General features: G+C 44.5%; 1 protein-coding gene across 2 annotated transcripts; it reads left to right on the top strand.

Annotated features, from left to right (window-relative positions):
* Positions 1-43,428: 43,428 nt before the first annotated feature.
* Positions 43,429-126,633, top strand: LOC139582974 (sarcoplasmic/endoplasmic reticulum calcium ATPase 1-like). Of its 2 annotated transcripts, XM_071413520.1 has the most exons (24): positions 43,429-43,841; positions 57,111-57,128; positions 57,508-57,590; positions 66,296-66,400; positions 69,171-69,309; positions 82,844-82,924; positions 83,315-83,400; positions 83,746-83,901; positions 84,059-84,200; positions 89,030-89,196; positions 98,640-98,728; positions 104,602-104,704; positions 109,497-109,628; positions 112,862-112,981; positions 113,185-113,403; positions 113,781-114,116; positions 114,423-114,643; positions 114,759-114,961; positions 115,201-115,286; positions 116,253-116,386; positions 120,793-120,910; positions 121,017-121,134; positions 122,875-122,908; positions 123,137-126,633. In XM_071413520.1, the coding sequence occupies exons 1-23, from the start codon at positions 43,724-43,726 to the stop codon at positions 122,877-122,879; spliced, it is 2,979 nt and encodes a 992-aa protein (XP_071269621.1). In that variant the 5' UTR covers positions 43,429-43,723; the 3' UTR covers positions 122,880-122,908; positions 123,137-126,633. The 2 variants fall into 2 exon arrangements, with proteins under 2 accessions (XP_071269621.1, XP_071269610.1); XM_071413509.1 differs by lacking the exon at positions 122,875-122,908.
* The last annotated feature ends 17,546 nt before the right edge of the window (positions 126,634-144,179 follow it).

The raw sequence follows: 144,179 nt of genomic DNA, 5'->3' as shown, positions 1-144,179 counted from the left end.
ACCCGAAGTCACAGCCACTGACAAAGCACATGCCTGCAAACCTTACATCATTGCGCAGCAGGAGAGAGCTACTTTAGCACATTCAGAGACCAATTTATAGCCCTTAATCTAAAATAATTAATACATTTTAAACAAAAAACACTTTCTGTTTGTCATAGACGGACAATATTAATATGAGATGAAAGGTGAGTTCCTAAAGAGTTCAGGAAGCAAGAGCTCTGTGTTTGCAGTGATGGGGGCAGATGTTTTGATCAAGAGATGCCTTTGGAAAATATCCACATTTTCTCTAACACTACACATACAAATATGTATTTTACAGTTATAAGGAAGTTGAAACCTTGAAACCGTCATTTTATAAGTAGATTTTACTATATTTAGAAAGCATATAAGTAATTTCAAGACTTATTCGTACAGTTTTGTTGAATAGGAAATACATCATATAAAATATTGAATCATATTTGTACTGTATACTTGAACTTGTGTCCTCAAAAGTGACTACACCTCAGCAATGTTTAACTATTTTTACCAGAAAGGTGAGATTTGAACCTTTCTTAGAGTATGCAGCATTACTAGTTAATGTTTATGGCCCTCTCATGATAAATAATTACTTTTGGGGATCATGTAGATTAGATTTTCGATTACATTTAGTTACATTTAACTGGTACATTTTTTATTTACTTTTTATTTCACCTTTATTTAATCAGGTAGGCCAGTTGAGAACAAGTTCTCATTTACAACTGTGACCTGGCCAACATAAAGCAAAGCAGTGCGACAAAAAACAACACAGAGTTACACATGGGATAAACAAAAGTACAGTCAATAACACAATAGAAAAATCTATATACAGTGTGTGCAAATGGAGTTAGGAGGTAAGGCAATAAATAGGCCAATAGTAGCAAAGTAATTACAATTTAGCAAATTAACACTGGAGTGATAGATGTGCAGATGATGATGTGCAAGAAGAAATACTGGTGTGCAAAAGAGCAAAAAAAGTAAATAAAAACAATATAGGGACGTTTGCTGACTAGAATGTTGGAGGCTATTTTGTAAATGACATCGCCAAAGTCGAGGATCGGTAGGATAGTCAGTTTTATGAGGGTATGTTTGGCAGCGTGAGTGAAGGAGGCTTTGTTGTGAAATAGGAAGCTGATTCTAGATTTAATTTTGGATTGGACATGCTTAATATGAGTCTGGAAGGAGTGTTTACAGTCTAACCAGACACCTAGGTATTTGTAATTGTCCACAAGTCTGAACCGTCCAAAGTAGTGATGCTATTCGGGCGGGTGGGTGAGGGCAGCGATCGGTTGAAGAGCATGCATTTAGTTTTACTAGCATTTAAGGGCAGTTGGAAGCCACGGAAGGAGTGTTGTATGGCATTGAAGCTCGTTTGGAGGTTTATTAACACAGTGTCCAAAGAAGGGCCAGATGTATACAGAATGGTGTTGTCTGCGTAGAGGTGGATCAAGGAATCACCCGCAGCAAGAGCGACATCATTGATATATATAGAGAAAAGAGTCGGCCCAAGAATTGAACCCTGTGGTACCCCCATAGAGACTGCCCGAGGTCTGGACAACAGGCCCTCCGATTTGACACACTGAACTCTATCTGAGATGTAGTTGGTGATCCAGGCGAGGCAGTCATTCGAGAAACTAAGGCTGTTGAGTCTGCCGATAAGAATACGGTCATTGACAGAGTCGAAAGCCTTGGCCAGGTCGATGAAGATGGCTGCACAGTACTGTCTTTTATCGATGGCAGTTATGATATCGTTAAGTACCTTGAGCGTGGCTGAGGTGCACCCGTGACCAGCTCGGAAACCGGGTTGCACAGCAAAGATACGGTGGGATTCGAAATGGTCAGTGATCTGTTTGTTAACTTGGTTTTCGAAGACTTTAGAAAGGCAGGGCAGGATGGATATAGGTCTGTAACAGTTTGGGTCTAGAGTGTCACACACTTTGAAGAGGGGGATGACCGAGGCAGCTTTCCAATCTTTAGGGATCTCGGACGATACGAAAGAGAGGTTGAACAGACTAGCAATAGGGGTTGCCAACAATGGCAGCGGATAATTTTAGAAAGAGAGGGTCCAGATTGTCTAGCCCAGCTGATTTGTACAAGTCCAGGTTTTGCAGCCCTTTCAGAACATCTGCTATCTGGATTTTGGTGAAGGAGAAGCTGGGTAGGATTGGGCAAGTCGCTGCGGGCGGTGCGGAGCTGTTGGCCGGGGTTGGGGTAGCCAGGAGGAAAGCATGGCCAGCCGTAGAGAAATGCTTATTGAAATTCTCGATTATCGTGGATTTATCGGTGGTGACTGTTTCCTAGCCTCAGTGCAGTGGGCAGCTGGGAGGAGGTGCTCTTATTCTCCATTGACTTTAGAGTGTCCCAGAACTTTTTGGAGTTAGAGCTACAGGATGCAAATTTCTGTTTGAAAAGGCAAGCCTTTGCTTTCCTAACTGACTGTGTGTATTGGTTCCTGACTTCCCTGAAAAGTTGCATATCGCGGGGACTATTCGATGCTAGTGCAGTACGCCACAGGATGTTTTTGTGCAGGTTGAGGGCAGTCAGGTCTGGAGTGAACCAAGGGCTATATCTGTTCTTAGTTCTACAATTTTTGAAAGGGGCGTGCTTATTTAAGATGGTGAGGAAATTACTTTTAAGGAACAACCAGGCATCTTCTACTGATGGGATGAGGTCAATATCCTTCCAGGATACCCTGGCCAGGTCGATTAGAAAGGCCTGCTCGCAGAAGTGTTTTAGTGAGCGTTTGACAGTGATGAGGGGTGGTTGTTTTACCGCGGACCCATAACGGATGCAGGCAATGAGGCAGTGATCGCTGAGATCCTGATTGAAAACAGCAGAGGTGTATTTGGAGGGAAAGTTGGTCAGGGTAATATCTATGAGGGTGCCCATGTTTACAGATTTAGGGTTGTACCTGATGGGTTCCCTGATAATTTGTGTGAGATTGAGGGCATCTAGCTTAGATTGTAGGACGGCCGGGGTGTTATGCATGTCCCAGTTTAGGTCACCTAACAGAACGAACTCTGAAGACAGATGGGTGGAAATCAATCCACATATGGTGTCCAGGGCACAGCTGGGAGCTGAGGGGGGTCTATAACAGGCGGCAACATTGAGAGACTTATTTCTGGAGAGATTAATTTTTCAAATTAGAAGCTCGAACTGTTTGGGCATAGACCTGGAAAGTATGACAGAACTTTGCAGGCTAATACTCTGTCACAGACAGCTAGTCTATCCCTCTGCTCAAGGGTCTGCTGTCCCACGCACCTGCGCACACACACACACACACACACACACAAACTAGTGGTCTTTTGCCAAGAATAATTATCGCTCAAACAGACAATAGCAAGTGGCCAAATGTCAATACCGCTGCCTCACGATTGGGTGCTAATCACATAATCAAAGCAATTAGTTACTGTACAGCATTAACCTGGCATGCTCTTGAATACAAGACAGGTAGCCTTTTGTATGTTATTTAACCACGATTGTCCACTCAGTAACAATTGGTACTACTTTTCCTCAATGTAGGATCTGAGGGTGTGCTTGTTCTGCTTGTCTGTATTGAGACAACAAAGATGTACAGTTAGCTGTTAAATGAGTGAACCTACTTGACCTTTCTCTCTCTCAATTCAAGGGCTTTATTGGCATGGGAAACATCTCTCTCTGTCTCTCTGTCTCTGTCTCTGTCTCTGTCTCTGTCTCTGTCTCTCTCTCTCTCTCTCTCTCTCTCTCTCTCTCTCTCTCTCTCTCTCTCTCTCTCTCTCTCTCTCTCTCTCTCTCTCTCTCTCTCTCTCATATCTCTCATATCTCTCATATCTCTCATATCTCTCATATCTCTCGCAGGGAGAGGTTGGTCCTAGCACACATTAGTGAAATGAAGCAATATTCACTTTGGATTCCAGGCAACCTTTCACCAACCACTCTCATCTCTCCCTCTCCTCTTTTGCATGGCCCTCCCAGTCTGCCATCGTTTGCCAGGCAAATATTATGCATCGATCTGACCAGTCAACCTTCCCCTCACCCCCTGTTACCCAGGCAGTCAGTCTGCTCTAGAATGATGATTCACCCTAGCCTGGTCTCATAGACTAGACGTAACATAGTAAATGTAAATCCGGGACACTCAAATGAATTATAATTCGTTACATATCATAAGAAATTGGTGACGGACATCCACATGGTATGAATACATACCATACGAAACGTAGCATATCATACCTAATGGAGTGTCCAGAATTTACGTACAGAATAATACAAAATGTTCTGAGACCAGGTTGTTTGCTCTTATTCTCACAGGTTGGCTGTCAATGATGTTGTTGTTTTTTAACCACCAACCAAGCAAGGTCACATAAAGGTCAACTGTTGATGTAGAGCTACAAGAGTCTGTTCAACGAACAAAGGTGAGGCTTTGGTCCTTCTTACCCTGATTATACAGTACCAGTCAAACATTTGGACACACCTACTCATTCAAGGGTTTTTCTTAAAAAAAAATGTTTTTAAACAATTCTAAATATATTTTAGATTTGAGAGTCTTTAAAGTAGCCATCCTTTGCCTTAATGACAGCTTGCACACTCTTGGCATTCTCCCAACCAGCTTCATGAGGTAATCACCTAGAATGCATTTCAATTAACAGGTGTGCCTTGTTAAAAGTTATTTTCTGGAATTTCTTTCCTTCTTAATGCATTTGAGCCAATCAGATGTGTTGTGACAAGGTAGGGGTGGTATACAGAAGATAGCCCTACTTGGTAAAAGACCAAGTCCATATTATGGCAAGAACAGCTCAAATAAGCAAAGAGAAATGACAGTCCATCATTACTTTAAGGCCCCGGTAGTCAATGCACGGACAGAGGGTCTTGTCCTTCTTCTCCACAAAAGAGGAAGCTGGTGCCGGCGGGGGAGGCAGATGGAAGCATAATCTCTGCAGAGAGAGAGTGCTCAATGTACCCATCCATCGCTTTGGTCTCCGGACCCGACAGGGAATGAAGTCGCCGAGGCGGTGCGGTGCCCAGGAGAAGGTCGATTTCACAGTCGTAAGGCCGATGTGGAGGACGAGATGTGGCGCGGGCAGAGTTGAAAAACTCCTGTAAGTCCTGGTACTCCATGGAAACAGCGGAGAGAGCCAAGCCCTCTGGGAGACCACCTGGGGAAAGCAGCGCCGACTTCAGACAAGGTGCATGACAAAATGGACTCCAACCTATGATGGAACCCATAGCCCAGTCAATAAGGGGGTTGTGCCTATGGAGCCATGAAAACCCCAAAACCATGGGTACATGAGGAGACTCCAGGAGCAGAAACTGCATAACCTCACTGTGGTTGCCTGACACTCGCAGGTTAATAAGAAACGTATTGTGGGTGACTCTGCCAATAGAGCACCCATCCAGCGTTCTGACATCCATCGGGATGGAAAGGTGTTGAATGGAGATACCCAACTCCGACACCAGGGTAGTGTCCATAAAGCTCTCATTGGCCCCAGAGTCAACAAGCACCCGGATGGATTTGGACTGGTCTCCACACAACAGAGTAGCATAGAGGGGGTTACGAGTAGTGAGAGATTGGAAACTCCCCGTACGGCTCACCTGTGTACTCGTACCTACTGATGAGCCTGGTCTTTTATTTATTTAACCTTTATTTAACTAAATCAAATCAAATTTTATTAGTCACATACACATGGTTAGCAGATGTTAATGCGAGTGTAGCGAAATGCTTGTGCTTCTAGTTCCGACAATGCAGTAATAACCAACAAGTAATCTAACCTAACAATTCCACAACTACTACCTTATACACACACACAAGTGTAAAGGGATAAAGAATATGTACATAAAGATATATGAATGAGTGGTGGTACAGAACGGCATGGCAAGATGCAGTAGATGGTATAGAGTACGGTATATACATATGAGATGAGTACTGTAGGGTATGTAAACATAAAGTGGCATAGTTTAAAGTGGCTAGTGGTACATGTATTACATAAAGATGGCAAGATGCAGTAGATGATATAGAGTACAGTATATACATATGAGATGGGTAATGTAGGGTATGTAAACATTATATTAAGTGGCATTGTTTAAAGTGGCTAGTGGTACATTTTTACATAATTTCCATCAATTCCCATTTTTAAAGTGGCTGGAGTTGAGTCAGTATGTTGGCAGCGGCCGCTAAATGTTAGTGGTGGCTGTTTAACAGTCTGATGGCCTTGAGATAGAAGCTGTTTTTCAGTCTCTCGGTCCCTGCTTTGATGCACCTGTACTGACCTCGCCTTCTGGATGATAGCGGGGTGAACAGGCAGTGGCTTGGGTGGTTGTTGTCCTTGATGATCTTTATGGCCTTCCTGTGACATCGGGTGGTGTAGGTGTCCTGGAGGGCAGGTAGTTTGCCCCCGGTGGTGCGTTCTGCAGACCTCACTACCCTCTGGAGAGCCTTACGGTTGTGGGCGGAGCAGTTGCCGTACCAGGCGGTGATACAGCCCGACAGGATGCTCTCGATTGTGCATCTGTAGAAGTTTGTGAGTGCTTTTGGTGACAAGCCGAATTTCTTCAGCCTCCTGAGGTTGAAGAGGCGCTGCTGCGCCTTCTTCACAACGCTGTCTGTGTGGGTGGACCAATTCAGTTTGTCCGTGATGTGTACACCGAGGAACTTAAAACTTTCCACCTTCTCCACTACTGACCCGTCGATGTGGATAGGGGGGTGCTCCCTCTGCTGTTTCCTGAAGTCCACAATCATCTCCTTTGTTTTGTTGACGTTGAGTGTGAGGTTATTTTCCTGACACCACACTCCGAGGGCCCTCACCTCCTCCCTGTAGGCCGTCTCGTCGTTGTTGGTAATCAAGCCTACCACTGTAGTGTCATCCGCAAACTTGATGATTGAGTTGGAGGCGTGCATGGCCACGCAGTCGTGGGTGAACAGGGAGTACAGGAGAGGGCTCAGAACGCACCCTTGTGGGGCCCCAGTGTTGAGGATCAGCGGGGTGGAGATGTTGTTACCTACCCTCACCACCTGGGGGCGGCCTGTCAGGAAGTCCAGGACCCAGTTGCACAGGGCGGGGTCGAGACCCAGGGTCTCGAGCTTGATGACGAGTTTGGAGGGTACTATGGTGTTAAATGCTGAGCTGTAATCGATGAACAGCATTCTCACATGGGTATTCCTCTTGTCCAGATGGGTTAGGGCAGTGTGCAGTGTGGTTGCGATTGCGTCGTCTGTGGACCTATTGGGTCGGTAAGCAAATTGGAGTGGGTCTAGGGTGTCCGGTAGGGTGGAGGTGATATGGTCCTTGACTAGTCTCTCAAAGCACTTCATGATGACGGAAGTGAGTGCTACGGGGCGGTAGTCGTTTAGCTCAGTTACCTTAGCTTTCTTGGGAACAGGAACAATGGTGGCCCTCTTGAAGCATGTGGGAACAGCAGACTGGGATAAGGATTGATTGAATATGTCCGTAAACACACCAGCCAGCTGGTCTGCGCATGCTCTGAGGACGCGGCTGGGAATGCCGTCTGGGCCTGCAGCCTTGCGAGGGTTAACACGTTTAAATGTTTTACTCACCTCGGCTGCAGTGAAGGAGAGCCCGCAGGTTTTGGTAGGGGGCCGTGTCAGTGGCACTGTATTGTCCTCAAAGCGGGCAAAAAAGTTGTTTAGCCTGTCTGGGAGCAAGACATCCTGGTCCGCGACGGGGCTGGTTTTCTTTTTGTAATCCGTGATTGACTGTAGACCCTGCCACATACCTCTTGTGTCTGAGCTGTTGAATTGCGACTCGATTTTGTCTCTGTACATTTACATTACATTTAAGTCATTTAGCAGACGCTCTTATCCAGAGCGACTTACAAATTGGTGCATTCACCTTATGATATCCAGTGGAACAACCACTTTACAATAGTGCATCTAACTCTTTTAAGGGGGGGGGTTAGAAGGATTACTTTATCCTATCCTAGGTATTCCTTAAAGAGGTGGGGTTTCAGGTGTCTCCGGAAGGTGGTGATTGACTCCGCTGACCTGGCGTCGTGAGGGAGTTTGTTCCACCATTGGGGTGCCAGAGCAGCGAACAGTTTTGACTGGGCTGAGCGGGAACTGTACTTCCTCAGAGGTAGGGAGGCGAGCAGGCCAGAGGTGGATGAACGCAGTGCCCTTGTTTGGGTGTAGGGCCTGATCAGAGCCTGAAGGTACGGAGGTGCCGTTCCCCTCACAGCTCCGTAGGCAAGCACCATGGTCTTGTAGCGGATGCGAGCTTCAACTGGAAGCCAGTGGAGAGAGCGGAGGAGCGGGGTGACGTGAGAGAACTTGGGAAAGTTGAACACCAGACGGGCTGCGGCGTTCTGGATGAGTTGTAGGGGTTTAATGGCACAGGCAGGGAGCCCAGCCAACAGCGAGTTGCAGTAATCCAGACGGGAGATGACAAGTGCCTGGATTAGGACCTGCGCCGCTTCATGCGTGAGGCAGGGTCGTACTCTGCGAATGTTGTAGAGCATGAACCTACAGGAACGGGTCACCGCCTTGATGTTAGTTGAGAACGACAGGGTGTTGTCCAGGATCACGCCAAGGTTCTTAGCACTCTGGGAGGAGGACACAATGGAGTTGTCAACCGTGATGGCGAGATCATGGAACGGGCAGTCCTTCCCCGGGAGGAAGAGCAGCTCCGTCTTGCCGAGGTTCAGCTTGAGGTGGTGATCCGTCATCCACACTGATATGTCTGCCAGACATGCAGAGATGCGATTCACCACCTGGTTATCAGAGGGGGGTACTGGGACTTAGCCTGTTTGATTGCCTTGCGGAGAGAATAGCTACACTGTTTGTATTCGGTCATGCTTCCGGTCACCTTGCCCTGGTTAAAAGCAGTGGTTCGCGCTTTCAGTTTCACGCGAATGCTGCCGTCAATCCACGGTTTCTGGTTTGGGAATGTTTTAATCGTTGCTGTGGGTACGACATCGTCAATGCACTTCCTAATGAACTCGCTCACCGAATCGGCAAGTCAATTAAGAACAAATTATTATTTACAATGACGGCCTACCCTGGCCAAACCCAGACGACGCTGGGCCAATTGTCTGCCGCCCTATGGGACTCCCAATCATGGCTGGATGGGATACAGCCTGGATTTGAACCAGAGACTGTGGTGATGAGATGCTGTGCCTTAGACTGTTGCACCACTCGGGACCAATGGGTAGGTAGATAAGAAATGTCCTGTAGCTCCACAAAACAGACAGCTCTTGGCATTCAGTCTACGTAAGCGCTCAGGAGGTGTCATTCTAGCCCTGCCCAGTTGCATGGGCTCCAGAGGAGGAGAGTCGACAGCCCTCGTAATTTCCGAGGGAACTCGGGTGACACCGGATTCTCTCGTAAATGTTAACTTCAGGGATTTCCCGGGATTCCTCAGAGGTGAGTTGGAATTCGAGGACGAGCGAGGGCGTTCCCGTAGCCGCCCATCGATCCGGATGGTCAAGGCTATGAGGGAGTCGAAGTCAATGGGCAGCTCCTGGGCTGCAAACTCGTCTTTAATCACCTCCAATAATCCGTGAAGGAACGTGTTGAACAGGCCTTCCAGGCACTCTCAGCCGCAATCATGCAAAAATCCACAGCGTAATCTGCCACACTACGGGAGTCTTGACATAGTTGGAACAGCTTATGAGCAGCCTTTTTCCCGAACAATGTAGAATCAGCACCGCCACAAACTCCTCTAGACTGAGGCAAATGGTTGACTGTTGCTCCCACACATCCATAGCCCAGGCGAGGGCCCTCCTGGACATCAGCGTTATCAAGTACGCTATCTTCGAGCGGTCCGAAGGGAACAAAGAAGGCTGCAACTCAAAGATGAGGGAGCACTGGGAGAGAAACGCCCAGCAGGTTCCAGAATCTCCAGCGAAGCGTTCCGGAGGATGTAAGCGAGGTTCTCGGGACATCGGGGTTGGCTGGGAGGATGTGCTGCTGGTGGCGGGGTTGATGAGAGTCTGGGGGATTACTGTTGTAGCTTGCTGCCTAGTCAGGAATCCGCAGAATTACTCCAGCAATGTATTGAACACATGGTCATTGCGTTCTGACAGGTTATGGAGTTCCTCCATAAGGCTTTGCAGTAACTCCTCATGTCTTGCAATGGTGGCTCCTTAGGAGGAGACAGCATTGCGGAGCTTGTCCGAGTCTGCTGGGTTAGTCATGGCCAGTTCGCACTATCACGGCTCAGGCTAAGACCCAGATGAAGACACAGGAGGTGGATAGTACGAGTCTCAGAGTTTATTAAAATAAGACATGAATGTCAGTCAATCCGGAAAATTTCAAGAACATTTCAAGTTTCTTCAAGTGCAGTCGCAAAAACATCAAGCGCTATGATGAAACTGCCTCTCATGAGGACCGCCACAGGAAAGGAAGACCCAGAGTTAACTCTGCTGCAAAGGATAAGTTCATTAGAGGTAACTGCACCTCAGAATGCAGCCCAAATAAATGCTTCACAGAGTTCAAGTAACAGACACATCTCAACATCAACTGTTCAAAGGAGACTATGAATCAGGCCTTCGTGGTCGAATTGCTGCAAAGAAACCACTACTAGGACACCAATAATAATAAGAGACTTGCTTGGGCCAAGAAACACGAGCAATGGACATTAGACCGGTGGAAATCTGTCCTTTGGTCTTATGAGTCCAAATGTGAGATTTTTGGTTCCAACCGCCGTGTCTTTGTGAGACGCAGAGTAGGTGAACGGATGATTTCCGCATGTGTGGTTCCCACCGTGAAGCATGGAGGAGGAGGTGTGATAGTGTGGGGGTGCTTTGCTGGTGACACTGTCGGTTATTTATTTAGAATTTAAGGTACACTTAACTAGCATGGCTACCACAGCATTCTGCTGCGATACGCCATCTCATCTGGTTTGCGCTTAGTGTTTTTCAAGAGGACAATGACCCAACACATCTCCAGGCTGTGTAATGGCTATTTCACCAAAAAGGGGAGTGATGGAGTGCTGCATAAGATGACCTGGCCTCAACAATCACTCGACCTCAACCCAATTGAGATAGTTTGGGATGAGTTGGACCACAGAGTGAAGGAAAAGCAGCCAACAAGTGCTGTGGGAACTCCTTCAAGACTGTTGGATAAGCATTCCTCATGAAGCTGGTTGAGAGAATGCCAAGAGTGTGCAAAGCTGTCATCAAGGCAAAGGGTGGCTACTTTGAAGCATCTCAAATATAAAATATTTTTTGATTTGTTTAACACTTTTTTGGTTACTACATGATTCCATATGTGTTATTTCATAGTTTTGATGTCTTCACTATTATTCTACAATGTAGAAAATAGTAAAAATAAAGAGTAACCCTGGAGTAGGTGTGTCCAAACTTTTGACTGGTACTGTACATAACATGATTATAACAATACCAGCCACCCTCTTCCCACCACAAAGCCCAGCCCACATGAACAACCATTACCACCCCCATTACCCACCCCCAGCTCACATGAACAACAATTACCACCCCCATAACCTCACTATTACCCTCTCTCTGTCTCCCTCTCCGCGTTGTGCTAGCTAGAGCACCTGTGGTTAGCTGGGCTGTGATGAATTTAGGCCAGCCTGCCTGTAGTGCCTATGTGTGTTTGTGTGTGCGTGTTTCTGTAAGACTGTAATCAGGACAGTGCTTTATTTAAAGTCTGTTATCGTGGGCGGCAGTCCTTTGGGGCTTCACAGTTTCACTGCACAGCCCATATAGAGGTGACGACAGAGACCTTATAAAATTCACTGAGCACTTTCACCACCTCAGCCCGTTTCTCTCTGCTAACTTTGGGCCTGATGTAATCAGAGCTGTTGTGTTCAGGGCTTGGATTTGCGTTTCTTTGCTCTACAGTGTTTCTGCATCTTTATTTCTCTACCACAGAATGATAAGTTTGCGATCTCTTTTCCTGTTTCATAAAAACATTCAACGCCATTCACTCCAACCCCTTTAGTATAGTTACGTGGCCAGATCAGTTATGATCCAGATCTCATACATATATTGGATATTGGTTTCATAACCACTACATACAGTGGGGAGAACAAGTATTTAAAACACTGCCGATTTTGCAGGTTTTCCTACTTACAAAGCATGTAAGTAGGAACACTTCAACTGTGAGAGATGGAATCTAAAACAAAAATCCAGAAAATCACATTGTATGATTTTTAAGTAATTCATTTGCATTTTATTGCATGACATAAGTATTTGATACATCAGAAAAGCAGAACTTAATATTTGGTACAGAAACCTTTGTTTGCAATTACAGAGATCATACGTTTCCTGTAGTTCTTGACCAGGTTTGCACACACTGCAGCAGAGATTTTTGCCCACTTATTCATACAGACCTTCTCCAGATCCTTCAGGTTTCGGGGCTGTCGCTGGGCAAAATGGACTTTCAGCTCCCTCCAAAGATTTTCTATTGGGTTCAGGTCTGGAGACTGGCTAGGCCACTCCAGGACCTTGAGATGCTTCTTACGGAGGCACTCCTTAGTTGCCCTGGCTGTCTGTTTCGAGTCGTTGTCATGCTGGAAGACCCAGCCACGACCCATCTTCAATGCTCTTACTGAGGGAAGGAGGTTGGCCACTCCAGGACCTTGAGATGCTTCTTACGGAGGCACTCCTTAGTTACCCTGGCTGTGTGTTTCGGGGCATTGTCATGCTGGAAGACCCAGCCACGACCCATATTCAATGCGCTTACTGAGGGAAGGAGGTTGTTGGCCAAGATCTCGCGATACATGGCCCCACCCATCCTCCCCTCAATACGGTGCAGTCGTCCTGTCCCCTTTGCAGAAAAGCATCCCCAAATAATTATATTTCCACCTACATGCTTCACGGTTGGGATGGTGTTCTTGGGGTTGTACTCATCCTTCTTCTTCCTCCAAACACGGCGAGTGGAGTTTAGACCAAAAAGCTCTATTTTTGTCTCATCAGACCACATGACCTTCTCCCATTCCTCCTCTGGATCATCCAGATGGTCATTGGCAAACTTCAGATGGGCCTGGACATGCACTGGCTTGAGCAGGGGGACCTTGAGTGAGCTGCAGGATTTTAATCCATGACGGCGTAGTGTGTTACTAATGGTTTTCTTTGAGACTGTGGTCCCAGCTCTCTTCAGGTCATTGACCAGGTCCTGCCGTGTAGTTCTGGGCTGATCCCTCACCTTCCTCATGATCATTGATGCCCCACGAGGTGAGATCTTGCATGGAGCTCCAGACCGAGGGTGATTGACCGTCATCTTGAACTTCTTCCATTTTCTAATAATTGCGCCAACAGTTGTTGCCTTCTCACCAAGCTGCTTGCCTATTGTCCTGTAGCCCATCCCAGACTTGTGCAGGTCTACAATTTTATCCCTGATGTCCTTACACAGCTCTCTGGTCTTGGCTATTGTGGAGAGGTTGGAGTCTGTTTGATTGAGTGTGTGGACAGGTGTCTTTTATACAGGTAACGAGTTCAAACAGGTGCAGTTAATACAGGTAATGAGTGGAGAACAGGAGGGCTTCTTAAAGAAAAACTAACAGGTCTGTGAGAGCTGGAATTCTTACTGGTTGGTAGGTGATCAAATACTTATGTCATGCAATAAAATGAAAATGAATTACTTAAAAATCATACAATGTGATTTTCTGGATTTTTGTTTTAGATTCCGTCTCTCACAGTTGAAGTGTACCTATGATAAAAATTACAGACCTCTACATGCTTTGTAAGTAGGAAAACCTGCAAAATCGGCAGTGTATCAAATACTTGTTCTCCCCACTGTATATAAATATCTCAGCAGCACGTAGGTAAACAGTCTGTCCTCCTCTCCCAAGCTGTCATTTGGCCGACTCTTGGATAAAAACCTACTCAGGCATGCTGTACGATTACTAACTGTTACTGCAAAACCCTCACTCTGGCTACTGCCAGATGACTGTGTGTGTGTGAGTGTGTGTGTGTCTGAGTGAAAAAGAGAGAAGGAAAGAGAAAGGAAGAGAGGGAAAGAGCAGTGAGCTGCTATCCTGGCCTGAGCAGTAGCCTGGCTGTCCTGGGGCTTGAATAAAGAGAAAGACATCTACTGTACTTTGTCTATGTTTGCATATAAATGCAGTTATGAAAACGTGTTGGAGTAAATATATGTGGGTGTGTACAGAGTCAGTGACTTTATTTGTTCATGTGCTCATAGCTTGTGGGTATGTGTGAGTGTGTGTGAGTGTGAATGTGTGTGAGTATGGATGTGTGCTCATGCATGTTTGTGTGTGTGTGTGTGTGTGTGTGTGTGTGTGTGTGTGTGTGTGTGTGTGTGTGTGTGTGTGTGTGTGTGTGTGTGTGTGTGTGTGTGTGTGTGTGTGTGTGTGTGTGTGTGTGTGTGTGTGTGTGTGTGTGTGTGTGCTATCTGTGTGATGCTGGCAGCTCTGTGAATCACTGGCCCCTAATCGATAATGGACCCTCCAGAAGAGAGGGAAGGCCCACCCACCTAGCCACTGTAAAACAACAACAATACAAAACACCCCAGAAATGACCGCCAGACACAATGCGCGGGGGGAGGGATGTGGTAGAGAGTTTTTTGAGGGAGGGATGGAGCAAGGAGGGATGTGTAAGGGAGGACTGGATGAAAAACCAATGAGCCTATGTCTGTAGTGACCCATGCTTAGAAAAGGGGCTCTGGCAGGATGATTTGATAATGGAGATAGATTGGCATTTTAGGCGGGTTTTGCAACTGTGTGTGTTTGTGTGTGTTGTAAGTTACAGGCCCTGCCTTCACACAACAGAAGGAGCCTGAAGGAGGTAGTGTCTTGATAACTGTGAGACACATCATGAAGAGATGGAGAACATTCATTTGTCTCATAATCCACTTCTCTGAGATGGGATTGCCTCCAGCCAGCACTCAAATCCATCACACGTATAATGTCTGTGTCTCAGTGTGTCCACGTTGTGGTGGAAAAGGACGAGATCCTTGGGTTTCTGCTTTTTAGTCTTTCCATTGATCCAATCAATAGTTCAACTAATGGTCCTACCTAATCATCAGCGATCACAACCACCCCAGCCACCCAGTGGGTGTTGAACTTTGGACTTGAAAAATGATCTGATGTGAAAGCTTCATGATCAGAAACGATTAGTTGGATGTAAATGCAGTGGTCAAATTGCAGTATAATAACTGGCATTGGCCTGTACTATGTTCAGTGGTCTCCATAATATCTGTTCTGTACCATGTTCAGTTCAGTGGGGGACCAGCGGACTGTCAGGAATCCTGATGAGCTCTGATGAGTAGATCTACCCTGAGTATCACTGAGCTCCAGTTAATCAGACACATGACTACTTCCTGCTGTACTTCCCCTCGAGAGTGTCAACAGCCAACTAACTCTCTATAACTCTCCAGAGCCAGCCTGGTATCAGTTTATGTCTAACTTTTTTATGCTTTTGCAAAAAGACATGTATCACAGTTAGAACCACAGAACCAGCCTCTGCTCTCCAACACATCAACAGAGAACCAGCCAACATGTCAACAGTCTGTCAGCAGCCTCCCTCCCTCCGACTGGCTTTTTACAAACCAATCAACCAACCGCCTTTGGAGAAATTCCAGGAACATATTCCTCTTCTTGGTCATTCGTGAACTGTTGCATAACTGTTGACATTGGATAAGACCTTGCTTGAACATTGCTGCAAATTCCTCCCTCTGCATGGCAGCATATGTTGTGCATATGTGCTTCAGGTTATTGAAAACAACCCTAGAAATAAATATTAAAATAATTTTACAACCTGTTTGCAACCTGACCATGACCTCATGACCAAAATAAAGTCATTGCAGACAATTTTGCCAACTGGGAGTGAGTGAGTGAGTGAGTGAGTGAGTGAGTGAGTGAGTGAGTGAGTGAGTGAGTGAGTGAGTGAGTGAGTGTTGGGCGTGTATCTGTGTGCAACAAATATGAGCCTAGTGCACAGGTAATGTAGGCCATCTGCGGCTAGGCTACTTTGCATGCTGTGTTTTGTTTGCCTTTCCATAAAGAATCCTGTTTGTGTAGGGAGACATCCTCATAGGCAGCGAGGGAGGGTTTGTGCGCGTGAGACTGTGTTGTATAATTGACTGAGCTCTTGTATTGAACATGATATCCACTTGGACTGTGTTAGGTGTGCCTAAACGACTTGCTCGCCTCTGGCGAACGTACTTGTATTCTCCAAGACTAATGTTCAAATTAAATTTTTCTCTCTGCTGTTTTGAAAAGTTGTGATGTACTGTGTCAGAAATGTGCCACTGTTCGTAGCTTTTTATCTATAATCTAGTCCCTTCCATTCCCATACATAACATGTATAATTTTCTTTACAAAATATATACTTATGTGCTTTGCATTACAACATAAACAGTAAGGTCCCTATCCACCCATACCATGTAGAATACACGAGAAGAGACTGTTACCATATATACACATACAGTGCATTCGGAAAGTATTTAGTTCCCTTGACTTTTTCCACATTTTGTTACGTTACAGCCTTATTCTGAAATGGATTCAATTGTTTTTCCCCCTCATCAATCTACACACAATATCCCATAATAACAAAGCAAAAATAGTTTTTTTGACATTTTTTCAAATGTATAAAAAAAAAAAAAATGAAATATCACATTTACATAAGTATTCATCCCCTTGGCGTTTTTCCTATTTTGTTGCATTAGAACCTGTAATTTAAATAGATTTTTATTTGGATTTCATGTAATGACATACACAAACTAGTCCAAATTGGTGAAGTGAAGTGAAAAAAATTACCTGTTTAAAAAAATTATAAAAAAATAAAAAACGGAAAAGTGGTATGTGCATATGTATTCACTCCCTCTGCTATGAAGCCCCTAAATAAGATCTGGTGCAACCAATTACCTTCAGAAGTCACATAATTAGTTAAATAAAGTCCACCTGTGTGGTAAAGTCCTAATAAAGTCCTAAGTGTCACATGATCTTTCACATGATCTCAGTATATATACACTTGTTCTGAAAGGCCCCAGAGTCTGCAACACCACTAAGCAAGTGGCACCACCAAGCAAGCAGCACCATGAAGACCAAGGAGCTCTCCAAACAGGTCAGGGACAAAGTTGTGGAGAAGTACAGATCAGGGTTGGATTGTAAAAAAATATCAGAAACTTTGAACATCCCACGGAGCACCATTAAATTCATTATAAAAAAATTGAAAGAATATGGCACCACAACAAACCTGCCAAGAGAGGTCTGCGCAGCAAAACTCACAGACCAGGCAAGGGGGGCATTAATCAGAGAGGCAACAAAGAGACCAAAGATAACCCTGAAGGAGCTGCAAAGCTCCACAGCGGAGATTGGAGTATCTGTCCATAGGACCACTTTAAGCCGTACACAGAGCTGGGCTTCACGGTAGAGTGGCCAGAATATATCCATTGCTTAAAGAATAAAGTATGCCTTGTGGTGTTCGCCAAAAGGCATGTGGGAGACTCCCCAAACATATGGAAGAAGGTACTTTGGTCAGATGAGACTAAAATTGAGCTTTTTGGCCATCAAGGAAAATGCTATGTCTGACGCAAACCAAACACCTCTCATCACCCTGAGAACCCCATCCCCACAGGGATTGGGAAACTGTTCAGAATTGAAGGAATGATGGATGGAAATTGTGTTTTAGTCTTCCAGAGATTTGAGACTGGGACGGAGGTTCACCTTCCAGCAGGACAATGACCCTAAGCATACTGCTAAAGCAACACTCAAGTGGTTTAAGGGGAAACATTTACATGTCTTGGAATGGCCTAGTCAAAGCCCAGACCTCAATCCAATTGAGAATCTGTGGTATGACTTAAAGATTTTGCTGTACACCAGCAGAACCCAACCAACTTGAAGAAGCTGGAGCAGTTTTGCTTTGAAGAATGGGCTCTAATGGGCTCTAAAAATCTCAGTGGCTAGATGTGCCAAGCTTATAGAGACATACTGTTAGTGTTAACTAATAGTATGTCTAATTAAATAATTCCTCTAATGTACTCATTAATTAAAATCAATCTGTCTATTTATAAGAATTTGTAAGATACTTATTAACATAAAATAGACAGGATACAGTCTTATTAAAATTAGATAATAGTATTTATTCTCGGAGCACGCTCCCATTTAAACATAAACAACAGTTTATATACAATATATGACGTCATTGGTTTACAGAATAAATCTCCTCCTCTTGACCAATATAAAACAGGTTCAAAAGTTCATTGGAACTCCCCAGCGCACACACATGACACACAATATAATTTATTCTCCTGAAGGCTCACTATAATTTATTACCACTTTAGCAGACAACTCAAGATAATGGAAGACCTAAGAAGTTACTCACTGCCTTATCTAAACATCTCAGGGCTAAGTTGGGTCAGTTCAACCATAGTTTAATGACCCTTTTTGCTTACTTTATAACTGTCACGTTCCTGACCTGTTTTCCTTTGTTTTGTATTTATTTTAGTTGGTCAGGGCGTGAGTTGGGTGGGTTGTCTATGGTTGATTTTCTATGTTGGGATTTTGTGTTCGGCCTGGTATGATTCTCAATCAGAGACAGCTGTCAATCGTTGTCCCTGATTGAGAATCATACTTAGGTAGCCAGGGTTTCACTTGTGTTTTGTGGGTGTTTGTTCCTGTGGAGGTTTTGTTGCCACACAGGACGGTTTCGGTTTTGTCACGTTGGTTGTTTTTGTATTTTGAAGTGTTTTGTTGACTTTCATTAAAAGTATGAACACTAACCACTCTGCATTTTGGTCCACACCTTCTGTCAGCGAGGACAGCCGTAACAGAAACACCCACCACAGACGGACCAAGCGGAGTGGAGAAGGGCAGCGACAGCAGCAGAGACAGACAGAGGAATGGACATGGGAAGACGTCTTGAACGGCAAGGGTTGCTACACATGGGAGGAGATCCTGGCTGGAAAGGATCGCCTCCCATGGGAACAGCTGGAGGCAGCGAGGAGAGCAGAGGCTACCGGAGAGAGGAACCGGAGGTATGAGGGTACGCGGCTAGCACGGAAGCCCGAGAGGCTCACCCAAAAATTTCTTGGGGGGGAGCTAAAGGGGAGTGTGGTGAAGCCGGGTTGGATACCTGAGCCAACTCCCCGGGCTTACCGTGGAGTGAGAGGGCGTCGTACTGGTCAGACACCGTGTTATGCGGTGGAGTGCACGGTGTTCCCAGTACGCGTGCTTAGCCCAGTGCGGGCTATTCCACCTTGCCGCACTGGTAGGGCTAGGTTGGGCATCGAGCCGGGTGCCATGAAGCCGGCCCAACATATCTGGCCTCCAGTACGTCTCCTCGGGCCGGCGTACATGGCACCAGCCTTACAGGTGGTGTCCCCGGTTCGCATGCATAGCCCAGTGCGGGCTATTCCACCTCGCCGCACGGGCAGGGCTACGGGGACCATTCAACCTGGTAAGGTTGGGGAGGCTCGGTGCTCAAGAGCGCGTGTCCTCCTTCACGGTCCGGTATATCCGGCGCCACCTTCCCGCCCCAGCCCAGTACCATCAGTGCCTACGTTACGCACCAGGCTTCCAGTGCGTCTCCAGAGCCCTGTTCCTCCTCCACGCACTCTCCCTGTGGTGCGTGTCTCCAGCCCAGTGCCTCCAGTTCCGGCACCACGCACCAAGCCACCTGTGCGTCTCCAGAGCCCTGTACGCACTGTTCCTTCTCCCCGCACTCGCCCTGAGGTGCGTGCCCTCAGCCCGGTACCACCAGTGCCGGTACCACGCACTAGGCCTACAGTGCGCCTCATCCGGCCAGAGCTGCCCGTCTGCCAAGCGCCATCTGAGCCATCCGTCTGCCCAGTGCCATCTGAGCCATCCGTCTACCCAGCGCCATCTGAGCCATCCGTCTGCACAGCGCCATCTGAGCCATCCGTCTGTCCCGAGCCATTAGAGCCGCCCGTCAGTCCCGAGCCGTCAGAGCCGTTCGTCAGTCAGGATCTGCCAGAGCCGCCAACCAGACAGGATCTGCCAGAGCCGCCAACCAGACAGGATCTGCCAGAGCCGCCAACCAGACAGGATCTGCCAGAGCCGCCAACCAGACAGGATCTGCCAGAGCCGCCAACCAGACAGGATCTGCCAGAGCCGCCAACCAGACAGGATCTATCAGAGCCGCCAACCAGACAGGATCTGCCAGAGCCGCCAGTCAGCCAGGATCTGCCAGAGCCGCCAGTCAGCCAGGATCTGCCAGAGCCGCCAGTCAGCCAGGGTCTGCCAGAGCCGCCAGTCAGCCAGGGTCTGCCAGAGCCGCCAGTCAGCCAGGATCCGAGCCAGGAGTTTTAGTTATTATTTACAAAATTCCTAACACATACCCCAAGAGACTTGCAGCTGTAATTGATGCAAAAGGTGGCTCTACAAAGTATTGACTTTGGGGGGGTGAATAGTTATGCACACTCAAGTTTTCTGTTTTTTTGGTCATATTTCTTGTTTGTTTCACAAGAAAAAATATTTTGCGTCTTCAGAGTGTTGTGTAAATCAAATGATACAAACTCCCCAAAAATCTATTTTAATTCCAGGTTGTAATGCAACCAAATAGGAAAAATACCAAAGGGGTAAATACTTTCACAAGCCACTGTACTCAGTACTTTGTTGAAGCACCTTTGGCAGCGATTACTCCCATTCTTCCCTGCAGAACCTCTCAAGATCTGTCAGATTGGATGGGGAGGGTCGCTGCACAGCTATTTTCAGGTCTCTCCAGAGATGTTCAATTGGATTCAAGTCCGGGTTCTGGCTGGGCAACTCGAGGACATTCAGAGACTTGTCCCAAAGCCACTCCTGCGTTGTCTTGGCTGTGTGCTTAGGGTCGTTGTCCTGTTGGAAGGACAACTGGAGCAGGTTTTCATCAAGGATCTCTCTGTACCTTGCTCCGTTCATCTTTCCCTCAATCCTGACTAGTCTCCCAGTCCCTGCCACTGAAAAACATCCCCAAAGCATGATGCTGCCACCACCATGCTTCACCGTAGGGATGGTGCCAGGTTTCCTCCGGACGTGCCGTTTGGCATTCAAGCCAAAGTGTTCAATCTTGGTGTTATCAGACCAGAGAATCATGTTTCTTATGGTCTGAGAGTCCTTTGTGTGCCTTTTGCCTTTACTGAGGAGTGGTTTCAGTCTGGCCACTCTACCATAAAGGCCTTATTGGTGGAGTGCTGTAGAGATGGTTGTCCTTCTGGAAGGTTCTCTCATCTCCACAGAGGAACTCCGGAGCTCTGTCAGAGTGACCATCGGGTTCTTCTCCCAAGGCCCTTCTCCCCTGAAACTTCTTCCATTTAAGAATGGAGGCCACTCTGTTCTTGGGGAACTTCAATGGTACCCTTACCCAGATCTGTGCCTCGACACAATCCTGTCTCAGAGCTCTACGGACAATTCCTTCGGCCTCATGGCTTGGGTTTTGCTCTGACATGCACTGTCAAATGTGGGAGCTTATATAGACAGGTGTGTGCCTTTCCAAATCATGTCCAATCAATTGAATTTACCACAGGTGGACTCCAATCAACTTGTAGAAACATCCCAAGGATGATTAATGAAAACAGGATCCACCTGTTATAGCAAAGGGGCTGAACAATTATGTAAATAAGGTATTTCTGTTTTTTCATTTTTAAAATATTTGCAAAGTTTTCTGAAAACTTGTTTTCAATTCGTCATTATGGGGTATTGTTTGTAGGTTGAGAATAAGGCTGTAATGTAACAAAATGTGGAAAAAGGGAAGGGGTCTGAATACTTTCCGAAGGCACTGTCGATTCCATAAATACATAGTTCAATGCAATGCTCTGCCACAAACTGTACCGTAAATAAAGCACAATTAATGTCATTAAGAGACACAAGATAGCCGTAGTATTATAAAGCCTTTATCTTTGAGGGCTGCTGTGTGTTGGTACTGTATGCAGGCCCTCAACTGTGTCTATGAATGTCATTCAGACTCTCTCATGACAGTTACTGTCTGATGATCTCTGTCTAGCTGAGATAAAGGAAACAACACAGGGTTATAGAGCTCACCAGTTTGTAGTCCTAAAAAACGGAAATGAGTTACCTCTGGCTCGTTCAGCCATTCCTATGGGGAAAATGAATAGGGAAAGATTAGGTTTTTGGGATAAAAGACTAAAATAAGGTCTGAGGTTAACACAGGCTTAGGAGATCTTATACATTTTGTTCTATGAGATATCAGTCAGTTAATGCTATTCATTTCCCCATAGGGTTTGTCCAATGAACCATTGCGGAGTTAGTGCCTACAAAAAGTTAGTGCCTGCATTACTATTTCTCTCTATTCTATTCCCTCTCTCTCTCACAGAGCTCATTCTGCATAACTCTGTGTGTAAGTGTGAGCTGTATTAGAGCTGGGAGAGGAGAATAGAAAAGAAAGAGATGAGAAACAAAGAGAAGTGAGGAAAGGAGACACCTGTCTAGCTGTTCTATCGAACAGTCCTACCAGAGAGCCGTGAGCCAAACCTAAACCCATCTCAGCTCTACTCACTCATCTGGACCCACCCACAAACATGATGCGGGCTGTTCCTGTACAGACATAGGATCTTAATTTGAACACCACAAGTTGTCCTGCAACAGGGTGAATTTGAGATTTAAAAAGGCTTCCGAAGTTTGTAATTCCACTTTGAAATTTCCATTCATTATTGTCCGCATAATAATTCACATTTCCTCTTGTGGCAGGATGGTTTTCCTGCTGTAGCAAACTGGCTCAAATAAAGATCCTACATCTGTTGTGTGCGTGTGTGTGTGTGTGTTAGATGTGTGACTTTTTGTGTGTGTCCTATTTGTATTCATGAGTGTAGACTAGATGACTGTTTCAATGCCCTCATTTGGTCTTGTTTTTTTAGATGTACAATATTTTGTAAAAAGACATTCATTTTCATTTTTTGAAAAGACAATCCTTACATAACCAACGACCATACCACTGTTCTTCTTGTATACAATCTCTCAAGGGTTTCAACAATTGCCCTCTCAAGTGCAGTGCAAGGGTTTCTTACACCAGTAAGCTGTTGTCTGGCAGGGGAACAGAGTGCACTAATGGTACTGTATGACAGAGGGTTGGTGCATTGCTCGGGTACAGAGGTGTTTATTTTACTTGTCCTCTCCCTAACATACACACTATGTCAATGATGGTGAGACTGGAGCCCATTCAGAACCATGCCTGCTTTCTGACACAAACATGAATTAACGTCAGACTGTACTACACTCCTTAACACTGATCTCTTTAGTCTAGATGGAGATCCCTAGGTGTTTATGACACAAGGATGAAGGGGGCACCGGTCCGGACATAACCTGCTCTCAGATCTGTTTGTACTGTTTTGCCAACTCCTATAGTATAATCTTTTAATATTTATGAGTTGGCAAGACAGCACAAACAGATCTGGGACCAGGTACAAACAGGCTACTGCATTCATGGTGAACACTGCATATGTCGGCTCAATAGGAAATTACTTTTACATTTTTACGCGGATCTTCTGCGATACGGATTGAATCCAGCCCCAAAGCAGCCATGGAACTAAAAACAGACCAGAAAGGACTAGAAAACAAATCAAATCAAATCAAATCAAATTTTATTAGTCACATACACATGGTTAGCAGATGTTAATGCGAGTGTAGCGAAATGCTTGTGCTTCTAGTTCCGACAATGCAGTAATAACCAACAAGTAATCTAACCTAACAATTCCACAACTACTACCTTACACACACACACAAGTGTAAAGGGATAAAGAATATGTACATAAAGATATATGAATGAGTGGTGGTACAGAACGGCATGGCAGATGCAGTAGATAGTATAGAGTACGGTATATACATATGAGATGAGTACTGTAGGGTATGTAAACATAAAGTGGCATAGTTTAAAGTGGCTAGTGGTACATGTATTACATGAAGATGGCAAGATGCAGTAGATGATATAGAGTACAGTATATACATATGAGATGGGTAATGTAGGGTATGTAAACATTATATTAAGTGGCATTGTTTAAAGTGGCTAGTGGTAAATTTTTACATAATTTCCATCAATTCCCATTTTTAAAGTGGCTGGAGTTGAGTCAGTATGTTGGCAGCGGCCGCTAAATGTTAGTGGTGGCTGTTTAACAGTCTGATGGCCTTGAGATAGAAGCTGTTTTTCAGTCTCTCGGTCCCTGCTTTGATGCACCTGTACTGACCTCGCCTTCTGGATGATAGCGGGGTGAACAGGCAGTGGCTTGGGTGGTTGTTGTCCTTGATGATCTTTATGGCCTTCCTGTGACATCGGGTGGTGTAGGTGTCCTGGAGGGCAGGTAGTTTGCCCCCGGTGATGCGTTCTGCAGACCTCACTACCCTCTGGAGAGCCTTACGGTTGTGGGCGGAGCAGTTGCCGTACCAGGCGGTGATACAGCCCGACAGGATGCTCTCGATTGTGCATCTGTAGAAGTTTGTGAGTGCTTTTGGTGACAAGCCGAATTTCTTCAGCCTCCTGAGGTTGAAGAGGCGCTGCTGCGCCTTCTTCACAACGCTGTCTGTGTGGGTGGACCAATTCAGTTTGTCCGTGATGTGTACACCGAGGAACTTAAAACTTTCCACCTTCTCCACTACTGACCCGTCGATGTGGATAGGGGGGTGCTCCCTCTGCTGTTTCCTGAAGTCCACAATCATCTCCTTTGTTTTGTTGACGTTGAGTGTGAGGTTATTTTCCTGACACCACACTCCGAGGGCCCTCACCTCCTCCCTGTAGGCCGTCTCGTCGTTGTTGGTAATCAAGCCTACCACTGTAGTGTCATCCGCAAACTTGATGATTGAGTTGGAGGCGTGCATGGCCACGCAGTCGTGGGTGAACAGGGAGTACAGGAGAGGGCTCAGAACGCACCCTTGTGGGGCCCCAGTGTTGAGGATCAGCGGGGTGGAGATGTTGTTACCTACCCTCACCACCTGGGGGCGGCCCGTCAGGAAGTCCAGGACCCAGTTGCACAGGGCGGGGTCGAGACCCAGGGTCTCGAGCTTGATGACGAGTTTGGAGGGTACTATGGTGTTAAATGCTGAGCTGTAATCGATGAACAGCATTCTCACATGGGTATTCCTCTTGTCCAGATGGGTTAGGGCAGTGTGCAGTGTGGTTGCGATTGCGTCGTCTGTGGACCTATTGGGTCGGTAAGCAAATTGGAGTGGGTCTAGGGTGTCCGGTAGGGTGGAGGTGATATGGTCCTTGACTAGTCTCTCAAAGCACTTCATGATGACGGAAGTGAGTGCTACGGGGCGGTAGTCGTTTAGCTCAGTTACCTTAGCTTTCTTGGGAACAGGAACAATGGTGGCCCTCTTGAAGCATGTGGGAACAGCAGACTGGGATAAGGATTGATTGAATATGTCCGTAAACACACCAGCCAGCTGGTCTGCGCATGCTCTGAGGACGCGGCTGGGAATGCCGTCTGGGCCTGCAGCCTTGCGAGGGTTAACACGTTTAAATGTTTTACTCACCTCGGCTGCAGTGAAGGAGAGCCCGCAGGTTTTGGTAGGGGGCCGTGTCAGTGGCACTGTATTGTCCTCAAAGCGGGAAAAAAAGTTGTTTAGCCTGTCTGGGAGCAAGACATCCTGGTCCGCGACGGGGCTGGTTTTCTTTTTGTAATCCGTGATTGACTGTAGACCCTGCCACATACCTCTTGTGTCTGAGCTGTTGAATTGCGACTCGATTTTGTCTCTGTACTGGGACTTAGCCTGTTTGATTGCCTTGCGGAGAGAATAGCTACACTGTTTGTATTCGGTCATGCTTCCGGTCACCTTGCCCTGGTTAAAAGCAGTGGTTCGCGCTTTCAGTTTCACGCGAATGCTGCCGTCAATCCACGGTTTCTGGCGTAACTTCCGGCGCCGAAAAGAGATGGCCGCCTCGCTTCGCGTTCCTTGGAAAATATGCAGTATTCTGTTTTTTTATGTGTTATTTCTTACATCGGTACCCCAGGTAATCTTAGGTTTCATTACATACAGTCGGGAGGAACTACTGAATATACGATTAACGTCAACTCATCATCGTTCCTACCAGGAATATGACTTTCCCGAAACGGATCCAGTGTTTTGCCTTCCACCCAATACAATGGATCTGATCCCAGCCGGCGACCCTGTGCGACGCCGAAAAAGGGGCAAACGAGGCGGTCTCGTGGTCAGGCTTCGGAGACGGGCACATCGCGCTCCACTCCCTAGCATACTACTCGCCAACAGTGTGTCACAACGTGACACATCCCAGAAGACAACTGAATGCTCTCTTAAGAATCCACATCTGCTGATCTCATCTCTGACTTCCGTCATCAATATTTATTTTCCCTCTCTCATGACACAATCCCCGGTTCCTTCATCCAGTATATTCACAGGTTACATTATATGAACTTTAGCAGGAAAGAGGTGAAGCATCAGATGTATAAAAGCTTGAGAGATTGTTCTAAAGGCTCTGTATCCCCACAAATAAGGACTAATTCTACTTTACTTTGTTTACAGTACAACTTGCCTAATTACCCTTGCCGGCAGGCAACAAAGAATATACAGTACCAGTCAAAAGTTTGGACACACCTACTCATTCAAGGGTTTTTCTTTATTTTTACTATTTTCTACATTGTAGAATAATAGTGAATACATCAAAACTATGAAATAACACATATGGAATCATGTAGTAACCAAAAAGGTTTTAAACAAATCAAAATATATTTATATTTCAGATTCTTCAAAGTAGCCACCCTTTGTCTTGATGACAGCTCTGCACACTCTTGGCATTCTCTCAACCAGCTTCACAAGGTAGTCACCTGGAATGCTTAATTTGTGGAATTTCTTTCCTTCTTAATGCATTTTAGCCAATCAGTTATGTTGTGACAAGGTAGGGTTGGTATTCAGAAGGAGACTGCGTGATTCAGGGATTCATGGTCGAATTGTGTAGAAAATAGTAAAAATAAAGAAAAACTCTTGAATGAGTAGGTGTGTCCAAACTTATGACTGGTACTGTATATGATCATTATAACTTATTATTAGTCCTGTGTCACATAGTGCTCTCTCTCTCTCTCTCTCAAAGTAAATAGTGCTCTCTCTGTCTCTCTTTCTCCCTCTCCTGTTCACTCTCTGGCTCTGTGTGGTGTATGGCATCTGTCCAAAGTGTATGTAAATTGTAAAGTATTTTGTCTGTAATGTATTTTTTGCTACATGTCAGCTAATGGAGATCCTAATAAATAATATCAAAGTACAGAGAAACCATCACAAGCAGGACATAAGAAATCAGACAGTCAAACACTACAGCATGATAAGGCAGTAGCAGAACCATCAATCTCAGAGACAGAATAGGCTGGATTTCAGAATAGAAATGACCTCTTGAATTTCCTTTCAAAAAACTTTCTCTCAGCTACAAGATGTAGAGAAAGGCAGAGACAGAAAGGGCAGTTGCCTGGTTTTCAGACATAACTCTTGCATTCAGGTCTTTCTTTGGGGTGTTTTGACCCAGACATAACCATGCAGAGATGATGTTGACTTCAGGTCTGAGTGGGTGTGCTCTGCTGCTCTGCTGTGTTCAGACAGACTCAGGCACCAGAAAGGGTCCCCCTATCACTCCCACATCACAGGGTGTTCTTTTGCAGCCTGTGTTCATTTCTGTTTCTTCAAAACATCCCTCCCTCCCTGAGAGGTCTGGCCAGAGGCTGTTGTTTTCCTCTTGATCCCCCAGACATCATGGCTGCGTCCCAAATGATACCCTATTCCCTAAGACGAACCTCACGCTGTTAGAATATAATAGAAAAGAAAGAATCACTGATGTGGTTTTTATTGTTGGGTTTGTTAACTTTCTATTGTACCAAGTGCTATGGTTCGCCACCATGGCCTATTTATTGCCTTAACTCCCTTATCTTACCTCATTTTTACTCACTGTATATAGACTTTTTGTTTACTTTTGTTCTACTGTATTATTGACTGTATGTTTTGTTTATTCCATGTGTAACTCTGTGTTGTTGTATGTGTCGAATTGCTATGCTTCATCTTGGCCAGGTCGCAGTTGCAAATGAGAACTTGTTCTCAACTAGCCTACCTGGTTAAATAAAGGTGAAATATATATATATATTTTTTAATTCCCCAATCTGAAGACAGAAATGACCGCTGGATGAAAAAAAACAGGCTATGCTTATTGTGCATCTCTCAAGCGGAACCCCTCCACCCCTACCCTGCTATCTACTGTTGCTATTGACACTTGCTGCAAGGTAACACTGCTGTTTGAAGACCGTCAAGTGAACATGAAGGTGTTTCCAAGCTTAACTGCTTTCTTTGAAGAACATTGTTCAGGTACGAGTTGAAAACTTAAGAGCCCCCTTATTCATCTTCCCTATTTCTCCCCCCGTTCACCTTTAAGAACACCTTCCTGATATTGAGTTGCACCTCCTTTTGCCCTCAGATCAGCCTCAATTCGTCAGGGCATGGGGATTCTACAAGGTGTCTAAAGCGTTTCACAGGGATGTTCTTTGGATGGTGGACCATTATTGATACACACAGGAAACTGTTGAGTGTGAAAATCCCAGCCGCGTTGCAGTTCCTGACACAGGCGCTAGGCACCTACTACCATACTCCGTTCAAAGGCAATTCAATGTTTTGTCTTGCCCATTCACCCTCAATGGCACACATTCACAATCCATGTCTCAAGGCTCAAAAATCCTGCTTTAACCTGTCTCCTCCCCTTCAACTACATTATTGAAGTGAATTTAACAAGTGACATCAATAAGGGATCACAGCTTTCACCTGGTCAGTCTGTCATTGAAAGAGCACATCAGTTGTATACTCTGTGTATGTCTCTGACCTTACCTACAGTATATTCACCTGTTTCACTTTCTGGTTGAAACTCACACATCTCAAGATGAGTATGACAGCTGCTTTAGAGAGTCTCCTCCTCTTTCCGTTGTTGCCTCTACGGTCGACTGCCTGTACAACTTAAGAGTGACAGTACCCAACCCTCCCATAGCTGTGTCATAACAAACACCTCTGGGGTGCTTGAACAGATCCAATCACACAAGAAATAGGCCTACTATATGTCCTCTGGGAGAGCAGTTTGGCACTGTACTGCAATTGGCTAGGTGAACGTGAATAAATACTCCTTAAAGTGTACAACACAGGAGTACAGTATGATTCCCTGTAGTGCTGTTGATAAGCAACAGCTCCTTTAGACAGAGGGGAAGTCTGTCTCTATGGGTTCAAAAAGAGGAAGTGCTCCATACACAAAAACAAACGTATTCAAAAATATTAGTTTACCCATCCGCCTCCTCATGTGCTGCTGTGTGAGGCATTAATGCCCTCACAGACAGTGGCGATTTTAGCATGTAAATCTTGGTGGGGCAGACTTTCTTTACATTTTTATGCATGCCAGCAAAGCCACAACACTAAACAATACATTCATTGCACTATAACGCTGACAAACAGTGCCCACAAACGTTTAGGGCCTACTCAGTGGCGGTTCTGGGGAAAGGGGGTGGGGGGGGCAGTGCCCCTGTGACAACAATTTTGGACCCCCTTGTGGCCCCCCTAAATGTGGAGTATGAAATAATTTTTACATAACAAATTTTTGCTATCATTCCTTTTTTACATCTGTTATTAGACAGTGGCAACGATCATGATTATGAACATGGTATTTTGCCTGCTAATGCCTGCAATGCAGTGAAGAAAACGATATGACTACAATAACGTCTAATGTAACTGGCCCCTCTAACAGTACAACTGGCCCCAGCTTGGCCCCCCCAGTTGAAATGGTCTAGAACCGCCACTGGGCCTACTGTACAGAAAGCTGTCCCAACAGCAGAGTTATGTTTTCAGCACCATGGAGTGAATCCTTACCACCACTACACCTGGCTATCAGCGGAGCCGTGTCTGGCAGCGAAACAGTTAATTCAGCCCCATTTGCTGCCTTTTTAAAAAACATAGCTGACATGGCTGACTTTATTAAACAAATGTGGTTTCTTCAGACAATTGAGATGTACAAACTATGGCATAAGTGTCATGTCCTGACCTTAGAGATCCTTTTTATGTCTCTGTTTTGGTTGGTCAGGGCGTGAGTTTGGGTGGGCATTCTATGTCTGGTGTTCTATGTTGTCCTTGTGTTGTATTTCTGTGTATTTGGCCTGATATGGTTCTCAATCAGAGGCAGCTGTCTATCATTGTCTCTGATTGAGAATCATATTTAGGTAGCCTGTTCCCACCTGTGTTTGTGGGTGGTTGTTTCCGGTTTAGTGTTTGTTTCACCTTTCTGGACTGTTAGTTTGTCGTGTTTGTTGTTTTGGTTTAGTGTTACGTATTTTAATTAAAGAATATGAACACTTACAACGCTGCACCTTGGTCCTCTTCTTCTCCTCCAGACGACAAGCGTTACAATAAGGGAATGATGAGCGGATGAGAGGCAATCTGTAATTTCGATTAAGACATTAATGAGCAAGCTAAGACATGTTGTAGTCAATATAACCATTTGTCCAGCACTTTTGAAATGTACAGTGACAGTATTCAGAACATGGACCATTCTTACAGTATTCTCCCTGTACACCATAGGATAAATAAAAGGTGCATATAAGCAGACAATGAAAGCTCTTACAATATTCGATGATGACATTTCTCTAAAACAGGCTATAGGCAACATGTGTACCACCAGGTCAGAACAGTAGGCTAAGTTATGAGGGGGAAAGGCAACAAAGTATTAGGGTGAGGCACATGGACTACTAACAGCTTACTACACAACATACACTGTAGCTATGAAGGTAATCCTATCTCCCTGGCATATTACATAATTTATGCAGCAGCATACGAGACATATTTGGACTCACCATTGTGCTGTGCCCACTTGAACAGGGAGGTGGCACGGTTTATGCAGCAGCATACAAGACAATTTTGGACTCACCGTTGTGCTGTGCTCACTTGAACAGGGAGGTGGCACGGCACTTCTTCTTGTGGGCAAATTTTGTCATGAGACTTTGTCATCAAAGTCTGGCATTCTCTGGATTGATGGTGTTTTGAAGACTGGGAACTCTGAAAAAAATTAAGAATCATGACGTCAGTGATCTTCAGGTCAGAGCTCTTAGAAAGAGGCCTAAGTTCCCTACTTGGAATTCCGAGTTGGATAACCATTCAAAACATATTTTCACAGTCGGAGTTCCCATTTGTCTTGAACTCACTGAAGTCATGCTGGATTGACAGCATGGCCAATGTATTCACCCTTTTCTTGCCCATCGTGTTGCGTGTAAAACGGCTGCCGTTTTACGATCCCCTAACCAATTGTGATATTGTGTGTTATTTGTAACTTATTTTGTGCATAATGTTTCTGCCACCGTGTCTTATGACCGAAAAGAGCTTCTAGATATCAGGAGAGCGATTACTCACCCCGTACTGGTGGAATACTTTTTATTTAACGAGTCGGACGGGAAGGATTTACTTCAGATGCACGACAAGGCCCACATCCCCGTCATTCGCAGGAGAAAGCGACAGAGATATCAGGGACAAAGGACTGGGTGCCTTGTAATGATCCGACGGCGAGTGGGTAATCTCCTTGTATCATTGGTCCTATTAGCCTACATACAATCAATGGATAATAAAATAGACAAACTACGATCACGTACGTATATCCTACCAACTGGAGACAGCCCGGAGACCCCGGGCTGGGGACCTTCGCCGGAGGCTCCGGACTGCGGATCGTTGCCGGAGGCTCCGGACTGGGGATCGTCGCCGGAGGCTCCAGACTGGGGATCGTCGCCGGAGGCTCCGGACTGGGGATCGTCGCCGGGGGCTCCGGACTGGGGGTCGTCGCTGGAGGCTCTGGACTGGAGATCGTCTCTGGAAGCTCCGGACTGTGGCCCGCCGTTGGAGGTTCTGGACTGTGGCCCGCCGTTGGAGGTTCCGGACTGTGGCCCGTCGTTGGAGGTTCCGGACTGTGGCCCGTCGTTGGAGGTTCCGGACTGTGGCCCGTCGTTGGAGGTTCCGGACTGTGGCCCGTCGTTGGAGGTTCCGGACTGTGGCCCGTCGTTGGAGGTTCCGGACTGTGGCCCGTCGTTGGTGGTTCCGGACTGTGGCCCGTCGTTGGAGGTTCCGGACTGTGGCCCGTCGTTGGAGGTTCCGGACTGGGTACTGTCGCCGGACGCTCTGGACTGGGTACTGTCGCCGGACGCTCTGGACTGGGTACTGTCGCCGGATGCTCTGGACTGGGTACTGTAGCTGGACGCTCTGGACTGGGTACTGTAGCCGGACGCTCTGGACTGGGTACTGTCGCCGGACGCTCTGGACTGGGTACTGTCACCGGACGCTCTGAACTGGGTACTATCGCCGGACGCTCTGGACTGCCGAGGCGCACTGTAGGCCTGGTGCGTGGTGCCGGAACTGGTGGTACCGGACTGAGGACATGCACCTCAGGGCGAGTGCGGGGAGGAGGAACAGGACGTACTGGACTCTGGAGGCGCACTGGAAGCCTAGAGTGTAGAGCTGATACACCCCGTCCTGGCTGGATGTTTATTTTCGCCCTGCAAATGCAGGCACAGGACACACTGGGCTGTGCAGACTCAACGGAGACACAGTACGCAAAGCCGGCGCAGGATATCCTGGTCCAAGGAGGTACACTGGAGACCAGTAACGCTGAGCCGGCACCCTCCTTCCTGGCTGGATGCCCAATAGCGCACTGGAGACACTGTGCGCTCCACCGCATAACACGATGCCTGACCAGTAACACGCTCCCCACAGTAAGCACGAGGAGTTGGGCCAGGTCTCCGACCTGACTCATGCAATCTCCTCGTGTGCCCCCCCCAAAAAAATATTGGGACTGCCTCTCGGGCTTTCGTGCCAGCCCTGTACCTTCATATCGTCGCCGTTCCTCCTGTGCTATCTCCACCTGCTTCCATGGCAGGGTCTTCTCCCCTGCCATTACCTCCTCCCAGGTCCAGGATGTCCTCCACTCCTCTTTCTCCCGGGTCCAAGATGTCCACTCCTCTTTAGCACGCTGCTTGGTCCTTTTTTGGTGGGTTGTTCTGTCACGGTCGTCATAATGAGGAGACCAAGGCGCAGCGTGGTAAGCGAACATAACTCTTTAATAAAAGAGAGAACACTGAACATAACTAAACAAAACAACAAAACGAACCGTGAAGCAATATGGCTAGTGCAGAACAGGCAACTAAACATAGAATAACAACCCACAAAATACCCAAGGAATATGGCTACCTAAATATGGTCCCCAATCAGAGACAACGATAAACAGCTGCCTCTGATTGAGAACCAATCTAGGCAACCATAGACATATAAACACCTAGATTAGAAAAACCCCTAGACATACAAACCCCCCTAGACAATACAAAAACTAAACAAACCACCCTTGTCACACCCTAACCTAACCAAATAATAAAGAAAACAAAGATAACTAAGGTCAGGGCGTGACACCAACGGGACATTAAAAACTGTAATATCTTATGTTTCACCGAGTGGCTGAATGACGACATGAATAACATACAGCTGGCGAGTTTTACGCTTTTTCGGCAGGATAGAACAGCGGCCTCTGGTAAGACAAGGAGTGGCGGTCTATGTATAATTGTAAACAACAGCTGGTGCACGAAATCTAAGGAAGTCTCAAGATTTTGCTCGCCTGAGGTAGAGTATCTCATGATAAGCTGTAGACCACACGATTTACCAAGAGAAAACAGAGAAAACAGAAAACCGAGCCGGCCTATGTTGGTGGCCGTTGCCAACTTATCAGCCAACGCTCATTATAGATTATTATAAGAGAAATAGTGCAAAAATATCATTTATTTATATATATATATTTTTTTTTAATAGGCCACCGGCCATGTCACCTTTCATTTTTCTATATGAAAAAGCCCACCCAACTTAACAATGGTCCATTCCATCTGGCATTTGTCAGAATTGCCATATGGCTAATCTGTCCGAGGCTCCGTAGGCCTTGCAGTGACTACTCTGGTTTGGGTGTCCTCAGTAGAATGGTGTCGCTGTAACCAAGTGGTTATATATCGTTCTGGGTTCCACTATGCAGTGCAAGAGGGGGTCCGTGGAGTTTTATAAACATCAAGGCAGACACGGTGAATCTGGATCCTTGATCTCATTGGTGTGTTAAGGTTAATGTGGCTAAACCCGCTCTCACATTCTGCCTATAAGGGCACAAGGCGAGACCCAGATGCAAACACAGGAGGCAGATGGTTAGAGTCCAAGATGTTTATTAACAATCCAAAAGGGGTAGGCAAGAGAATGGTCGTGGACAGGCAAAAGGTCAAAACCAGTTCAGAGTTCCAGAGGTAAAGAATGGCAAGCAGGCTTGAGGTCAGGGCAGGCAGAATGGAGTCCAGAAAAACAGGCAAAGGTCAAAACTAGGAGGACTAGTAAAAGAGAATAGAAAAGCAGGCGCACAGGGAAAACCACACTGGTTGACTTGAACATTCAAGACAAACTGGCACAGAGAAACAGGAAACACAGGGATAAATACATCAGGGGAAATAAGCGACACCTGGAGGGGGTGGAGACAATCACAAGGACAGGTGAAACAGATCCGGGCGTGACACTGCCAAGCGGCAGATTTTTAATTGGGCAAAGTGGTCAAGCCTCCGATGGGCCTCCGCAGTGCACACAAGTAGCCTACACCGCCAGAGAGAAGACAGGGAAGAAACCACCATTTACCTACCTCTAGGCTGCTATACACACAGTATTTATTAGTTTTTTCATGGAATTTTAGTGGTAATTAAATATTTATTTAGAATTTATTAGAATACATCTTCCAGAATTAGTTTGACCAGCTCGGTGTATTCTCAAATTGAAAAAAGTGAGGCAGTGCCGCTGCCCTGCGTTCCGGCAGCACTACAATCCCGTTAACCACCTCTGTCCATTCCATCTGGTGCAACCTTCTCTATTCACCAGGGAGCCAAGCTCTGTCAAGTCCTTCTGCACCCTCAGCGGGGTTGTTAAGACCGGATGCATCTGGTTTTCAGGGGAAATTGAAAGAGATCTGTGACTGGACTAACATTTTTGGATGATAACAAGGCGACACTCCATCTTAACTCCTCCACATTGAACAGTGCAGAAGAGAACCTCCCCCAACAGGACCAGAAAGAAAGAAACGCCACTACGTTAGGTTAGTCCTTCTGAGACCGCAGCTTTAGTCTGACAGGTCACCTGCTAGGACAAAAAGCAGAGAACTCAGCCTGCTTTTCTCTGAGCATTAGAGAAAAGGGACACTTAATTCAGTGAGAGGGGAAAATGGCACACACTATTCGACTGGTCAAAGGTAAATGATGATGTGTGCTAGGAGGTCGATGGAATGGATTTCTTCATGAGTAAGCTAACTGTTAAATAGACAGAGTACCATGTAATATGATGGGTCATTGCCATTCAATCCTCATGGAAAAGCAAACATTTTAGGAAGTATTTTAGTTATCTAAATCGTGTCAATAATTAATCGGTATCAGTGAGGTGGCAATAACAAACATCACCTTGCCGAATAAGGGCTTGTCACGATAACATTTCAACATTGGATAAAAATACCTCTCACAATTTATGCTCCTGGACACATAATCAGAGATGTAATCAAAAGGTTATTGATCCAGTTTAGTTTTTCGAATAAAGCAATTTGCTAAAAAGGTTTGATGCGCATTGTCATTAACGACCCATCTCCTCAGGTCACTGATTGAATGACAGCTCCAATTACCAATCAGTGACAGCAATGCAGGTTCTTGTTTACCTCTTTTTTTTCTTAACTAGGCAAGTCAGTTAAGAACAAATTCTTATTTACAATGACGGCCTAGGAACAGTGGGTTAACTGCCTTGTTCAGTGGCAGAATTACATTTTTACCCTGTCAGCTCAGGGATTTGATCTAGCAACCTTTCGGTAACTGGCCCAATGCTCTAACCACTAGGCTACCTGCCACCCCATGTTTGTGTCCAGGTAACTGCCAAAATAAAGGAAACACCAACAAAGTGTCTTAAGAGGGCCTTGGGCTGCCACAAGCCACCTGAACAGCTTCAGTGCGCCTTGGCATATACACTGCTCAAAAAAATAAAGGGAACACTTAAACAACACAATGTAACTCCAAGTCAATCACACTTCTGTGAAATCAAACTGTCCACTTAGGAAGCAACACTGATTGACAATAAATTTCACATGCTGTTGTGCAAATGGAATAGACAACAGGTGGAAATTATAGGCAATTAGCAAGACACCCCCAATAAAGGAGTGGTTCTGCAGGTGGTGACCACAGACCACTTCTCAGTTCCTATGCTTCCTGGCTGATGTTTTGGTCACTTTTGAATGCTGGCGGGGCTTTCACTCTAGTGGTAGCATGAGACGGAGTCTACAACTGACACAAGTGGCTCAGGTAGTGCAGCTCATCCAGGATGGCACATCAATGCGAGCTGTGGCAAGAAGGTTTGCTGTGTCTGTCAGCGTAGTGTCCAGAGCATGGAGGCGCTACCAGGAGACAGGCCAGTACATCTGGAGACGTGGAGGAGGCCGTAGGAGGGCAACAACCCAGTAGCAGGACCGCTACCTCCGCCTTTGTGCAAGGAGGAGCAGGAGGAGCACTGCCACAGCCCTGCAAAATGACCTCCAGCAGGCCACAAATGTGCATGTGTCTGCTCAAACGGTCAGAAACAGACTCCATGAGGGTGGTATGAGGGCCCGGCGTCCACAGGTGGGGGTTGTGCTTACAGCCCAACACCGTGCAGGACGTTTGGCATTTGCCATAGAACACCAAGATTGGCAAATTCGCCACTGGCGCCCTGTGCTCTTCACAGATGAAAGCAGGTTCACACTGAGCACATGTGAGAGACGTGACAGAGTCTGGAGACGCCGTGGAGAACGTTCTGCTGCCTGCAACATCCTCCAGCATGACCGGTTTGGCGGTGGGTCAGTCATGGTGTGGGGTGGCATTTCTTTGTGGGGCCGCACAGCCCTCCATGGGCTCGCCAGAGGTAGCCTGACTGCCATTAGGTACCGAGATGAGATCCTCAGACCCCTTGTGAGACCATATGCTGGTGCGGTTGGCCCTGGGTTCCTCCTAATGCAAGACAATGCTAGACCTCATGTGACTGGAGTGTGCCAGCAGTTCCTGCAAGAGGAAGACATTGATGCTATGGACTGGCCCGCCCGTTCCCCAGACCTGAATCCAATTGAGCACATCTGGGACATCATGTCTCGCTCCATCCACCAACGCCATGTTGCACCACAGACTGTCCAGGAGTTGGCGGATGCTTTAGTCCAGGTCTGGGAGGAGATCCCTCAGGAGACCATCCGCCACCTCATCAGGAGCATGCCCAGGCGTTGTAGGGAGGTCATACAGGCACGTGGAGGCCACACACACTACTGAGCCTCATTTTGACTTGTTTTAAGGACATTACATCAAAGTTGGATCAGCCTGTAGTGTGGTTTTCCACTTTAATTTTGAGTGTGACTCCAAATCCAGACCTCCATGGGTTGATAAATTTGATTTACATTGATAATTTTTGTGTGATTTTGTTGTCAGCACATTCAACTATGTAAAGAAAAAAGTATTTAATAAGAATATTTCATTCATTCAGATCTAGGATGTGTTATTTTAGTGTTCCCTTTATTTTTTTGAGCAGTGTAGATTCTACAAGTGTCTGGAACTCTGTTGCAGGGATATGACACCATTCTTCCACAAGAAATTCCATCATTTGGTATTTTGTTGATGGGTGGTGGAAAACGCTGTCTCAGGCGCCGCTCCAGAATCTCCCATAAGTGTTCAATTGGATTGAGATCTGGTGACACACACACACACACACAATATGCTCCTGAGAGACCCCTCCTAAGTCACTGAGATCTCTTCTAGCCATTGTAGCCAAAATAATGGGTAACTGGGCATTTTTATACATGACCCTAAGCATGATTGGATGTTAATTGCTTAATTGCTTCCACCTGTGTGGAAGCACTTGCTTTCAATGTACTTTGTTTCCCTCATTTACTCAAGTGTTTCCTTTATTTTGTCAGTTACCTGTATGTGTAAAACCAAAACAAGACGAGTCGAGTCAACAGGGTGACAGCACATGTGGAAGGCAGATTTCTGCCTAATGCTCTGTCACAGACAGCTAGTCTGTCCCTCTGCTCAAGGGTCTGCTGTCTAACGCACCTGCACACACACACAGCTCTGAATCCTTTCCTTTGACTGTTTTCCTCGCTCTTTGTGTGTGTTGATGTTATTGTGTGTGTGTGTGTGTGTGTGTGTGTTGTTGTTGATGCCAACCAGCGTTTTCATTGGATAATTAGCTCAAAGCCTCCTGGGAAATGAGCGACTCAACATTTGATCATCTTTAATGGCTCTGTCGTTCACCTCCTCTGTGTGTGTGTCTGTATTATGTGTGTGTGTGTGTGTCTATCCCCTCCTCAGTGTATGTATGTGTGTGCATGCATGTGTGTGTTACTCCTCAGGCTTGGAACATGAGTGGATTAGTTATGAGGGTCCACTGCTAAGCTCCTACAGCCTTACAGGATCAACTCCTTATTTGTTTTAATATGACAGGAAATTACTACTTTGTTCCATGCCTTTCACCCCTATGCAATCATCTGTACATTTCCCTTACCCATCCACAGCCAAAATGGTGGATTGCCTTACATGGAAATCAACGTTTTTCAATCTGAATTAAGCTCATATATGCATAGGAGAAATCTCTAGGCCTATTAGAATACAAATTAAATAACGTTTTTTTTTCTCGGAAAAGGCTACTGATATAGACTGATATTCTGACTGATATGTCTATAGAAATTATCTTCCACAGAGACAGAGAATGTTGAATACTTGGATCTGCAAACCAACCCAGCAGTCATCAAGTTATGTGTTATGTTATATCCCAGAAAAGCCCCCTCTATTTTGGCAGGGGGTAGGTACTGCAGCAGTGCAAGCAAAGTAAATCCTGTGAGAAGGCAGCAGTGTAGATCTGTCAATTCTGGGGTCTGGGCTGCCCGTCATGTTGGCAGCTTGTCATGCTCACAGTAATTGGTCTGGAAGAGAAGACCTGCAGCCTGCCGTGCTCTAAGACTATGCCACTGGGTAAAAGAGAGGTGAGGGGGCGAGAGGACCAGAGGTTCACAGGAACCTGTATCTCACGATTCTCTTCATCAATCATAATTTAGTTTTGACCCAAGTTTGTAATGAAAGCTATGTCTTGATTTCTTTGTACGATTGGGCCGATCTGCATTCTGGAGGAACTCTCTGGTAAAAGAAGAGGAACATCAAAGAGCAGTCTGTGAAGAAGGATTGAGGGCAATGTTTGAAGTGAAGCCATAGACAAACACACATGGGCTCAGTAATAACCCAGTCTGGTATTATCCTCCTCAGAGAGGGCTGTGCTGTGAATAAAACCACGTGATGCTGCCTGAGCCTACTGACTGTCTATTGTAAATCAAGAATGGATGTTTCTGTGAATCAATCTTTACTCCAGCCCTGTTTTAACACAGCACCCATGTGTCTGTCAGTCTGGGTCTGCCTGTCACTGGCATCACCTTAAAGTCTCTTCTCTCTCTCTAGTCCTCTCTGTTTTCATCCAAGTCTTCTTTAGTCCTCCTTCTCTGTCCCTCTGTTCTTTCAAGTCATCTTTCTTCTCACTGTCTTCCTTGCTGTATGCTTTTCTTTCTCGATTAGCTCTCTGTGGAGCATACATACATTATAAAAAAAGAACTAGCTGACAAAAAAAAGAGAAACTTCACCCTGATCTGACCAATGGGCAGGTCTAGCAGCACAGACCCTGCATTTGGAAATCATTGATCCCAGTTCGAAAATAAGCGCTCTCCTTCATCATGGTCTTGGTCCTTGACATTGAAAGTGTGTGAGGTTCTGGCTCATTGTGTGTGTGCGTGCATGTGTGTGTGTTATTTATATGTGACCTCTATTGAATAGGGAACATGAGTGTATGTGAGGTGCATTAGAATGGTGCAGGATGCTGTGATAGTAGCCCACTGATTTGCCTGTGGGGAGATAATAGTACAGAGTTCTCATCAGGCACTGAGGGACACAGGGGTTTGGTGCAGTTTGTGTTTGTGTGGAATGATAGGGTTTCTGTTCACCTTGATTAATGTGTGTGGTGGCAACTTCTTAATTGGGGCAATAAACAATGAACTTTTCTTTATAACGTCTCAAACTTTGACAAGAAAAGTTAACGATGAAATATATTCAGAACTATAGACAGATGCAGATGGCAACAGTAGGCACATAATGTAGGAGCGGGATTCCTCACCGGATTTTTTCCAAGATTGCTTGCAAAAGAGATGACAACATGACATACCTTTTGGAAGAAAAAGAAAGATTAAAGATAATGTGATCTAGAAATGTGGGGACATTTATTAAATGATAGCCTGTGTGAATGATGAGTGATGTGAGCCTGGCTGTTCATCCCATGGAGATAAAACTGTCTGTCTATCTCTATGGTTCATCATCCAGAGATGATTCAGCTAGTTTTTCTCCATCTGTCTTCTGTATTTACAAGGTCCTCCTATCAATTTGTCTGGGACATCAAGTCACACAGCCCTCACAGACACACACACACAGACACACAGACACACACACACACACACGCACAAGTGCCATTTAACAGACATCATCATCTGGATGGTGTAATTGCCTCCTTTACAATGTTTGATTCCATTAATGACTGAGTGACAGTCTGAGATTGGCCAGGCGTCGCAGTGATGACTCATCCTCACCAAAAAATGATTAGGTGACAAATGGAGTCGTGCTTGGACTGGGCAGACAGGAGGACGGTGTGTGTGCGTGCGGGGGTCAGTTTTGATTTGAAGTGTTGACGTAGAGGGAACTGAAAGTGAAATTTAGTATAGGAAGGCAGTGCAGAAAAACTGCCCGGTCAAAAGGCCCGATATTTGATCCCATCACACAGAGATACAGTATATCAAGATAAATCAAAACCAATGGAGTAGAGAAAATGAAAGTTTTTGTGCAATCGGTTATTTATAGATTTATAGCTCATCTCTCTCTCCCTCCCTCTTTTCTCTCTCCATCTTTCCATCTCTCTGTGTCCCCTTCAGTTTCTTATCTTTGTTTATGAATAAAGATGATGTCATCTTTGTCCAATCGGAGCACACACTGCTATCAATGAGATGCTATTGGACCAAACCATTATTGGCAGGTTGAAGAGGGTATATGGGGTTTAGTTGTAAATTATACATAACCTGGTATTAAGATGCAGTAGAAATGAGCCCCCCTGCTTCTAGATGAAACATTCCTATTCATAGGGCTGTGAGGCAGAGTGGAATTCCTCCGTGGTACCCTGTGAATTGAAGACTGCGTCACAAACAGTCCCTGAGAGCTCCGTGCAGGAAGGGAGTGAGGGGGGAAAGCTTTGAGAGAGGAGGGGGAGACCTATTAAGGGGAGGGAGGCGGGTGGGGACGGGGGTGCTAACTTGCTGCTCAGTGTGCTTGTCAGGTGCAGCTGCTGCAGAGTGCAGACTGTGGTTGAGTCTCACTTCAAGTCTCCTTGATTGAAAGTCAATGGCAGCAGCAGCCGTCAGTCCTTACACAGAGCACTGTGGATCTGTCAGGGAACAACACACTGTCACGATTAAAACAACTGAGGGACTGAGGTTCTAAGAAACTGTAAGGGACATCTACTGTATTTGACGTTATCACGAAGTGACTATTCAAGCACACAAACATCTATTCCAAATGCACATGCACCAGAGACGAAACTGAACTGTGGATATAAATATGGAAGGCATCCAAATAAGTTGTAAGAAAAGATGCCCATATAAGTACAAAGACAGGCTGCACAAGACCTTTTACAGACATCCATTCCGGAGAGACTCACTCTGAACAAGGTAGTTGTGTGGCATACCACACAGGGATGCAAGAGGGAGGTAAATATCTCTTCACGCATGGATGGGCACTGCTTATTTCCATAATGCAAATGCAGGCTGTGACTAAAAAAGAAGGCAAATGCTGCTGGAGGGCTTACAGACAGACAGAGCTGTATGGAAAATGTTGTGTGACTGGAGTGGTGGCTAGGATAGGCAGCCATTGTATGGAGAGAGAGAGAGAGAGAGAGAGAGAGAGAGAGAGAGAGAGAGGACGGAGAAGGGGAGGATTTCCCTTGCGTAAGAACTTTGGAATCCAAGGGGTTCCTTAGAAATGTGTGGAGCCAGAAGTGCTCTCTTTTGTTTCACACATGGCTTACATAATGCACATTAAGACAACCACAGACACAATCACAAATACAATTCAAACAATGTCGGTTGTTTATGTGCTGGTATGTCTAGAGCATGTGCATCTATTACTGACTTCAGAATCAGATGAAAACGTTTGCAGGAGAGTTTGAGTCTGTCTGTGAGTGGGAGGGTGAGTGAGAGGTGCCTTGAACTGTGGTCACTGTATCTATCAGTCGCATCCACTGCATGGGTGTCTGACTGTGGGTAGGACATGGCATGGCTGCAGTGAGGTGAAGTCTAATTGGCACATCATCACCCAGAGAGGGAGTCAGACCTGGGGCCCAAACCTGGCTTTGACCTGATTCAGTGTGAGGGATGTATGACTTGCTTTTCATTTAGTCATCTTGGCCCCATTGGAAGTATAGGGTGTCCACCATAGCTCCCCACTTCTAGTGGGAGGCCTGTTTCTCAGAGTTTATCTATACCGTATAGTTCTGAAAGTTATGTAAGCGCTTTAAGTTATAAATAAGTTGAGCTGTGAGAGATAGAGGAGCCCAGCTGTGAGACAGGACATAACTAGAGCACCTTGTTCCCTTTATACCTCTCACTCCAAAAGTAGTCCTCCCAGCCCACTGCCTACTGCCTGAAACCTATACTACAGTACAGTACTGGGCCTTCTCATCTTCTGCATAGCCAGGGATAAGGAGATCGAACTGCAGTAACGTCACATTGATGAGTCTTACATAAGTGGATACAACTTGGACCTACACCTTCCCCTTCCTTGTGTCGGTAACTCCTACCACAACGTCTGAAATGAACAGTTTCACTACATCAGTAAGTGGTGGTCAGAACTGAGAAAGGGTCAGAATGATTGAAGGATGACTCAGGTGCAGGCCTTTCAAGAACACTAAACTCACCTACTTAGCTACCTCATAGTGTGACGTTAAGTGCTGTGTAGGAGTTGCGTGGTACTGGTAGTATTAGATCAGGCAACATTTGATTACACTCAATTGGCAAACTATTTAGAGCGATGTAGGCCACCGCTATTCCGAGATGTACAAGAAAAGTAAAGATTCATTTCATGTTAGTGTGTTTGCGATTATTTAAGTACCAGCATGAAGATGACGCACGTAGGCCTGCCTACTCTTGTGCCAAAGGGGAAGAGATCCATAACCTCGGTTTAAAGCATTAACTAATGACATATATGAAACATATGTAACTTGAGAATGATATAGTATTACCTCCTGTGACTTTTCATATGCAGTGCATATGATATATAAACCAAGATGACAAGGGCTTCCATATTTGGCTTACCAAAAGGATGTATTGTAGAGGATGTGGGAGTTGAGCAACGTTCTCCACTCAGGTAATGACAACCAATAGGAACGCAAGGGAGTGCTCAAACACGCTCACTCATGGAAGAGGCAGTACCAACACAGCACACCTTCTGATTTTGATGAAGCGCGGACTGCAATTGTATTTATTGGGAAATAGCAGCGTCGCGAACAGGAATCCGGAATCAAATCGTCGGCTCGCAGAAGAGGAGGCAGGTGACCGTCTACGCAGGCAGATCCACCTCCGCTTGGCAGTCTGAACGCAAGGCACATCGTTTGAAAACTACTGTTGTTTATTAGTCCTTTATTGTCGTAATATATGTTATATATTTAACTACATGACTTTTAATTTAATTGTTTAGCTAGTCAGTTCTCCCTCCGAGATGGATAACGCGCACACTAAATCCGCATCTGAAGTTTTAGAAAACTTTAGTGTGAATGAAAACACTGGACTCACCCTTGAACAAGTGAAATCCAATTTAGAAAAATATGGATCTAACGGTGAGTAGCAAACATTGTTTATGATGTTGTATTTTCACTGTTATTCAGTTTACCTGCGTGAGTGTTGAATGCAATTCGATCACGGGCATGGGTATCATTGCCCAGTTTAGGGAAATTGGTGAAACTATTTCCCCGCGCCTTACTGTAAAACGCACAGGTTGAAAACACGAATATCAGTCTTCTACAGCCTGCAATTGTTCCTTCCAGCCTACATATTTAGACTGGTCTTATGTGTGAGGCTACTCGCCGCTATTTTGAAGTCCTTTGTCGTACTTTACCGAGCTATATTGCGTTTCTCGCTCTGCACAAAGTTGTGTGTGTGCGTGGGAAGGACGCACGATCGAGTAACTGAACCCGAACGCTTTTCATCACGGTTACGGACTATGTGTAAAAACGAACCAGATTATTAATAGGATATGCTATTAATCTAACGCCTGTATTGAGGCAGGAAGTATATCACATCTGTTTTGCAATGCATTTATGGGGAGGCTTTAGGTTATAATAATCATGTCACGTTCATTAACGACAACATATTAAGAATATTATTGTGTAATACTGTAACAGTTTCAATTTGGGTTTTATGCTATGTTAGGCTACTGTATCAAGGGGAAGAGAGTGGCAATAAGTGATATTTTGGGTGATAATTCTGTATTCCACTATGACACCCCCATTTGGAGGGACATGGGAGGCCAAAACGACATGCTTAACACAGCACACCCACATAGTTAGTGCCATAATGACAATGAGAACATTTGATCAAATTAGGAAACTCTCTTACTCTACTTCTGAGAGACAGCTATACGTGTGTGAGATCTGCATGCAAAATTCCAGGGCCATCGCTCAATGTGCACAAGGGGTTTTTGTAGGCTACAAGGTGTTGATGCTGCAGCAGCATAATGTTTAACTTCTTTTGTTCCATGAGTTTATTGGATTTAATCCCCCCAGCTAAAGCCCTAATCTAGAATGTAGACCTGGTGCTCTTTAATTTGTGTTGTATTGAACTTGGCACCTGTCAACACCGTTACTACTTTCCTTCTGAGTCTATGGCCTGCCGTTCATTTGCATGGTGGCTTGTGTCGTTAAGCCATAGAGGAGAGCCACTGTGTTGTCAGAGTGAAACAGCAGTCCTTTGTTGCACAGACTGTGGCTTTGATGACTTCATGGAAAAATAAGTCTTGTTGCAGATAGCATCTTAAACTTTTAGCTGTGTGAACTGACTTCCTCTCTGTGTGTGCTCTTGCGTGTGCAGAGAAATGCTTAAGGGAATACCCTTTCCTTTCTTGGCTGTAAACCAGGGTCACGTTCACCATTGCACAACATTGTGGAACATTCAGATATAAATATATTGAGTAGAACAAACATGCCTATCTGACATGTAGAATAAGCAATCTTGTCAGTTCTATTCATGACGTTTCTATCTGCAACATTCCACACTGTTTGCCTATTGAACGTGTCCTATGTCTTTCTCAACACAGCCAACAACACATTAAACAGCTGTGTTGTTGTTATTAGCTGTTTTAGTAGCTACATGTCTCAGCTGAGTATGTGTGGAGAATACTGAATGGCTCATTCCCTCTACTGACAAACCGACCACAACCTACCTTTGTTGTTGGCTGCAATGACTTGATGTGAGTTTGGTGTTTGTTGCAGGGAGGGAGCCACTGTTCTGTGTGTGTGTGGGCGGCATGCATTTGTTACAAATCCTCCATGATTACTTCTCTCTATCTCTCTGACACGAGGACAGGTTGTTTCCATAAAGGAGCTGTGCAGTAGACTTATTATATAGCCATAATCATTACACAAAGACAACATGGCCACAAACAAACAAGTCCTGTAATCTAACCTCTGGGGGGTACCTGGACAGGCTGGCCTGTCCTTAGAGGAAGGCTGATAAGGGCATATTTGTGGCAGAGAAACGTCTATTGAATAATAGATTGGGGGGTACAGTAACCAAAAAAGGTTATGAACTAGGGAAACCCCCTCTGATCACTTTGTTTCCTGCTCTGCTGTAGTAGGCACTAGCAGCGTTCCAGTGGGAGATATATGGCGTGCCAGTTTTGTAGACACAGGCATAACATTCCTACGGGAGGCCTATTTCACGCTATGTCTGGCCCTGGAACTCCCCTGGATGGAGTGTCTTACCACCGGGGTCGTGTTCATTAGGAACCTAATGGAAACTAAAAAGGACTGGTCTATATGGTCTTGCTCTTTTTGTGTTGTAAAATGTTTTGCCACGTGTATTCCCTAATTATCACGACCATGGGCAATGGAGGGGAGACCCCATTTTTTAAAATCCAGATCGTCACCTTTGGTATTACTGTCCGAGGTTAAAGATGAAACCAATGCCCTGGCAGTGGTGGTTGGTGGCTTTTGTTATCGGAGCTTAGTACACAGACTTTAGGTTTTAGGCCTGTTGTTTCTGCCCTCACCCCTAGTCAAACCTGTGCTATCATTATGGAGGCCATATCCTCTTTTATTTTGAAACTGTTAGGGGTGGGAAATCATTTTTGTTATGGCTTTCTGGTCTGAGGTCAGACTAGACCAAAAGTTTCAACAATGTGTTTTATCTCCTACTCAAAACTGGGACGTTTGGTAGGTTGATGACTTGAATATGGTCAACTTGGTTGTCAGTTAATGAGTTGGCTTTCATTATTCGTTATATACACAGAGTGACAAACACTAACAAGCAGAGTATTTCTCTTTCCTTCCTGTTAAGAGGAACAGCCAAACTAGTGAAATGGTTTTGCACTAACATTACAACTTTCTACTGTGAAACAGGATGTTCTACACTAGCTGATGTGGTCTCTTCACTACTATCTTGAAAAGGGCATTTCAAGCAACCTTGATCTCGATCTCTCAAATGTCAATGCATGTGATTTCTCCCCCCAAAAAATTGCAGCAATTAATTTTCAGAAATAAAGTGATTTGATTGATCAAACTGTACTTGTTTTTGTGTGTTGACTTGGTACATTGACAGCAGCTCCCAACTGTACTTGTTGTTTTTTTGTGTGCTACTGGTGTGCTGAGATCAACTCCTAGCTCCAGATGCATCATGTTTTAGGTACAGTACTGTAGTTGGCTGTAGCTGTGTTGGTCCCACTCCCAGATGTTGGAAAGTTGGCCGGGTCTCAGCGCCTCGGTGACCTTCTCTACAAAGCCATGAGGGGAGGCGGTGGTGGGAGGTTGCAACACATACAGCCGTACACACTTGCGCGCACAGCCTCTCTCATAAGCAATTCATGTGCACAGCCAGACATACACACTCACTTTTTGTCTGCTGGTGTGACTTGTGAAGACTGCAACTCAGTGTGTGCATCGTAAAAGAAGACACTCTGAACGTGCAGTGGTGGACTTACCATTAGGCAGAAGAGGCAATTGCCTCAGGCCGCACATCAAGGGGCCTTGTGAGCTGGGCATAGTCTTTTATTTTTTTTTCATACTAGTAATCTATTTTACAAAATAATTTCTCCGCTTGAGCCCCCCCATGCTCCCCTCGCGTTCCCGTACATTGTTTCACACGATGTGATTGCAAACGTGACTTTCATTGAAATGAAGCTGCTTTCAGGATGGGGCAGGAAAAATAAACATGTAATTTTAACCCCAAAAATTGTTAACGCATTTCTTAAGTAAAAAGACAGGTGCTGCTGATTTAATACTGCAATCTTGTCGAGGCAGAGGGCATGTATGGTGTAGCCCATGTATCTGATTCTGTCTGACCAAAAAGAGTATGGCATGTCATTATTTTTGGCCAGACAACATCAGATACACAGGCTACATATTGTAAGACAGAGGTGCTGTTTCGCTCGCTCTCACGCTTTCTCCAGTGAGATCGTTTCAGCCAATTGCGAATTGAAAGAAAGTTGGCGGGTTCACAGTGTACTGTTTGGATGCTGGAATTATTTTTGGAAGAACGTGCGAAGGTCATCTACCTTTTTTGAAGTGATTTGTTTGACAATCAGATGGAAACGTGACTGGTTGTGTTCATGGCAGATTAAAAGGTAATATGTTTTTACAGTTAAATTACATGTCTTTACTACAAAAACCCATAGTAATCACTAGGTCCGCCCCTGTGAATGTGCTAGAAAGGACGTTGTTGCTTTGAGAACTTGCAGCAGCGTAAGTGGTGACTTGCGTGTGCAGCATGCACGCCCACCCCCATAGATAGTGGTTCAATTTGTACCCCTGTGTTTGTAAGGGAAATGGGCAAGCAAGCTGATGCTGCCGACTTATGTTAGTAAAACATAAAACCTAACCCTACCGTAGGTAAAACATAGACCCTAAACCACAGGAGTTTGGTGGCACCTTTATTGTGACCAACCAGCTTGGCAACAACTGAATTGTGTTTTCTTTTGCCAACGTTCACTGACACCGGCCATATTCAACGGGTGTTGAGCGGTCGTAAATTCGTCAGTTATTCTGTGCTCTGTCACACTTACGAGAAGGCTCTGAAATCGGAATAGATAGCCAGAGTGAATTTACCAGCTACGTCTATCAACAGTTGTCACAGTGACATCATGAACATTTCAATTGAAATGGTTACTTGCATAGTGGAGTCTTTTGTTTAGACATGTAGCTAGCTAAACAATGAGTCATCATCCAAATTCATAATGTTACTACCCTGCATGAATCTGCAGATAGTTAACCGACCAGGTTCAATGTTAGCTAGCTAGCTAACATTAGGCTATAACTAGCAATGCAAATGGCTCTGAGATACGTATAATATTACTACACAGATCATACACGTAACGTTAGCGAGCCAGCTAATGTTAGCTAGCTAGCTAACAGTACGCTTTAACATATGATGAACTACTTTCTGGCTAAATTAGAAACGTGTAATATCTGAAAATGTAGCTAGCTAAACTATTTTACCCTTGTACATGGATGGACACTTCTCCCCCCCTGTCACAGATTCCATGGTTACCCTTAGTTTGAAGATGTAATCCGGAGACAGGTGTTTTATCTTTTTGACTCCCTCTGCATATTTGCAATCAAACGCCAGAATTTTCTCCATCTCCTTAGCTCAAAACTCGGTCCTCCAGAAAGTGGAGAGCAACACTTTTGCAGTTGTACTATATGATATATAAAAAAAAATAAAAAAAAGCTGTGTTAGAAAGAATTACCTACACATACTGACCAGCTCATGTTATAGACAGAAACGACCTACATGGCAGACCAATCCAAACTCCTCCCTCGGCATGTTCAGCCCACCCATTATCTCAGCCAAACATGGCTAGCGGGAAGGTTCCTGGCTTTTTTGTGTGGCTAAACCAACTAGGCTCCTGATTTAACAATTGTATTTACAGATGGCATACACATTTGTTATTAAGGCACAGGAAAGTGCACATGTTCCAGAAGGCATTTATGCCCAAAAACACAAATGCTCTGAAGTAGTGACACACGCCTAGTTTACTGAAACGAGTCACAATTGGGGAGGATTGGCTCGTGGTTATGGCTGGAGCGTAATGGTGTCGAATACAACAAACACATGATCAAACGCATGGTTTCCTTGTGTTTAATGCCATTCCATTCCAGCCATCATTATGTGCAAAGCTGTCAAAGCAACGTGTGGCTACTTCGAAAAATCTCAAATATATTTTGATTTGTTTAACACTTTTTGGTTACTACATGATTCCATATGTGTTTCTTCATAGTTCTGATGTCTTCACTATTATTATACAATGTAGAAAATAAAGAAAAACCCTGGAATGAGTAGGTGTTTCCAAATTTTTGACTGGTACGGTATATAAAACTCCATGTTTTGATGTTTGTTCCTCAAATGGTATTAGGGTTTGGCTTCTGTTAAAACATCCTGTTTTATTTTAATACTGTAGATATAATATATCATTGGGCAATACATTACTCAATATTACTGTGTAACCATGACTCTTACTCACATTTATTACTATTTCCTTGTTGGAAAAGGAGCATAGAGTTGATGCATATCCTGTGACACAGCTCTTTGGTATGTGTCCAACCCTGACTTCCACTGTAGAGTATGGGAGTTCAACCTGGTCTCAGAGCAAAACATATAATATGTTACTGAAATCTGTGCCATACCATTTAGTATGATATTTTTCATTACAGTGGCCTACCAATGTAATAGGGGGTCGTACAATATAATACGAATTCTAGGATGTCTAGTGCAAATTGCAATTCATACAATATTATGAATTTGCAATACCTTATGTTAGAATTCCAATTTGTTGTGGCTAACGTTAGCTAGGTGGCTAGGTCACCAACTTTAGCTAGGTCACAAGCTAGGCTAGGAGTTAGTGGAATGGTTAGCTAACATGCTATGTAAGTAGTTGGCTAAAGTTTCCCGTGATGAGATTAGAACATGCAACCTTTGGGTTGCTAGACATTTGCATTTTATGCCCGACCGACCACCCTACTTTAGTTTTCGCCTTAAATAACCTACTGTCTTATCCAACATAATGTCATGCTAAACGGATCAAATAATGTAACATATTATACTAAACAGAGTTACAGGGATTCTAGTAACATATAATACGTTTTGCTCTGAGACCAGGCTGGAGAGTTGCCAGTTATCTACTATTTCCTGTCATACTACTTCCTGTCAAACTAACCCTGCCCCTTACACACTTGCACTCTTCATATCACTGTTTATTATTTTAATTATATTGCAATGCAACTGCAAATAATGATATTATTCCTTCCTGTTTTAAATAGATCATATTTATATAACATTTTGGACATGTCTATCGGAGATCTGAACGGAGACGCGAGTTTAACAGAATGTCTTTAGTCCTTGAGGTGATGTCTGGCTCTGTTCTGTTATGCATTACTCTGCAGAGTATCAGGGATCCTGTGCTAACTTGTCCCTCTTTTTTGATTCTCTCCTCCCACCTCTGCAATCAGTCACAGACTCACTGCAGCCTTCTTGAGATATATGTTGAGTCACTGAGCTAAGCAGAAGCAGCTCAGAGCTGAGCTGCACACACGCACCCACATATGTTTGATCAGCCATTCAGTCAAACTGATTAACCCTCATACTACCAACATATTTTAGAGACATGGATTTCCATGAAACTATTGGGAAAAAACAACAATCATACCAAAATATCAACTTATCATGAAAACATCATTAGACATGTAAATAATGTAATAATCTGTAAAAATATATAACCTAAACAGCATAATTACAGGACATTTGCATATTCTGTAAAACAAAAATATAAATGTTCCCTTTAAATAATGTGCAGCTTTTTTCCAAAGTACCATACACATTAGTACTAAAAAGCTGATGTACAATTTTGATCATTTAGTTATTTTTTATTTTTTATTTAAAGTAATTGTAAACGTTTGTCATTTATGTGGTAAATAACAGAGCTGGATAGTGGACCCAACCTCAATGTAAGCTGTTTTAGCATGCCCATTGCCATTGAGGGCTTCCACCATTTTGAAGTAGGCAATTGGGTGGGGATTCCTGAGTTGGGAACAATCAGTGAATGATCACAGCGTTGTCTTCATTTTCAAATTGGGTGCTATGGTTTCTAAATGGTGTTAACAGTGCCATCTAGTGGCCACAATAAATGGTTCAGGACTCCAACACTGCAGGTGGCGATAAATCACCAAAATAAGATGTATGCATTTATCAAACACAAAATAAGAAAATTGACTACTTCAAAATGGAGATTGCCTCAATGGCGCTGCCCGTGTGTTCACAGCCGTATAATGGGACCGATTTTTATAATGATAATTCTGTATCTCTATCCATCTCTGTGGGTAAAAACGACTGCCATTTAAAGGGCCAGTACACCAACATTTTAAATGTACTTAATTTTATTGACAAAGTGATCCATCCATTGCTCCTGAGAGACCACCAAAAATGCCGCTTTGTTTTATGTATTTACTTAAAAGGATGCTTCAGGATTTTGGCAATGAAGCCCTTTATCTACTTCAGTCAGATGAACTCATGGATACCCTTTTATGTCTCTGCCTCTAGCATGAAGGAAGGTAGAGGTAGTTTCGTGAGCCAATGGTAACTAGCATTAGCGTCATGACTGGAAGTCTATGGTTATCTACTAGTATGTTAGACGTTACATAGAGTTCTAGTCATCGTGCTAACGCTAGTAATCAATTGCTCAAAATGCTAGTTAGCAACTTCCTTCAGATTGCACGCAGAGACATGGAAAGGGTATCCATGAGTTCATCTTGGGGGGGGGGGGGGGTCGAGTGGGCAGATAAGCCTGGTGTGAAATCAGTTCTGGGCTTTTGAGAGAAACATCTGGCCTGTCACAACAGTGGCCCTGATTCATCTTCCTCAGTAACCCCACCCGTAGCAGTGTTGACAAAGTGTTTGTTTCTGGTTTTCAGGGATACAGTATTTTCAACCTAACTTCCGTTTCTCCTGAAAAACGGAAGTGGGGACTCCGCGCAGGCGTCTTTCTACGCCTGCTACATTAGATTAGTCACCCTGATTATGATACTCCCATACAGATACTGTGAGTACTCCCCATCTGTACCTCCATATTGTAGTGTAGTAATGACTGACTGACCTACTGACTGAACTTCCTCCCCTGCCCTCACACTGACCTGATAGGGGCTATCCCATCAGGCAGTCACACAGACACTTACACACTCGTGCTTATACACCCCTGCCTCTCCTGGGAATGAAGGTGCACCCTCCTACAACCTCCATTTCTATTAATATGAATGATTAAATGAGTGACATCCTTGGAGTAGTCACACTATCATAGTGTGTTAAAGTCTATGGCCCTTAGCATTCACATCTAATACATGATATGGTTAATGCATGCAGACCTTTGAGACAGACACAGGAAGGTGCAAGAGTTCACCATTGTACCATTTCTAGACCTGATTTGTATTCCCACAGCATAGCCACTGTGTCAGACTGGCTGGGTCTCTCTCAGACGGAGTGCTATAGCTGACTGCTCTGCTATTTATTTGAATAACAGTGGCTATTTTTGAGTGCAGCACTAGACCAACTCTACGGGCAGACCGAGGGCATCTCCTGGCCACCCGTTTATTATCCCACTGTAAAAGTATTTTATTTAACCTTTTTTATTTTTTATGTATTTATTTACCATTTTATGTATCTAGGCAAGTCAGTTTTAAGAACAAATTATTATTTACAATGATGGCCTAGGAACAGTGGGTTAACTGCCTTGTTCAGGGGCAGAATGACAGATTTTTACCTTGTCAGCTAGGGGATTCGTCCACCAACCTTTCGGTTACTGGCCCAACGCTCTAACCGCTAGGCTACCTGCCGCCCCGTATTTAACTAGGCAAGTCAGTTTAAGAACATTCTTATTTACACTGACGGCCTGGTAACAGGGCTCCTGTGGGGATGGGGGCTGGGATAAAAAATGTAGGACAAAACGCATGATGAGAGACCTAACACAGCATGTTAGCAACACAACATGGCAGCAGCACAACATGGTACAAACAGACAATAGCACAAATGGAAAGAAGGTAGAGACAACACTACATCACGTGAAGCAGCCACAAGTGTCAGTAAAAGTGTCCATGATTGAGTCTTTGAATGAAGAGATAAAACTGTCCAGTGTAAGTTTATTATTATTATTTTTTCTGTAGCTTGTTCCAGTCGCTAGCTACCGCGTACTGAAAAGAGGAGCGATCCAGGGATGTGTGCTTTGGAACATTAACAGAATGTGACTGGCAGAACGGGTGGAGGATGAGGGCTGCAGTAGTTATCTCAGATACGGTTGAGTGAGGCCTAAGAGGGTTTTATAAAGGCCAGCATCGGCAGTAAAGTTCACTCGGTTTCAGAGATGAGGTGAGCTGTAGCTCTAGTCTACGGGGTTACGACGGTGAGCTCGCTGCTAGATACCCAGAGATCCACGGTGTGTCCCAAATGACACCCTGTTCCCTATATAGTGCACAACTTTTGACCTATTCCCTAAATTGACCTATTCCCTGGTCAAAAGCAGTGCATTATATAGAGAATATGGTGCCATTTGGGGTAGTGTAGAGATTTATCAAGTTCCTACAGTATGCACTGCATAAGATATTTTGGGTGTTTTTTTTTCTTTTTTTCGGTCAGACGTTGGCGACGTTATCCAAAGAAACACCGTTTTCCAGTAATGTCCACAAGCCAATTAGCCATGGCAAACGTTCACCTTTTTACAGTTGAGGTTGAGGGCCTCGACATTCTAGCCCTGTTGCTGTGCTTTCCATATTATTATGATGTGTAGTTTATTAGTCTGTCTAATGATTAGAGCTGTAATGCTTTTAAAGGAGAAATTAAGGAAGTGTAAGTGCGTCTGAGTGTACTAAGAAGCTATAGTGAAAGCTACTCTATCAGCACATCCCATGTCCTAGTCATGATGGTACATTTCCTGTTGCTTCTCCTGGCTCTCTGTTACTATCTCTGATCATCAGATCTGGGTTCAAAAACTATTTGAAGTCTTTCAATTACTTTAAACATTTGCTTTAACCTGTCTGGAGTACCAGGTGGACAGGGTTTGCACTTTTGCAAATATTCCATTTGGCCCATTGCAACAGGAAAGCTTGATCAAGCCCCGCTAAAGTATTAAATTATTTCAAATACTAGTTGAACCCAGGTTTGCTGTCCACGGTCTTGGACATGGATCCCTCTGTTCTGTTGTTGGCTACTGTAACCAGGAAGTGGTTCCCCTCTGGTTGGACTGGTAGTGTCAAAACAGGCTGGCTCTTGTTTTCAGTCTGTCTGGGCGTGGGGGCATAAGAGTTTGGGGGGGGGGGTGGGGGTGCAGAAAAGGAGAGCAAGCGAGAGAGAAAGGGAGAGCCAGCAAGAGAGACTGAGGGGAAAAAAGAAAGAGGCGTGGTGAAGTCTGTTGGAATGTGCCTGGGCAGGCTGAGGCTGACACAACCCAGATGACAACAGTAAGGAGGGAATCCTTGGCACAGTGCGCTGGGGAACCCCATTCAACCCCTCCAGCCCTCCCTCCCTTGCTCCTGGCTAGCAAGCCTCCCTTTGTCTCTTTCCAGGCCAGCAGTACTAGGAACTGCAGCCAGCCTTACACAAGTGGGGAGGCACAGTAAGAGGGACAAGGGCTTATTAAGACTGGCGGTACAAGGAAAACAGCGGGACAGTTGCCTCTAGTTTGCACAGACATTTCAGGAGCCTCTGGCACAGTGCACTGAGAGGTTCTCCAAAAGGGTTTACCATGTTCAGCTCAGAGAACTCACCTTGAGTCTCTATATGACTAAATACATTCTCATTTACTTTGAGTCATCGTAGCTATACCGATTACTCTGTGAGAAGGAGGCAAAAATTATGATGAAAAGACGCTACAAAATATTTGACAGATAATTGGTTAGGAACTAAGAAGAAATACCAAGCTGTAGGGCTATGACTGAAATTGCTTATTTTTTTGCATTCACTAGTTGATATTTATGGTGCAGTTTTCAATGACAGTTTTCTCTCCTCTGCTTCATCTTGCCCCTCCACTTTGCCTACTCGAATAACATAATCAGTGGAAACATAGAAAGACAGACTGTTCTTCAAAGCACAATACCCCCCTTTGTATTGCTACAAACCATTACATTGTCAATGTACTGTACGGACCCAGTCAATACAAAGCAATTTAATTAAAGGGTATTTTAACATGAAATGATCAAAATACTTCTACTTTTTCCTTTCCTTCTGGTTAATCAGAAAGTTGGTAGGAAGAACTCAAAAGATCCTGATATAACTCTAATTCCAATGGTCCTGAAATTGTATTCTTTTTTTCCCCCGTGGAATGTGTGTGACGTTAGATCCCCATGTGAAACCTCCGATGCAGTTCCTACTGTAGCAGAATCAAAACACTGTTTCAAAAGACAGGATTTTCATCATGCTTTTAAACTGCCAGGATCTCCAGTATGACTTTAGAGTAAGCTGTTTAGCACTCGATGTGAGTTTGTTGGTGTGCTGACCACAGTATTGATGGATGCTTGGTGCTGTAAAGAGGGGTGGTTGTGAGGTGGTTCATTGTAGGCCAGCTGCAGTGTGTTCTGCTGCCTGTCTCCCTCCCACACGCTTCCTGCTTTGCGTCCATTGCCACACACACACACACCCGCACGCTCAGGCCTGGGAAGTGACTAAACAACAGTAAACACCCACACTCCATGTGTTACACAGCACATATACACACTCCATGTGTTACATGGGACATACACTCCTTGTGTTACACAACACACACACACCCGTTTGTTACACAGCACTCAAATTGTACAACTACGTAAGTACATTAATTTCAGTATTCAAAAAATCTAATCGTCGTCAGTTTGTCTATCAAATTTCACAGTACATGACGCTCAGCCTCATCAATTACAGTACCGGCCTCATCAATTACAGTACCAGTCAAAAGTTTGGACACCACCTCATTCCAGGGCTTTTCTTTATTTTTTACTATTTTCTACATTGTGGGCTGAGCCTTTTGCCTAATGGTGTTTTTGAGGTTGAGTAACTGCAAGATCACGGTCGAATCAGGGGCTGAACATGTTTTTAATTCTCATTTTCTTTATGGGGGTGTGTTTGTTAACAATATCACTGAAATAAAAAAAGAATGTTCAAGCTTCTTCGACAGAGGGGGATCAAGCTGATTCTATACTAATTTACAGAGGCCAGAATAAGTTTACCAAGCGTCTGATAAATCAGGACAGGACGTTTCACTGAGCAGTCATTACGAACACAGGCTGTGAAACAGTGATCCCTAAGGTCATTTCAAAAAACACCAGACTGATAACTATCACGATTATTTGTGAGGACAATGTCAAGGAGAGTAGCCTTTCCTTGGTGTTTGGGGTCGTACCTTGTGGGATTGGTAATAATCTGAGAGAGATTTAGGGAATCACATTGTTTTAAGACTTGGTCAGGTGGTTTAAGCATGTCCAAGTTTAGGTCACCTAGCAGGACAAATTCAGACTTAGGGCCGGTAGGGTATAGGCTGGTGCTGATGGACGACGATAACACCCAGCAACAGTCAACAAAGAGCTAGTAGAAAGCTTAATGCTTAAAACCAACAAATCAAATTGTTTGGGGACAGACTTGGTGGAGACAACCGAGCACTGAAGGTGTTCCTTGGTAAAGATTGCCACTCCACCACCTTCGGAAACCATAATACACATGTCAAACACATTTCAAAGCCTATTCTAAGTTAATCAAATGTATTAACGTGTCTTTGTTTGTTCTGTTCCCCCTCCCTCTCTCTGTTTTACTCTTTCCCTCTCTCTCATTCCAACTCTTTCTTTCTCCTCTCTCTCCATTCCTCCATGGATATGGTGATGTGACACTGACAGAGCTCCCAGCTGAAGAAGGTAAATATTGACCTTTCCAGTGTGATTCTGGTGCCTCCTTTTACAAGCTGACAATTAGCCCTATAGCCTCGGGATCATCTGTGTTGTACTAGAGAGATACAGTTAGGGAAAACCCTCAGAGTACACACTGACTGTTGTAGCACTACCCATATAGATACAAAGACACACCGTCAGTAGAACAGGGCGCCATAACTGGAAGAACACAAGTATGCCTATAGAAGTCCCATAGCATCAACAGATGGGGAGCTATATTTACTGTAGTTCAGATTATCATATGTACAGTACTTTCAGGCCTTGACTAAGTTGTTAGGCATGTGTGACACGATGTATAGCCGGACAGCCATGTGACTGACTATATCTCGCTGTGTGTGTATTGCAGGCAAGTCCCTGTGGGAGCTGGTGGTGGAGCAGTTTGAGGACCTCCTGGTCAGGATCCTATTGCTAGCTGCCTGCGTCTCCTTTGTAAGTAACCACTGTACACAAGAATACCCATCAACAGGATGCATCGCTGACTGCTGCTCATCACGGTCTCTCTCTGTTTGCGCCACTCATTCATATTGCATATTGAATGTTTTGGGCTTTTGCACAAGTGGATGCGTCACCGGACGTTTGGCTTTGCAGCTTGGCCGATAGTGACAACTAGTCTGCTCTGGCCTGACAGTGGGCATCACGTAGCCATAATGCTCTGGCCTGACAGTGGGCATCATGTAGCCATAATGCTCTGCCTGCAGACAGAGCTTAGCATACCACCTCTGTATTTCCAATAATATTGAAATGCCAATGGGGAAAGTTCAGACATTTGAAATTCCTAGATCTTCCTCAGCTCTGTCTGCTTTTTATAAATCTCTGAAGCTGGAGACTCTTACCTCCCTCACTAGCTTTAAGCACCAGCTGTCAGAGCAGCTCACAGATCACTAAACCTGTACATTGCTCATCTGTAAATAGCCCATCCAATCTACCTCATCCCCATACTGTATTTATTTATTTATTGTTCCTTTGCCACCCAGTATCTCTTCTTGCACATTCATCTTCTGCACACCCTACCATTCCAGTGTTTAATTGCTATATTGTAATTACTTTGCCACCATGGCCTATTTATTGCCTTACCTCTCTTATGCTACCTCATTTGCACATGCTGTATATAGATTTTTCTACTGTATTATTGATTGTATGTTTGTTTATTCCATGTGTAACTCTGTTGTTGTATGTGTCGAACTGCTTTGCTTTATCTTGGCCAGGTCGCAGTTGCAAATGAGAACTTGTTCTCAACTAGCCTACCTGGTTAAATAAAGGTGAAAAAAAAATAAATACTGCATAATATCACTTTAGTATTTTGAATAATACCAGATAACCTGCACTCTGACACATACAATTCCTTGAAGTGGAACTGACAGTTTTTTTTTTTTACTACTTTGCAGATATGAAACACAGACAATACCACTCAATATATCTAATTCCCAGTTTATGCTACAAAACCAACTTTATAAGAGGTTTTAAAAATAGGTTATTTTTGATTTATTTTACCTTTATTTAACTAGACAAGTCAGTTAAGAACAAATTCTTATTTTCAATGACGGCCTAGGAACAGTGGGTTAACTGCCTTGTTCAGGGGCAGAACGACAGATATGTACCTTGTCAGCTCGGGGATTCAATCTTGCAAAAAGGTTACTAGTCCAACGCTCTAACCACTAGGCTACGCTGCCGCCCCCAATATTTCACTCAACATTCCATGATCTACAGTAAGGCATTGTTGGCAGAATAGATTGATGCCGTTCAATGCATGAGTCATATAATTCACCAATACGTTTCTTGGTAGTCCAAAATATATTGCTAACAGTTTGTAAATCAGCTGGCCTGGTACAGTACGTTGTTTGCTGCCTCCATTTGGGATGCACTGTTTCAGTTTCAATGGCTCAATATTTTGGACAGAAACGGACAAATGTAACTAAGGCTAGGAATGTTAATACAATGAAACTAGCAAGGGCAATGATCATAACGTGACTAATAGGCTAGCTTATCTATTTATGTAGCAAGCTAAAAACACGCAGCCTAATTTTAGCTATATAGCTAGCTAGCTGCTAGGAGAATGTCATTTCATGCCATTGGAAGTGGGTGAGTGACTGACTTTCCCCTCATGTCGTTTTTCGGTGGCTATACACAGCTAGAGATGCAGGTGTTATTTGGTTAGCTAGCAAGAACTTGAACGACTGTTATACAGTTAGCCAGACAATTTGCAAACGCAAGAGATATGCTATCTCCTCTGATTTCAGAGCACTCTTTTCTGAGCTCTGGTACACTCAGACCTGATGAAGTTACGAACTCTCAACACTTGCTGAATATGACCGATGTCAGTAAACGTAGGCAAAAAAAAGTAATAGTTAGTCAAGAACGCTCGAGATAACATGTAAACAGCCTAGCCAGCTCTGCTACAGTGAGTAAAATGGTCAGAGGGAGGTGTTCTCTCATCTGTGTCTGGAAGTAGCTAGCTAGACAGTTAGCTTAGGTGCTTGGTTGGGACAAGTATGCATTGGCAGAAGGATGAGGAGGCTACAATTCTCCATCGTTTATGATTGCAATTTATACGGTCAACTAGCTGAAAAACTGAGGTTTTATCTAATGTTCCTTCGTTAGATTTTAGTTCATCTTGCTCTGGCTAGCATTAGTTGTTGATGTGCATAACTGAGGCAGCGAGCCTACCTTTATGGTTGTTTGATCAATAGGACTGTAAAGTTCCCAAATGTAAGAGGACTCCCGTAGTGTTTAAATATTTGTGGAAATCCATTCAGGTGTATTTTGTGGCTTTTGTTGAATGCGTTCTAGCTAATGATCTAAAGTTGTGCTGTTGCAACTGCCTGTAAACACACAGTCCAGTTCAAGGTGAATGATGGCCGGCCAGTGTGGGAAAATGGCTTGTTTGTATAATGCCTGCTGTAGCTCTGATTGGCTATAGCACAACGGTCTGTGTAGACTCCGTTCTTGGACGAGACAGATGTTTTTTTGTATATTTTATTTGCTGCAGTGTCTATTAATTGTCCAAACGTTCGTCCGCTTTCCCACTCTATATTGCTATAGATTTTTCCCATAAATGCCTTACTATATGTAATTCCCAAACATTCTAAGAATTTATGAAACTGTGAAAATAACCATATCTAAGTGCTTGCTGGTCAGAAAATGTTTAGGAAAGTGTCATTCTTCCTGGGGGTGTACATGAACAGGTTTTAACAAGATTTCATGTTGCTAAAATGCTGTCAGTTCCACTTTTAAATAGTGACCCTGTTTTGGGCCAGATGGTAAGGTAGATGGGGTGAGTGTCATGACCAAGGGAACCCTGCCTGTATAATTATTTTATTTCCATCTATTACTGTTACTGTGCCACAGGATGGAATTACTGGGCAATTCTGGGAAGTAGGAAAAAAACGTAACATGTATATGATACAGTATCTGCACTAATTGCCTGTGTGTTGATCCTAATGCCTTGTGTTTAAGTGGGAGGCTGTGAGTCCAGACAAGCCTGGGGTGGATTGGGCTGCCTGCGTGTCTGCAGAGTTAGTTTTTCCTAATCTAAATTGGGCTGTCCCTACTTTTAATGTAAATGTGTTGTTTACAGTGAAACAGAGCCGCTGTTCCATTCCACTGATTTACAGCTTTACTAAACTCAGCAAAAAAAGAAACGTCCTCTCACTGTCATCTGTGTTTATTTTCAGCAAACTTAACGTGTGTAAATATTTGTATGAACATAACAAGATTAAACAACTGATACATAAACGGAGCAAGTTCCACAAACATGTGACTAACAGAAATGGAATAATGTGTTCCTGAGCAAAGGGGGGGTCAAAATCAAAAGTAAGTCAGTATCTGGTGTGGCCACCAGCTGCATTAAGTACTGCAGTGCATCTCCTCCTCATGGACTGCACCAGATTTGCCAGTTCTTGCTGTGACATGTTACCCCACTCTTCCACCAAGGCTCCTGCAAGTTCCCGGACATTTCTGGGGGGATTGGCCCTAGCCCTCACCCTCACGTGGTGACGTAGCCCTCACCCAGATGTGCTCAATAGGATTGAGATCCGGGCTCTTCGCTAACCGTGGCAGAACACTGACATTCTTGTCTTGCAGGAAATCACGCACAGAACGAGCAGTATGGCTGGTGGCATTGTCATACTGGAGAGTCATGTCAGGATGAGCCCCAGACCATGACGGACCCTCCACCTCCAAATGGATCCCACTCCAGAGTACAGGTCTCGGTGTAACGCTCATTCCTTCGCCGATAAACGCGAATCCAACCATCACCCATGGTGATACAAAACCGTGACTCGTCAGTGAAGAGCACTTTTTGCCAGTACTGTCTGGTCCAGCGACGGTGCCCATAGGCAACATTGTTGCCGGTGAGGACCTGCCTTACAACAGGTCTACAAGCCCTCAGGCCAGCCTTTCTCAGCCTATTGAGGACAGTCTGAGCATTGATGGAGGGATTGTGCGTTCCTGGTGTAACTCGGGCAGTTGTTGTTGCCATCCTGTACCTGTCCCGCAGGTGTGATGTTCGGAGTGAGCTGATCCTGTGCAGGTGTTACACGTGGTCTGCCACTGCGAGGACGATCAGCTGTCCGTCCTGTCTCCCTGTAGAGCTGATTTAGGTGTCTCACAGTACGGACATTGCAATTTATTGCCCTGGCCACATCTGCAGTCCTCATGCCTCCTTGCAGCATGCCTAAGGCATGTTCACACAGATGAGCAGGGACCCTGGGCATCTTTCTTTTGGTGTTTTTCAGAGTCAGTAGAAAGGTCTCTATTGTCCTAAGTTTTCATAACTGTGACCATAATTGCCTACCGTCTGTACGCTGTTAGTGACTTAATGACCGTTCCACAGGTGCATGTTCGTTAATGGTTTATGGTTAATTGAACAAGCATGGGCAACAGTGTTAAAAACCTTTACAATGAAGCTCTGAAGTTATTTGGATTTTTACTAATTATCTTTGAAAGACAGGGTCCTGAAAAAGGGACGTTTCTTTTTTTGCTGAGTTTATATACCAAGCAGACTTTGAGCCACAGGCTGGTTTCACTACAGCTCCCACAGCTTTACTATCGTTGCTGTCTGAACCTTGTAACTCCATTTTTGCACATTTTCATTGTCTTACATGTATTGAAGCAGTAGCTTTCCTCAATGTACTGAACATTTCATGACTAGGACCACAAATGTATTCAAAATAGCTTCTAAGGTTTCGAAACTGTATGTTCATTAATGGTAAAATATGGTAGTTTTTTTTTCAATTTCCTGAGAAGTTTTTGTTTTGGAGATGAGGTTTTCAAGCAGACTCTGAGCTGCCTAGGCTGGTTTCTCTACTCCTCCCACAGCTTTACTATATACTATTACACCAAGCAGACTGAGATACTTAGGCTGGTTTCTCTACAGCTCCCACAGCTTAACTATGTACCAAGCAGAGCTGCGTAGGCTGGTTTCACTACACCTCCCACATCTTTACTATATACTACACCAAGCACTCTGAGCTGCCTAGGCTGGGTTCTCTACAGCTTTACTTTATACTGTACTACACCACGCAGTCACTGAGCTACCTAGGCTGGTTTCTCCACAGCTTTACTATATACCAAGCAGAGCTGCGTAGGTTGGTTCCACTACAGCTCCCACAGCTTTACTATATACCAAGCAGCGCTGAGTCGGGTTCACTACTCAGCTTTCTGAGAGTACCATAATTTCCCCCTGAATTTGAGAGCGCCCTGTTTGAAACTCCCGCACATCCTTTGAGACTTGAATGCTGATGGATCCTTTATGGATCAATCCTATCAGTCAGTCATTTAAAACTGTTGTTGGAAAGGACAGTAGCAGTGACCTTTGCCAGGCCTCTCAGGAGAACAGCAACATGTGAGCTCTCGGTGCAGTGCCTGCTAGTGCTGGTGGAGAAAGTGACCTGCGGTAGTATCTGAAGGAGAGGCTAACCTATACAAGGGCCAAACCTCAATGTGGAACTCATTTGTGTGCCTATTTGAATATGTTAATGGAGATATTGACCTGCCCTGAATCTTTGCATGACATGATGATAATAAAGAGCCTTGTAACCAGGCGACAGGAGCAGAACAGAGGAGAAAGTGTTGCTGTGTTGTTTTGAAGCAGGCTCCAATATGATATAATCATATACTGTACATTACTATGGAGAGAAGTAGCAGAAGAGGGAGAATGCTCAAGTTTACCATTGTAGGCTCAATAGCTGTTATACTGGACACAATGCTTACGGATAGTTTTGTAACATTAAATACTGATAAGGCTATCTTTTTACTCTAATTGTTTTACTGATATTGTTGTTGAGCCAATTTGATCACTATTATCCATGTATAAGGATGGAGAGTATAGACCGGGCCATACCAAGTCAATCACTACAGGTTCAAAGGTAACAGAAGCTGTGCAGAGCTGCGTTGTAGTGTTAACACTCCCCGGAACATTTCACTTAAACTCCCCACCGGAGACCAGGGTTCAATCGACGCGTCCACCCTTCTCCCGCTTGCTTGTTTCTCCACCTCATTTCATTACTGTCTGAATAAAGTGTTAAAACACCCCAAAATATACACTGAGCGTACAAAACATTAGGAACACCTTCCTAATATTGAGTTGCACCCCCTTTTGCTGTCAGAACAGCCTCAATTCATCTGTGCATGGGCTCAACAAGGTGTTGAAAGCGTTCCACAGGGATGCTGGCCCATGTTGACTCCACTGCTTCCCACAGTTGTCATGTTGGCTGGATGTCCTTTGGGTGGTGGGCCATTCTTGATACACATGGGAAACTTTTGCGCTTGAAAAACAGCGTAAAAACAGCGTATGGCAGGAGGTACCAGGCATACCGGTCGAGACACACTCGACCGGTATGCCTGGTACCTCCTGCCATATCTCATTCAAAGGCACTTAAATATTTTGTCTTGCCTGTTCACCCTCAATGTCACACATACGTAATTTACATTTTTGTCGTTTAGCAGATGAGCGACTTACAGTTCTGAGTGCATACGTTTTCATACTGGTCCCCTGTGGAAATCGAACCCACAACCCCGGCGTTGCAAGCGCCACACGGGACCCCAATCCATGTCTCAAGGCTTAAAAATCCTTCTTTAACCTGTCTCCTCCCCTTCATCTACACTGATTTTAACAAGTGACATCAATAAGGGATCATGGCTTTCACATAGACAGTCTATGTCATGGAAAGAGCATGTTTGTTTTATCCACTCATTGTATTTGTTAAAGGTCACAAAGGCTCACCCATTAAACCGGTGTGAACATTTGTAGACTTCCTCCATTTGATTCTAAGGAAAGGTTAGCTTGCCTTTATTTATTTTTCCATGGCATTATGTGAGAAAGGAGTGTAGGTTTTGGGTTGTACAGGAAAGGAGGGAAATTCGAGTGGCCTTTGAATTTGGTTAAATTGGGCTCTCATTCTTCTCTTGTTCTCCTACACATCTTGGTAAACTGTCTTTGGCATTGGGTTTTTTCTTCCGTTTGTTGACGCTGTGTTTGGTTGGAACTTAGTCGGAAATCTGGACATTCAGTCAAAATAAGCCATCTGTCTGCGCTTTTTTCTTTTTTGTGGGGTGGTGTGTGTGTGTGAAGGATTTAGCTTTTTACTTTAACAATCTTAGGTGGAGATTTTTTAAATGTGTGTAGGAGTCGCTTAATGTATAAGTTTAGGTTTGTGGAAAAACCCCTGTGATAAGTTGAAATGGAGTCCTGCACTAATACCTTAAACCCTGTGTAAACCTGAGCCTTCTCATCTTGCTTCTCTCTCTAACTCTTGTCTGCTGAAACTAAAAAATATTCGCTTAGTGTCAGAATTGCAACGGAAACGTGTGTGTGCGTTTCAACTGGCTAGATAGGCTGAATGGAAGGATGCATCAGAAGGCGTTGCCCTCCATCAATGTTCTCTACACAGAGCAGCAGAGCGGAGTGAAGGGGATATTTGCGAGCCCCAAACGACTGTATGATGAGTTATCGACCGGGGCTTGAGCCACTGATCTGCCGTGCCTCGTTCGCCTCGCTCCTCCTCACTACTCAATACTCACTGTGGAGGGGATAACTTTTACTGGGATGTGGTTAAGCTCTGTATTATCACCAACTGTGCATCTCGTTGTCTCCTCTTCGAATCCACAGCATTCCAGTGGTGACTTTGTGCACCTTCTCTCCCACATACATAAGGACCTAGCTTTTAATGTTGTTAAAGTCCACAATTAACCTACAGGAATAAAAGGACAACCGGAATAGCTAATAGGGTGCCATTTGGGGCAGCAGGTAGCCTAGTGGTTAGAGCGTTGGACCAGTAACTGAAAGGTTGTTGCTCGAATCCCCGAGTTGACAAGGTAAAAATCTGTCGTTCTGCTCTTGAACAAGGCAGATAACCCACTGTTCCCCGGTAGGCTGTCATTGTAAATAAATTTTTTTTTTTTTCAAATGACAGATGTGGGATGCACCCCAACCCTAGTGGAGAATGTTGCCCTCAGTATTTTGGCCACTGCTGACCTTTATGCAGAGATGCTACCCCTTCCTGCCTTTACACGTCATCCATTTCCTTGCTGCCATTTTGGGTCGGAAGAGGCTTTAGTTCCTATATACTATACGTACTACCACTCACTGGAGGTGGAGAGAGGACCAAGCCACAAGGAGACTACATCCTCTACAAAGAATTCTTGCTGTTGATAATTTGTGATTTTTCAAACTGTTTTTATAGAGCTGTAAGAGTTAAATGTCTTTTTATAAGCTGCATAAATAAAGTGTGAGGCTCATATTGAGGCTACTCTCTCTCTCTCTGTCTAGGAGACTCATATTGAGGCTACTCTCTCTCTGTCTAGGAGACTCATATTGAGGCTACTCTCTCTCTGTCCAGGAGACTCCTATTGAGGCCACTCTCTCTCTCTGTCCAGGAGACTCCTATTGAGGCCACTCTCTCTCTCTGTCCAGGAGACTCCTATTGAGGCTACTCTCTCTCTCTGACCAGGAGACTCCTATTGAGGCTACTCTCTCTCTCTGTCCAGGAGACTCCTATTGAGGCTACTCTCTCTCTCTGTCCAGGAGACTCTTATTGAGGCTACTCTCTCTCTCTCTCTCTGTCCAGGAGACTCATATTGAGTCTGTCTGTTTTATCTGGAGAGGAGACTCATATTTCTCTCCGTCTGTGTTCCAGGTGCTGGCTCTGTTTGAGGAGGGAGAGGAGACCATCACAGCCTTCGTGGAACCCATTGTCATCCTGCTCATCCTCATCGCTAACGCTGTGATTGGAGTCTGGCAGGTGAGACCCTCTCTTAGTGTGTATGTGTGTGGATGCATGTTCACCTGAAGACTCATATTGAGTGTGTATTTGTTCTCAAAATGTGTGAGGTATGATGTCACCGTGTGTGCATTTTCAGACAATTTACATTTGTATCCTTTGCTCACCTGTGTGCGTACAGTATTGCTCCTACCCAGCTGGTATTTGCCTGGAGCAGATAGCAGATGAGATGGTGCTAAAATACAAGGTATTATGGTGTGTCACTTAGGGTGAGGAGGTCATTATATAAAGTGTCCTTTATCCTATACGGAAACCATAACATCTATTTGGCTTTCGATCATCATGCGTTTCAGCAGGGCTTTATTGATGTACTTTATTGTTGGTCAGGAGAGACTTATCAATTGAAACCATGGAGCCCACGTTCAAACTACAGCCAATGCCAAGCTCTTAAAGCTTTTAAATAGCCTCGTTGGACATGTATTAGTGCCGAGACGATACCAGTATCGTGATACCCGTTAGTGTCATGGCAATGAAGCAAAACACAAGGCAGATTTAACATCTTTAGAAAAACAGCCCTAATGTTGGAAACAAACATCATTATGTTGTCAACCAGAGTCACATTTATTTATTTTCCAAGCTATAGCACACAATATTTTACATACAGCAGGTAATTAAAGGACCAAAGAGTTTGGTCTGCTTTGTGTTCAAATTTTTGCCATGGAAAGATACTGGTATACGTATGACAATGTACATATCTGCTTCTAGAGGCGCCAGTAAAACAAGCCATTTATGACGTGAATGCCATTTCTGTAGGACTTTTAGTCCGTGAATGATGACATGTTGTCTGCAACCTCTGGTCTCTTGGCCCTCCCACCCCTACGGGAGGGCAGCTTCCGCTCAGCTGTCCAAGCTCTTCTCTGTCCTAGTACCCCAATGGTGGAACCAGCTTCCCCCTGAATCTAGGACAGCAGAGTCCCTGTCCATCTTCCGAAAGCACCTGAAACCCTACCTCTTCAAAGAGTATCTTAAATAATCCCCCTCATCTCAATTTAATAATTCCTCAACCGACACTTACACTTCGTAGAGCTCCAAGACAGGATTGTGTCGAGTCACAGATCTGGGGAAGGGTGCCAAAGAACTTCTGCAGCATGTAAGGTCCCCAAGAACACAATGGCCACCATCATTCTTAAATGGAAGAAGTTTGACACCACCAAGACTCTTCCTAGAGCTGGACGCCCAGCCAAACTGCGCAGTCGGGGGAGAAGGGCCTTGGTCAGGGAGGTGACCAAGAACCCGATGGTCACTCTTCAGTAAAAGGCACGTGACAGCCCGCTTGGAGTTTGCCAAAAGGCACCTAAAAGACCATGAGAAACAAGATTCGCTGGTCTGATGAAACCAAGATTGAACTCTCTGGTCTGAATGCCAAGCGTCACGTCTGGAAGACGCCAGGCACCATCCCTACGGTGAAGCGTGGTGGCAGCAGGATCGAGGGAAAGATGAACGGAGCAAAGTACAGAGAGATCCTTGATGAAAACCTGCTCAGGACCTCAGACCGGGACGACGGTTCACCTTCCAACAGGACAACAACCCTAAGCACACAGCCAAGACATTGCAGGAGTGGCTTTGGGACAAGTCTCTGAATATCCTTGAGTGGCCCAGCCAGAGCCCGGACTTGAACCCGATCGAACATCTCTGGAGAGACCTGAAAATAGTTGTGCAGCGGCGCTCCACGTCCAACCTGACAGCGCTTGAGAGGATCTGCAAAGAAGAATGGGAGGAACTCCCCAAGTACCGCTTTGCCAAGCTTGTAGCATCATATCCAAGAAGACTCAATTCTGTAATCACTGCCAAAGGTGCTTCAACAAAGTACTGAGTAAAGGGTCTGAATACTTATGTAAATGTGATATTTCAGTTTTTTTTTAAACCTGGTTTTGCTTTTTCATGTTGGGGTATTGTGTGTAGACTACATTTTTATTTATTTTTCATCAATTTTATAATTTGGCTGTAATGTAACAAAATGTGGAAAAAGTTAATGGGTCTGAATACTTTCCGAATGCACTAGGTCATCTGCCTTTGCTATTATTTTCCATTGGACAAAAGATCTAACACACAAATGTTGGCTAAGGATTTTTTTTGCCAAACTAACAATGTCTTACTGTATTTAAATTATTTTATTTGATTTCAACTAACTAGTTTCTAAAATACAGCACAATATAATACACAATATTACATAAGAGCAGTGAGAGTGATGTTTATCAGACTGCCCATTTGATTCACACAGTGGTATGTGGTTGTCCCACCTAGCTATCTTAAGATGAATGCACTTAACTGTAAGTCGCTCTGGATAAGAGTGTCTGCTAAATGACTAAAATGTAAACTTGTCTTTGTTCAGTTCAGTCTGTAGATCTACAGACAGTTAGTTCAGTGTTAATTGAAGGTCTTTGAAAAGAAGCCTAATCAGAATAGGACCCTGAATAGAGCACTTTGGCCCTTGAGGGACGAGGAGAAAAAGGAGGGATGGCTTGGTAGAATAAGATGTTTTTATGGAACAATTTGAGAGGGAGCGAGCGAGAGCGCACTGGGTGAGATCAGTCTATGGATATTTAGCTTGTAGACATCGCCTTTCTAGTAGGTATTAATTTGGGATTTCATTCCAAGTTGACGGGAATATACAAACGCTGCACCATGGTACAAAATGGGTCTTGGGTAAAGCATCAACCTTTTGGCCTCTGTGTTGGTATTGAACCTGCCACTCGCTTTGTCCGTCTCATGCTCTCTCTTTGTGGTCCAGGAGAGGAATGCAGAGAACGCCATCGAGGCTCTCAAGGAGTACGAGCCAGAGATAGCCAAGGTGTACCGCATGAATCGCAAGGCAGTCCAGAGGGTCAAGGCCCGGGAAATAGTGCCTGGGGATGTTGTCGAGATTGCCGGTGAGTAGAGGCTGTCCCTGGTGTCACAAGTTGGGGGGAAAGGTCTTTTCAGTGGTAGTCTTTCTGTGTTCCCCCTCACCATGCATGCTTGCCCTTACCCAACACACACACTCTCTCGTGTGTAAGGCCCCATTTCCAGTGCTGGAAACATTGCTCAAAACTAAGTTACATAACAGCCTTTCCTCTGGGCCCACAGGTGCCAGCCAGGACCACAGCTGTGTGTGTGCATGCACGCTAAACTGCAAAGTGGCTGCGGTCGTCCCTGTTTTTAGGGCCTTATTTAAATTTCCACAGAATTTCCCTTGGCTTTTCCATGCTCTCAGTTTTACCACCTGGTCACTGCTGCTGGCTGTTTGTCAGCTATACACTCACTCACTCACTCACTCACTCACTCACTCACTCACTCACTCACTCACTCACTCACTCACACTATGCCCTCTGTCTAAAAGTAGTCTTGTCTGCTTCCAGAACTAAGTTGTCTGGTTCCAGAACATCTGTTTATCACACACACACAGTGCTGACATGGTCTCATAATCAAAGTGATTCGTTTTTTTAATTTTTATAACCCTTGACTTTGCCTCTCTAATGATCTCTCTCAGAAGCAGCAGCAGAGCAACGTCTTCGGGAGGTGGGATAAAAAGGGGTAGGATGGAGGGATTGAGACTGGAATCACAGTTTTCATTCATAATCACTGCACTGCGCACCTCACACCAGGGGAAAGGGATTGCGTGCTCTGAATGGGTAACGTGCTAGCTTGAATGAAGCCACCGCGTTATTGTCAGGTAGCATCGATTTGAGAATGAAATGACTTCAACCATTGACTGACTGAGGATTTCAGATGCGAGGCTGTTTTCTTTTTCCTTTTCGCCATCTTGTGTATGTTTCTGGTAGAGGGGGAGAGAGAAAGGAGGAGAGGTGGTGTAAATGACATGCCCCAGTGCCATAGGAAACACTCTCTGTGTGTGTGTCTGAGCTTGTGTATGCGTGTTGAATGTCAACCAGGCTGTGACGGGCTCACATTTAGTATTTATTAGGATCCCCATTACTCTTCCTGGGATCCTAAATGTACAATATAAAATCCACAATACCTGTGTGTGTGTGTGTGTGTGATTTTACTGCTCGCTTGAGTTACTTGATGTGGACGAGTTCCATGTAGTCATGGCTCTATGTAGTACTGCATGCGTCACATAGTCTGTTCTGGACTTGGGGACTGTGAAGAGATCTCTGGTGGCATGTCTTGTAGGGTAATTATGGGTGTCCGAGCTGTGTGTTTAGCTGTTTTGAATTGCCCGTTTAGTGCGATCAACACATCAATGCCTCTCACAAAGCCAAGTAGTGATGCAGTCATTCTCTCCTCTACTTTGAGCCAGGAGAGATTGACATGCATGTTATTGGCCCTCCATGTACATTTAGAAATGCCAGCTGTGCTGCTCTGTTGGTCAAGTGTAATTTGCCTATTTTATTTATTTATTTATTTCACCTTTATTTAACCAGGTAGGCAAGTTGAGAACAAGTTCTAATTTACAATTGCGACCTGGCCAAGATAAAGCAAAGCAGTTCGACACATAACAACACAGAGTTACACATGGAGTAAAACAAACATAGTCAATAATACAGTAGAAAAATAAGTCTATTTACAATGTGAGCAAGTGAGGTGAGATAAGGGAGGTGAAGGCAAAAAAAGGCCATGGTGGCAAAGTAAATACAATATAGCAAGTGAACACTGGAATGGTTGATTTGCAGTGGAAGAATGTGCAAAGTAGAGAGAAATAATGGGGTGCAAAGGAGCAAAATAAATAAATAAATACAGTAGGGAAAGAGGTAGTTTGGGCTAAATTATAGATGGGCTATGTACAGGTGCAGTAATCTGTGAGCTGCTCTGACAGCTGGTGCTTAAAGCTAGTGAGGGAGATGTGTTTCCAGTTTCAGAGATTTTTGTAGTTCGTTCCAGTCATTGGCAGCAGAGAACTGGAAGGAGAGGCGGCCAAAGGAAGAATTGGTTTTGGGGGTGACCAGAGAGATATACCTGCTGGAGCGCGTGCTACAGGTGGGTGCTGCTATGGTGACCAGCGAGCTGAGATAAGGGGGGACTTTACCTAGCAGGGTCTTGTAGATGACCTGGAGCCAGTGGGTTTGGCGACAAGTATGAAGCGAGGGCCAGCCAACGAGAGCGTACAGGTCGCAGTGGTGGGTAGTATATGGGGCTTTGGTGACAAAACAGATGGCACTGTGATAGACTGCATCCAATTTATTGAGTAGGGTATTGGAGGCTATTTTGTAAATGACATCACCGAAGTCGAGGATTGGTAGGATGGTCAGTTTTACAAGGGTATGTTTGGCAGCATGAGTGAAGGATGCTTTGTTGCGATATAGGAAGCCAATTCTAGTTTTAATTTTGGATTGGAGATGATTGTGAGTCTGGAAGGAGAGTTTACAGTCTAACCAGACACCTAGGTATTTGTAGTTGTCCACGTATTCTAAGTCAGAGCCATCCAGAGTAGTGATGTTGGGCAGGCGGGCAGGTGCAGGCAGCGATCGGTTGAAGAGCATGCATTTAGTTTTACTCGTATTTAAGAGGAATTGGAGGCCACGGAAGGAGAGTTGTATGGCATTGAAGCTCGCCTGGAGGGTTGTTAACACAGTGTCCAAAGAAGGGCCAGAAGTATACAGAATGGTGTCGTCTGCGTAGAGGTGGATCAGACTCACCAGCAGCAAGAGCGACATCATTGATGTATACAGAGAAGAGAGTCGGTCCAAGAATTGAACCCTGTGGCACCCCCATAGAGACTGCCAGAGGCCCGGACAACAGACCCTCCGATTTGACACACTGAACTCTATCAGGGAAGTAGTTGGTGAACAAGGCGAGGCAATCATTAGAAAAACCAAGGCTGTCGAGTCTGCCGATGAGGATGTGGTGATTGACAGAGTCGAAAGCCTTGGCCAGGTCAATGAATACAGCTGCACAGTATTGTTTCTTATCGATGGCGGTTAAGATGTCGTTTAGGATCTTGAGCATGGCTGAGGTGCACCCATGACCAGCTCTGAAACCAGATTGCATAGCGGAGAAGGTATGGTGGGATTCGAAATGGTCGGTAATCTTTTTGTTGACTTGGCTTTCGAAGACCTTAGAAAGGCAGGGTAGGATAGATATAGGTCTGTAGCAGTTTGGGTCAAGAGTGTCTCCCCCTTTGAAGAGGGGGATGACCGCAGCTGCTTTCCACTCTTTGGGAATCTCAGACGACACGAAAGAGAAGTTGAACAGGCTAGTAATAGGGGTGGCAATAATTTCAGCAGATAATTTTAGAAAGAAAGGGTCCAGATTATCTAGCCCGGCTGATTTGTAGGGGTCCAGATTTTGCAGGGTGGTCTATAGCAGGCGGCAACGGTGAGAGACTTGATTTTAGAGGTGGATTTTTAAAAGTAGAAGTTCAATTTTTTTTTTTTATGTACAGACCTGGATAGTAGGACAGAACTCTGCAGGTTCTTTGCAGTAGATTGCAACACCGCCCCCTTTGGCCGTTCTATCTTGTCTGAAAATGTTGTAGTTAGGGATGAAAATTTCAGAATTTTTGGTGGTCTTCCTAAGCCAGGATTCAGACACGGCTAGAACATCCGGGTTGGCAGTGTGCTAAAGCAGTGAATAAAACAAACTTAGGGAGGAGGCTTCTAATGTTAACATGCATGAAACCAAGGCTATTACGGTTACAGAAGTCATCAAAAGAGAGCGCCTGGGGAATAGGAGTGGAGCTAGGCACTGCAGGGCCTGGATTCACCTCTACATCACCAGAGGAACAGAGGAGGAGTAGGATAAGGGTACGGCTAAAGCTATGAGAATTGGTCGTCTAGAACGTCTAGAACAGAGAGTAAAAGGACATTTTTGGGGGCGATAAAAAAGTTTCAAGGTATAATGTACAGACAAAGGTATGGTAGGATGTGAATACAGTGGAGGTAAACCTAGGTATTGAGTGATGATGAGAGAGATATTGTCTCTAGAAACATCATTGAAGCCAGGTGATGTCATTGCATGTGTGGGTGGTGGAACTGAAAGGTTGGATAAGGTATAGTGAGCAGGGCTAGAGGCTCTACAGTGAAATAAGCCAATAAACACTAACCAGAAAAGCAATGGACAAGGCATATTGACATTAAGGAGAGGCATGCTTAGTCGAGTGATCATAAGGGTCCAGTGAGTAGAGGTTGGTTGAGGTCACAGCGATTCAGACAGCTAGCATAGGATGGAGGTCTGTTTTTAGCCACCTCGTGCGTTTCCGTCGGTAGATTTAGTGGGGTTCCGTGTGGTAGAAGGGATCAATTCAATTGGCCAAATAGATATAGTGACCCAAGAAAAATTGTCCGATAGACTTATTCAGATAGCAGCCGATAAGACAGCTAACGATTAGCGGGCCGCAGATGGGCTTCCAGGTAACGTCGCAACAGAGGTGCCAATTGGATAACTCCCTCGGGCAGATAACGTCGGTAGTCCAGTCGTGAAGGCCCAGTGGGGCTCCACATTGGCAGTAAAACGGGTCCGGATAGGTGATTGTAGGCCAGGAGTGGCTGATGGAACACTTCAGTTGGCTAGCTCCGGAATAATTGATGTTTGCTCCGGGATCGACCTAAGCCAATAGTAAGGCAATCTATGTTCTTCTTTGTGGTACTTGACCATATAACTGAGCAGTAGTCCAGGTGTGATAACTGTCCTGTAGAACTTTTTTGTTGATTGTCTGTGATAACATGCTGCTCTGATTTCATACCTCTCCCCATCTTAGCTACCGTTACATCAATATGTTTTGACAATGTCAGTTTACAATCAAGGGTTACACTAAGCAGTTTAGTCTCCTCAACTTGCTCAATTGCCACATTATTTACATTATTTAGATAAGGTTTAGGTTTTAGCAAATTATTTGTCCCAAATATAATGCTTTTAGTTTTTATATATTTAGGACTAGCTTATTACTTTCCACCTATTTTAGAACGGACTATTTCACTTGCTATGGAAGCTGACGTGTATAATGTTGAATCATCAACATACCCACAGGCTTTACTCAATACTAGTGGTAGGCCAGTAGTAAAACATTTTAAAAGTAAGGGGCCAAGACGGCTACCTTGAGGTATGCCAAACTACCTGGTTTACGTTATAGAGGCTTCTATTAAAGAAGACCCTCTTTGTTCTGGGTAACTCGCGATCCACGATATGGCAGATGATGTAAAGCCATAACATGTTTTTTTCACCAGCAGACTATGATCGGTAATGTCAAATGCTGCACTGAAGTCTAATAAAACAGCTCCCAGAATCTTATCAATTTATTTAAGCCAATCATCAGTCATTTGGTTTAGTGCCATACATGTTGAGTGCTCTTCCTTATAAGAGTACTGATAGTCAGTTTATTTGTTTACTGTAAAATAGCATTGTATCTGGTCAAACACCAATTTTTTTCCCAAAATGTTTATTAAGAGTTGGTAGCAGTCTTATTGGTGGGCTGTTTGAACCAGTAAATGGGTTTTTGCTATTCTTGTGTAACGGAATGACTTTTGCTTCCCTCCAGGCCTGAGGGTGCACAAGTTCCTGTAGGCTTAGATTGAAGAGATGGCAAATAGGAGTGGTGTAATGTGACATGAGCTATAAACATTAGTCGCTGACCAGCTTTTTTATAGTCAAATATTGGTATGGTCTGTTATTAGAATTAGAACAGTGGTCACCAACATTTTCTGAGTCAAGTCATTTTTTGCCGTCAAAAAGCAAGCATATAAAAAAATAAAATAAAAGTTACATTAGAAAGGCCTAATAAAAACAGTTCTGTAAGAAATTAGGTTTGTGCAGTAGGCCTAATACGTTATCACACCATATTGGCTATATGCCTGTCCTGACAATATTGTTCCTCTCAGACCATATTATATTTCAAAACTCGAGCTTTGATTACAAAATAGATCAGTCTGTGTAGCACTTGAGGCACAGCTAAGCACAAATTGAAATAATTTGCAAATACTTAGCTTTTTTTATTTTATTGGACTAATGCTACCTACATCTGATGGTCATGGTGCTTTCAAGACAACTGTGAACGCAGAAAAAAAACAAGGTCAAATCATGATGTCGAGTGATCTTCGGGTCGGCAAGTTGAAGGTCTAGAAAGATGCCAGTTTCCGACTTGGAATTCCCCGTTGGATGACTGTTCAAAACAATTAGGATCTCGTTTCTTATCTGGGTTCCCAGTTGTCTTGAATGCACTGAAATCAGAGATTTGAGTTCCCAGTTGTTTTGAGCACTGCATTAGTCTCAGAGGTTGGAGGGAGAGAGCAGCAGAGGGTCCGCTTCTCACGGTCCCTGCTCTTTCCTTCCTTTCCCCTGGTGAGACTGACCAGAGAGAGGTGACAGTCTTCCACCTGATGGCGAAACCCGAGTCACACCACATCTGCCTCATGCACAAATACATGTTGTTCCTATGACTGGAGAAAGTGAAATATTCCTTGATATTAAAATAGACACAACGTGTTGCTAATAATAATAAAAACACAGGGCTATCGATACTGGACTCCCGAGTGGCGCAGCGGTCTAAGGCACTGCATCTCAGTGTTAGAGGCATCACTACAGAGCCTGGTTCGAATCCAGGCTGTATCACAACCGGCCGTGATTGGGAGTCCCATAGGGCGGCGCACAATTGGCTACTCATTCCTTGCAGCTGCAGCGCAAGCAGAAGTAGGGAGAACTGCATTTTATGTTTTGTAATAGTGTTGAATAAAAACTGTTGACAGTGCTGAATAAACAAACAGCTGCTCTTTGCTGTGTTCTTTGACAGTCTCTCTTGTCATGATTTTAAAAGTTATGAAATCTTACTTAGGCTAGTATCAAACTTGGCTGTGGCCGGGGTCATGGAATCTCTGTAGGCACGATGATTTGAGCTATCCGATTGGCCAGCGCAGCAGGCACGCTCAATTTAAGCCACATGTCTCCTGGTCCACCAGGTAGGTGGCGTTTAGTCTTTTCAGACAAATTATATGGTTCAAAATGTGAACACTTTGCTTACCTGGTGTGCAGGGCTTCTAAATCAGCCTTTATCGTTGGTTTTTCTACAGAAATGTTTGGTGATCTACTACACATGCCTTGAAGATTGACCGTTTGGCGACCACTGCACTAGAACATGTTTTCTAACCAACCAAATTAGTTTGAATATCGAATATCAAAGCGTAAGCACTCTTTTAAAGCCTCAGGTGATACGAAAATCCAACTTTCAGAACGAGTCCTTGGCTAGCTAAAAGTCAACTGACAAGCTATCTAACTAGCTGTTTAGCTTGCTAGGACACCCACAAACTTGTTTTTAGACATATTAATCAGCTAGCTAGCAAGCTTCAAGTTATGCCAAATAACAGAATTGATGTATGTTACAGTAGCACTGCGTTGCAATGTGCAGAATGCCAACATCCCTGCCCTGAAAGCTGATCAGGAAAAGCTGATCGGGATACCTCTGTTATAACTAGCTCTACTGAGCTCAATTTGGAGAACTGATACACAAGCTGTACATTGTTTTGAAGCTTTGAATCTCTTTTAAAAAATTTATATAGCTCAGAATGTATGTTGGGGTCAATGTGACTGGTAATGATGGAGCAAGTCACATATGGTCCGTAACCATCCTTTGTAATTGTCCATCCAAGTTGTCAGTACCAGGTGGTTTGCCATTATTGATAGACAACCAATCATTTTTTCGTCTCTTCCACACTCACGTTATAGAATACTAAATTACAATGCTTGTCTTCATAATTTGGTCAGTTATGCATGGATATGAAGGTTCACAGTTTGTTGTTCCACCACCGGCAGAGCAGAGTTAACACACACACACACACACACACACAAGGAACATAATTGGGATATTTCCAGGCTCTGAGATCTAGCTACTCCGTTCCTGTTTATTATCTCCATGGCAATCTGGCATCTTTAAGCTGGAGTGGAGAGGGAACTATTTTCTGTTGAAATGGGGTGTGACCCCCGTCTGTCCCTGGCACCAGGGTCTCCTCTGTGGATGGCTTGTCAGAGTATCGCTCCTCTCTCTCAGCAGCTTTATATACAGTAGATGAATGATGACGTTCATTTAGTCTTGCCCACCCAGTCCCTGCTGACTGGCTGCTGAGTGGAGGGCAGGGCCCTCATACTGTTCATGCGAACGCACACATGCACTCACACTCACATGAAATATGTTAGTCTGTTAGTGGGCTGTGAGAGGACATAAGTTAAAGCTAATTTCCTACCATACCAGATACAGGATAGAGAGGCTTTCAGCTTGGTATAGTGTTCTGCATGTATTGCCTGAGCAGATGAAGATCAGAGGGATATCTACCCATCCCTTTTCTCTGGTTGCTAAGTGCTATTAGACACGAGTAAACACTCAGGGTTATGTATTTTCCCTCTCAAAAAGTGTCAGTATCTTGAGAGAGCCTATGATCCTGGCTAAAAACATGTTCAGAATTTGAGAAGATAATGGCGTGCAGTTACATTTCTTCTCTTGATGTGCACGTTGTTCATCTGTCTTTCCTTTCTTGGATGTTGGATTAGCAAGTGTCCGTTACAGTGGTGGTTCCATGGGAACTTAAGGCGAAGGGTAGAACAAGCGATCTGGAGGGATCAGAAAAAGGACATTCTCAACCACAGTGCATTTGAGGAGAGAGGGCAAAAAATCTATATATTTACACAAGTTTCCACCCTGCTTGCCTGGCTGGTTTCACATTATCTGAAGTGCCACGGTTGTGATTGTGGAACTTTCCCAGTTTTAAGATGGAAACTATACTCGACAGGCAGGGTCGTAGGAACTTTCAAGATACTTCAATCAAATAAGACCATCACATCAACCAGGGTTTGGTCTGATCAATACTTAGTTACAGGAGTGAAAGTAAAGTTAAAGCTAGAACCCTTAGTTGCTACATCCATTTTTGGACTTAGAAATGTAATAATATACCCATTTGATTCTTGAAGAATATAACTTTATAAATGCCTCATGAGCCTAGTTCAACTGTCACACTCCATGAGAACCCAAAATATATAAGTTTGTTTACAAACATCGGAGAAAAACAATGTAAATGTAAGCAAACACTGTATAGCCTCAACATGGTTAAAACTAATTTTGATTTCATGGATGGTCAGTCATTGCATCCATAGCTCTTTCTATGCATTTGAGTGGTTACATTTCTCCAGGCCCATCCCTCTGCTTTTTAGCAAAACAGAGGTGGGGGTCTCTGCTTTATTATTTTTTCAACTGCGTATTCTGATTTTAAAGGGATAGTTCACCCAAATAACAAAATTACATATTGGTACGCCAGGTAAACAAAACCAAAGCATGGATTGCTGTCATACCTTCTCCATAGACTGCTTACAGGGTAAGGAAACCAATATATTGTTTTGTAATTTGGGTGAACTATCCCTGTTAGCGCACTTTACTAGATGAATCGCAAGGTTCCATCGAGACCCATTTAATGTTGATGCCTGGTATTGGGCCTAACAGTTTAGTTTGCTCTCATACAGTAAATGGCGTAGGCTGCATTATGGTATGGTACGTATTCTTCATCTGAAATAGAATATGTTCTAATGCTTCTGGTATTAGCATTTAGATTGCGTCTGGGCAAATCTTAATAGAAAGATGGATAGAGATGAGTGGGAACAGGAGAGATAGAGGGAGGGAAAGAACGTCTGTGGGAGGCGAATGGAGAAGAGCGAGGGGTGAGTTGGAGGCGATAGGACTACATACAGTAAGTGAGGAGGATGCTGGGAGTGGGAGTTTCAAAAGCCTCTTGCTGCTGCCCTATGCCTTGCCTACCTCCTGTGGAGCTACTGCTCCCACACACACACCTCTCTCTCTCAATCTATCTTTTTCTTTATCTTTCCATCTCTCTTTCTGGTTGTTGAGGAAGAGTGAAATGGAGTGTTGATACAATGTAAGAGATTGGGAACTTGTCATAATGTATGAAGATGAGAACTCCAAGCACAAAACACAGGGAAATGGCATGATTATAGGGGAATCTGATTACTTTTCTGAAATCATCAAACTAGAGGTTTGCCATAGTCCTACTCATTATGCACTCATGTATGTGATTATGAAGTGCTGAAATGTCCTTAATCAATACCTTGGGTTTGGTCTGTGCTTCACTTCCTGATGGAGGTAGATGGGAGGCCAAATAACGCTCCCACACCCTGTAGGTCATGGAACATCACTAGTCACAGTCAGGTTGCCTTGCCAAATAATGATCATCCTGCACTACCAGACAAGGAAAAAGACAAGATGGAGCCTTTTCCAAAGGAATCACCTTGAAAAGCGTACTTGGTGCATTCTGTTACTGGCCTTGTTTTAGTGTTTTACTGCACAGCAATTAATTAGGCTGTCTGAGGACAGGATTGGCCCTTTCTGGAGAACATCTGGTACAAAATACTGTGTTGATATGTGTTTACCTCTGCAAACCAAGCAACTTCAGAATGGCATATTGATTGTGTGCTCAACATCAGTTGAGACATAGCTCTAATTTTGAAGATTTCGGGCTCCTTCTGACTTGTTGTAAACCTCTTACTTTGAAGATATATTTTTTATTATAGAAGAAGATTGAGCCATATTTACGAACATAAGCAATCATTTCAATGTAAACAGTTTCTCAGACTCGATGTGTATCAGCCAATTGAAATCGTTGATTTACGTGACAACACTAAATTGTAGCTGGTTCCATCGGATAACATGGCAAACATTAATTAGCCCCATGCTAACTTCACTACGTGATTATATCCTGGAACAAATTATTCATCAGCCTATCAAAGATCTTTGACTTTATATCCACCAACCAATGGCATTTTTCTCAAAATAGGTCAACCCTGGCCACTAGTGGGATATTTTAAATCTTCAATCTTAACATTCGTTTCGTTGGTCTGTAACAGAATGTTGTGTGCCAATATTGCATTGACGTGTCCTTGACTAGGCTACTACTAAACAAAAATGTGATAATGTTGTTTGTTATCTGTTTCACACACATCCATGTGCTTAAAAAAAAAAAAGAGAAAGACAAATGAAGTCCTTATGACAACGGAGAGCCTTGTGGATTCATCAAATAGCAGTCATGTAACATTATCACCATCACTTCTAGGTGGAACGCACTGCTAAAGTGGTTGACTTGAAATTGATAGTGCACTTTAATCATGGGTTCGAGCCCCCCTTGCATCAAGCTTTTTCTTTTGAGGAAAAAACTGTTCACTGCCGGTCCTTTGCTCGAATTCAAAATGCATGTGACGAAGTGGATGATTTCTAATAATGCATAGCCTGTTTAAAAAAACGTGGCTGTCTACATGTAAGTGTAGCCTACTGTCCATAAGCATATACCCTACTAATGATAGTCTACACTGGCTCCTTGCCAGAGGAGGGCGTAATCACTCTGTGGGTAGGCTCCACCTCACCGGCTTGGAAGCCGAGCCTTTATGGAATACGACCAAGGAAGTTAATGGGGTTCATCATGAATTGAGGTGTACCATACAAAGTCCCATATGCATTAATAGGTTATTATAGCACAAGGAGGAAACGATCTGATGTGAATGAATGTAGGCAATAGTTATGTTGATGTGGCGTTCCGATAGTAGCTTACAGAAAAGGCCTATCAGAGTTCGATTACTTTGTCAAATATAACTAATTCACCATCTGATACAGCTAAGTGTCTTCCTCCATTAAGACTGTATATTCGAGTCGTCTGAACTCGCGATAAGGTATAATCGATGAGGGGCTATGCCTTCTGTGTGTTCCACGACACGCTAATGGAGTGGATCTGACCTTCCACTGAGTTGCATTATTACCATGGCTATAATTGAACACATTTGCCATTTAGAAATGTGTTGCATTGCAGGTAGAAATGTGTTCAACATCAAACTGAAGTAGCTAACAAGTTTACTAGCTAGCTACAGTAGTTACCTTGGTAACCAACCAGACTTGCTAATTTAGCTAACCAAGCCATCAGTCCTAGCTTGCTATTATAAAAATCAAACTCAACGAAGCCAATAAAGTTTTCAATTAGACTTTTGTTTTCAACAGCAGCTCAAACATAGAACGTGTAAGAATGAACTATTCCGTGCGTTTTATAGGGAAATGATGAATGCCCTTCAAGCCAATCAGAAACGAATATTCAACAATGCCATAAAATAACTGCAATACTGCAGTCTGTAGGATGATGGTGAGAGGACACCCAATAATCCTACCGTACACTTTGTAATTCTCATCCTCCTCGATGAAACAGATTATAAAAATGGTTGTAAACCTACATTTTAGGTGTACACGTCCATGTAATATAGCCTATTCAATATAATTATTAGGCAATAGCAGTGTGTTTGTGTGCAAGGCTGAAATATGTAGCTCCTTATTGAATTCTTCATTTTCAAGCGGTTTGCTGTAGGCTTCTCTTTTCAACACACTAACACAGTACTAGTAAAACAAAATTATGGGGGGGGGGGGGTCAGTCAAATATACGTAATGGCTGCTTTGATGATCAGAATGTGCTGTTTGACTGAAGTAATGTCAAGGACGCTTCCACGCACAAGTGTTGGAACTACGTTGACTATTTTAATTGGCTGATGCAGAACTTGTTGAATGATTTAATCACTGCCACCTGGTGAGGTTAGCATAGGGCTAACGTGTGCCATTTTATCTGATGGGGCCCAGCTACAATTTTAACGTTCTGTCGTCGTGCAAGTAAATTGATGATTTTAATTGGCTGACACTCTGAGCCTGAGAAACGTTTACAATTTAAATGGTTGCTTTTGTTCGCAAGTATGGCCCCAATATCTCCGTATTATTATTTTACTCCATTTCTGGAGCTTAGTTAAAGCAGTTCCAGCATAACTGTCCTGGTGGAACCCACAAAAAGCCCCAACACTGTTTGTGAAGCTGTGACAAAAGTGTGCAGTGGAAGCAATGTGCATGGCTCAAAAGACGTTAGGTGCCACAGGCCCATGACACCAAAACACTCTGTCCTGAAATATGACTTTAATATACAACAGCCAAAGAGGAGAAAACAGATTAAAGACATTACATGCATTAATCCAAGCTGCTTGTATCTGGATTTATCGCGCTGTGATATGGGAACTAAAAGATTTCTCTGATGCCGAGCGTGAGTGTGGAATCAATTTGTTGGGATTGCGTTGTGACTCGATCTGTGTTGGTGCCTGCTGTTGGTTGACTTGTGAGGCTAAGCCGGGGCTCTCGTTTTTTTGCTTGTGGCTTTGTGTGAATGCTGCGATTCGATAGGTTGAAATTGAGTGGTCACCTGGGGACAGCTAGGCCGCTGTCTTCTCGTTTCCTTTGTCATTACATCTCCTGGCCCGCCAGACTCACACTTTCCCAGGTCACTACAGAGAGCAAAGATATAGTCATTTAAAATCAAACACACGTTTTGCTTTCTTTCTCTCTCTTCCTCCCCCTCGCTTCTGCTTTCTCCCTCTGTAGAATGTTAACCGAATGCTTTCATTCAATGACTTAGTTATAAACAATCTGTTGTCTTCTCTTCTAAACCCAGCCTGTATTGTTTTGTTGTCTAGTTGGTGACAAGGTCCCTGCTGACATCAGGATCACCTCCATCAAGTCTACCACCCTCAGAGTGGACCAGTCTATTCTCACAGGTAGGCTACATGCTGGTTGACTGACTGTCAGCATTTTGTTACTTGTCCTGTTTTTTATGTTTTTGTGTGGACCCCTGGAAGAATAGCTGCTGCTTCGGCAAAAGCTAATGGGGATCCATATAAACCAAACTGACTGACTGACTGGGTGGTTGGCTGACTGACTTGCTGCATCTTGTGAGATTCCAAAGCATGCTGCGAATGTGATGGGCCGAGTAGAATAGACTTTTAAAACAGTCGAGAACATTGTCAAACAAATACAGAATAAGATTAAACCTCTGGCCTAGGTGTTCCTCTTACGATTAAATACGATGTTGTAAAACCTGTGTAACATCTTACTGTTAATGGCTTGTAGGATCTTGTGTAACAGTGTGTATTAATCTGTCTCTGTAGGCGAGTCTGTGTCTGTTATCAAACACACCGACCCCGTCCCTGACCCCAGAGCTGTCAATCAAGACAAGAAGAATATGCTGTTTTCCGTAAGAACTACACTTCCTGTTTGGAGCCAACTCTACTCTCTCTCTTTCTCACACACACAATCAATGTCTCTCTCACACTCACACACACACAGGCACACTATCTCTCTCTGCTGCGTTCCTCAGCCATATCAGGAATTCTCCCTTTTGAATCAGGTGTGTGTGTGTGTGTGGTTGCAGCTCGGTTCTCTATGCATCATTTCTTTAGATGTGTTCAGCAGATAATCTGCGTACCTGAAGGAGTTAGTTGCAAGTAGTGGTCCCATATGGATGCGGTATGCATGGTTTGATATCAGTGTGTACTCTATCACCATATTAACTCTGTGCTAACCTCCTCTTCCTGCTCAGGGCACTAACATTGCTGCGGGGCGAGCCATCGGCATTGTGGTCTCCACCGGCGTGTCCACGGAGATCGGTAAAATCCGGAACCAGATGGCTGCCACAGAGCAGGAGAAGACTCCTCTGCAGCAGAAACTGGATGAGTTCGGAGAGCAGCTCTCCAAGGTGGGTTTTTACTATGATTGTTGTATTAGTTTATTGCGCTATCATATCTATACGTTTTCTGTCTGTGTTTGCTGTGATGTGTATGAGCCATGTGACTTGAAGTCCCAAGACAAATGTCAATTTTCACCAAAAAACAGACAATATTTTGAACTTGAAGGTCATCTCCCTGATCTGCGTGGCCGTCTGGGTCATTAACATCGGGCATTTTGGGGACCCGGTTCATGGGGGTTCCTGGATGCGGGGGGCCATCTACTACTTTAAGATCGCTGTGGCCCTGGCTGTGGCCGCCATCCCTGAGGGTATGTGCCCCCCCCCCCCCTCCCCCTTCTCTTTTTTTTCTCACTTTCTAAATTCCATGTTAAAAATGATTTATCATATGCTTTCCATTAGTGATGCGTGAGTTGAATAAAGAGAACGATACATGCAAAAAAAATATAAATGTATAATTCTTGTACAATTTATATTTATAGGCTACATTAAGATTTATTCTTTCATTATTTTTAGGTTATGTCATTAGTGCGTAAGCCTAAGCTTTAGGGCCCAACTTTACATGCTCCAAATTGCCTACACACCAATCACCAAACGCTTTTTGGTAACGGGCAGAAAAAGTTAAGCTATCAAAGTTTTCAAACCCCTTTTTCCACATTTTGTTACATTACAGCCTTATTCGAAAATGGATTAAATAAAAACAATTCCTCAGCAATCTACACACAATACCCCATAATAACATTTATTTATTTATTTTTTACTCGGCCTTACTGAAGAGCTCAGCTCAAATAAGCAAAGAGAAACGACAGTCCATCATTACTTTAAGACATGAAGGTCAGTCAATGTGGAAAATTTCAAGAACTTTGATAGTTTCTTCAAGTGCAGTCGCAAAAACCATGAAGTGCTATGATGAAACTGGCTCTCATGAGGACCGCCACAGGAAAGGAAGACCCAGAGTTACCTCTGCTGCAGAGGATAAGTTCATTAGTTACCAGGCTCAGAAATTGCAGCCCAAGTAACAGACACATCTCAACATCAACTGTTCAGAGGAGACTGTGATTCAGGCCTTCGATTGAATTGCTGGAAAGAAACCACTACTAAAGGACACCAATAAGAAGAGACTTGCTTGGGCCAAGAAACACGAGCAATGGACATTAGACCGGTGGAAGTCTGAGTCCAAATGTGAGATTTTTGGTTTCAACCGGCGTGTCTTTGACACGCAGAGTAGGTCAACGGATGATCTCCGCATGTGTGGTTTCCACCGTGAAGCATGGCAGAGGTGTGGGGGTGCTTTGCTGGTGACACAGTGATTTAGAATTCAAGGCACACTTAACCAGCATGGCTACCACAGCATTCTGCAGCGATACGCCATCCCATCTGGTTTGGACTTAGTGGGACTATCTATAATTTAAATGTTCAACAGGACAATGACCCAACACAACTCCAGGCTGTGTAAGGACTATTTGTCAAAGGAAAGTGGTGGAGTGCTGCATCAGATGACCTCAACCCAATTGAGATGGTTTGGGATGAGTTGGACTGCAGAGTGAAGGAAAAGCAGGCAACAAGTACTCAGCATATGTGGGAACTCCTTCAAGACTGTTGGAAAATAATTCCAGGTGAAGCTGGTTGTGAGAATGCCAAGAGTGTGCAAAGATGTCAAGTCAAGGGGTGGCTACTTTGAAGCATCTCAAATAAAAAAATATATTTATTTAACACTTTTTTTGGTTACTACGTGATTCCATATGTGTTATTTCATAGTTTTGATGGCTTCGCTATTATTCTACAATGTAGAAAATGGTAAAAATAAAGAAAAACCCTTGAGTGTCAACTTTTGACTGGTACTGTAAGACCCTTTGCTATGAGACTCAAAATTGAGCTCCGATGCATCCCGTTTCCATTGATCATCCTTGATGTTTCCACAACTTTATTGAAGTCCACATGTGGTACATTCAATTGATTGGACATGATTTGGAAAGGCACACCTGATTCATGGGGGGGTCCTGTCTATATAAGGTCCCACCATTGACTGTGCATGTCAGAGCAAAAACCAAGCCATGAGGTCGAACGAGTTGTCCGTAGAGCTCAGAGACAGGATTGTGTCGAGGCACAGATCTGGGGAAAGGTACCAAAACATATCTGCAGCATTGAAGGTCCCCAAGAACACAGTGACCTCCATTCTTAAATGTAAGAAGTTTGGAAACACCAAGACTCTTTCTAGATCTGGCCACCCGGCCAATCGGTGGAGAAGGGCCTTGGTCAGGGAGGTGACCAAGAACCCAATGGTCATTCTGACAGAGCTCGAGAGTTCCTATGGACAACCACCTCTGCAGCACTCCACCAATCAGGCCTTTATGGTAGAGTGGCCAGATGGAAGCCACTCCTCAGTAAAAGGCACATGACAGCCCGCTTGGAGTTTGCCAAAAGGCACCAAAAGACTCTGACCATGAGAAGAAAAAAAATTATGGTCTGAGCAAAGAAAAGTTTGGCCTGAATGCCAAGCGTCACGTCTGGAGGAAACCTGGCACCATCCCTACGGATGCTGGTGGCAGCATCATGCTGTGGGGATGTTTGTCAGCTCGAGGCAAAGATGACCGGCGCAAAGCACAGAGATCCTTGATGAAAACTTGCTCAGGACCTTGGACTGGGGCGAGGGATCACCTTCCAATAGGACAACGACCCTAAGCACACAGCCAAGACAACGCAGGAGTGGCTTTGGGACAAGTCACTGAATGTCCTTGAGTGTCCCAGCCAGAGCCTGGACTTGAACCCACTCGAACATCTCTGGAGAGACCTGAAAATAGCTGTGCAGCAACTCTCCACATCCAACCTGACAGAGCTTGATAGGATCTGCAGACAAGAATGGGAGGAACTCCCCAAATACAAGCTTGTAGCGCCATACCCAAGAAGTCCGGAGGCTGTAATCGCTGCCAAAGGTGCTTCAACAAAGTTCTGAGTAAAGGGTCTGAATACCTAATGTAAATGTATTACATTTTTTTTAATACATATTCAACAATGTCAAATCAGTTTTTTCTTTGTCATTATGGGGTATTGTGTGTGTGTGTGTAGATTGATGGGGGGGGAAAAAACGAATCAATTTTAGAATAATGCTGTAACCTAACAATGTGGAATAAGTAAAGGCCTGAATACTTTCCAAAAGCACTGTATATGCAAAAGTTTGTGGACACCCCTTCAAATGAGTGGATTTCGGCTACCCCCGTTGCCGACAGGTGTATTAAATTGAGAGCACAACCATGCAATCTCCAGAGACAAACATTGTCTGTAGAATAGCCTTACTGAAGAGCTCAGTGACTTTCAATGTGACAGTCATAGGATGCCACCTTTCCAACAAGACAGTTTGTCAAATGTCTGCCATGCTAGAGCTGCCCCGGTCAACTGTAAGTGCTTTTATTGTGAAGTGGAAACGTCTAGGAGCAACTGCGGCTCAGCCGCAAAGTGGTAGGCCACACCAGCACTCAGCGGTCCCATTCTGTGAACTTAAGTGTGTGAAAATAATCTGTCCTCGGGTTGGAAAACTCACTACCAAGTTCCAAACTCCCTCTGGAAGCAATGTCAGCACAATAACTGTTCATTGGGAGCTTCACGAAATGGGTTACCATTGCCGAGCAGCTGCACACAATCCTAAAATCAATAGTGGTCTGGGGCTGTTTTCATGGTCCGGGCTAGGCCCCTTAGTTCCAGTGAAGGGAAATGTTAACGCTACAGCGAAAAATGACATTCTAGATGATTCTGTGCTTCCAACTTTGTGGCAACAGTTTGGGGAAAGCCCTTCAAGGTCCATACAGAAATGGCTTGTCAAGATCGGTGTGAAAGAACTTGACTGGCTTGCACAGAGCCCTGACCTCAACCCCATCGAACACCTTTAGGTTGAATTGGAACGCCGACTGCGAGCCAGGCTTCACTAATGCTCTTGTGGCTGAATGGAACAAGTCCCCGCAGCAATGTTTCCACATCTAGTGGACCGCCTTCCCAGTAGAGTGGAGGCTATTATATCAGCAAAGGGGGGACCAACTCCATATTTTTGCCCATGATTTTGGAATAAGATGTTCGAGCGAATGTCCCCATACATTTGGTAATGTAGTTTCGATCGACTGAGGCAAAAAGGACAATGTTGAAGTTTAATTCAGTAAAAGAAAAACTGCGAAATGGATAGTTGGGGGGGGGGAGGAGAGCAGGGAGGGCCAAAAGTCATGTTTGGGAAAGATTTGAAGTGCTCAGAGGATGATTGCAGTGTCTCTATGTTATGTGGGATTGTGAGGCTCTATACAAATTCGACAGTCACAAGACGGGGACTTCAAATAGGCCTATGGAATGTCAAGGGAACTGTCGCCCGGTGTTCAGATGGGTTAAATGGAAACTAAAATCTGGACACTGGTCTATAACCTCTCACATAGTCTTAATAATAACGCCTTCCGTATTAAGCATTTCTTGCAGTAAAATGATACGCCAAATGTACATTTTGATTCGGGAACAGGCAGTTAGGGACCGTCTGTAGAGGTCCTATCTTTTCAACCACATAAAATATGACTCCAGGCTGAACTGAAATATTATCAGAAACACGTTGGGTCGTTTTCACAGCTTTGTGTCCTTACTACCGGTCAAATTGATGTAATTTTGGACATTTTGCATTATAGAATTTTCTCCCAGGTCCCTAAACAGAAGCAGAGATGTCAACTAGATTGAAGCATTCAATCGATCATTTATGATATTATTCTGGTGAGCAGGGGTTTATTTAGTCTTCTAGGGCAACATATAATGACAGAAGAGAAGCTTCCCGTATCTAATTATTAAGTTGAATAACTAATAGCCTACCAAAATGTCAGAAATTATAAGCAGAAACATATCTAAATTAGGCACCAAAAAACCCCGAACCTCCTGTCAAGAAATCGTTACGCCATCTCTGACTAGCCTACAGTGCATTTTCTATATTTGCAGGTTAGAGTCGGGTACGGGTCTCAGATTTTCACTATGTCACATAGTTGGGCGGTTGTGGATGGGTTATTAGCAATTGCGGGCGACTGCTGGTGAACAAACAGCTGACCCGTGCACCACTACTGTCCATGTTACTGTACTGTATCGGTCCATTCCACTCTATTCAATCCTGCCTCTCTTACCCCCGCAGGTCTACCCGCTGTTATCACCACCTGCCTGGCGCTGGGGACCCGGCGCATGGCCAAAAAGAACGCCATCGTCCGCAGCCTGCCCTCTGTGGAGACCCTGGGCTGCACCTCTGTCATCTGCTCTGACAAGACTGGCACCCTCACCACTAACCAGATGTCTGTCTGCAGGGTGAGTCTGGGAAAACTTTCGAGTGATATTAGAGTGAACGGTTTGACGTGCGACTGTAATATTAGTGCGATTGACAGCTGTTCATATGCGCTGTGATAACGCTTTGACGTAAAGAAAAACACGTTTTTAAAGTGTTAAGTGCTTTTCTTAAGGACACAAAGGCAGGAGATGACACATAGGATACCCACACTTTTTCCCCCATTGGTCTTGGTATACTACCCGACAACCTTTTGATTGCAGGCCCACTTATCTAACCACTAGGCTACCTGCAGTTGTAGAGGATGTTTTGTCGTTGTACCGACCCAGTATATTTAGTTTCATCGAGTTCAGAGAAAAACCAAAGCATTGTAATCTACCTCTATCTTTATAAATGATTGAAACTTCCTTCATACTGAGAAGCCTTCAGTCAGTCAGATTATATTCTGTGTTAAGATTAGCCAAACTCATAAACAACCTAATCTCAAAAGCACATCTGTGTTCTTTCCAGTGAAATACTGTTTGTGTTGGGTTTGGACACGTAGGCGCGCGTGTGTGCACACACACACGCATGCACACACACACATGCAGGTTTTGGATGGGGGACAAGTGTGGTTAGTAGTGATGGAAAATCCCTACGATGGTGTAATGTTTACCATCAGCCAGCCATTTGAGAGCTGGTGTAGCTAGCCTAGACAGGGCAGGTATGCAGGCTGGCAGGACCAAACGGCACACTGTACTGTAGGCCACAGTACTACATGGCCCTCTCACTGACCCTGAGAGAGGCTGGCACAGACAGCCAGCAGGCAGGAAGCTCAGAGCACAGATATGTTTTCAAATGTCAAACCTGCAGCTGTTAAATAACCATTAGAGACCTTCATGTACAGAAAAATAGGCTACATACACGGCGCAAGCACAGGAGTCAGAGACACACACCCATATTGTCACTCTTGTGGAATCCCACAGCCCAACCCGTTCATCTCCACACCTTGATCGGGTGGGTGGGTGTGTGTCTGCTCTGCTCTACCACAGAGGAAATGCCAGGTCCACTGTTTGTCTTGGCTTCCATTTAGCCTCTGGAGCAGGATCTGGCTCACACCCCACCCAGCACACACACACCGCCTAACCACAGTTAACTCCTCTTACCCTCACACCTGACCTCTCACCTATGAGAAAGATCAAACTGCATTTCAAATTTGTTGTACCTCTAAATTGTACATGCTGGCCACTGGTCATATTATTTGCCAATTGGAATATGAAAGTTGCCTTTAAGTCAATATTTTAATCAAATTTGATGACTGAGCCTGTTCCCTTTTAAGGTAGCCTAGGCAGCTGCTAGTGGGTGCTAGAGCTCCACGATCTTCTAGGCTTAATATGCTCAGCTGGTAATACTCGTGTCCCCCAGTGATTGGTTCATACATAAAACATGATTAACGGGGGCTGAGCTAGAGCGGTGTTTGTGAGACAAGGGCGGGATCCCGAATGTTTTGAACTACAAACAATGTAAAAGCTATCCGTGAAAAACTGAGACTAACGAACATGCACATGTTTTGCTCTACGACGCTCACAAGCTACAAGAGTCGTTAGAAGATCATAGGATATCCCAGGACATAGTGTCTAATACTGTAATAAGCTCACACAGTTGCTGACACACACTCCACACAGTTGTCACTGACTAGTTGTTTGCTCAGTGGGAAATGAATATCCAACTTATATAATTTTTATCAGGTTTTTGTTTTTATTCATCTAAAAAAAAAAATATTGCCATTTGTCAATAATTCATGAATGCAACTTTATCTAATTGTTTTGTGTTCTACTTGTAGCCCTGGTTGTCCTGAAAAGGAAATGGTCAAATACTTAATTGTGAGGCTAAATATAAGGGCTGGACATGCAGATAAAGGAAAGTCAGATACATGGAAAGCTGATTTTTGCTAGGGTCTTGGGACTGATAGGGTTAACTAGCCGCTGCAGAAAACACAGGATGCAAGATGCATACTGTCATAATAAAACACAATTTCCCACCACCATGCTAGATCCTACTCCCTGATGTTGTGCCCCGCGTTCAGGCCAGGGGTAAACAACACTGTTGCACACTGCATTTAGCCAATCAGGTTGCAACATCCAGAAGTTGTCATAAAATTCCAAAATGGTGGTATTTTAAGACTGTATGCATAGCATATATTACGTTTGTTTTTTTGGAGGCACGCCATTAAACCTAGTTAAAAAGGAACCAATGCCTTTTGCAGCCTGAATGGATGATGATTTATGTTGGAAGAGGTCACCGGAGGACACAAGTGTATTACCAGCTGAGCTCATTAAGACTAAACGATAGTGGAGATCTAGCATCCACTAGCGGCTGCCTAGGCTACCTTAAAGGGTGTTTGCCAAACTGTTTGTTCAGTTACAGTACTGTACAGCCAGTGTGCCAGCCAGTGCTTTTACATACAGGCCATCCAGAACATGGTCTATTAAAAAAAGTCTGTTTGTTTTAACTGCAGTCTAGTTGTATCTGGACTTGACGTGTTGCTTCCTGGGCTCTCTCGCTCGCTCTACCCTCGCTCTCTCTGTGTGTGTTGTCTGTCTGTCATGGAGTCCATGTATTTGTATTCGCTTATTGATGTGAAAACTAAGAGCTCAACCCAGGTCACCAGTGGGCGTTGGTGTTTTATGTGTAGACCTGAGGGTGCAAACGGCATTGTGTGTGTGTGTGTGTTTGTGTGTATGTATGTATGTATGTATGTATATATATATATATATATATATGTATATGTATATGTATATATATGTATGTGTATATCAAATTTGATGACTGATGTGTGTGTGAAGGGAACAGGATACACTACCATTCAAAGGTTTGGGGTCACATAGAAAGCAAATTTTTTGTCCATTTTTAAAATAACATCAAATTGATCAGAAATACAGTGTAGACATTGTTAATGTTATAAATGACTATTGTAGCTGGAAACGGCAGATTTTTATGGGATACCTACATAGGTGCACAGAGGCCCATTATCAGCAACCATCACTTCTGTGTTCCCATGGCATGTTGTGTTAGCTTAATCCAAGTTTAGCATTTTAAAAGGCTAATTGATCATTGGAAAACACTTTTGCAATTATGTTAGCACAGCTGAAAACTCTTCTGATTAAAGAAGCAATAAAACTGGCCTTCTTTAGACTAGTTGAGTATCTGGAGCATCAGCATTTGTGTGTTCGATTATAGGCTCAAAATGGCCGTTTCAAGCTACAATAGTCATTAACAACATTAACAATGTCTACACTGTATTTCTGATCATTTTTATGTTATTTTAAAATGGAACAAAATGTGCTTTTCTTTCAAAAACAAGGACATTTCTAAGTGACCCCAAACTTTTCTGTGTGTGTGATTGCATTTATATTTGTTTGTCCCTGATGTTTTACTGTATTTGTATGATATTCTCAGGTTTGAGCTATCTCTTCCGTGCTGCTCTGCTGCCTTTCCTGTGTGTTTGTGTTTCTGCATGCAGTGCATCTGCGTGTATAAGAAGCTCTAGAGGGTTGCACAACTGGTGTGTTTCCTGCTGAGAGGATGCTGCTCTCTCCCCTCTTTCGCTCTTTCTCTCTGTATCTCTTGCTCTCTCTCCCTCCTCCCTTACCCTCTCTGTGATGACGTGGCTAGTAGAAACTGACCGCTTGACCCAGTCAGTGATGTGTATACATTGTTCCAACCATCAGCAGCATCAGAGAGAGAGAAAGAGCGGGAGTTCCCTACTGTCCTGTGGAAGTATAACAGAACTGGGTAATCTCCCTGAGCTGAGCTAACAGCTATCCCTGGTCACTCCTTGCCTACCTAGGAACCTGGCTGCTGGAAAGAGACCTGGGTCGACTCCCAAACCTATGATCTCTGGTCAAAAGTAGTGCTCTAAAGGGAAAAGGGTGCCATTTGTGACTCAACTGCTCTGCTCTCTCTGGTAAATATTTACCCTCAGGGCCCAGGGTATATTAGCTTAATGCAGCGGAAAGATTAAGGGAAACACAGACCTGCTCTCCCTCCTCAGTCTTCACCGTGGTGCAGTTTTGTTGCCTGCCTGTGTGTGCCTGTGTCTGTGTCTGTGTGTGTGTCTGCCTGTGTCTGTGTGTGTGTCTGCCTGTGTGTGTGTGTGTGTGTGTGTGTCTGCCTGCCTGTGTGTGTGTGTGTCTGCCTGCCTGTGTGTGTGTGTGTCTGCCTGCCTGAGTGAGTGTGTGCCTGCCTGCCTGCCTGAGTGAGTGTGTGCCTGCCTGCCTGCCTGCCTGAGTGTGTGTGCCTGCCTGCCTGCCTGAGTGTGTGTGCCTGCCTGCCTGCCTGCCTGAGTGTGCCTGCCTGAGTGTGTGTGTGCCTGAGTGTGTGTGTGCCTGCCTGCCTGAGTGTGTGTGCCTGCCTGCCTGAGTGTGTGTGCCTGCCTGCCTGAGTGTGTGTGCCTGCCTGCCTGCCTGTGTGTGCCTGCCTGCCTGCCTGTGTGTGCCTGCCTGCCTGCCTGTGTGTGCCTGCCTGCCTGCCTGTGTGTGCCTGCCTGACTGCCTGAGGTGTGTGCCTGCCTGCCTGCCTGCCTGTGTGTGCCTGCCTGCCTGCCTGAGTGTGTGTGCCTGCCTGCCTGCCTGCCTGAGTGTGTGTGCCTGCCTGCCTGCCTGAGTGTGTGTGTGTGCCTGCCTGAGTGTGTGTGTGTGCCTGCCTGAGTGTGTGTGTGTGTGCCTGCCTGAGTGTGTGTGTGTGTGCCTGCCTGCCTGAGTGAGTGTGTGTGCCTGCCTGCCTGAGTGAGTGTGTGTGTCTGCCTGCCTGAGTGAGTGTGTGTGCCTGCCTGCCTGAGTGAGTGTGTGTGCCTGCCTGCCTGAGTGAGTGAGTGAGTGAGTGTGTGTGTGCCTGCCTGCCTGAGTGAGTGTGTGTGTGCCTGCCTGCCTGAGTGAGTGTGTGTGCCTGCCTGCCTGCCTGCCTGAGTGAGTGTGTGCCTGCCTGCCTGAGTGAGTGTGTGCCTGCCTGCCTGAGTGAGTGTGTGCCTGCCTGCCTGAGTGAGTGTGTGCCTGCCTGCCTGAGTGAGAGTGTGCCTGCCTGCCTGAGTGAGAGTGTGCCTGCCTGCCTGAGTGAGAGTGTGCCTGCCTGCCTGAGTGAGAGTGTGCCTGCCTGCCTGAGTGAGAGTGTGCCTGCCTGCCTGAGTGAGAGTGTGCCTGCCTGCCTGAGTGAGAGTGTGCCTGCCTGCCTGAGTGAGAGTGTGCCTGCCTGCCTGAGTGAGAGTGTGCCTGCCTGCCTGAGTGAGAGTGTGCCTGCCTGCCTGAGTGAGAGTGTGCCTGCCTGCCTGAGTGAGAGTGTGCCTGCCTGCCTGAGTGAGAGTGTGCCTGCCTGCCTGAGTGAGAGTGTACCTGCCTGCCTGAGTGAGAGTGTGCCTGCCTGCCTGAGTGAGAGTGTGCCTGCCTGCCTGAGTGAGAGTGTGCCTGCCTGCCTGAGTGAGAGTGTGCCTGCCTGCCTGAGTGAGAGTGTGCCTGCCTGCCTGAGTGAGAGTGTGCCTGCCTGCCTGAGTGAGAGTGTGCCTGCCTGCCTGAGTGAGAGTGTGCCTGCCTGCCTGAGTGAGAGTGTGCCTGCCTGCCTGAGTGAGAGTGTGCCTGCCTGCCTGAGTGTGCCTGCGCCTGCCTGCCTGAGTGAGCCTGCCTGCCTGAGTGTGCCTGCCTGCCTGAGTGTGCCTGCCTGCCTGAGTGTGCCTGCCTGCCTGAGTGTGCCTGCCTGCCTGAGTGTGCCTGCCTGCCTGAGTGTGCCTGCCTGCCTGCCTGAGTGTGCCTGCCTGCCTGCCTGCCTGAGTGAGTGTGCCTGCCTGCCTGCCTGCGTGAGTGTGCCTGCCTGCCTGCCTGCGTGAGTGTGCCTGCCTGCCTGCCTGAGTGAGTGTGCCTGCCTGCCTGCCTGAGTGAGTGTGCCTGCCTGCCTGCCTGAGTGAGTGTGCCTGCCTGCCTGCCTGAGTGAGTGTGCCTGCCTGCCTGCCTGAGTGAGTGTGCCTGCCTGCCTGCCTGAGTGTGCCTGCCTGCCTGCCTGAGTGTGCCTGCCTGCCTGCCTGAGTGTGCCTGCCTGCCTGCCTGAGTGTGCCTGCCTGCCTGAGTGAGAGTGTGCCTGCCTGCCTGAGTGAGAGTGTGCCTGCCTGCCTGAGTGAGAGTGTGCCTGCCTGAGTGAGTGTGCCTGCCTGCCTGCCTGAGTGAGTGTGCCTGCCTGCCTGCCTGAGTGAGTGTGCCTGCCTGCCTGCCTGAGTGAGTGTGCCTGCCTGCCTGCCTGCCTGCCAGTGTGTGTGCCTGCCTGCCTGCCAGTGTGTGTGCCTGCCTGCCTGCCTGTGTGTGCCTGCCAGTGTGTGTGTGCCTGCCTGCCTGCCAGTGCGTGTGCCTGCCTGCCTGCCAGTGCGTGTGCCTGCCTGCCTGCCTGTGCGTGCGCCTGCCTGCCTGCCTGTGCGTGCGTCTGCCTGCCTGCCTGCCTGTGCGTGCGTCTGCCTGCCTGTGTGTCTGCCTGTGCGTGCGTCTGCCTGCCTGCCTGCGTCTGCCTGTGCGTCTGCCTGCCTGCGTGCGTCTGCCTGCCTGCGTGCGTGTGCGTCTGCCTGCCTGCGTGCGTCTGCCTGCCTGCGTGCGTCTGCCTGCCTGCGTGCGTCTGCCTGCCTGCGTGCGCGTCTGCCTGCCTGCGTGCGCGTCTGCCTGCCTGCGTGCGCGTCTGCCTGCCTGCGTGTGCGTCTGCCTGCCTGCGTGTGTCTGCCTGCGTGTGTGTCTGCCTGCCTGCGTGCATGCTTGCCTGCCTGCCTGCGTGTGCGTGCATGCGTGTGTCTGCCTGCCTGCCTGCCTGCCTGCCTGCCTGCGTGCATGCCTGCCTGCGTCAGTGCATGTCTCCGTGTGTGCGTGCAAGCGTGTGTCTGTGACCTTAAGCTGGGTCTAGCTGTGCCATATGGTTCTGATAAGAACGTCTGTGTCCCGTAGCCCTGTCATATCCTGCTTTCCCAGCCAAGGGGATATCCCAGGGCACGGTCACACACAGAGGAGTGAATACCCTCTATGACATCATACCATTTCATTTCCAGTACACAGAGCAGGGACACTCTCCCTTTGGTACTGCTGCCAACACAGCACAATACACACAATACAGGGCAAGTCAAATTGTATTGAGGAGAGTTTCAACTTCTACAGACAGGTACCATTGGTTCATATGAGTCGTGTAGTGCCTTGTTTCCATGGAAACCACATCTCTGAAAGTGAGAGAAATATGCAGTGACCAACATGCGCAAAACACTGAAATAGCAGTTATTACAAATAAACTAATAGCAGTCCTGATAGGCCATGTGGTAAAACATTATCTCAGTAACCTGTACCCCAGCACATTGACTATTTTCTTAACTCTTCTTGAACTGCACTGTTGGTTAAGGGCTTGTAAGTAAGCATTTCATGGTAAGGTCTACACTTGTGGTATTCGGCGCATATGACACACAGTTTGATTTGACATGTATTGTATGTTATCAGCTTGCTTGTCGGGGACTAGGCACAATAAGTGGCAGCAGGTAGCCTAGCGGTTAAGAGCGTTGGGCCAGTAACCGAAAGGTTGCTGGATCGAATGAGCAAGGCAGTTACACCCCAACAACAACTGCTCCCTGGGCACCAATGGCGTGGACGTCGATTTAAGATTTAAGACCCCCTGCACCTTTAAGATTCAAAGGGGTTGGGTTAAATGTGGAAGACACATTTTGGGTGGGTATGCATTTAGTTGTGCAACTGGCTAGGTATCCCCTTTCACATATCCAGGATCAGTGGGAAAAAAAGATTTAGGCCCCAGAATCCAGCTCCTATCTCATCTCCTATAGAACAGTGTAAGATCTGGGCCACAGACACACAGGGGCAGCAATCACAGTGGTTATTTATCAGTCTAATCATTTTTCTCATTCACATTATTCAGTTTGTTACTGTTTGATGAGGACTGAGGAGGCCCAAGGTAGGTAGATTGTCAGTAGATAAAGCTTCTGTTGGCAGAGGAGGGTTGTTGTTCGATCTATCCTAGAGAAACTGTATGTCACCTGAGCATCCAGCACCGCATAGAGCTAGCCATCATAGTCAGGTTAGACCCTAGACTGACTAGATGGATACATCGTTTGCAGTGTTTTTAAATGGATAGATAACCAGTGTTATTAGCTAGTCACTGTTAATTTGAAATGGTCTGAGTACGACTTCCCATTGTCTAAATGAGCAGTTCCAGACATGACTCTGATCTGTAATGTTAAAGACCTTCTCAGCTGGAGTAGATTTCACACACGTGTTTTGTAAACTACTCTCGGTATAAACAGAACACACGCACACCCTCTAGAAGCAGTAGCAGCAGATGTACTGAAGGGAAAATGCTCTTTTTTTTTGGACAACTGCTTCATTAATTTTTAATCGTCCAGATTTAATTGACTTAAGTCGAGTAAAGCCCGGACAGGAGGGAGTATTTTCCTTAGTGTGTCTGCGACCTGACCGCCCTAGCCAATCTCCTCCCTTCTCTCCATGGTTACTATGGTTGTGTCAGGTCCAGATGGGAAGTCTGTGATTACAGAGATAGAATATTGATGTGGGGAAAGTCAAAGGCTGTGTGTCTATGTTTGTAACCTCCTCAGTGGTCCCAGCCAGTGTGAATGGAACAACAGACCCCTGTGACAAGCCAATCGATGCACTCTCATAAATGAGCTACAGCAGATCCATTCCACCTGTTATCACCGCTGCAGCCAGAACAAGAGAGAGAGGAGAGGGCCAGATCGCATGCATGTAACACACACACACACACACACACACACACACACACACACACACACACACACACAGGAGAGAAGGGGCAGATCCAAGGCTACAGTAGAACCCCCACCCTCACCACTGGGCTGCCAGCCTAAAAGACCTGCCAGCATAGCCAAACCCTAATTGTTCTGGGCTGGGCTCTCTACACAGGAAATCAATACATTAGCACAGACAAAGCAGAACTCTGGGCAACACAGTAGTCTGATCACAGGGAAGGACGGACAGACATCGAAACAAAGTTTGACCTGGGAAACAACTTGCTTTCTCGCTCGCTGTTCCCCCCCCCCCCAAGTCTTAGCCTTCCACTAACGGCGTGGTTAGTGATCGTATGCTATGTATGCCAGGATTACAGACTGGTAGCTTAAGGGTATAGTTTGGTCCCAAGGACAGGAACCAATGCCTGCTGGAAAAATAGAGAAGGAAAGAAAGGACTGGGGGAAAAAAACTGCTGTGTGACATTATGTGGTGGGAAAGCCCTTAGTTGAGTGGTGCTACAATTGTGTGGGAGCGTGCGTGAGTGTGTTTCCCTCTGCGTCAGCGGCCCGGGGCGGGAACGTCCTTCACCTCTCCCATGGCCCTGTACAGAACTCTGGGGAAACCCTGGCACAGCGTTTCCGTATACTCTTTGATGATATCCTAGCTTACATTAACTTGCTTTATCTATCCCAACTCTTCTCTCTCTCCAGATGTTTGTGGTGGACAAGGTGGAGGATTCCAGCTGTGCTGTCCATGAGTTCTCTATAACTGGCTCAACCTATGCCCCTGAAGGGCAAGTGTGAGTGTCCCCTCCTACCTTTCTTTGTATTAGTGTACAGAGTGCAAATTACTGTAAGTGTGATTTCCGGTTACAACTCGTGGTGACTGTGGAATCAAAGTGGGAAACACGCACACGCACCCATGCATACACAAACTAACAAACACACACACACTATGAGGTATGTCTCCTACACTTCCCAGTAAATTGTGTGTTGAGTGTGGTCCAGAGTGAAAACACTGAGCCCCAGAGCAAAGTTAAGGCTGGCCATTGTTAACCCTCCCTGGCCTCGGACAGACAAACACCTATTTTTACAGGCGGCAGTGGAAAAGCCTTGGTCCCACAACGACCACTTTCATCTGGCCGGCCTGCTGTTAAAAGCCCCCTAACCTTTTTTCCATTTGATGTAAAGTGTTTCTTTGAAGTCTCTTTCCTTCCCCATACCAACGACCATTCCCACCCCCAGCCCCCATAGGTTTACTCTGTTTTCCTCTGTCGCAAATGGTTAACGGCTCTGGGGAAGTTTAGGGAGAATGCAAATGATGTTTTCCTGAAGCATGTGAACTTTTTCCACGGTAGAACAGATAGCACAGAGAGGAAAGGACACCTAAATGTGACAACTACTAAAATAGTCTCATTGTGGAGAAATCCTAGAGGAATAGATGACAAATAGCTCTGACTAGAGCGAGAGATGGGGAGAGAAAAACACGGCGAGAGATGAGGGGTGTAGCTGGGCCAAAGTCATAGTGTTCCAGACTTGATTTCAGTCCTTCCCTTCCTGTATAATGTCAGTATAACCTGATTGACAACCTCCTCTCTCGCTATCTGGAGTGCCCACTCTAGTCTAATTCCCCAAATGACTACCTGCAAAGGCCTCTACCCAGAACCAGATCTTCTTCAGTATTCATCCCTTCTGCTTTTCATTACAAAGTTAAATACAGAAAGTAATAAGTTATTGAGAGCACATTCTCTTTTACAATAACGACTTCAATGTCAACCTCTGTCATGGTTTTGAAATGCTGACGTATTTATTTATTGGTAACACTTTCCACTCACAGCCCCTGTCATCCTGTATACGGTTTGAAAATGGCAGCTTTGTCATTGATAAGCACCTAAATTGGAACGCAGTGGTTGTACAGTAACATGCTACACATGTCAGAGCTCAGGCTCTCCACTTCGCAGCTCACGCGACAAGATGCCCCCATCCCTCCCACTAATTGTGATTCTTTTGCACATTTGTTGAAGTCTCAGTGAGGGAAAATGCTGTAAATCGAGAAAAGTTTGTGCTCTGAAAGATGAGACTGAGTTATAATAAATGCAGTTTTGATGTCATTACAAGCAAACCACATACCCGTATGTCCAAAATGTGTACCTCACGTTTCCATATTTGAAAAATCGTGTAATTTACAGTATCAACGTTTATGATCGCCATGTTTGATCCACAGTTACAAAGATGATATGCGTTATATCCTGGGTCGCACTGAACAGAATGAGCTTATGTTAGTTGGATTGTGAAGGAAATTAGCTGCGGAATACGCACTTGAATGCACTCGTGTCTCCATTCACTAAAATTCCAATTGTTTGTCTGAAGTGTCTTTGAAAGCCTAACACTGTACGGTCGGATTTTCTAACATAGTTAGCCGTGTTGGCAAAAGAATAAGCTTATAATGGAACGTTTTTGGATTGTGTAAACAACAACAGTAATTGTGTGACGCTGGGGACTCAGGGCTGTCTTCAAAACAAAAATCTAGTGTGCTTGCTTATGTTCCTCAATGGCAAAGCTAGGAGAGCTTATAAAAGCACCTTATAGTTGACGGCTCTTTCCTTGAGTCATGAAAGTGTATTGAAAGGACTTGGGAACTGTGCATAGTTTGGAGAGGTGTGTGTGGCCACTGAGACACCAGTTAGACCTCTCACTCAAACCCTTGTAATAGCTTTTTCTTATTGTGCACCTAATCCAACATTTCAGTGAATAGTCTTATTATGTTACTGAATGTACAGTATCCAGAGTGTTTTCTGATTTCATTATTGACAAATGCTGCGAAATGTACAGTAAATATAAAATCAACAGTGTAATGTTTGGATTCAGTCTTCTTAGGGGAACTGGTTTCCTCACCTTTTGGTCTGATAATTTCCCTAAAATCTCAAGTGTTCTCTTTCAATTGCTGCCATGGTTATGCGTATGCTTTTTATAGTTCTTCTGGTTCAAACATTTCAAATTTGGCCCTATCCATATAGGCCAATTTCCACGAGTGTAAAGGGTTAACTACTATGCTCTCATGATGTATTACCATGCCAAATGTTCCCCTTCAGACAGTTCACTCGTAATAATTTCTCTACATAAGTTGATTAAAACCTCATGATTATATCCAATATAATTCAACATGATGATACTGTGTTTTAGAAAGGTGTATGCAGTCCTAATCACTGTTCTGGTTGGTTTGTGGGTGTGAAACTTGGTCTCTACTGAGATATGAAATCTCAGGCTGGCATGCCATGCAGTGCCATGCAGTGCAGTGTGGGTTGTTGTGTGGGCTGTTGCTCTACTAGCAACTGTTGCTGCCTCTACTGGGCTGTGTGCCATGTAGTCATGTAACCAACCAGCCGCTGCTGCTCCCAACGCACACATAAACACTCACATTCACACATACACACAAGTTGTTCCATGTCATTTCAGATTGATCTGAAACAGGTAAGATTGGCATTCCTAAAACATTATTTTGTTGAAATTTTATTTATAGGATTATATTCAATAAATATAGTACCCAACATCCGATTTTGACCAAACTTATTCCTACCAATGAGTAAAATATGAAAAATTGTCAAAAGCCACCAATGTACCCTCCACACCCAATGCCAATCCCACCCCGACAACCAGTATACAGTATCAGTTTTCAATGTTTGACAAGTAGTATGAAGCTGGCTTGGAGTATTGCTTCTCCATACTATGTATTGCATTGTATTCCCTGTGAATCTGGTGATGCCCCCCCCCCCACTAAGTTGCTAGCAATATTTACCATAAAGGAGTGTAAATGTACTAGGTTTTACCCACCAGATGCCACTGTTCCTGCTATAGCGCCACACTCTTATCCATTTTTTCTGGTCTATTTTGTTTATTGAATAGATCACAGCATTTCCTTTGAAACGTTGTGTAGAAAACCAATAGATTTGGCTCATGATGAAAATTAAGTGTGTTGTAGTATTTCGCGCTATTTATTATGATCTCAATTAGCCGCTGCACTCTTCCTGGGGTCCAAACAGGAAACAAAAAAAACATAAATAACATAATATACAAAACACTACAGTACTACATCATTTCCTGCTTCTGCCTCACTCTTCATAAACAAGAGATAGCTCCTGCCCGTGTAAGGCCACCCACCTGCGAAATACAAGAAATTATACAGTGCAAATTAAAATACAAAATATATAAAAATGTGTCTCTTCACAGTCCCCGTTGTGCCGTAATGTGTTTAAAAAAAACATTTCATCTTGTTTTTGTTTCTGGTTTTATTGCTAGCTTGAGTTACCTGGGGTGGCAGAGTTACATTTAGTCATGGCTCTATTTAATACTGTGTGCTTCCCAGCCTCTGTTCTTCCCCTGGGAACTGAGAAGAGACCTCTGGTTGCATGTCTTATGCTGTGCCGATGAGTGTCCGAATTGTGTACCAACTGCTTGAACAGACAGTTTGGTACCTTCAACACTTTGCACACTTCGTCCAGGATAAAGCGTTAGCACCAGCCTATTGCTAGTTACCCATTCTAAAACTGACTAGGAGCTCTATGTTATGGGTGTCATTTATATTACTGTCGTTGCCGACGCACACTGAGTGTACAAAACATTAAGAACACCTGCTCTTTCCATGACATACTGACCAGGTGAATGCAATGATCCCTTATTCATGTCACCTGTTACTAGGGTGACCACCTGTCTCTGATTGTGGACACTCCCTCATTTTGGCCATTTGTCCCACAGCCAAACAATCATGTACTGTATTTGATCAACAAATTCAAACACCACTCATTTAGAAAAAGAGTCAGACATTCCAATCTATCTCTTGGGGTCACGTTGCACTGATGAGAAGATGTATATCATAACGATGTGGCACTGGTGATATTCTGCTCAATGCAAGACGAGAGGTAGGCCAATTTCATAATCCTTTCCGGTTAAATTACAGCTAAACTTGGAGAGGACAGTTAGTCCGAACTACTTACAAAAAGCATGCTTCTGATGCGCTACCGAAGTAGGCCTAAATAAATAGCCGTATTAGACTGAAAGAACTAAGGTAATTTCGTCAAACTTGAGGCTCTCCATGCTCATTAGTTGCTCATTCAACATATTTGCTGCTACTTCACTCGATCCTGTTTTTAAGTCTCCCTTCGTAACTGTTTTAGACCAACCCAAAAAAATTTCCTTGGTCAAATATTCCCAGATTTTCATAAAACTGACACACGTGGTCTCGTTTCTGCATCACCAAATTTTGTACGAGGCAAAAGAATAGGCTAGGTGTGCTTCAATTAGCTCATTTGGTGCAGTGGGAGCAGGGGCGTACTGTTGCTGGCGTGCACCGGAGTGTCGCTCAGCCACTTCTCACAATGGTGCTTGTTTAGTGAAGTTGGATCAAAGCAGCTGAATCATTTTCTTAGAAGACCACATCATGATTCATTAGTATTCTACATAACAGTAACACGTATAGTAATGTCACTGTTACTTCGAAAACACCACCTAATTTCTCATTAGATTTTAGGATGGTTAACTGAAGTCACACCTTTTTCCCCCTGAGGCCAAAACTCAACCTTGCGTGCCACTAGGCAGAATGTGCTTGGATTGAAACAAAATACAGGAAGGCTAGGCTATAGTTTTAACACCTCCTGTTCTAATTTGTTCATGGAACAGTAATTCAAGCTCTAAATGCATATTCCTATGAAACTGATTGAGATCAAATGGCTGGCATGTAGATGCGGTTAGTTTGGACGTTTCACCGGTAAAACGTGATAAAGAATTATAAATCACGATTGACAGTGATGGTGGCTTTTTTTTGAAATTAGGAATGCCTAACTTGGTATTTGAGGGTATTAAACATAGAAAATATTATTGAGAAAATATGTGTGGGCATAGGCAGATGTTGCAAATGGAGGATGCATTTTATGCATATTCTATAATGAGATTCAATAGCCCCCCCCCCCCCCCCACACACACACACAAAACAAAAAAAGAAGTAATGTAGGCTACACTGCCCCATTAATGTCCCGCAAAATCATCATGTCCCACATTTGGGTGTTTTAAATGTGTTCACCCTATCCACTTCAATCAGTGTAGATGAAGGGGAGATGGGTTAAATAAGGATTTTTAATCCTTGAGACATGGATTGTGTATGTGTGACATTCAGAGGATGAATGGGCAAGACAAATGGCTTTGAACGGGGCCAGGCACACCGTTTTGAGTGTGTCAAGAACTGCAATTCTCCTGGGTTTTTCACGCTCAACAGTTTCCCATGTGTATCAAGAGTGCTCCACCACCCAATGGACATCCTGCCAACCTGGCAGTTACACAACTGGATGGGTTAGATACAGCTTGTGTGTACAGAAATCACATTGTACATTTACTCCATTATTAGTTATGAGAGTGAATTAAGGTGTGCTAGTATCTAACAAATGTGTTTTTTGGGGGGGTGCTATCCTTGTGGGGACCAGAAGGACAGTTAAAAATATATATATAATTTTGTGACTTTTCTGCCAGTTCCCACAAGGAAAAAGGCTATTTTAGGGTTTAGAGTTAGGGGTTTGGGCTTAAGGTTAGTTTAATGGTTAGAGGTTAAGGAAAATATAATGTTGAATGGGTTTCAATTGTCTGGTCCCACAAGGATAGGAAAAAAAATGTGTGCGTTCTCTCCCAGGTTGAAAGGGGACAAGGTGGTCCAGTGCGGAGACTATGATGGACTACTGGAGCTGGCCACTGTGTGTTCCATGTGCAACGACTCCTCACTGGACTACAATGAGGTCAGTGCTGACACGCACTATGTTTTTGTGAGTCATTAAGGCACTCTTCTGCAGCCTGACCCTCTCTGTTCCTGTCCTTTCACCCTGTTTTCCTCAGTGGTAAAAAGCCTTCGCTCTGAGCTGCTGTGGCACACACACACACTGAGCCGTAGACATGGCTGCACATCTGTTGCTGCCTTCTCCTAGGTTTGACTGATGTCATCATTAATGTTGAGTTGGACTAACCTCCGTGATACACAAGAGTGTGTGGTTGCTATGCAAAGCAGACTCCACTCTAAGAGAGGTTTTGTGCCAGTAAGACAGGCTTGCAAATTTCTTCATAGACTTAGTTATGTATACAAATTAGGTATTACATTATGCCGAATGCATGAATGATAACGAAGACACACACACACACATCCAAGCCTCCTACAGTAGCTGATCTAATTTTACTCACATGTGTGATTCTGTTTCTCTAGTTCTCTGATTGCTTTTCTCACCGCTGTCATCGCCACGGTGTCATGGTAACCATGCTGTGTGTAAATGAAGCGAAGGACACAGCAGTTTAATTACAAACTATTCAAACACAGAAGAAATTGTGATTGTTTCCCAAAAAGACTCGTTGTAGAACTGAATTAGCATGCCATTTTGTAAAAGTGTGTCTTTCCCAACTAGAGATAATGGATGGAGGAAGGGAGGGAGGGAGGGAGGGGACGATAAAGGTAGAGCAGCTGTGTGGACAGAGTGGTGTGAGATTAGTGGACCCTGATGGCGGTGGAGGGCAGTGGGGGTTTATTGACCATGTTGTGTTCAGTGGGGCAGACGGGTACAGTGTGGGCAGTGCTGTGTCCTATTAAAACACGGTGGGCTCCACCTACTCACGTCATAATAATATACAGTATAATAATAAAAGCTATTGCATACATTTTACATATGGTTGGTCCCGGGAATCAAACCGACTATCTTGACATTGCAAGCGCCCTGCTCTACCAACTGAGCTACAGAGGACATTACCTGTCAGGTCAGCCAGCTATGAAACCACACCACTCACTCACTATGACTCAAGTCATCTAATGAGAACTAGAGAAGGTTGATGTAAATGACTGAGAGAATGCACTGACTAATTGACGTGCACACCCACCTTGGTTAGTCAGACTTTTAGACGTCACATCAGTGCTTATCAGAGGTGGGACCAAGTCATTGTTTTACAAGTCACAAGTAAGTCCCAAGTCAAGACAGGCAAGTCTCAAGTCCGAAACTTCGAGTCCTAAACAAGTCATAATGTGCTCTTCACCAAATGTAATACCATTTCATATTTTGAACAAGAGTAAGAGTTAGTATATTACATTTACGCAAATCATCTATATATTTATTACTTTCCAAATAAACGTTATATTTCCATGGAAGACCCCCCCCAATAGTGATCAACTATCGAGGATCACTGTGGGGTGCATTCGGGCGATGTAGCTGTCGGCTATATTAGCCACGTCTTACCGTTTTTTGTGCAGCTTTAAATGTCAAATAAAGTTGGAAATTGTTGCGCCTCCGTCTAATTTTCTTCCTGCATGTTTTGCAAGTTGCAATCCGTTTTTTGTTGATACAGCGTCATCTTTATATCCGAAAATAATAATTGTGGGTATCATCTTTCCAAGGGCTCCATCTGAATTCACCCGCCAACGTTCCTATGCACTGCCACGCACAACTTGATTGTCCGCTGTCCGATTCAAACTGTAATCCGTTAAATGAAGAGTTGATGCGCTGCACACTTAAAAAAATATATAAATAGCATCATTTTTTAAATATTTGGGCTTGGGGAGGGTATCAAGTCAGGTCGAGTCACGAGTCATTGGTGTTAAAGTCGAGTTGCAAGTCATCATATTTGTGACTCGAGTCTGACTCGAGTCCACACCTCTGGTGCTTATTAAGAAAATCCTTCCAACGTGACATTAAAAACTATCTTATGTTTCACCAAGCCTTGACTGAACAACAACAAGGATTCTATAGAGCGGGCTGGCTTCTCTGTTTTTCAGCAGGACAGAGCAGCTACGTCTGGTAAGACAAGGGGTGGGGGTGTGTGTCTATTTGTCAATAACTGCTGGTACGCAATGTCTAATATTAAAGAAGTGTCGAGGTATTCCTCGCCTGAGGTAGAATACCTCATGATAAGCTGTAGATCACACTATCTACCAGGAGTTCACATCTATATTATTCATAGCCTTCTATTTACCACCACAAAAAGATGCTGGGACTAAGACCGCACTCAACAAGCTGTATAAGGCCATAAGCAAACAAGAAAATGCTAATCCAGAAGCGGCGCTCCTAGTGGCCGGGGACTTTAATGCAGGCAAACTTAAATCTGTTTTACCTAATTTCTACCAGCATTGTCACATGTGCAACCAGAGGGAAAAAAACTCTAGACCACCTTTACTCCACACTTAGAGATGCATACAAAGCTCACCCTCCATTTGGCAAATCTGACCATAATTCTATCCTCCTGATTCCTGCTTACAAGCAAAAACTAAAGCAGGAAGTACCAGTGAGTCGCTCAATGCAGAAGTGGTCAGATGACACGGATGCTACGCTACAGGACTGTTTTGCTAGCACAGACTGGAATATGTTCCGAGATTCATCCAGTGGCATTGAGGAGAATACCACCTCAGTCACCAGCTTCCTCAAAGTGTATCGACGACATCATCCCCACAGTGACATTACATACATTTCCCAACCAGAAGCCATGTATTATTAGCCGACGTGAGCAAGACCTTTTACACAGGTCAACATTCACAAAGCCGCGGGGCCAGACGGATTACCAGGATGTGTACTCAAAGCATGCGCGGACCAACTGGCAAGTGTCTTCACTGACATTTTCAACTTCTCCCTGGCCGAGTCTCTAATACCTACATGTTTCAAACAGACCACCATAGTCCCTGTGCCCAAGATAGTGAAGGTAATCAGCCTAAATGATTACCGCCCCGTAGCACTCATGTCGGTAGCCATGAAGTGCTTTGAAATGCTGGTCATGGCTCACATCAACTACCATCATGCCAGAAGCCCTAGACCAACTCCAATACGCATACCGCCCCAACAGATCCACAGATAACGCAATCTCAATCACACTCCACACTGCCCTTTCCCACCTGGACAAAAGGAACACCTATGTGAGAATGCTGTTCATTGACTACAGCTGAGCGTTCAACACCATAGTGCCCACAAAGCTCATCACTAAGCTAAGGACCCTGGGACTAAACACCTTCCTCTGAAACTGGATCCTGGACTTCCTGAAGGGCTGCACCCAGGTGGTAAGGGTAGGCAACAACACATCTGCCACGCTGATCCTCAACACTGGCCCCTCAGGGGTGCGTTCTTAGTCCCCTCCTGTACTCCATGTTCACCCACGACTGCGTGGCCAAGCACGACTCCAACACCAAGTTTGCTGACGACACAATAGTGATAGGCCTGATCACCGACAACGTTGAGACAGCCTATAGGAAGGAGGTCAGAGACCTGGCAGTGTGGTGCCAGGACAACAATGTGAGCAAGACAAAGGAGATGATTGTGGACTATAGGAAAAGGAGGGACGTACAGGCCCCCATTAACATCGACGGGACTGAAGTGGAGCGGGTCGAGAGCTTCAAGTTCCTTAGTGTCCACATCACCAACAAGCTATCATGGTCCAAAAACATCAAAACAACACCTTTTCCCCCTCAGGAGACTGAAAAGATTTGATATGGGTCCCCATATTCTCAAAACGTTCTACAGCTGCACCATCGAGGGCATCCTGACCGGTTGCATTACCGCTTGGTATGGCAACTGCTCAGCATCTGACCGGAAGGCGCTACAGAGAGTAGTGCGTACGGCCCAGTACATCACTGGGGCCTAGCTTCCTGACATCCAGGAGTGTCAGAGGAAGGCCCAAAGAATTGCCAGACTCCAGTTCCCCTAGTCATAGACTTCTCTCTGCTGCTGCATGGCAAGCGGTACCGGAGCGCCAAGTATAGGACCATAAAGCTCCTTAACAGCTTCTACCCTCAAGCCATAATAAGACTGCTGAACAACTAAACTAATCAAATGGCGACCCGGACTATTTTACGAACCCCCCTTTTTTGTTTTTACACTGCTGCTACTCGCTGTTTATTGTCTATGCATAGTCACTTTACAAATTACCTCAATTAACCTGTACTCCCATACATTGACTCGGTACCGGTACCCCCTGTACATAGCACCGTTATTGTTATGTACATTTCTTGTGTTACTTTGTGATTGATTAGATTTTTTAAAACTTTTGTTTATTTACTAAATCTTTTATTAACTCTTTCTTGAAGCATTTCACTGTAAGTTCTACACGTTGTATTCGGTACAAGTGGCTGTGTCCGAAATCTGTCTTGCCTAGATGTCTTACATACTTTGTACTAATTGTACCACATACAGTATACTATTTAGAATGCACAGAGTAGTCACACCTAATGCAATAAGCAACACATATCAACATACTAGACTCATCCATACTGAGAATGTGTCATTTAATGCACAATTGCGTTGATTCCAGCCATTCATTCATTTTTGTATGGCGCATCACCTTGTGATTTTATCAGCTGTTGTCAGACACACATGGGTCTCAAAGGGGATTCTCCTCCTTAATAGGGTGCAGCGAATTCTACTAGATGGAAAAGCCCAAATTAGTTTATCCTGGCATTTAAAGCATTCTCTATTTTCGCATACCCGAAATGCCTACAATTTAGAACGCAAATGAGGATATTCGAACACGGACAGTGTCTCCGTGCTTTTGACTAACCAATCCTCTCCCCTCTCCTAGGCCAAAGGAGTGTATGAGAAGGTGGGTGAGGCGACAGAGACTGCCCTCACTACCCTGGTGGAGAAGATGAACGTGTTCAAGACTGACATGTCAGGCCTCAGCAAGGTGGAGCGCGCCGGAGCGTGCAATGCAGTAAGCAGCTAGGGAAAACACTGGGGGTAGTGGGGGAGGGATTGTGGATGGAATGTATACAGCACTTCTATCCATGCATGTCGTGTGTATTAGGCATACTGCATACTGCTCGCATATTCATATACAGTGCATTATTTAATTCTGTATCTAACATATTGTCATGAACACAGTGATTTAAACAACTGAACTTAGACAACAAGTTTAAACAAAGTATGGTAATGGGAGCAGGTACCTATTGGCTTTCAACACATGGGACAATTATCTCCACTAAGATCACCTCAGCCTCTAGTTTAGCACTTAAATGGGTTTCTCGCATAAAATTGATTATTTAATGAAAACCAATGATTGCTCCATCAGTAGTCCAAATTGCATTGGTAACTGGCTGGCCTGCACTAAGAGTGTCAGTAATCCCTAAGAGAGAATGTGGATAAGAGCGTCTGCTAAATGACTTAAATGTAAATGTAATGTGTGAGAATACAGATTCTCAGGTAGTACTTTATAATAACTCCAAGTAAAAAAGCATTTATAATGGCTAAGTAAATAGCATGTTCATAAATTAATAATTACTCCCACATTTGTAAATTTAGTAACCTAGTTATTCACACATTTATCAATCACATTTAACGTATTGCATAATGATTCATAAAATCATTCATAAGATGTTTAATATAGGTTATTTTAAACCATTTACTAATCATTAGTTAAGTATTTTTGCGTGGCCTCTTCTAAAGTGTGGGATATTTATACTTTATTTATACTTCATAAATGTTTTGAGTGAACAGTGTAATTTCTCACAAAAAGATGGACATGCCATTAGTAGACATTCCAGCAGTACCTGATGCTCCTTAAGGTCTCAAAATGGCTCCTGGAACATATCAATGGTTAAACAATAAGCACACAATACAGAGGATGTTTATGAAAATATTGTGAACACAAGCATTTCTTGGCAGGGAATTTCCTACAAAAACCAGTGTGGATTGCAGTCACTCCTTAGGACAGTCTAATTAAGCAATAAGGCACAAGGGGGTGTGGTATGGGCTGTTCTTATACACACCACAACTGAGTGCCTGGACACAGCACTTACCGTGGTATATTGGCCATATACCACAAACCGCTGAGGTGCCTTATTGCTATTATAAACTGGTTACAAACGTAATTCGAACAGTAAAAATTAATGTTTTGTTATACACCACGGCATTCAGCCAATCAGCATTCAGGGCTCAAACCACGCAGTTTATAATCTCGGTCAACCCATAACTAAAAGGGTGCGTGATTTAAATTCAGCTGTGTGATTAAGACAGGCTTGCAAATTTCTTCTTAGACTTAGCTATGTATACAAACTAGGTGTTACATTATGCCGAATGCATAAATGATAACAAAGATGTGCACGCACACAGAAATTAGTGGTCACTTAAAACATTTATAAAGTATAAATAGCCCGCACTTGAGACGATGCAAAAAGTCTTAACTAATGATTAGTAAATTGTATTAAACGTCTTATGAATTATTAATAAATGATGAATAAATGACCTAATCCCATTATAAATTCTTTATGTGGAGTTATTGTGAAGTGCTACCGACTGACCTAACTGCCCTGTGCGAATGATGCCTTTCCTCGTCTGACTCTGTCAACAAGTGGTGTGTCTTCTCTTCTCTCTGTCTTTGTGAATGACCTGTGACACTGTGACAGGTAGGCGTGAGAGAGAGTCTAACTCCCTGTGCTCTTGTCAATGACCAGCGGTTCCAAGTTTTTCCACTGAACCCCAGATAAAGTTCAATTTTTAAAATTCCCAACAGTCCCACGACAAGAAACAACTCTGTCACTGACACAAGCCGTCCTCGGAGGCTAGAGATGATAATATTTAGACAAGCCAGAGAGTTTATGAAGAGGTTAGCTAAACTTTCCAGCCCTCTGTTAGGGCTTTGAACAGAAAATAAATAGGATGTCGTTTCCTACTAATGCACCAGTTGTCGGTGAAGTGTGTAAGACGATGTTTAGCTTCCTCCTCTGCCGTCACTAGACCGACTCGACTCACGTTCCTCGTCTTTTGTTTTACGACGGGAGGAAGAGAGGGATTTTGGCTTAATATGGGCTCAGTGTCTCAGTGGCTTAATGATGGGAAGAGGGGTCTTTTGGCTCAGTGGCTCTCTGTCTGTGAGGACATCTGTGAAGTGTCTATGGAGGCCACTGGCATCATGTCTCCACGTCAGAGATGTCTGAGCTGGGAGGGAGAGGGGGGCGAGAGCTCATGGGGACTGGAACGAGGGTGACGCCTAGTGGTACTTCATAACTAGACACTAGGAAATGGAAAGCGAGGGAAATGGGTCTCTCAGTATCCACAAATGACAATGCAAACCTAACCAACCATTTCTGTTTTATTTACAGCTTGAACAGTATGATGCATGTTAGTCAGGCATTTTGCTGATTTGTAAGGATGTGAAAGCAAGGCTGTATACGATCTATGTTAACCTTGCACTTCATTACAAGCTTATGCCTTAAGGCCAAGTTGAGTTGCACCCACTAAATGGTCTGTGTCCCTTGTAAAATCAACATGTACCACCTGTTTGGCACTAGAACTTACATAGACAGAGGGTCCTGTCTGGCCCAGATTGATCCTGGCACTTCATATACGGACTTGCTCAGTTGTCTGGTGCCTTTGGCTGACTCTGAGCCCAAACAGGATGTTAGAGTACCATCCATCCGGTGTCAAAAACGCAGCCAAACCTCCCAGTCAGTCACCCATCTGGGCCCAGATCCACAAATCAGGAGTGCTGATCTAAATAAAGGTTAAATACAAAAATCTAGGATCTGTCCATATAATCTTATTCATTACGATCTAAAAGGCTAAACTGATCATAGATCAGCGGGTCTACTCTGAAAGGCTTTGTGGATACGGGCCATAGTCTGATAAAGCCCCTTCCATCACAAACACAACACAGCCTCCCAGTCCCAGAGTAGATGGGATGCTGGAGTGTCTCATCCATCATGTCAGCATCACAGCCAAAGAGAAGCCTCCCAGTCTCAGTCCCACACCTGGCCCATTTAGAACCCCCTCCATCAAAACAACAACACAGCCAAGGCAGAGTCGAGCCTCCCAGTCCCCCACCTGGTACTGAGAGGATGACAGCTGCCCACTAACACGCCTGTCTGGAATAAACACCCTGTCTCTCTCATTCTCTTTCTATCCCTTTCTCTCTTTTGCTCTTCTTTTCTTCTCTCTCTCTCTCACCAGGTGATCAGGCAGCTGATGAAGAAAGAGTTTACTCTGGAGTTCTCTCGCGACCGCAAGTCCATGTCTGTGTACTGTACCCCCACTAGCAAACCAGGCTCTGGGAGCAAGATGTTCATCAAGGTACACACACAAACCCCTCAGTCAACAGATCTCTCACATGCTTTAATAATACATTTTCAGACTCGATGCATTTTCTCTGAGCTTGGTTGTCCCATGTTGTTTTGCTGTCATTTTTTACCTTGTGTGTCCTTTTGACCCCTGTACCCACCTCTCCCTACACACACACACACACACACACACACCCAACCTCTCCAATCCCACAGGGTGCCCCAGAGAGTGTGATGGAGCGTTGCCAGTACCTGCGTGTTGGCACAGGGAAGGTGGCGCTGACCATGCCCCTGAGAGAGCAGCTGACCTCCCTGATCAGGGACTGGGGCACCGGCAGGGACACACTGAGATGCCTGGGCATGGCCACACGGGATTTACCACCAAAACGGGAAGACATGGATCTGGAGAACGCCACTAAGTTCGCTGAGTATGAGGTACAAGAGAGAGATGGAAAACCTTAGTGTTTGTAGGTTTCTGTGTGCTATGTCATAGACAGGGCATGGATAGACCTGGGCAGGGAGAGTTATTTGTTTTGTTTTTATAGACATGTCCTATGTAAGGAGAGATCATCCACCTTAAATACAATGTTAATGATCATAATTTGTATGTGGTGAGCTCCCCCTACTCTGACACCCTTTAGCTTGAGTTACATCCAGGTTGTATGCTGATGCCTGACTGGGTGATGCTCATTCATCTATCTGGTGCTCACATTCTACTGTCTTCATTCTTCGACATTTCCTCATCCTCTTCCTCTACCTGCCTCCTACCCCTCTTCTCTCTTTTCTCCACATCCTCTCCTCGCTCTCTCCAGACGGGCCTAACGTTCGTTGGCTGCGTGGGCATGCTGGACCCGCCCAGGAAGGAGGTGATTGGCGCCATCCAGCTCTGCGCCGAGGCGGGCATCCGTGTCATCATGATCACCGGGGACAACAAGGGCACGGCTGTGGCCATCTGCCGACGCATTGGTATCTTCGGCGAGGATGAGGATGTGGTGGGCAAGGCCTACACCGGCAGGGAGTTTGATGACCTACCCATAGAGTCCCAGAGAGACGCTGTAAAGCGGGCACGGTGCTTCGCCCGTGTGGAGCCAGCCCACAAGTCTAAGATCGTGGGCTACCTGCAGTCGTTTGATGAGATCACTGCCATGGTGAGGAGAGGGTTAATGCACAGCTCCACCCATTTGTCTCATTCAACTGCCTGGGAGCTCAGTGCCTCATTTCAGTATAATTTTGACTAGATCTTGATTGATGTTGACCTTATTTAATTTGTGTGCAAATAAATCAATGAATGCATAGATCAAATGTTAGATCTAAATCTTTGAATAATTCACTTATGGGCCAATCTATTCTGACTTGGCTTGACAATGAAGAGTTCTGCGAACTATCAAGTTTTCCCATCGCATGTCTGTATAACACCCTATTAAATAATGAAATGCTCTTGCTTTCCTCCACAGACTGGTGATGGGGTGAACGATGCGCCAGCCCTGAAGAAGGCAGAGATTGGCATTGCCATGGGCTCGGGCACGGCTGTGGCTAAGTCAGCCTCTGAGATGGTTCTGTCTGATGATAACTTCTCTACCATCGTGGCGGCTGTGGAGGAGGGCAGGGCTATCTACAACAACATGAAACAGTTCATACGATACCTCATCTCCTCAAACGTCGGCGAGGTCGTCTGGTAAGCAGAGATGCATGCACTGCACACAAAATCACACATTTTCCTATGTCAAGAATGCTGACTGTCGTTAGTTTTCGTTGTATTTCTGATGTGTGTTTACTCTCTCTGTCTGAAGCATCTTCCTGACGGCCATCTTGGGTCTGCCTGAGGCTCTGATTCCGGTACAGTTGCTGTGGGTCAACTTGGTGACAGATGGTCTCCCTGCGACTGCCCTGGGTTTCAACCCCCCAGACCTGGACATCATGGACAAGCCACCCCGTAACCCCAAGGAGCCCCTCATCTCTGGATGGCTGTTCTTCAGATATCTGGCCATCGGAGGTGAGACACTGTCTGGTTTACTGGACACTGGTTATAATACAACAAGAGTTGCTCATTCATTCTTTTTATCTCTCATGTAATCTCGCAAGTCATAATCAAAGTGTCATGCTAGCTAGTTGGAGACTACCCTAATGTGACTTTCATTCCTAACATGGGGGGTTAAAACGTGATCGACCTGGCTCTCACTGTTGCTTGGATTCTGACTTCCTGCCTGACTGTCTGTCTGTGTGTTCCTGCAGGGTATGTTGGTCTGGGCACGGTGGGTGCTGCCACCTGGTGGTACCTGTTTGATGAAGAAGGCCCTAATGTGACCTTCTACCAGCTGGTGAGTGGAGACAAACACACCATTACAATGACTTCATTAGGGTCCTATTCATTAGCCACCGGGTGCAAGGAAACAGACTGAAACAAGGAGGGACTGCTTGAACATGTCCAGCTAATTAAAAACTATTTTTGCTACAGTGTGTCCTAATAAATAGGACCAAGGTCAACCCCTTTTCTCTGCTACCTCTAGAAATGGATATTCTTCTCAGGAAAACAGTAACTTTTCAATCACCTCTTGTTTATATGTGTTTTCAATAGCATCCATTCCCAGAGGATGGTGCTTTCTCTTAGTACAGTTCCGGGCTATATTTGGTTGTTCTTATGGTTAACCCCCGTTACCCCATCAGCTATTTGCCATGACGACAATCTCTGGGATCATACAAAGAGACAGAAATAGAATTCAGAGAAAATAGAGTTCACTGGTGGAGAATAAGACGCATGTGGTCTGAGGGAAATAGGAATGTTAGAGAGAGGGAACAGAGGGAGGGAGGGAAGAGTGAACTGAGTCCAAGGGTCCCCAGAAGGAAAAATGTCAGAGAAGGAAAGGGGGAACAGAGGAGGAGCTGAGTCGAGGGTTTCCTGCAGCTGCTGCGGTGTCAGATCAAATCTGGGACCCAACACAGCAGGTCGCAAGGTTAGGTCACTTCCTGTGGGCACGCGCGCACAGTGCTTCGAGTGTTCTGGTTGTTGACTTGCATGAAGTCAGTCTTGTTCATCTAATGCCGTGTAAGAAACTTTGGAGTAGTACTCCAATGTGCAATGACTGTATCTAGATGGAATTGAAGAGAATTAAGTTGAATAGTGCAACACAAACCCCATTCCACTGTGCTATCTTGTCTGTGTTGTGAAGCCTACCTCACCGCTCTCCTCTACCTCTCCACAGAGACACTTAAATCAGTGTATGCAGGTCAACCCCATGTTGGTTATATGCTGTGAAGCCTGCTTACCTTCTGTCCTCTCTTCACAGAGACACTTTATGCAGTGCTCGGAAGACAACGCCATGTTCCAGGGCATCAACTGTGAGGTGTTTGAGTCCCGCTACCCTACCACCATGGCCCTCTCTGTGCTGGTCACCATAGAGATGTTCAACTCCCTCAACAGGTCAGTCAGCAGCATGTTGTACTTGGAGGGCAACATAACTATATGATTATACATGAATATCTGTTGGTCCATATCTGATGGTCCTCTGTAGCACAGTTGATAGAGCATGGCACTTGCAGCACCAGGATAGTTGGTTCAATTCCCAGGACTACACGTACGTTAAATGTATGTACGCATGACAGTAAGTCTCTTTGGATAAAAGCATCTGCTAAATGGTGTGTGTATATACACATACACAATAAATATATACACATACACAATAAATATATACACACAGAATATATATATATATATTGTGTGTGTGTATATATATATATATACAGTGGGGCAAAAAAGTATTTAGTCAGCCACATATTGTGCAAGTTCTCCCACTTAAAAAGACGAGAGAGGCCTGTAATTTTCATCATAGGTACACTTCAACTATGACAGACAAAATGAGAGAAAAAAAATCCAGAAAATCACATTGTAGGATTTGTTATGAATTTATTTGCAAATTATGGTGGAAAATAAGTATTTGGTCAATAACAAAAGTTTATCTCAATACTTTGTTATATACCCTTTGTTGGCAATGACAGAGGTCAAACGTTTTCTGTAAGTCTTCACAAGGTTTTCACACACTGTTGCTGGTATTTTGGCCCATTCCTCCATGCAGATCTCCTCTAGAGCAGTGATGTTTTGGGGCTGTTGCTGGGCAACACGGACTTTCAACTCCCTCCAAAGATTTTCTATGGGGTTGAGATCTGGAGACTGGCTAGGCCACTCCAGGACCTTGAAATGCTTCTTACAAAGCCACTCCTTCGTTGCCCGGGCGGTGTGTTTGGGATCATTGTCATGCTGAAAGACCCAGCCACGTTTCATCTTCAATGCCCTTGCTGATGGAAGGAGGTTTTCACTCAAAATCTCACGATACATGGCCCCATTCATTCTTTCCTTTACACGGATCAGTCGTCCTGGTCCCTTTGCAGAAAAACAGCCCCAAAGCATGATGTTTCCACCCCCATGCTTCACAGTAGGTATGGTGTTCTTTGGATGCAACTCAGTATTATTTGTCCTCCAAACACGACGAGTTGAGTTTTTACCAAAAAGTTCTATTTTGGTTTCATCTGACCATATGACATTCTCCCAATCTTCTTCTGGATCATCCAAATGCTCTCTAGCAAACTTCAGACGGGCCTGGACATGTACTGGCTTAAGCAGGGGGACACGTCTGGCACTGCAGGATTTGAGTCCCTGGCGGCGTAGTGTGTTACTGATGGTAGGCTTGGTTACTTTGGTCCCAGCTCTCTGCAGGTCATTCACTAGGTCCCCCCGTGTGGTTCTGGGATTTTTGCTCACCGTTCTTGTGATCATTTTGACCCCACGGGGTGAGATCTTGCGTGGAGCCCCAGATCGAGGGAGATTATCAGTATGTCTTCCATTTCCTAATAATTGCTCCCACAGTTGATTTCTTCAAACCAAGCTGCTTACCTATTGCAGATTCAGTCTTCCCAGCCTGGTGCAGGTCTACAATTTTGTTTCTGGTGTCCTTTGACAGCTCTTTGGTCTTGGCCATAGTGGAGTTTGGAGTGTGACTGTTTGAGGTTGTGGACAGGTGTCTTTTATACTGATAACAAGTTCAAACAGGTGCCATTAATACAGGTAACGAGTGGAGGATAGAGGAGCATCTTAAAGAAGAAGTTACAGGTCTGTGAGAGCCAGAAATCTTGCTTGTTTGTAGGTGACCAAATACTTATTTCCCACCATAATTTGCAAATAAATTCATAAAAAATCCTACAATGTGATTTTCTGGATTTTTTTGTCTCATTTTGTCTGTCATAGTTGAAGTGTACCTATGATGAAAATTACAGGCCTCTCTCATCTTTTTAAGTGGGAGAACTTGCACAATTGGTGGCTGACTAAATACTTTTTTGCCCCACTGTATGTATATATATATATATTTCTACTGTATATTATTATATAAGTATTCTAAGCTGCAGGAGGGTCTACTCCTAAAATGTTGGGCAGATTTTCTTAATTTTAGAATCAAAAGAAGTGTATCGTCCTCTTACATATACAGTACTAGTCAAGTTTGGACACACTTGCTAATTCAAGGGTTTTTCTTTATTTTTACTATTTTCTACATTGTAGAGTAATAGTGAAGACATCAAAACTATGAAATAACACATATGGAATCATGTAGTAACCAAAAAAGTGTTAAACAAATCAAAATATATTTTATATTTGAGATTCTTCAAAGTACTCACCCTTTGCCTTGATGACAGCTTTGCACACTTGTGGCATTCTCTCAACCAGCTTCATGAGTTAGTCACCTGGAATGCATTTCAATTAAAAGGTGTGCCTTGTTAAAAGTAAATTTGTGGAATTGCTTTCCTTCTTAATGCATTGGAGCCAATCAGTTGTGTTAGGACAAGGTAAGGGTGGTATACAAAAGATAGCCCTATTTGGTAAAAGAGCAAATCCATATTATGGCAAGAACAGCTCAAATAAGCAAAGAGAAATGATAGTCCATCATTACTTTAAGACATGAATGTCAGTAAATCCAGAAAATGTCACGTTTTGTTACGTTACAGCCTTATTCTAAAATGTATTTTAAAAAATCCCCCTCATCAATCTATACACCATACCCCATAATGACAAAGCAAAAACACATTTTGAGGATTTTTAGAAAGTATTCAGACCTTTTACTCAGTATTTTGTTTTAGTACCTTTGGCAGTGATTACAGCCTTGAGACTTCTTGGGTATGACACTACAAGCTTGCCACACCTGTATTTGGGGAGCTTCTCCCATTCTTCTCTGTAGATCCTATCAAGCTCTGTCAGGTTGGATGGGGGGGTGTCGCTGCACAGCTATTTTCAGGTCTCTCCAGAGATGTTCGATCGGGTTTAAGTCCGGGCTCTGGCTGGGCCACTTAAGGATGTTCAGAGACTTGTCCCGAAGCCATTCCTGCGTTGTCTTGGCTGTGTGCTTACAGTCGTTGTCCTGTTGGAAGGTGAACCTTCGCACCAGTCTGCGGTCGTGAGCGCTCTGGAGCAGGTTTTCATCAAGGATCTTTCTGTACTTTAGTCCTTTAATCTTTCCCTCGATCCTGACTAGTCTCCCAGTCCCTGCCGATGGAAAAACATCCCCACAGCATGACACTGCCACCACCATGCTTCACCGTAGAGATGGTGGTAGGTTTCCTCCAGACGTGAAGCTTGGCAGTCAGTCCAAAGAGGTCAGTCTTGGTTTCATCAGACCAGAGAATCTTGTTTCTCATGGTCAGAGTCCTTTAGGTGCCTTTTGGCAAACTCCAAGCGCGCTGTCATGTGCCTTTTACTGAGGAGTGACTACCGTCTGGCCACTCTACCAGGCCTGATTGGTGGAGTGCGGCAGAGATGATTGTCCTTCTGGAAGTTTCTCCCATCTCCACAAAGGAACTCTAGAGCTCTGTCCGAGTGAACATCGTATTCTTGGTCACCTCCCTGACCAAGGCCCTTCTCCCTCGATTGCTCAGTTTGGCTGGGCGGCCAGCTCTAGGAAGTGTCTTGGTGGTTCCAAACGTCTTCCATTTTAAGAGTGATGGAAGCCACTGTGTTCTTGGACCTTCAATCCTGCAGAAATATTTTGGTACCCTTCCCCAGATCTGTGCCTCGACACAATCCTGTCTCGTAGCGCTACGGTCAATTCCTTCGACCTCATGGCTTGATTTTTTGTCTCTGTCATGCACTGTCAACTGTGGGACCTTGTATAGACAGGTGTGTGCCTTTTCCAAATCATGTCCAATCATTTGAATTTACCACAGGTGGACTCCTATAAAGTTGTAGAACCATCTCAAGGATAGTCAATAGAAACAGCATGCACCTGAGCTCAATTTCGAGTCTCATAGCAAAGGGTCTGAGTACTTATGTAAGTAAGGTTATTTTTAATAAATGTGCAAAACCTTCTAAAAACCTGTTTTTGCTTTGTCATTATTGGTTATTGTGTGTAGATTTGAGGAAAAAATACAACTTAGAATAAGGCTGTAACGTAACAAAATGTGGAATAAGTCCAGGGGTCTGAATACTTTTCATTCATGTTTTGGCCTTCTACTATGTCACCCTGATTCTGAGAGTTGTATTAGTTTTATTAGGCCAGTCATTTGGGTATAGACTACTGTAAATCAGGGACTTTACCCACAAAGACTCAGAGTAGGAGTGCTGATCTAGGATCAGTTTCACCTTTCAGATCATAATGATATGATAATATATCCTAGGTCAGCACACCTACTCTGAGATGCTTTGTGGATACGGGCCCAGACCTCAAACATCTGCAATGTAATAATTGTCCTGTAGACCATGTTTTGGGTCCAGTAGTTGTCTTGTCTATGAATACAGTAATTATAGATTTTGTGTTTTTTTTCTAATGTGGCTTCTCCTCCTGCCTCTAGTCTGTCTGAGAACCAGTCCCTGATCAGGATGCCTCCCTGGGTGAACTTCTGGCTACTGGGGGCCATAGTCCTCTCCCTGTCCCTCCACTTCCTCATCCTCTACGTCGAGCCCCTGCCTGTGAGTACAGCATATACATAGGTTCTGTCTGTCCGTCAGCAATAGTTTGCTTTCTAGTGTATCCATCTCTCTAACCTGGTCCACCTCTCTTTTCTCTGCTCTCCAGCTGATCTTCCAAGTGACCCCTCTGTCCTGGTGCCAGTGGATTGTGGTCCTAAAGATCTCCATCCCCGTCATCCTATTGGATGAGGCCCTCAAGTACATCTCCCGCAATCACTTAGACGGTATGACTCAGTTTCTAAAAGTAGCTTCGTGTTCAAAAACAGGAAATAGAGTGCATTCGGAAAGTTTTCAGATCCCTTGACTTTTTCCACATTTTGTTACGTTACAGCCTTATTCTATAATGGATCAAATAAATTCCTCAATCTACACACATTAATTACCCTATAATGATAAAGCAAAAACAGGTTTTTAGAAATTTTTGCAAATGTATTAAAAATAAAAAAACATCTTATTTACAAAAATATTCAGACCCTTTGCTATGAGACTCAAAATTGAGCTCAGATGCATCCTGTTTCCATTATCATCCTTGAGATGTTTCTACAACTTGGAGTCCACCTGTGGTAAATTCAACTGATTGGACATGATTTAGAAAGGCACACTGTCTATATAAGCTTCCACAGTTGACAGTGCATGTCAGAGCAAAAATCAAGCCATGAGTTCGAAGGAATTGTCCGTAGAAGTCTGAGATGGGATTGTGTCGAGGCACAGATCTGGGGAAAGGTACCAACATTGTTTTGCAGTGGTGAAGGTCCCCAAGAACACAGTGGCCTCCATCGTTCTTAAATGGAAGAAGTTTGGAACCACCAAGACTCTTCCTAGAGCTGGCCGCCCGGCCAAGCTGAGCAATCGAGGGAAAAGAGCCTTGGTCAGGGAGGTGACCAAGAACCCGATGGTCACTGACAGAGTTCTTCTGTGGAGATGGGAGAACCTTCCAGAAGGACAATAATCTCTGCAGCACTCCACCAATCAGGCCTTTATGGTCGATTGGCCAGATGGAAGCCACTCCTCAGTAAAAGGCACTTGAAAGTACGCTTGGAGTTTGCCAAACGGCACTTAAAGACTCTCAGACCATGAGAAACAAGATTCTCTGGTCTGATGAAACCAAGATTGAACTCTTTGGCCTGAATGCCAAGTGTCACGTCTGGAGGAAACCTTCCCTACGGTGAAGCATGGTGGTGGCAGCATCCTGTTGTGGGGATGTTTTTCAGTGGCAGGGACTGGGAGACTGGTCAGGATCAAGGGAAAGAGGAAAGGAGCAAAGTACAGAGAGATCCTTGATGAAAAAACCTGCTCCAGAGCGCTCAGAACCTCAGACTGGGGCGAAGCTTCACCTTCTAACAGGACAATGACCCTAAGCACACAGCCAAGGCAACACAGGAGTGGCTTCGGGACAAGTCACTGAATGTCCTTGAGTGGTCCAGCCAGAGCCTGGACTTGAACCCGATCAAACATCTCTGGAGAGACCTGAAAATAGCTGTGCAGTGATGCTCCCCACCCAACCTAACAGCTCTTGAGAGGATCTGCAGAGAAGAATGGGAGAAACTCCCCAAATACAGGTGTGCCAAGCGTTATACCCAAGAAGACTCAAGGCTGTAATCGCTGCCAAAGGTGCTTCAACAAAGTTCTGAGTAAAGGGTTTGAAAACTTTTGTGATATTTCAGTTTTGTATTTTGTTTAAATTTGCTAAAATTTGTAAATACCTGTTCTTGCTTTGTCCATGATGGGGTATTGTGTGTAAATTGATGAGGAGAAAAAAAACGATTTAATACATTTTAGAATAAGCCTGTAACGTAACAAAATGTGGAAAAAGTCAAGGGGTCTGAATTCTTTCTGAATGCGCTATATGTGACTTTGGTGAGACAATAGGGTTAGGGATAGCATTTCTTCTAGAGCTTGCTTTGGAACCCCCCCCCCCCCCCCCCAAAAAGTGACTCCTCTCTCTTTCTGCATTCCTTATTCAGCCTAAACTTTGTCTCCTCTCGCCTTCTGTAAAAGGTACTTTATAATTAGGTTTTTCTCATTGTTTCTGCCTTTTCTCCCATCTCTCCTCTGCTTCCTCCTTGCACCTCTCTGAACCTGCATATTTAGCTCAAACTTGCTAGATTTTGACTTTTCAGTTTACCCTTCTCATGAATTTGTTTTTATGCCTCATGGTTAAGCTCTATGCATGGACACTTCCATGTAGACGTTAATGTTAAAACTTTTTGTTTTTCTCCCCAATAGACAACGAGGACAAGAAGTACAGGAAGAGGCAGCAGAAATATTAAGACCCGCCCACACACACACACACACACACACCTTTCCTTTTAAAGAAATTCCCTCTCCTCCGTTCTCTCATTCCCCCCAGTCCTGCATGCTCAACCTCCACTAGAAAACGAGCAGGGCATGCATGAGACCGAGAGTACATCTGTGCGAGTGTGTGCGCATGTGTTTGTATGCGAGGGTGCGATGGTGTGCATGTGTGAGACTGAATGAACGAGTTAGTGTGTGTGTTTGTATATAAACCAACGAATGAATGCATGCCCATGTTCACGTAGGCCCAGAAAAGCGTGACGATAAACTGCAAAACACATCCAGGACTCCTGTTGCTTTTAACTTTCAGCTCATCGCTTTTGACTCTGTACAGTAACATGCAATAGGTGGAGAGGGAGAGGTTTAGGAGGAGAGGGGTCAATCAGCTGGGGGATTGTTGTGTGTCTGTGGGGAAAGGGAGCTGGTGCAGCATAGAGAGAGAGGGGCATACCCTGGCAGAGACTACGTAGCGTCTTGATGGTACCAACAACAGTCAAAGAGCCTGGCATGCTAACTGGAGGTGAAGATACTACCAACGGGCAGCTAGAGGGACCACATTGCTCGGCCTGAGGTCCTGCCCAGTACCCATGTGTCCATCCCACCCCTTAGGAACCCCTCTGTCTGCCAAGGCTTCTGTCATCCAGATCCACAATGTTGGGGAAGTTGTCTGGACCACTGTCACATCACAACTACATGCGCCTCTGGCTACAGTATACCACCACGTTCCTCTCCTTCCCTTTCTCTCCACATGGACCTCTGTTTGCTGTATATTGAGCTGATTTCTGCTCTTTAACTCTCCTCTCTCCCATCGACCTTGCTCTCTCGCTCGTTCATTCTCTGTTTAGGAAGCAGGTAGGCAGCGTTGGCCCTGAGTTCTGACTCATCCGGGCTTGGGCGGTGTGGTGTGCGGAGGCGTGTGCCTCTCTGTCCTGAATGTGTGAATAGCTTTTTGCTGCTTGGCCGCTTTCTTTAGCTCTTACTGGGGAGCCGGAGTCAGTCCAGAGACATGGCAACCAAGATTAAATGTGAAATGATGACTACACCCACTTTGCCCAGACTATTCTGATAAACCCATCCAGCCTCACAATCAACCTTCAGTATTGCGCATCCCTCCCCTCCTCCCATCTCCATTCCACAAGAACTCTGTTCCTAAATCACAACTGTAGTTGCGGAGTACTACTACAGAGTAGATACACAAAATATACTTATACTTTGGAAAGGATGCTTAGGAGGGTGAGGGGAATTAGCAAGCAAGGCAGCTAAATTGGCCAGACTTCATCAGTCGGAGACCTTTGTCTCCCACACATAAGAACATGCACACACATCAATCAAATCAAGACTTTAACACTCTCAACATGCTGTATGTCGACTTGAACCTAGTAGGGTCAAATAATGAATGTATTTTCGTGCCAGCCTATTTCCCATACCTTCCCACTCTACTCCCAGGCCACTCCCACGAACCCTGGTTTACCACGTGAAACCTCTCTAGCCCTTTTAGTTCTGTGCAGTAAGATCATTTCATCCCTTGTTACTTAGTTTTGATCTTATTGAATAATAATAATAACAACACACCATCACTATCAATAGTGCATGTCCAGTTAGACAAGCCTAATACAAGCTCTTCCCCCTTATTGTTGTGCTGCTCCCTGGGCTCTCCACGCTAACGCCAGTGCTTTTTGCATTACAGGTTAACTATTGGCTATTGTTTTTAAAACAAGTAATAATAATGTATTTGACTGAATGAATGAATTTTGGATTGTTGCTTTAGCTCTTGTTTTGGGGTTTGCTGTGGAGCCATTGTGGTCTGCTGGCCAGTGGATTAGCTGGAGGGAAGCAGAAATACTAGGGCTCAATCACAAATTGACCCCTAAGCACAGATCTGAGGGATTGGCTTGATATAAGCAATGTGGTGAAACTTCCACCTAGCCTACCAGAGGGCAAGGTGGAGCTATTACCATATTGCTTACACCTGTCATCCAGTCAGATCTCCACAAATGTGTAGGGCATAGGGGTCGACTTTGGGATTGGGCCTAGTAGTGTTATGTGCTTGTTGGAGCCTTCTGCCACTTTCTAAGTCTGCTTGGGTGAGAGCACCAAGCAGTATGACCAAAGTCCACTTTGATTTCATCAAGGAACTGCATATAGTTGTGATATGCAAACAGTTGTGACTGGCACTTAAGTTAAACGTTGGACGACCAGCTATCTCTAACCACTGACCGAACACCTTGACATAAAGGGAAGATCTTGGTCTTTCTATTAATATTTAATGAATATCTACCAGTGTTAGCTAACCAGCACAACTTTTGATTCTGAGATTACCACCAGGCCAATACAGTAGCTCTCTACCTGTCCTATAGCCTAACAGTGGCAGAAGGCTTCAGGACCCCCTGTGTGCTTTCTAGCTGGTCCTCAGCCTCAGATCACGATGGCGACCTATACCATGCTGGCACTCAGGCTGTCCAGCAGTGATGTGGGTTTGTACAGTACCTTGTTATTTACTACTGAATCCTTGAACTCTGTAAAGGAAAAAAGAAAAACGATTGCATGGATACCTTGTTACTGTAATTAATATTCTATACAGTATATTAGATCTTTTGATAACTTACATGGCATCAATGAAACCTACTTAACAGCAAGAGAACCAGCTGCGAGAAACCATTACTTATTTTCTTTGAGCACATCTTGGCATCTAATGATCTACATTTTTTTGTAGACTAGAAAAATGTTGTTTATTCATCGTTACTGTTTGTTTTCACGGTTGCTGGGGTTTTGTCATACTTTAGGGAAAGAAATTACAATGTGTAAAATAAACAACAAGAATCATGGTTATGATGAGAAATAATGATAATGATGAAATAATTTATTTCACTGATGGTAATATGGTTTGAGAATTTTTGTTGAGAATTTCAAAATGAATTGTTTGGTTTAGACAGTGCGATGAACAGTGATGAATCCTGAGTAATGAAGTTGTGTGTACATTGAAGGGCTTGGTGTGACTGCAGGCTCCAGAGACCGCATGTTAGCCATTTGGGTCAGACCGTTAGGATGGTGGTCCTAACCATGGTACGCTTGGATAGCCTGGTGCCAGATCTGTTTGTGCCGTCTTGCCAATTGACCACGGCCATAGGAGTTGGCAAACCGCAGTCCCAGATCTGTTTTTATCAGGCTAATGTTTGGCATCGTGTGCTGTAATAACATAAGCACCCATGTGTGTATTATCAGTGAGGTAGTCACCAATCTAGAGGTGGCTTTGCTCCTGTTGGACCTTTCTCCCTGTCAACCAATAGTAAACATTCACAGGTTGCTGGAGCCTGAATCCACCACACAGAAATAAAGGATTCTCGTTATTGCATTGTTAATATTAATTGTGGACACAATTTTATATATGACAAAGACATGGAAATAAATATTATTTATCTTGTTATTTATTCAGAGGTTTGCTTTCTTTGATTATTTAAAATTATGTTTGAACAGATGAGTTGGGTTTGCTTGTTAAATTTGATGGAGGGACAAACAAGATCTGTACACTTTCTCAAATCAGTAGAGCATCGTGCTTGCAATGCCAAGCGATGTGGGGTTGATTACTGCTGGGGCCACCTTTGACAACTGTTTGCACACATGTCTAAGTCGCTTTGGACAAAAGCATCTACTTAATAGTATATCATATTTTATTAATACAATATCTTGGAGGGTAGAAGTTTAGGCTATTATGTTTGTATGTGCCTAAATTGAATCCTACCAGCAGAGGGCGATATTGTATGATGTTTCCCGTCTGAAGACTGACTACCATTATTATTTTACCTTAGATGGCCAGGCCAAAACATCAGTAGGCTACACAAAAACAAAATAACCATTCTAATGGGTAGTGATGACAAGACACTGTCAGATCATATCAGGTGGTTATAATGCTGACTCTGAGAATGAGGGGAAATCTAAATTGAATACTCCTCACGTCCTCTCAAAAGCCATTGGGTGAGTAAGCCAGAGGTCCCTCCCCTCTGACCTTCTCCAATGGGTTACATGGAGGATAAAGTTGATGAGTCACTACCTGAGGTCCAGATTAGATGGTAGCAACACACCTATCCTACAGTGAGCACAACTGAAATGTGTGGAATTAAGCCTGTGTATGACTCAGGGACACAGATGGACTCAAAAACATGCCATATAATGGGAACTTCAATTTGCATACCACCCCAATAGATCCACAGATGACGCAATCGCCATCGCACTGCCCTATCCCATCTGGACAAGAGGAATACCTATGTAAGAATGCTGTTCATTGACTATAGTTAAGCCTTCAACACCATAGTACCCTCAAAACTCATCATTAAGCTCAGGGAGCTGGGTCTGAACCCTGCCCTTTGCAACTGCGTCCTGGACTTCCTGATGGGCCGCCCACAGGTGGTGAAGGTAGGAAACAACACCTCCACTACGCTGCTCCTCAACACAGGGACCCCACAAGGGTGCGTGCTCAGCACCCTCCTGTACTCCCTGTTCACCCATGATTCCGTGGCCACGCACAACTCCAATTCAATCATCAAATTTGCAGACGACACAACAGTAGTAGGCCTGATTACTAACAATGATGACACCGCTACAGGGAGGAGGTGAGGGCCCTGGCGGAGTGGTGCCAGGAAAATAACCTCTCCCTTAATGTCAACAAAACAAAGGAGCTGATCATGGACTTCAGGAAACAACCGAGAGAGCACGCCCCTATTCACATCGACGGGACCGCAGTGGAGAAGGTGAAAAGCTTCAAGTTTCTCGGCGTACACATCACTGACAATCTGAAATGGTCCACCCACACAGTGTGGTGAAGAAGCTGCAACAGCGCCTCTTCAACCTCAGGAGGCTGAAGAAATTTGGCCTGGCCCTTAAGACCCTCACAAACTTTTACAGATGTGCAATTGAAAGCATCCTGTTGGACTGTATCACCGCCTGGTACGGCAACTGCACCGCCCCCAACCGCAGGGCTCTCCAGACGGTGGTGCAGTCTACCCAACGCATCACCGGGGGCACACTGCATGCCCTCCAGGACACCTACAGCACCCGATGTCACAGGAAGGCCAAAAAGGTCATGAAGGACATCAACCGCCCCAGCCACGGCCTGGTCATACCACTATCATCCAGAAGGTGAGGTCAGTACAGGTGCATCAAAGCTGGGACCGAGAGACTGAAAAACAGCTTCTATCTCAAGGTCATCAGGCTGTTAAATAGCCATCACTAGCCGGCTACCACCCGGTTACTCAACCCTGCACCACTGGTCACTTTAAATGGAACACAAGTCACTTTAAAAATGTTTACATACTGTTACGTACTGTACGCAGTATTCTACTGTATTTTAGTCAATGCCACTCAGACATTGCTCGTCCCATTCTTTTACTTTTAGATGGTTGTGAATTGTTAGATACTGCTGCACTGTTGGAGCTAGGAACACAAGCATTTCGCTACACCCGCAATAACATCTGCTAAATATGTGTATGTGACCAATACAATTTGATTTGAACACACCTACAGTGCCTTTGGAATGTATTCAGACCCCTTAACTTTTTTCACATTGTGTTATGTTACAGCCTTATACTAAAATGTATTAAATAAAAATAAATACTCAGCAATCTACATACAATACCCCATAATGATGAAGTGAAAACTGTTTTTATTGTAGCAAATGTATTAAAAATAGAAAAACAGAAATACCTTATTTACATAGGTATTCAGACCCTTTGCTCTGAGACTAAAAATTGAGCTCAGGTGCATCCTGTTTCCATTGCTCATCCTTGAGATGTTTATACAACTTGATTGGAGTCCACCTGTGGTAAATTCAATTGATTGGACATGATTTGGAAAGGCACACAACCAAGCCATGAGGTCGAAGGAATTGTCTGTAGAGCTCTGAGACAGGATTATGTGGAGGCACAGATCTGGGGAAGGGTACAAAACAATTTCTGCAGCATTGACGGTCCCCAAGAACACAGTGGCCTCCATCATTCTTAAATGGAAGAAGTTTGGAACCACCAAGACTCTTCCTAAAGCTGGCCGGTCAAACTGAGCAATATAGGGAGAAGGGCCTTGGTCAGGGAGGTGACCAAGAACCCGATGGTCACTGACAGAGTTCTTCTGTGGAGATGGGAGAACCTTCCAGAAGGACAATAATCTCTGCAGCACTCCACCAATCAGGCCTTTATGGTAGTGTGGCCAGACGGACGCCACTCCTCAGTAAAAGGCACGACAGTCCGCTTGGAGTTTGCCAAAAGGCAGCAAAAGACTCTCAGACCATGAGAAACATGATTCTCTGGTCTGATGAAACCAAGATTGAACTCTTTGGCCTGAATGCCAAGCGTCACGTCTAGAGGAAACCTGGAACCATCCGACGGTGAAGCATGGTGGTGGTGGCAGCATCATGCTGTGGGGATGTTTTTCAGTGGCAGGGACTGGGAGACTAGTCAGGATCGAGGCAAAGTACAGAAATACTTGATGAAAACCAGCTCCAGAGCGCTCAGGACATCAGACTGGGATGAAGGTTCACCTTCCAACAGGACAATGACCCTAAGCACACAGCCAAGACAACACAGGAATGGCTTCGGGACAAGTCTCAATGTCCTCGAGTTGCTCAGCCAGAGCCCAGACTTGAACCCGATCGAACATCTCTGGAGAGAACTGAAAATAGATATGCAGCAATGCATTTGCAGAGAAGATTGGGAGAAGCTCCCCAATTACAGGTGTGCCAAGCATCATACCCAAGAAGACTCAATGCTGTAATCACTGCCAAGGTGCTTCAACAAAGTACTGAGTTAAGGGTCTGAATACTTATGTAAATTTGATATTTCAGTTTATTTGTATTACATTTTCTAAAGTAAAAAAAAAACTGGGGTATTGTGTGTAGATTGATGAAGGGTGAAAACTTTTTAAAATACATTTAGAATAAGGCTGTAACCTAACAAATGTGGAAAAAGTCTAGGGATCTGAATACTTTCCGAAGGCACTGTATGTCCCACTGTGATTTATCTTTTGTGATTTTTGACTACTGAGAGTGATGACAAACGGTAAACCTTAATCAATCAATCAATCAATCAAATGTATTTATAAAGCCCTTCTTTCATCAGCTGAGGTCACAAAGTGCTGTACAGAAACCCAACCTAAAACCCCAAACAGCCAGCAATGCAGGTGTAGAAGCACGGTGGCTAGGAAAAACTCCCTAGGAAGAAACCTAGAGAGGAACCAGGCTCTGAGGGGTGGCCAGTCCTCTTCTGGCTGTGCCAGGTGGAGATAATAACAGAACATGGCCAAGATGTTCAAATGTTCATAGATGACCAGCAGGGTCAAATAATAATAATCACAGTGGTTGTGCAACAGGTCAGCACCTCAGGAGTAAATGTCAGTTGGCTTTTCGTAGCTGATCATTCAGAGTATCTCTACCGCTCTTGCTGTCTCTAGAGAGTTGAAAACAGCAGGTCTGGGACAAGGTAGCACGTCCGGTGAACAGGTCAGGGTTCCATAGCCGCAGGCAGAACAGTTGAAACTGGAGCAGCAGCACGGCCAGGTGGACTGGGGACAGCAAGGAGTCATCAGGCCAGGTAGTCCTGAGGCATGGTCCTAGGGCTCAGGTCCTCCTCCTCCGAGAGAGAATTAGAGAGAGCATACTTAAATTCACACAGGACACCGGATAAGAGAGGAGAAATACTCCAGATATAACAGATTGACCCCCAGCCCCCTGACACAAACTACTGCAGCATAAATACTGGAGGCTGAGACAGGAGGGGTCAGGAGACACTGTGGCCCCATCCGATGAAACCCCCGGACAGGGCCAAACAGGCAGGATATAACCCCACCCACTTTGCCAAAGCACAGCCCCCACACCACTAGAGGGATATCTTCAACCACCAACTTACCATCCTGAGACAAGGCCGAGTATAGCCCACGAAAATCTCCCCCACGCACAACCTAATGGGGGGCGCCAACCCGGACAGGAAGATCACGTCAGTGACTCAACCCACTCAAGTGACGCACCCCTTCTAGGGATGGCATGGAAGAGCACCAGTAAGCCAGTGACTCAGCCCCTGTAATAGGGTTTGAGGCAGAGAATCCCAGTGGAGAGAGGTGATCCGGCCAGGCAGAGACAGCAAGGGCGGTTTGTTGCTCCAGTGCCTTTCCGTTCACCTTCACACTCCTGGGCCAGACCACACTCAATCATAGGACCTACTGAAGAGATGAGTCTTCAATAAAGACCGAGTCTGTGTCTCTCACATGGATAGGCAGACCATTCCATAAAAATGGAGCTCTATAGGAGAAAGCCCTACCTCCAGCTGTTTGCTTAGAAATTCTAGGGACAGTAAGGAGGCCTGCGTCTTGTGACCGTAGCGTATGTGTAGGTATGTACTGCAGGACCAAATCAGAAAGATAGGTAGGAGCAAGCCCATGTAATGCTTTGTAGGTTAGCAGTAAAACGTTGAAATCAGCCCTTGCCTTAACAGGAAGCCAGTATAGAGAGGCTAGCACTGGAGTAATATAACCAAATTTTTTGGTTCTAGTCAAGATTCTAGCCACTGTGTTTAGCACCAACTGAAGTTTATTTAGTGCTTTAGCCGGAAAGTAGAGCATTGCAGTAGTCTAACCTAGAAGTGACAAAAGCATGGATACATTTTTCTGCATCATTTTTGGACAGAAAGTTTCAGATTTTTGTTACGTAAAAAAGCTGTCCTTGAAACAGTCTTGATATGTTCGTCAAAAGAGAGATCAGGGTCCAGAGTAACGCCGATGTCCTTCAGTTTTATTTGAGACGACTGTACAACCAACAAGATTAATTGTCAGATTCAACAGAAGATCTCTTTGTTTCTTGGGACCTAGAACTAGCATCTCTAATTTGTCCAAGTTTCAAAGTAGAACATTTGCCGCTATCCACTTCCTTATGTCTGAAACACAGGCTTTCAGGGAGGGCAATTTTGGGGATTCACCATGTTTCATTGAAATGTACAGCTGTGTGTCGTCCGCATAGCAGTGAAAGTTAACATTATGTTTCCAAATGACATCCCCAAGAGGTAAAATATATAGTGGTCCTAAAACGGAGCCTTGAGGAACACCGAAATTTACAGTTGATCTGTCAGAGGACAAACCATCCACAGACACAAACTGATATCTTTCCGACAGATAAGATCTAAACCAGGCCAGAACTTGTCCGTGTTGACCAATTTAGGTTTCCAATCTCTCCAAAAGAATGTGGTGATCGATGGTATCAAAAGCAGCACTAAGGTCTAGGAGCACGAGAACAGATGCAGAGCCTCGGACTGACGCCATTAAAAGGTAATTTACCACTTCCACAAGTGCAGTCTCAGTGCTATGGGTCTAAAACCAGACTGAAGCATTTCGTATACATTGTTTGTCTTCAGGAAGGCAGTGAGATGCTGTGCAACAGCTTTTTCAATTTTTTTTAGAGGAATGGGTGATTCGATATAGGCCGATTCATTTAAAAATATATATATTTTCTTGGTCGAGGTTTGGCTTTTTCACTGCCACTTTTAGTGAGTTTGGTACACATCTGGTGGAAAGAGTGCTGTTTATTATGTTAAAAATAGGAGGGCCAAGCACAGGAACCAGCTCTTTCAGTAGTTTAGTTGGAATAGGGTCCAGTATGCAGCTTGAAGGTTTAGAGGCCATGATTATTTTCATCAATGTGTCAAGAGATACAGTATTAAATAACTTGAGTCTCTCCCTTGATCCTAGGTCCTGGCAGAGTTGTGCAGACTCGGGACAACTGAGCTTTGGAGTAATACGCAGATTTAAAGAGGAGTCCGTAATTTGCTTTCTAATGATCATGATCTTTTCCTCAAAGAAGTTCATGAATTTATCACTGCTGAATTGAAAGCCATCCTCTCTTGGGGAATGCTGCTTTTTAGTTAACAATGACAAGCCACCGGGGTCTGACAATTTGGATGGAAATTTACTGAGGATAATAGCAGATGATATTGCCACTCCTATTTGCCACCTCTTCAATTTAAGCCTACTAGAGAGCGTGTGCCCTCAGGCCTGGAGGGAAGCTAAAGTCATTCCGCTACCCAAGAATAGTAAAGCCCCCTTTACTGTCTCAAATAGCTGACCAATCAGCCTGTTACCAACTCTTAGTAAACTTCTGGAAAAAATGGTGTTTGACCAGATACAATGCTATTTCAGCATGCTTATAGGAAGAACACTCAACAAGCACACAAAAGACTGATGATTGACTGAGAGAAATTGATGATAAAATGATTGTGGGGGCTGTCTTGTTAGACTACAGTGCAGCTTTTGACATTATCAATCATAGTCTGCTGATGGAAAAAATGTATGTGTTATGGCTTTAAACACCCTGCTATAATGTGGATAAAGAGTTACTTGTCTAACAGAACACAAAGGTTGTTCTTTAATGGAAGCTTTTCAAATATAATCCAGTTAGAATCAGGAATTCCCTAGGGTAGCTGTTTAGAACCCTTGCTTTTTTCAATTTTTACTAATGACATGCCACTGACTTTGAGTAAAGCCAGTGTGTCTATGTATGCGGATGACTCGCACACTATACACGTCAGCTACTACAGCGACTGAAATGACTGCAACACTCAACAAAGAGCTGCAGTTAGTTTCAGAGTGGGTGGCAAGGAGTAAGTTAGCCATAAATATTTCTAAAACTTAAATCATTGTATTTGGGTCAAAACACTCACTAAACCCTAAACCTCAACTAAACATTGTAATAAATAGTGTTGAAATTGAGCAAGTTGAGATGACTAAACTGCTTGGAGTAACCCTAGATTGTCAAAACATATTGATGCAGTAGTAGCTAAGATGGGGAGAAATCTGTCTATAATAAAGCGATGCTACGCCTTAACAACACTATCAACAAGGCAGGTCCTACAGGCCCTAGTTTTGTCACACCTTGACTACTGTTCAGTCAAGTGCCACAAAAACTTTGGAAAATTGCAATTGAACAGGGCAGCACGGCTGGCCCTTGGATGTACGCAGAGAGCTAATATTAATAATATGCATGTCAATCTCTCCTGGCTGAAAGTGGAGGAGAGATTGACTTCATCACTACTTTTATTTATCAGATGTATTGACATGTTGAATGCACCGAGCTGTCTAAACTACTGGCACACAGCTCGGACACCCATGCATACTCCACAAGATATGCCACAAGAGATCTCTTCCAGAACAGACTATGGGAGGCACACAGTACTACATAGAGCCATGACTGTGATTTGATTTGACTACATGGAACTCTATTCCACATCAAGTAACTGATGCAAGCAGTACAATTAGATTTTAAAAAACGATTAAAAAAACACCTTATGGAACAGCGGGGACTGTGAAGCAACACAAACATTGGCACAGACACATGCATACACACGCACATACGATAACATACGCACTATACATACACATGGATTTAGTACTGTAGATATGTGGTAGTGGTGGAGTATGGGCCTGAGGGCACACAGTGTGTTGTGAAATCTGTGAATGTATTGTAATGTTTTAAAATTGTATAAACTGCCTTAATTTTTGCTGGACCCCAGGAAGAGTAGATGCTAATTGGGATCCATAATAAAAACAAATATAAATGGTATCAATTCCAAAGCGTTTCTCGAGTTTCAACCTTCTGCCATCGGAGTCGCAGTTTCTCATTTTTTCAGTTTATGTGCGTACATATGGTTCAAAGTGTCCATGGGAGGACCGCACATTCTCCCGTCAAGTTAGTTTTTTATAAATCCCAAAGTTTGCTTAGAAAGTGGCGTACTTCTTCTTGTGTGCCTATGCAACGTTTATAAATGATTCCCCTGGTCTGGTGTCGTTGTGCTTGGCTTTTGAACTGCCCCCCTTGGGCAGTTTCCACCCGGTATGACCGTGGGGTGGAGCTGGGGTCTTGAGCAACAGTTGGTGTCGTCCAGTGTTTTTGTCCATCAATTTCTGACTCCATTCCTGTTGTCATGACTCTCCAAGACATGAAGAGTAAAACGTTGTAGTAAAACGCCTGCTTCAGTGTTGCAGCAGCGTCTGCCTGTCTGACCTTCTCCTGGTCGGTCCAGTTTGGTTTCAGATTCTCTTCTAAGGAAGGGAGGGTTGTCCTGAACCTTCTCCCCATCAGTAGCTCAGCCGGGCTGAAACCTGTGGCTGTTGAGGGAGTGACTCTGCACGTCATCAGAGTAAGCAGAGGGTCTGTCTGCTTGAGTATCCACTTTGCTGTCTGTACAGCCCTCTCCACATGTCCATTACTCCGTGGGAAGTGGGGGCTGCTTGTCACATGTATGAAGTCATACTCCTCACTGAGTTCTTTTAGCTCTGTACTTACCAACTGGGGGCCATTATTGCTAAGCAGGATCTCAGGGATTCCAAAACTAGCGAAGGTTGCGTTGTGCTTGGCTATGACCTGGCTACTGATCGTGTTTGGAAGGTGGAGGATTTCTAGGAATCTCTGACACTACTAGATAGTTTTGCTTTTTGTACTCACACAGATCTATTGCTATTTTCTGCCATTGTCTGGAGGGAAGCTCACTAGACATGAATGGCTCTTTTCTCTGTGTGCTCCTAGTTTCACAGCAAAATGTACACATTTGCACCTCTGTGATTTATCTCCTGGGAGATGTAAGCCACCACACTGACTGGATAGCGCTCTCCCTGCACTTAATTTGACCTTGGTGTCCATCATGAATCCTATGTAAGATTTCTTTCCTCATGCATGTGGGAATGACTATGCGGTTTCCCCTGATCACTTGTCCATGTGTCACTGATAGTTCCCCTTTCATCTGATAAAAGTCTCTTATCGATTCAGGGGTTTTCTCTAAGTACTCAGGCCACCCATTTCTGATGAACCACAGCACCGACTACAGCTGTGGGTCGGATTCTGTGTTCAGTCTGATATCCTCCATCCTCTGTGGGGAAGCAGGTAGGTTACTTACAACTGATGCGACATACAAGGTCACGTCGCTGTGGGAGTCTGTTGCACCCTCGTGGTTTCTCAGTGGTTCCCTGGACAGAGCTCAGCTACGGCGAATGTCTTTCCTGGTGCGTACTCTGCAATTCCACTGTAACGCATCAATCTCATCAACAGTCTTTGACACCTGATAGGAACATTGTCCAAGTCCTTGCTGTTAATGAGGGGCACAAGGGGTTTGTGGTTGGTGACCAGCCCAAAGCTGTCTAGTCCGTAGAGGTACTTCTCAAAGCGTTCACAAGTCCACACACTCGCTAAACACTCTTTTTCAAACTGAGCGTACCTTGTCTCTGCATCACTCAGATGCCTGGTGCAGTAGGAGACTGGTTTCCAGTCCTCACCATGCTGTTGAAGTAGGACGCCTCCTACTCCATAGCTGCTGGCATCAGCTGACACTGTAGGCTTCCTGGAATCATAATACGTTAACACTGGAGCAGTGGTTAGTGAATGTTTAAGTCTCTGAAATGCTGCCTCCTGTGTGTGTCCCTAGACCCACTCTACCTTTTGTTTTGAGGAGCTTGCAGAGCGGCTGCCCCACCGTGGAGAGCTCCGGAATGTATTTCCCCAGATACTGTACCATCCTGAGAAAACGCTTTAGCTCGCTGACATTCTGGAGCTGGGGGAGTTGCTTATACCAGTTAATTTTTCCGGGTCTGGCCTGACGCGGTTTCCGTCAATGATGCCCTTCCTGGCCCCTCCTGGCCTCCAGGTCTCCTCCAGGCAGGGTCTGCAGTAGAGCACAACAGAGTCATTTTACATTTACATTTTAGTCATTTAGCAGACGCTCTTATCCAGAGCGACTTACAGTAGAGTGCATACATTTTATTACATTTTTACATACTGAGACAAGGATATCCCTACCGGCCAAGAGCAAACGCTCTTATCCAGAGCGACTTACAGTGGAGTGCATACGTTTTATTACATTTTATTATTATTTTTTTCTATTTTTTATTTTTCTTTCTTTTATTATTATTATTTTTTCATTTTATTAAATTTTTTTTTTTTTACATACTGAGACAAGGATATCCCTACCGGCCAAACCCTCCCTAACCCGGACGACGCTATGCCAATTGTGCGTCGCCCCACGGATCTCCCGGTTGCGGCCGGCTGCGACAGAGCCTGGGCGCGAACCCAGAGACTCTGGTGGCGCAGCTAGCACTGCGATGCAGTGCCCTAGACCACTGCGCCACCCGGGAGACCATAAAGATGTCCCTGAAGATGTCATGGCAGATGGGGAAGGTTAGATCCTCCTCGAGGATAGAGAGTTTGGTTGGGACCGACAACATTCTCTCTGCTAGACAACTGGAGATCTATCTATATATATATTAGGCAAAAATTGTACTATATCAACAGTATTAGACTAAACAATTTACAAACAGTATTAAGAAATGTCAGAAACCTACAAATACACACTACAATTATGACAATTTACATTTATAAAACCCATAACATTAATGACAAGTGATGGTCTGACTATTTAGTCAATCGCCTGTCAATCGCCCTTCACAACTGCCAATTTGAACTAATTCGAACATAGTTCCTACCCTGTCAATTTTCAGCTAAATGAGAAAGTTCAGGCGATTTACTTTAATTTAAAGAAAAAAAATTGCCCTTAAACTACAGACAGCTCAACAATATCAAAGTAAGACAAATATAAAATTGCTTCTACAAAGAACGAGAGACGACAGTGCGTACAGTACATGTAGGTCTGAACTGCTTCACTGAAGAGCGAGGCATTGCTATTTTTATTCACACACACTTCAACTGAAAGTGCATCTAGTCTTTACACTAGCAAAATATCTTCTATTCAACCTCATATTTGTAACTTTTGGGGGGCTGTATGCAATTTGGTGTGGGTCCAGGGTGTCTGAGATGTTGATGTGAACCATGACCGGCCTTTCAAAGCATTTCATGGCTACAGATGTGAGTGCTACAGGGCGATAGTCATTTAGACACGTTATCTTGGTGTTCTTGTGCACAGGGACTATGGTGGTCTGCTTGAAAGCCTCCTGGTGGGAGAGGGTGGGGGGCAGAATAGACAGAACTTACCAGGGAGGCAGGGCAGTCTATACCTACCCACGGGGGCAGGATACACTGGACCTACTTGAGGGGCAGGACACTCAAAGCCTGGACACTACACCTTACAGGTGGGCAGGACATGGAAACTCTGACCCTACAGGGAAGGAATGGAACTCTTGCCCTACCAGGAAGGAAGGGAATTCTGACCCTCAGGAAGGAAGGGAACTCTGACCCTACCCAGAAGGAAAGGAACTCTGACCCTACCAGGAAGGAAGGGAACTCTGACCCTACCCGGAAGGAAAGGAACTCGGACTCTACCATGGTACCAGGTGGGGCTGGAGAGGCCCCAACATTCTGGTTGCACTGGACATTCGCAGAGGCTGCAGGCTGTGGCTCCACCGCTGGAAACGTCATGGTTGAAGGCGACGATCAGGGGAGTGGCAGGGCTGCCTCGACGTGTAGTAGAGGTCCCAACCGTCCCGTGGTGGTGGTGAAAGCTCTGGCCGGACGGGCTTGGAGTAGTGTCACTCGGGGGAGTAAACTGACTGACTCTGGGAGTAATTGCAGTGGCGCTTAGGAGAGTAGCGGTGGTACAGGTGCTGCCGCAACGGTGACTCTGGCTGGGAGGATCTAGAGTACATCCTTCTGGACTCTTCCCTCTCATAGAGCAGCTCCTCGTTGTCGCTCAGAAGCTCCCAACTGATGAGGGTGATGAGGCCTGGAGCAGGATTTGTAGTAGTACCTTAGATGAGAGGGGTGCGTAAGGCCTTGCAGCTCATCTTCCTCAGGTGCATGAAAGCTTCATGTAGCCGTGTGGGCTGGGGTGGGTGGTGACAAGTATCTCGTGAGACGCACAAACTCCTCTTCCGGGTACCTCAACATCACAACTATAGCAGGTCAGAATCCGGCGATACGAAAGACAATGAAAAAACGGCTATGGAACGAGCTATAACTACATGGTTCACGTCACTGGAGATAGGGGATAACCCACTATCACATTTCATAATGCTTTTAAAACAATTACCTACACTCCAGACTGCCAAATCAGCCAATAGATGGAATATCCATCAGTTTATAGCGTTAAAACAAAGTATATATATTTTGCTAAAATGTGCTCAATCTAAACGGTGTACTAAATTATTCAACTCAGTTTCTCCTTCAGGTACCAACTCACAATGCGCCCTGTGTGTCTGTGGGAAACCTGGGAAAGGGCCACTGTTGCCATAGCAACGTCCTCTGCACTCAAACTGCAAGTTGAACTTAGTGAGAAAGAATCCTAATATGATAGTGCAGTTTGCTAAAGCGAGTAGAGTTTGATACTGTGGCCAAAACTGTTGCATTTGCGACCGTTTGACTTGACTATGCTTTGAATAAATTAAGATAATGTTGTTTTTTTAAACAGTAATGTGTGAATGGCCAAAAATAAACCAACTTTCTGAAGAGGAAACAACCGCACAGGAATGCCCCTGTCTGTGTGTGTGCAGTGCGCAGAGCGTCTATATGTCTACCACTGTGCAGCCGTTAGCAATGCTAATGATAGCCGTCTTTGGGTAGATGAAAATGTTACTAAAAGGTAACTACAAAGTAGCCTATACCTACCTGGAAGAATCATGATTATTTGCATCCATCCTGTGGCCATTTGTTTTGTACTCAATCACAAGTGCACTACAGACATAGGCAGCGCGCCCATAAACTAAGCTTCCCCTAAAGTAAATTGAATACGATTTCTAAAATGATATAGCTTAATTAGCCTACTCCTGTGAACAGAAATAAATTAAATAATTCAAAATAGGCTACTACACCAGAAGCATGATTTGGCCACAGAGGATCATTAGCTTCTTTAAAAATAAAAAAATCTGGATTGTTTTATAGGTGCTACACCTAGAATTTCTCAGAATTTCTTCCATATATGGAAGCACTGGGCTGCATTCAAAATAAAATCCCCCTCCCCCACGTGCCATTTCCGAGTAACATGGCGGAGAATCAAGCTTGAGCCTTTTACTTTCGGGTTTTGGTCCACCAGATTCAAACAGCTGTAAAAACGATATTTTCTGTTATTGAAAATATATTTCACAGTAATTTAGATTGTACAATGGTTCTGTACATTATTCAGTTCTTGTTTCCTCACATCATTTGAAATTCAGCGAACAGTGTAGAATTTTAGCAACCATGAAATGACAGAGACTTCTACTGTACATTTGCTGCTTGACCCGATTTCCCACTAGATAACACAAACACAAAGTCAAAACATCTTTCCCCTTTTGACAACGGATTATGCTCCGGCAGGACAAATCAATAAGCAAATATTACAGCCAATCACAACACTGGTGGGTATGTAATGCTGTGAAAAACGATCATTCCATGACTGCAGAAATTGGGGGGTGGTCCAAAATATGGGAGGGTTGTCAATTTGATGGAAACAACTCTGATGGTTAAATTTGCATATTGTTTTTATGTATATTTTAGAATATTTGCATGAAAATATGATGCCAATTGGATTAAAACCTAGCTATAGACACCCTAAAGACTCTGGCAAGTGTGCTAGTCCAGTGTCACTTTGATTATGCCTACACATCATGGTTTACCAGATGCCCCAAATGTCTAAAGAATAAGCTACAGACCAGCCAAAACAAGCTTGTAAGAATTGTACTTAAACCCCCCCCCCCTCATACTCACCTGGAGCTAAAAAAAAAAAAAATTCTATGTAATGTGTCTGTATTTCTGTAATGAGTCTGCATCGCTGGAATGTGTCTGCATCGCTGGAATGTGTTTACATCGCTGAAATGTGTCTATATCGCTGTAATTGTACATGTATGTATGTAAAACATAGGGACCAAAATGGAAATAAGTCCCCACCTTTATTGTGCAATCCCGGTCACTTAAAAGAATCTTTGTACTGTGTATATATGTATATTTTTTTTACTGACAAATAAAATCAATCAATCAATCAATCCAAACTGTGCAGCGGCTATTTGATGAATGGAAAGAGAAATGTGGTGCATTTTTCCATATGACACCTTGAGTTGGACCAGCCCTTAGATCAGGGTTTTCCAAACTCAGTCCTGGGGCACCACATTTAGTTTTTTGCTCTAGCCCTCTTTTCAGTCACACACACTTCAACTGGAAGTGCATCTGAGGCTTGATATTGTATAGAAGAAGATGGAGCTGTCTCTCTGTAGGTTATTGGTGGCCAGGTTTTTTATTGTTGTGAATCCTCTTTCATCACTGTTTGTGTACTCTACACTCTTGATCCAATTATTCGCATATTTATTTATTTATTTATTTTACCGTTATTTTACCAGGTAAGTTGACTGAGAACACGTTCTCATTTGCAGCAACGACCTGGGGAATAGTTACAGGGGAGAGGAGGGGGATGAATGAGCCAATTGTAAACTGGGGATTATTAGGTGACGGTTGAGGGCCAGATTGGTTGAGGGCCAGACATATGATATGTTTGAGACTCCCTCCCCATGGCAACGTGTCTTCCCCTCAGTGCTAGGCCTTACAAACACTCCCAAGTTCAAGGACAGATGGATATTTGTATATATATATATTTGTTTTTCCATCTACACCATACCTGCTGCAGCTCCCAAGACTTTAAATGCTGCTTAATTAAAATGAGGGATTTGATGCTGTACATTTATGCTTATGGTTTCAATTGTCTTTTATGTTTACTCGGTGCTAGGGACGTCACTAGAGATTCATGGATAGGGGGGCTAAGCCTCTTTTTTTGGGGGGGGGGGTTCTGGGCATACTCCCCCATGAGAGTGAGAAATTAGAAGATAAGCAGGTCATTCCATTAGAAAAAAAATCTTTATTTAAGTTTCACCCTTTTGATAATTGTTGCTCAAAATTAACCCAATAATTCAGACACATGGAACATCTTAAACAGTATCATCAACAATGGGGCAAAACTATATTCAACTAATGAGTTAAATAAAATTAAAAAAACTGAAAAATAGGAATAAAATCTGATAAAGTAAGATCCCAAACAAATATTACAACCTATATTACATAATTGATCCTCCTGCTTTTCTCTTTTGATGCTTATTTTGATGGTGAAATGCATCAAAGTGTACCTTCCATTTTTAAAGGTGGCAAAGCGGTCAATGACATTATTGTGGCTTATTGGCCCAAGCACTTCACCCTCAATGGACATAGCTGCAAGACTTGCAAGCATTTTCTGACCTATTGTCTTACAAAACCAGGAGTGCAGCCAGCGTAGTGCACTAAAGGACCTTTCACAGGAGCAGCTGCTCACAGGAATTGTGAGGGCAACCTGAATGATTTCCTTCAGAGAAGTTAACATATCATCATCCAGGAGGTTATGTACAGCAAGTATATTTTTGGGAGGACATCCAGCCTCTCTTTTCTGGGCAAGAAGGTTTCTGGCCACCAACATCTCTTCTGTTTTAACATCAATACCATAGTGCTTGGCTAACTCAGTTAACCTTTGTGTTGTCTTAAAGGTAAAAAATTACCCACCACTATGTTTAACAGCAGAGAAACCCCCCTAAATTATATTTTTTCAACATCAAATTTGATGACTTTTCCTAGAGTGATCCCAACATTAGAAAAGTGAAATTGCCTTTGTTCATATTTCCATGAAAGCTGTACACCACCAGGGTACAAAGATTGTCTTAGGGTCAGTTTTGACCTGGCAGTTATAACATCATTTACACACCACAAAGACACACACACACAATGAGAAATTGAGATTATGTGTGCTACTGACTGAACTCAGCCAGCAACTCCTGAAGAGGAAGATCACCATGGTTGGCGAAGTTAGAAAGAAAAAGCCTGGGCTCCCCCCTGCACTCCTCGCAACAAGGGGGAGAGAGGCCTTCTCATAAAAGTTTGCCTTCAACCCCACCACCACTCTAGTTTCTTACCTCCCAAAGAGGAACAAGAATGTGGTCCTCCTGAGCACACTGCACAAAATGGCTGAGATCATTGATCGTGAGGACAGGAAGCCAGCCATCATCCTGGACTACAATCACAACAAAGGAGGCGTGGACAACCTGGACAAGGTGATTGGAACTTAGAGCTGCAGGAGGATGACTGCCCGCTGGCCCCTGGTCATCTACCACAACATCATTGATATGTCCTCATACAATGCCTTCTTGATATGGAACAAGATCAGCCCTACCTAGATGCCTGATAAGCAGAACAAGAGGAGAGTGTTCCTGGAGCAGCTGGGAAAGGAACTGGTAACCCCACATATTCAAGAAGGGAGAGCCTCCCCTGCACAGTAGCCTCTGCAGCGCTTGTGAAAGCTGTCCAGGGGGCTGAATCTTGTCCTGATCCACCTGAGGCTGCAGCTGGGGCAAAAAAAAGAACTGTAAAACAAATGCTATGTGCTGCACATGTGAGAAATGCATCTGCAAAGTCCATGCACACACACCTTACATGTGGTAATTAGAGTTTATTTATTTTCATCACATTTTTTGTTTTGTATCTATTATCTTATTTTATTCGTATTTATTGTTGTTGTTTATACACCTTGTGGGTGGGGGCAATGGTTTAAAAATGGGAGAAGACTAGTATTTTATAGTTGAATTCCTCATTGCACAGTATATAACAATATATCACTATGTTGCCAAAAAAGTTCAGACTGTTATTGTTTCACTTCAATAAAATGCATTCAAAACGACTTTCTGCACATTTCTGCTACTTTCTTAGGCTATACAAATGCTATCTCTTGCAAAAAATGTATGTTTACACCTATGCAGTACCTTTAGCAATAATAATAATAAACCTCTACTTTAGTAAAGAAAACAATTATGATAGGTGTGTTGTAATAAAAATGAGTGGTGTCCACTGATTAAATTTAGTCTTTCTGTATTGTGAAGAGGGAAAACCCAGATATTCACAAAGATTGTGATTGTGAAACCCAGATATTCGCAAAGATTGTGATGAATTACAGGTTACTTAATGCAAAATAGATTTACCTCATTTGCACACATTGTATATAGACTTTTTCTATTGTATTATTGACTGTATGTT

This window comes from Salvelinus alpinus, chromosome 1 (genome assembly GCF_045679555.1).
Source record: "Salvelinus alpinus chromosome 1, SLU_Salpinus.1, whole genome shotgun sequence".
NCBI lineage: Eukaryota > Metazoa > Chordata > Actinopteri > Salmoniformes > Salmonidae > Salvelinus > Salvelinus alpinus.
Note: the sequence above shows the minus strand (reverse complement) of the source record. Positions and strands in the feature narration are given on the sequence as shown.

Bases quoted from the DNA above. Each gene is read 5' to 3' on its own strand.
- LOC139582974 (XM_071413509.1), top strand. From the start codon at position 43,724: ATGGATAACGCGCACACTAAATCCGCATCTGAAGTTTTAGAAAACTTT. The intron at 83,401-83,745 runs GTAAGAACTACA...CTTCCTGCTCAG, and splicing joins AGAAGAATATGCTGTTTTCC to GGCACTAACATTGCTGCGGG. The intron at 114,644-114,758 runs GTAAGCAGAGAT...CTCTGTCTGAAG, and splicing joins AACGTCGGCGAGGTCGTCTG to CATCTTCCTGACGGCCATCT.